General features: G+C 42.0%; 2 protein-coding genes and 1 pseudogene across 3 annotated transcripts; all 3 read right to left on the reverse strand.

Annotated features, from left to right (window-relative positions):
* Positions 1 to 3,824: 3,824 nt before the first annotated feature.
* LOC111976652 (NEDD8-conjugating enzyme UBE2F) lies at positions 3,825 to 109,662 on the reverse strand. 2 transcript variants are annotated; one of them, XM_024005656.2, is made up of 10 exons: positions 109,457 to 109,662; positions 103,251 to 103,387; positions 99,214 to 99,243; positions 97,315 to 97,380; positions 43,595 to 43,662; positions 41,191 to 41,261; positions 40,578 to 40,635; positions 20,635 to 20,667; positions 16,793 to 16,855; positions 3,825 to 4,288 (listed from the first exon to the last, which is right to left on the reverse strand). In XM_024005656.2, exons 2-10 carry the CDS (start codon positions 103,366 to 103,368, stop codon positions 4,238 to 4,240), a joined length of 558 nt encoding a protein of 185 aa, XP_023861424.1. In that variant the 5' UTR covers positions 103,369 to 103,387; positions 109,457 to 109,662; the 3' UTR covers positions 3,825 to 4,237. The 2 variants fall into 2 exon arrangements, with proteins under 2 accessions (XP_023861424.1, XP_023861431.1); XM_024005663.2 differs by lacking the exons at positions 97,315 to 97,380; positions 99,214 to 99,243 and having other exon boundaries at positions 109,457 to 109,547.
* An 18,367-nt stretch (positions 109,663 to 128,029) lies between these two features.
* Positions 128,030 to 134,795, reverse strand: zgc:162396 (class I SAM-dependent methyltransferase). The gene is made up of 7 exons (XM_024005668.2): positions 134,624 to 134,795; positions 131,965 to 132,168; positions 131,201 to 131,361; positions 130,562 to 130,775; positions 130,193 to 130,293; positions 129,788 to 129,925; positions 128,030 to 128,382 (listed from the first exon to the last, which is right to left on the reverse strand). Exons 2-7 carry the CDS (start codon positions 132,073 to 132,075, stop codon positions 128,292 to 128,294), a joined length of 816 nt encoding a protein of 271 aa, XP_023861436.1. The 5' UTR covers positions 132,076 to 132,168; positions 134,624 to 134,795; the 3' UTR covers positions 128,030 to 128,291.
* A 7,323-nt stretch (positions 134,796 to 142,118) lies between these two features.
* The window catches only part of LOC111976673 (putative methyltransferase DDB_G0268948), a 5,686-nt pseudogene continuing 3,625 nt past the window's right edge, over positions 142,119 to 144,179 (reverse strand).

A 144,179-nucleotide genomic window follows, 5' to 3' on the forward strand; every position in this document is an offset into this window, starting at 1 on the left:
AGTAGGGAAGCTGGACCCTCGCGAGGTACACAGAACAGCCTAACGTGACCTGAGACTGCTCACTACTGAGCCGAGGAGGAGGTGGAGGTAGGATGAGCATCGAGGGTAAACAGGATATACGCTACAGTGATCTGACTGCTCAGCTCATCTACCACGTACGTGGTTAGACCTCCAAGGGTAACACGCAAGGACTACAGTGAGTCCCGTCGACTGGTTCATACACCGACACGAGTGAGTGATCCGTGCGCGTAGTGGAGACAGCAAAGAGTCTCACCAGTGTACATGTGACTGCTCTACACACCACAGAGGAGTGGACCTCCAGGTAACAGAAAGCTACGTGACTGACTGTCACACTACACACAGAGGAGTGGACCTCCAGGGTAACAAAGAAGCTACGTGACTGATGTCACTACACCACAGAGGAGTGGACCTCCAGGGTAACAGAAAGCTACGTGACTGTACTGTCACTACACCACAGACGGGTGGACTCCAGGTAACAAAAGCTACGTGACTGTTGCTCACTACACCACAGACGGGTGGACCCTCCAGGGTAACAGAAAGCTACGTGACTGTACTGTCACTACACCACAGAGGAGTGGACCTCCTAGGGTAACAGAAAGCTACGTGACTGACTGTTCACTAACCACAGAGGAGTGGACCTCCAGGGTAACAGAAAGCTACGTGACTTGACTGCTCACTACACCACAGAGGAGTGACCTCCAGGGTAACAGAAAGCTACGTGACTGTGACTGCTCACTACACCACAGAGGAGTGGACCTCCAGGGTAACAGAAAGCTACGTGACTGTGACTGTCACTACACCACAGACGGGTGGACCTCCAGGGTAACAGAAAGCTACGTGACTGACTGTCACTACACCACAGAGGAGTGGACCTCCAGGGTAACAGAAAGCTACGTGACTGTGACTGCTCACTACACCACAGAGGAGTGGACCTCCAGGGTAACAGAAAGCTACGTGACTGTGACTGCTCACTACACCACAGACGGGTGGACCTCCAGGTAACAGAAAGTACGTGACTGTGACTGCTCACTACACCACAGAGGAGTGGCCTCCAGGGTAACAAAGAAAAGCTACGTGACTGTTCACTACACCACAGAGGAGTGGACGTCCAGGGTAACAGAAAGCTACGTGACTGTGACTGTTCACTACACCACAGAGGAGTGGACCTCCAGGGTAACAGAAAGCTACGTGACTGTTCACTACACCACAGAGGAGTGGACCTCCACGGTAACAGAAAGCTACGTGACTGTTCACTATACCACAGAGGAGTGGACCTCCAGGGTAACGGAAAGCTACGTGACTGACTGCTCACTAAACCAGAGGAGTGGGAGATGCGAAGTCCGGTGCTACAGACATGAGATTGACACAGGCACAAATCCAGCGCAGGTACTGCTAGGAGCAGTAGCAGAATGGAAGCTAGAGGCCCAATAGCAATATCACAATCACCACAGATAATGCCAAGAACCAAGTAAATGCAGTGATAGAGGCTGGACTGGGGCCACAGATAGCTTGCTTTGCACATGTGATCAATTTAATGATCCCAAAGGGGAATCTCAGTGAACCAGATGGACCGCCTCCTTGGGAGGATCAGGAAGGTGGTTTCCTTTTTCCACCGAAGAACAACAGCCGCTCATGTGCTTAAGACCAAGCAGGAAATGCTACAGCTACCGACCCACAAGCTCATACACCATGTCACAACAAGATAGCTCTCCAACATGTCATAAGTGGAATTCCATCTTGAGCAGCAGGCAGCTGTATACTCTGCTCTGACAGACAAGACCCTGAAAAAACAAAGACATCGTCACCTTGTCTGATGATGACGTGAAAGTGGCAGGGGAGGTCCTCCAGGTGCTCAAACCCCTCAAAACAGTTACAACCCTATTGAGCACTGAAACTGCACCGTCTGTGTCCATGATCCTACCTCTGAAAACAAGGATTCTACAATCCATGGCCCCAAGCGAGGAAGACCGCACCATCACTAGAGATGTCAAGGCTGCCATTAGAGAATTTGAAGTTAAGCGCAGGTCTGCTTTCTTTCTTTTTTTTGATGATGGACACAGGCWATTTTTTTCATTCACTATTGTTCAAAGGAAGAAGGTATCATGCCTCATATTGCACTTTAATTTAACAATTGAGTATTGAATATTTTATTTAAACATTGAAGTTCCTTGCTTTAAGTAATAAATGGAAAGCAAAGTTATATTTGTCTCCCTTATTTTTTTTGCTGATCTGAAAAATTATCCGCTCTGCGACTCAAAACCGTGATCCYAACCGTGAGTTTTGTGATCCGTTGTACCACTAGTTATAACATTGCAGTTCAATTAACATTGTTGCCAGCAATTACAATCCACAAATGTGTGATAAGGACATTGAATGTGGAAAGAAAGAAAAAAACACAACAAGTACATGTTTTTCCTTATTAAATCCTCTTTAATATATCTTAAAAAATGGATATACAATCTGAGAAAGAAAAGGAGGATTTAAACTGAGGAACAGACAGACCCTCCTGAGCCCCACAGAGAACTAGGCTAGCTGGACCAGTAAAATAAGGAGTGTGGGGCTAGGAACCAGAGCATGCTAAAAACAAGTCACATGAACCCCTGTTCATTTGAACACACACACACACACACACACACACACACACACACACACACACACACACACACACGGGCACAGAAGAGCATACACACACACCTCAACACACACTCTTCTAACATACCTACTGTAAAATACACCACCTCCTGGTCACATACATTTTGCCTCATGCAAACATGTGAATACAATTTAATACAGTGATGACACTGAATCTAACGTTCCAATATGCACACATACAGGCACAAAGCCAGCCCAGGCAAAGCGAAGCAACAAACCCACACACTCAAAGATAAACATATCTCTCAGAAACACACACACACACACACACACACACACACACACACACACACACACACACACACACACACACACACACACACACACACACACACACACACAGAGGGGGACATTCAGACACATGAGGTCATTCATACAGAGGAGACCACAGGCCCTTCCCTTTAGACACCTCACAACAGAGGACTCTCATACAACACCTAGCAGAGAAGAGAGCCCTCGTATTCCCCCTACCTCCATGGGGGCAGAGGAGAATGCATGAGTGTGGTGGGGCCTAAGAGAGTGGAGGGAGAAACGTCAGGATGGAGGGATGGAGCAAGACAGACAGACTTTGAGGCACAGTGCCCTCTACGTTTGGCTTCCCCAGAGGTAAGGGGAGCTGAGATAAGGTCAAGGTTCAGGTGTGGTGGTAGAACTTGTACTGTGGTACAGCTTGAGTCTTTTCCTAGGAGCTTGATCTGGACAGTGTTACAGTGTGTCTGGGGCACTGGTAAATTGTGTGCCCCCTGTGGATGAGTGAACAGAACAGACAGGAAGTGGGCGTGTCTGAAGTGGTACCCTATTCCATATGTAGTGRACTACTTCTGACCAGGGCCTATAGGGCTCTTGTCAAAAGTAGGGTAATATAAAMGGGTGCCATTTCAGACGTACGCTGAGTGAAGTGGACAACAGAATGGGGACTGACTGGGTCGGTGGGCACTTGTCATTCACATGCTGTCTGATGAGGTGGGTGTGGGAGTGCAGGCCTTGAATGAGTGACATAACAGAGATGTTGTTTTTCCAGCTGTGTGTGTTTGTGTGGCTGGGTGGGTGTGCATGCACAACCAAGTGCTGTGTGTTGTGAGTAACTAGTTGAGTGTGTTTGCTTTTCAATGTGCGTGAAGGGATTCTGTGTGTGTGTGTGCTCGTGTGCATTTTCTTTGCAACCAGACATGGCAGGCACTAAAACTGAGAAACACTAACAGATAATCTTTCTCTTTGATTCGTCAATTCTTAAATAACAGCTAAGTGGATTGGTTAAATCCCGGGTCCTCACTGCCACATGCGCTCACTATTATTGGCTCAGAGAGGCCCCGTCATTGGACAATCCCTGCGGTGARGCAGCATGATTACTCTAGGCCACTCAGGGCAATTAAAGCATAATCCCTCAAACTTTTAAAAAACAATTTTTCTTGTAAATCTTTTTTTTCTTTCAGCGTCATTGTATTGCAGTCAGGGCGTGTCAGCAATGTGCAGCGGTTGGTTGACGAGACTTTAGGGGGCGGGGTTCAGCTGCGCAGTCGAAGAAAGGGGGGGTTGCAGGCAGCCGGCGCAGCTGACGCAGTCATCATCTGGCATAGTGCTTGATGTAATCTTGAACCTTATTCCGGAAATCCTCCTAGAGCAAGACACACAAACAACATCAGTGAGCTTTTCTGGATCTACTGTATATCCTTGTTWAATTTTTACAAACATCTTACCTCCAACTGCTCTGAAAATCTTTAGGCCAATATACAGAGTGTTCATCAGTTTAAATGACTTTGAGCGAGACATTCAATAACAATGCAGTAAGCTGCATCAGGGGTTGATGGCAGTGATACAGTGGGGTGAAAACATTACCAACAAACCCTGCGCACTTCCTGGCAAGCAAAACATGATACGACCACTGAGGGCACGGCAACAACCAGAGCTATGAAAACATTACCCGCAGAGCGTCCGTCCGGCCAGGGAATACGGTCCCCATTGCCAGACTGTGGAGATGGAGGTAGATACGGAGGGCCCTGCTGCACTGCTAAAGCTCTGGCTCCGGGTAAACAGCCTCCAACAACAAGATGCCTGAGAGGAACCCAGGAGGATTCAGGATTCCTCAATTAGCTCTGCTGGCCTGTTGTTCTGTACCCAGTACCAGGCTGTAAATAACCCCAGTCTACAGGGAGTCTGGAGGAACACACTGAACAGCCCATCTTTGCTCTGTCTTTGACCACCTCTGTTTGCCCAGCCGGTGCATACACAGTATCTGGGCCTAATTGATCCTTCTGAATGGTATGGAACACTATAGTGCAGTACCTCCACTACAGAACTGGGGAGTTAAAGCCTGGGCCAGAATGAGTGTGTGTGTCTGCCATGCGAGTGTGTGTGTGTCTGCCATGAGGGTGTGTGTGTGTCTGCCATGAGGGTGTGTGCGTGTCTGCCATGAGGGTGTGTGTGTGTGTGTGAGAGATAGAGTGTGTGTACTCTGTGCGTGTGTGTAGAGTGTAAATGAAATAAAGTCAAATGAATTCCCATGAGCCTGTCTGGGGACAGTGTGCTAGATGATTGAGAGGAGAAATGGAGCCAGGTTGGCATGGCAGCATACGTAGCGGCACAGGTGGCAGGAGCAGCTCAAGGCGATTGATATCCTTGGCTCTGTTTGTCTCTCCTTGGTCAGCTTGCTCCCTGCCCTTTTCCTTTTCCAGGGCCAGCTATATTAAACCACACCAGCTCAGGTCATGCACAGCACAGCACAGTTCTGAGAGCAACAACAAACGCATCCAACAAAAGCCTATTTTCTTCTCTTCTCACTAGTGGTCCAGGATTTGGGTTRGATTGGGAATTGATGAGGTTAGAAGGGGGTGGAGTCCGCTAAAAGACTACACAGCCCTGGTATCAGGAGCCAAGGCAAGTGAAAGAAGCAACTGTAAACCCTCCTCCAATCTGCACAGGGACATCAACGCATTATTTACCCATCAAGCTCCAGTTTCACAGATGRACGTTTCCCAAGATAGGATTCATTCCTTTGAGAATAAGCTCAGAATGAGGCTTGGTCAGGGCTGGAAAAGGCCAGAAGAGTCTCAGACAACAACAACAACGCCAACAACAACTTATGGAGATAAGCGCGAGACAATGCTTTAAAATGGTGACGACTTTAGGACAAATGTGTGTGGCTGACTTACAATTGACATTTMAGTCATTTAGCAGACAATCTTATCCAGAGAGACTGACAGTTAGTACTAGACTTAGWTCCTAGCATGCCATCTAAAAGAGCCTGCTACTCAATAGCTTACTTTACKCTCAGGGAAAAACAATTAGCACTACAGATCTCTCTCTCCGTCCGACATTGCATGAAAGCTTGTATGTAAATGTGGATGAATATCACAATCAGACGGCTGGTTAGTAACCTGCTATTTGAGTCATAATCCATCCTACTGGGTCTCCACAGTCCTTAATGAAAGCCAGAGAACAGATGACCTGGGGGGGTAGATTATGACGTTGGTCTGTTATGGGAAACTCCAAGGACGTGGGGAGGACAGACAGAGACTGATATGAAGGAGGAAAGCAGTGAGGAAACCAACCAAACAAAGCCTGTAGTTGAAGCAGACACTGACTGACGGACTAACGTTAGCGGCCATCCATTAGTGAACTGAACCATGTAACCTTTCCTACTGAATTAGCTCACATCCTCCCAGCAGGCAGGTACACCAGTGTTCAAAACACCTCTTCTGTTCAAAACACCWCTTCAAGAGGTAAGTGAATTAATGCAAATGGCTGTACTTCGCCTTGGGTGGAATGTGCTCCAGCTTTACAGTCAGGCTATAGCAACAGAGCAAAGTAAATATCACTAAGTTAAAGAGCCTTCAGCACAGCTAGGCAGGCAGACAGAACAGAGAAGGAACAGTTAGAACAGGGACCTCAGAACAATCCAAGCTGAGACCTTGGGGGATTCAACTGCTGCACCCCCCCCCCCACACTTTACATAACTCTGCAGCCTTGCTAAACATTTTGGCAGCGAGCTGAGCGCAGCACAGAGCTTGAAATAGCCCCCCCACGTAGTTCTGCGTATTAATCTGCCCCATTATAACAATCTGAAGGGTTTGTGGTCATGTGGGCCTTGCCTTTCTTCCCTGGCTAAAAGGGTTTTGATATACCTCTGTATGTAGAATGTTACAAAGAAACAGATATTGGGGGGGGGGAGATTTATATTAGGTTTTACTACGACTACTCAACATAACAATGGAGATGAATGATGACATTCAGAACAGTTCTTTGACATACAAGTCAATGTCCTCAAACAAATTCAAAAGTAAAAGTGCAGATATAATCAACCTAGTCCTGCAGATTTATAAACCATTTCCCTCGGGGAGTAGGTCAAACCTACATACTGTCCCTCCCCTGCTACAGCAAATACAGAAAAAGAGACAAGCTGAATTTCCTTTCAGATCTCATCAATGTCACTGTTTTGACTCCCAGGGACATGTTTATTACACACGACTGGCAGAGATGACATGCGCTCTGAAACCCTCAGTCACTCTTTGGTTTGGCCATTCAGACGTTTTCAGAAACCAAACTGACCAATCAATGGCCTTCAGTAACCCTGTGACATGGTTTGTAACACCAAACAAGTTTACTTCAGAACACAGGGSTGCATGGCTCCTCTCCTCCATGTCCTTTACATTTACATAGTCATTTAGCAGACACTCTTATTCAGAGCGACTTACAGTTAGTGCATTCATCTAAAGATAGCACGGTGGGGAAACCACAATGCTCAGTCATAGTAAGCAAATGTTTCCTTTAAAGTAGCGATCAGCAAAGTCAAGTGCGGGTGTTCGTTCACAAAAGCCTGTTGGATTATTTCAGATACTTGACCTTTTTGTATATGTCATCCAGAGACGTTCTCCACTGCACTGTTGTGGGACAGTTTGGAGCATCTGCAGAGTCACCCTCAAACACTCACCCCTCCAGCTCAAAAAGTCTGATAGCCCAAATTGYATGTGATCTGTCCAGATGGGAACAGACAGCTCAACACAGCATTAATGTGAGTCTAGTGTGTGTTCCTGTCCCGACGCTACTGTGTAGGGACAGCACCTGCAGTGCTAGACCAGCTGCACACACCACCACTGCTACAGGTAGGGTAGGAGCAGCAGTCAAGCTATGTAAAAGGCAATCACATCACCTGAACACCAACTCAGCAGACGCTGTCAGGGTAGACCGCAGGGGTGGGAGGGCGGAAGGGGTGGAGTGGTAGAAAACAAGACCTCCTGATGGCACTCATCTCGCACTCTATCACTTCGAATCCCCCTCTTCCTCTTTCCTCCCCATCAGGACTCGGGATAGAACATTTTAGAGCCCTCTGGCTCACCTGGTAACGTGATCAGWTTGCACCGATTCAGGTCAGATCACGTCATGTAGAACTAGCGCTGAAGGTGGCCCACAGCCAGCAAGGTGTTACAAATACTAGATAGTCCGACAGGAGATCACACAGAGGCCAGATGAGCTAGTGATTTCAAAGAATTATTGACAGAAAGAAAGTTTACAAAACAAKATTTCTGTACCGTCAGTTTTCACTTCACAAAACTGACAGTCTATACTAAGCGCTAAAGACCACCGTGGTTCAACCATCCAGAACCATGTAGAACCATGTAGAACCAGACCCAGTCACGTGGATGCTGGGTTCTTTTCACGTGCAAACAAGCCAGTTGATTGGCTATTGATCCAGTGTGAGACAGATTGTTAGCACAGTAAAGATACTGGTCCTGGGGTGGTTGGAGAGCCATAGATCTGCATTAGGATGCAGTCAGAAGACCACAGGGTCCCTCAAGAGAGCATTATGCAAAGCCTTCGTTAAGCCARCGGACTGGGGGTCATCAATGGTGCAGTATGGCTGACCATGCTAGAATACCTGAGTGACTAATCATATCAGTCAAAACGTGGCTGTTAGTTTGCTGTGGACAACCTTAAAAATAAACAATTTTCTGTGGCATTGCAATAGTTAATGTGACGTCCAAAAGTATTTGGACAGTGACACATTTTGTTGTTTTGGCTCTGTACTCCCGCAATTTGGATTTAAAAGGATACAATGACTAGGTTGTAGTAGAGATGTTCAGCTTTAATTTGAGGGTATTTTCATCTACATCGGGATCAAAAATACAGTACTTTTTGTACATATTTCCATAAAATGGGGGGGACTAAAAGTATTTGGACAAATTCACGTATACAGTGTATTCGGAAAGTATTTAGACCCCTTGACTTTTTCCCACGTTGTTACAATACAGCCTTATTCTAAAATTGATTAAATCTTTTTTTTTCCCCAGCAGCAATCTACACACAATACCCTATAATATAGGGTATTGTGTGTAGATTGCTGCTGAAAAAAAAATAAGATTTAATCAATTTTAGAATAAGGTGGCCCAGCCTGAACTCAGCCAGAGCAAAGTACAGAGAGATATTTCTTTTTTTATACATTTGCAACAATATAGGGCCTATATTGTTGCAAATGTATAAAAAAAGAAATATCACATTTAGATAAGTATTCAGACCCTTTACTCAGTAATTTGTTAACGCGATTACAGCATCGAGTCTTCTTGGGTATGACGCTACAAGCTTGGCACACCTGTATTTGGGGACTTTCTCCCATTCTTCTCTGCAGATCCTCAAGCTCTGTCAGGTTGGATGGGGAGCGTGCCAGGTGTTCTCCAGACGTGACACTTGGCATTCAGGCAAAAGAGTTCAATCTTGGTTTCATCAGACCAGAGAATCGTGTTTCTCATGGTCAGAGTTCTTTAGGTTCCTTTTGGAAAACTCCAAGCGGGCTGTCACGTGCCTTTTACTAAGGAGTGGCTTCCATCTGGCCACTCTACCATAAAGACCTGATTGGTTGTCCTTCTGGAAGGTTCTCCCATCTCCAAAGAGGAACTCTGGAGCTCTGTCAAAGTGACCATCATGGTCACCTCTCTGACCAAGGCCCTTCTCCCCCGATTGCTCAGTTTGGCCGGGTGGCCAGCWCTAGGAAGAGTCTTGGTGGTAACAAAATTCTTCCATTTAAGAATGATGGAGGCCACTGTGCTCTGGGGACCTTCAATGCTGCAGAAATGTCTTGGTACCCTTCCCCTGATCTGTGCCTTGACACAATCCTGTCTCMGAGCCCTTCGACCTCATGGCTTGGTTTTTGCTCTGACATGCACTGTCAACRGTGGGACCTTATATAGAAAAGGTGTGCCTTTCCAAATCATGTCCAATCAATTGAATTTACCACAGGTGGACTCCAATCAAGTTGTAGAAACATCAAGGATGATCAATGGAAACAGGATGCACCTGAGCTCAATTCCAAATCTCATAGCAAAGGGTCTGAATACTTATTTGTAATACATTTGCAAAAAACTGTTTTTGCTTTGTCATTAAGGGGCATTGTGTGTAGATTGATTAAATTATATATTTTTTCATCAATTTTAGAATAAGGCTGTAACGTAACAAAATGTGGAAAAAGTCAAGGGGTTCGAATACTTTCCGAATGCACTGTATGTGTATTAAAGTAATCAAAAGTTTAGTATTTGGTCCCATATTCCTAGCACACAATGACTACATCAAGCTTGTGACTCTACAAGACTTGGAATCATTTGCAGTTTGTTTTGGTTGCGTTTCAGATTATGTTGTGCCCAATTGAAATAAATGGTAAGTAATTATTGTTCCATTTTGGAGACACTTATTGTAAATAAAAACATGTGTTTTAATCTGAACACTTCTACATGAATGTGGATGGTACCATTATTATGGATAATCCTGAATGAATCGTGAATAATGAGTGAGAAAGTTAGAGGCACAAAGATCATACCCCCAAGACATGGTAACTTTTGTTTTGTTTTTGGTAATTTTTGTGGGGGTATGATATTTATGCCTTTCCCACTCATCATTATTCATGATTATCCGTAATGTTCAGAAACATATTCTTTCCTTATTTACAATAAAAGTGACTAAAATAACACACTACATTATTTACCATTGGGCACAACATAATCTGAAACACCTAAAATGGGGGGACTACGTACAAAAAGTGCTGTAATTTCTAAACAGTTATGGATGAAAATACCCTCAAATTAAAGCTGACAAACTGCACTTTAACCTCATATGGTATCATTTCAAATCCAAGGTGCTTGAGTTTTAAGGTCAACAGTCAAATGGCAGCCCCATGTGGGTTCAGTCTGTTCCGTTCTGGTATGTTCCATCTTCCACAGCACTACTGTATGCCCCCCACCACCCGCCCCTAACCCCTCCTAGCTGACAATAGAATAACAACGCAGTCAGAGAGCATTGAGCACTGGGGGAGTTCCACTTTAAGCCTACTCTCTCTACGGTTGTTGCTGAACCAACGATAAAGCTGGAAAAAGGGCTGTTTCTCAGTAGGAGGTCAGGTCCATTTGACTGGATGGCTGTTGTTTTTCCTACTGTGGAATGGGGTATCTGCAACACCACTGCTGCAACATGACTTCGTTACTATTAAAAGCCCTAGTTTCCTCTCAGAGATAGAGGGAGGGAGAGTTTGAGGCCAAGCTTCCTGTGACGAGACAGTCAGCTGGGAGACCGCTGCATCAGTATGGTGATTACATGGTCATTTAGCATCAGTATGCTATGTGGCGGACGTGTGAGCCGTGGTTTCCCAGTACCCTCTGACACACATCCCACAGTTCCCTCCGCACTTGATGTTCAGTCGGCACGCCACAAAGCTACAGAGTCAGGGGAGACCAAGAGATTGGACACTCCTCACGAATGCCACGGCCCTCACGTCGAGAACCACAAACTGTGGACGTCACACTCGGCAGGGGCTTGCGAGAGGCAGCTGGAACACAATGCATATCTGTGTTAGTGTGAGGGAATATGTAGAGAACATGAGCCCCTGCTGCTTTGCTTCAAGTTTCTTGGCGTCCACATAACTAAGAATTTAACATGGTCCACACACACTCGCATAATCGTGAAGGGGGCATGACAGCGCCTCTTCCCCCTCAGGAGGCTGAAAATATTTGTCATGGTCCCTTGGATCCTCAAAAGGTTCTACAGCTGCACCATCGACAGCATCTCAACTGGCTGCATCACCGCTTGGTATGGCAAGTACCGTCCTTGACCTCAAAGTGCTAGAGGGTGGTGCGTACAGCCCATTACACCATTGGGGCCGAACTCACTGCCATTATGCTGCAATAGTTTGTGTCGGGGGTCTAGGGTCAGTCTGTTATGTCTGGAGTATTTCTCCTGTCTTATCCGGTGTCCTGTGTGAATTGAAGTATGCTCCCTCTAATTCTCGCTCTCTCCCTCTGCTCCCAGAGAACCTGAGCCCTGGGACCATGCCTCAGGACTACCTGGCCTGATGACTCTGTCCCCAGTCCACCTGGTAGCGCTGCTGCTCCAGTTTCAACTGTTCTGCCTGCGGCTATGGGACCCTGACCTGTTCACCGGACGTGCTACCTTGTTCCGGACCTGCTGTTTTCGACGCTCTCTCTCTACCGCACCTGCTGTCTCTAACGCTAATGTCTGTGCTGTGTATATATATATATATATATTATATATATATATATATATATATATATATATATATATATATATATATATGTATATATAACGTGGGGCAAAAAAGTATTTAGTCAGCACCAATTGTGCAAGTTCTCCCACTTAAAAAGATGAGCCTGTATATTTTTATCATAGGTACACTTCAACTATGACAGACAAAAAGAGAAAAAAAAAATCCAGGAAAATCACATTGTAGGATTTTTTATGAATTTATATATTATAGTATGTAGTATATATATTTGACTTGGATTGACTTGAGTTACATTGTGTTGTTTAAGTGTTCCCTTTATTTTTTGGAGCAGTGTTATAATATATATATATATATATGTGTATGTATACACTGCTCAAAAAAATAAAGGGAACACTTAAACAAACACAATGTAACTCCAAGTCAATCACACTTCTGTGAAATCAAACTGTCCACTTAGGAAGCAACACTGATTGACAATAAATTGCACATGTTGTTGTGCAAATGGAATAGACAACAGGTGGAAATTATAGGCAATTAGCAAGACACCCCAATAAAGGAGTGGTTCTGCAGGTGGTGACCACAGACCACTTCTCAGTTCCTATGCTTCCTGGCTGATGTTTTGGTCACTTTTGAATGCACAAAGGCGGAGGTAGCGGTCCTGCTGCTGGGTTGTTGCCTCCTACGGCCTCCTCCATGTCTCCTGATGTACTGGCCTGTCTCCTGGTAGCGCCTCCATGCTCTGGACACTACGCTGACAGACACAGCAAACCTTCTTGCCACAGCTCGCATTTTGATGTGCCATCCTGGATGAGCTGCACTACCTGAGCCACTTGTGTGGGTTGTAGACTCCGTCTCATGCTACCACTAGAGTGAAAGCACTGCCAGCATTCAAAAGTGACCATATATATATCTAGTTTTTGAAAGAAAAGCACATTTTGTCCATTAAAATAACATAAAATTGATCAGAAATACAGTGTAGACATTGTTAATGTTGTAAATGACTATTGTAGCTGGAAACGGCTGACTTTTAATGGAATATCTACATAGGCGTACTGAGGCCCATTATCAGCAACCATAACTACTGTGTTCCAATGGCGTGTTGTGTTAGCTTACCCAAGTTTATCATTTTAAAAGGCTAATTGATCATTAGAAAACCCTTTTGCAATTATGTTAGCACAGCTGAAAACTGTTGTCCTGATTAAAGAAGCAATAAAACTGGCCTTCTTTAGACTAGTTGAGGATCTGGAGCATCAGTATTTGTGGGTTCAATTACAGGCTCAAAATGGCCAGAAACAAAGAACTTTCATCTGAAACTCAGTCTATTCTTGTTTTGAGAAATGAAGGCTATTCCATGCGAGAAATTGCCAAGAAACTGAAGATCTCGTACAACGCTGTGTACTACTCCCTTCACAGAACAGTGCAAACTGGCTCTAACCAGAATAGAAAGAGGAGTGGGAGGCCCCGGTGCACAACTGAGCAAGAGGACAAGTACATTAGAGTGTCTAGTTTGTGAAACAGACGCCTCACAAGTTCTCAACTGGCAGCTTCATTAAATAGTACCCGTAAAACACCATTCTCAACGTCAACAGTGAAGAGGCGCTCACTGTTGACATTAAATAGTACCAGCAAAACACCAGTCAATGTCAAAGTGGAATTATGTTTTTAGAGATTATTACAAATTAAAAATTAAACTCGGAAATATCTTGAGTCAATAAGTATTCAACCCCTTTGTTATGGGAAGTCAAAAGTTCAGGAGTAGACATTTGCTTGACAAGTAACATAAGTTGCATGGACTCTATGTGCAATAATAGCGTTCATCATGATTTTTGAATGACTACCTCATCTCTGTACCCCACACAAACAATTATCTGTAAGGTCGAGCAGTGAATTTCAAACAGATTCAACCACAAAGAGCAAGGATGTTTTCCAATGCCTCGCAACGGGCAACATTTAAAAAAATAACAAGGTAGATATTGAATATCCCTTTGAACATGGTGAAGTTATTAATTACACTTTGGATGGTGTATCAATCACCCATTCACTACAAAGATCGACATCCTTCCTAACTCAGTGGCTGGAGGGTAAGGAAACTGCTCAGGGATTTCACCATGAGGCCAATGGTGACTTTAAAACAGTTAGAGTTTAATGGCTGTGATAGGAGAAAACTGAGGATGGATCCACAAAAGAAGGAAGCTTGTACAGAGTAAAATTATTCCACAACATGCATCCTGTTTGCAACAAGGCACTATAGTAATACTGCAAAAAATGTGGCAAAGCAAGTACATTTTTATCCTGATTTCAAAGTGTTATGTTTGGGGCAAATCCAATACAACTCAGCATAGTGGTGGCTGAATCATGTTATGGGTTACGCTTGTAATCATTAAGGACTGGGGAGTTACAGGAGAAAAAAATAAACCTTTCAGCAGGACAATAACCTAAAACACATGGCCAAATATACACCGGAGTTGTTTACCAATAGTGGCCTAGTTACAGTTGAGTTAAATCGTCTTGAAAAAAATATTTTGAATACATTTTTAATTCAGGCTGTAATACTGAAAGCACTGTAGGTGCAGTGATACTATCAAGGGGAACCTGTTACAGTAGTGTATTAATGGCAACTTAATTTAACTTAACTTTCTAAAGGTGGTCTGACAGTGCTTCCCAAAATGTGGGTTATACAATCAGGCCCCTATTGATTTTGTTATAATGTTGAGCATAAGAACACAGCATTTGCCATGTCAAAATGCGTACAATTCCCGGAAATGAACGTAAAAACGTCAACATTTTCTCTCAGCTCCACAGCAAAATGTATTGAATTACAGGGAATTCACTTTAAAACAACAACATTCTCTCTCCGCTGCAAAGATTATATTTTTTACTTATTATTTGGTCTGTTGATGTTTTTTCACCGCTCAACCATTATGGTGGGTCTCGACTCAAAAGACAGCTCAATTGTTGGGTCACGAAGCAAAAACGTTTGGGAACCACTGTTCTAACACAAGAGGACTTCTTTCTCCCTTCCTTTTATTTTAACTCACAAAAAAAAACAGCCCAGTGTAGTTAAAAGGAAGTGACATGTTTCCCTGAGTGTTTGGAAGCCCACTGTGTCCACTACTCTCTCTGTAATTGGTCGGAATGGCTCCTATGAACAACAACCTTAAGGCGTCTGCATACTAGGTTTGGTTTGCTCCTAGCAGAACTTGGCAAGGCAAAGTGAACGTCTGTGCCTCTCATAGTAACTTAAATAACCTTTGCATGAAAAAAAAAAGGTCCCTCGAAACGCCATAGCCAGTACACACTTCGTCAAAATGATAAATCTGTAATTATTATAAGGAAGAGGAAAAGGAAAACGGAAATGAGAAGAAGGGAAAGGAGGAGGACGAAAAGAAGAAGGGAGGAGAAAGAGGAGAAAGAAGGAGAAAAGAAAGAAAAAGAAAGAAAAGGAAAAAATAAAAAGGAAGAAGAAAAAGCAGAATGAAAAGGAGGGCAGAAGGAAGAAGACTGAAGGAAGAGAGATTACTAGAAGTTTTCCCTTTTATTTGTGGATTAATTGTCGGAGTAGAGAACACACAATTTTGTGTGACTCAAAATGGGTCAAAATTCTACAAAGATCCAGGGAAAAAAAGCCCTTGTGCATTTCAGGTAAAATAACAACCCGATGTTAATATCCCAGGACAAATTAACTAGCAACAGCAAGCTAGCTAAATGTCCATGAATGTTTCATGTGTTTCGACTCATCCCCAAATTAATATAGTTGTTTCACAGTTCGTTTTGATATTTCAACCTATGTGTCCTGATCGCGTCTGGTGTAGACGGACAAAATCAACAATGCGCGCGTGCCCGGTGAAGTCAGCATGTTAGAAGGAACACGGCTCAGGACTGAAGAGACCAGAGGAAACCATCCATTGAAATCAATACTTCCTGTAGGTCTTGCCTTGTCTCCTCTCCAACATTAGTTTGGCCTATTCCTTCCTTCACTTACTTACTTTCTCCGGCATCTTTTCCTCTGGTTTATGTTCCGCTAGCTCAGTCTGGGTTTTTGGACAGGGCTTGGAGTGTTGGTGTGTGAAACCAACCAGAGTGACCATGTTAGACTCCACTCTACACAGGCAGAGAGGGTGTGATGAAGACTGTGCAGATATCGATCCTCTGCGAGTGGCAAACAGTAATGAGGCATCAGGCATGATCTTAAATGTAAACCACAGCCCTGCTGTTGACATACTAAGCTGCTCTTGCTCTCTGAAGTTTAACATACACTGTCTGTCTGGGGACTGGGGAGTACTGCGAGCCCCAGCCGAGCACCACTTGGGAGGGAGTGTGAGAGGTCACAGAGAGTTTTGTCTCCTGCCGGGCATGGATAGCCCAGGCAGAATGAGACAGAGTGAATCACAAATGGCACCCAATTCTCTATATAGGGCACTACTTAGACACACAGTGAAACAGACTACAGTACCCAGTGGTTCTGAACGAAGTGTTCATTAGTGAGTTCTACAGAATAGCCCCACATTCCACTTCTAGAGCTTTCAAACCTTCTAAACACGTCCTACTTACTGCTGCCCATGTAAGGTCATGGACAGGACATAGGGAAGATGACCTCCCTCCAGGTGGGCTGGTTGGTGTTACCTTATCGCGCAGATGATGCTCGGCCGCGTCGATGTTCAATGGGTCATCGAAGTTCAGTAGATCCTGAATGAAATGAAAGAGAAAATTAGCTTGAGTCAGCAAAAGTTGACTAAAAACAGTTTCAGATAAACTAAAACCCGCTAACCCAGATGAAAGCAACAAACGTAACAGTCAGGCAAATGTTGTTGTCTGATACTAACAGCCACTGGCAGTATGTAATGTCACCCTGGATTTAAGTTAAAAGACAAAGTAGTGTAATTAGCCGGTTGCCGTAGAGACGGTGTGCGTGGCGGGCGAGGTGCGGTGTGTTATTAAGGAGATAAAATGGCGGCAAGGCCTGTGTGTAGAGCGCCTCACTTCCTGATTAAGAGCTAAGCCTCAGGGCATGACTGAGCATCAGGCTGCATCATCATTGTGGGACGCAGCCAGGAGAGGAGCGAAAGAGATGCTATCAACCCAATCAACCAAGCAACAACAGTCGCTTACAGGCACACTTAACACGCTCATTCTCCTTACCTACCTGCTTTCTCCTCAATGTTTACAGAAAATGCTTGGGGAATTGCTTGGAAAAACGGGTTTGTATGGTTTTATAAATAAAATAGATAGGCTTTACAGTAACAACTCAGTCCATACCTGTTGTCATAAGCATAGAAACACATTTTAACATGCAATGCATTTGGAAAGTATTCAGGCCCCGTCACTTTTGTTACGTTAGAGCCTTATTCTAAAATGGATGAAATTTGTTTTTTCCCCTCATCAATCTACACACAATACCCCATAATAACAAAAACTGTTTTTTTTTTTAATTTTGTGCAAAAACATTAAATAAAACTGAAATATCACATTTACATAAGTATTCAGACCCTTTACTTAGTACTTTGTTGAACCACCTTTGGCAGTGATTACAGCCTTGCCTCTTCTTGGGAATGACGCTACAAGCTTGGCACAGCTGTATTTGGGGAGTTTCTCGCATTCTTCTCTGTAGATCCTCTCAAGCTCTGTCAGGTTGGATGGGGAGCGTTGCTGCACAACTATTTTCAGGTCTCTCCAGTGATGTGCGATCGGGCTCTAACTGGGCCACTCAAGAACATTGAGACTTGTCCCGAAGCCACTCCTGCGTTGTCTTGGCAGTGTGCTTAGGGTCATTGTCCTGCTGGAAGGTGAACCTTCGCCCCAGTCTGAGGTCCTAAGCACTCTGGAGCAGGTTTTCATCAAGGGTCTCTGTACTTTTCTCCGTTCATCTTTCCCCTCGATCCTGACTAGTCTCCCAGTCCCTGCCGCTGAAAAACATCCCCGCAGCATGATGCTGCCACCACCATGCTTCACCGTAGGGATGGTGCCAGGTTTCATCCAGACGTGACGCTTGGCATTCAGGATAAAGAGTTCAATCTTGGTTTCATCAGACCAGAGAATCTTGGGGAATTTTGGGGCAGCAGGTAGCCTAGTGGTTAGAGCGTTGGGTCAGTAACCAAAAGGTTGCGAGATCGAATCCCCGAGCTGACAAGGTAAAAATCTGTCGTTCTGCCCCTGAACAAGGCAGTTAACCCACGGTTCCTAGGCAGGCGTTGTAAATAAGAATTTGTTCTTAAAACTTCTTAGGGATGAGACGGGCTGAAATCCCGTTAACGGGATCGATTTGACAACAGCCAGTGAAAGTGCAGGGTGCCAAATTCAAACAGAAATCTCATAATTAAAATCCCTCAAACATAGTATTATACACCATTTTAAAGAAACTTTATGACGAAAGCATACCATGCGATTATGTTAGGTCAGCACCTAGTCACAGAAAAACACAGCCATTTTTCCAGCCAAAGAGGAGACACAAAAAGCAGAAATAGAGATAAAATGAATCACTAACCTTTGATGATATTCGTCACGACACTCATAGGACTATTGTTCGATAAAGTTCATATTTATATCCAAAGATCTCAGTTTACATTGGCGCGCTATGTTCAGTAATGTTTTGCTTCCAAAACATCCGGTGATTTTGCAGAGAGCCACATCAATTTACAAAAATACTCATCATAAATGTTGATGAAAATACAAGTGTTATACATGGAATTAAAGATATACTTCTCCTTAATGCAACCGCTGTGTCAGAATTTWAAAAAAGCTTTACGGCAAAAGCACACCATGCGATAATCTGAGTACAGCGCTCAGGCACCAAAACAAGACATACAGATACCCGCCATGTTGTGGAGTCAACAGAAGTCAGAAATATTATTATAAATATTCACTTACCTTTGATGATCTTCATCAGAATGCACTCCCAGGAATTCCAGTTCCACAATAAATGTTTGTTTTGTTCGATAAAGTCCATCATTTATGTCCAAATACCTCCGTTTAGTTCACAAATCCAAATTCATGAGGCGCAGGCACACTTAGTCCAGACGAAAAGTAAAAAAACAGTTATTACAGTTCGTAGAAACATGTCAAACGATGTATAGAATCAATCTTTAGGATGTTTTTATCATAAATCTTCAATAATGTTTCAACCAGACAATTCCTTTGTCTTTAGAAATGAAAAGGAATGCAGCTAGCTCTCATGGCCGCACGCCTGACTTAGCTCATGGCATTCTGCCAGACCTCTTAGTCAAACAGCTCTTATTCACTCCCCCTTCACAGTAGAAGCCTGAAACAAGGTTCTAAAGACTGTTGACATCTAGTGGAAGCCTTAGGAAGTGCAATTGGACCAAATTTACACTATTTTGGATAGGCAAAGACTTGAAAACCTACAAACCTCAGATTTCCCACTTCCTGGTTGGATTTTTTCTCAGGTTTTTGCCTGCCATATGAGTTCTGTTATACTCACAGACATTCAAACAGTTTTAGAAACTTCAGAGTGTTTTCTATCCAAACTAATAATATGCATATCTTAGCTTCTGGGCCTGAGTAGCAGGCAGTTTACTCTGGGCACGCTTTTCATCCGAACGTGGAAATAGCGCCTCTCATCCATAAGAAGTTAAATGATTTGCCTAGTTAAAGAAAGGTTAAATAAATAAATAAATACATACAAAATGGTCTGAGAGTCTTTAGGTGCCTTTTGGCAAACTCCAAGCAGGCTGTCATGTACTGAAGAGTGGCTTCCGTCTGTCCACTCTACCATAAAGTGCTGCAGAGATGGTTGTCATTCGGGAAGGTTCTCCCATTTCCACAAAGGAACTCTAGAGCTCTGTCAGAGTGACCTCCCTGACCAAGGCCCTTCTCCTCCGATTGCTCAGTTTGGCTGGGCGGCCAGCTCCAGGAAGAGTTTTGGTGGTTCCATACTTCTTCCACTTAAGAATGGAGGCCACTCTTGGGGACCTTCAATGCTGCAGAAATATTTTGGTACCCTTTCCCAGATCTGTGCCTCGACACAATCCTGTCTCGGAGCTCTACAGACAATTCCTTTGACCTCATGGCTTGGTTTTGCTCTGATAACTGTGGGACAATATATTATAGACAGGTGTGTGCCTTTCCAAATCATGTCCAATATATTGAATTTACTACAGGTGGACTCCAAGTTGTAGAAACACCAAGGATGATCAATGGAAACAGGATGAACTTGAGCTCAATTTCAAGTCTCATGAGCTCAATTTCAAGTCCCATAGCAAAGGGTCTGAATACTTATGTAAATAAGGTATTTGTTTTTTAATTTTAATAAATGTGCAAAAATGTCAAAATGTGTTTCTGTCTTGTCATTATAGGGTATTGTGTGTAGATTGCTGAGGATTTTTTTTTTTACTCAATACATTTTAGAATAAGGCTGTAGCGTAACAAACAATTTGAAAAAGTGAAGGGGTCTGAATACTTTCCGAAGGTACTATAGATGTCAAATGGTTTTGATTAAAAAAGGTACTTACGGTAAACAAGGAGTTCAATCCCCAGACTACATCCTGAAAGACACAGAAGCAACAGACAAAACATCAGTAGACATCCATAGATCATCATAGGTGTATGTCCCATTAAAAGTCAAACTAAAACTAGTCAGTAATAACCAGGTAAATCTGTGAAAATTTTTGAGCCAACAAATGAACACAAACAAAATCGTTGAATGCCCTAATTGGATATCATCTGATTAGCTCTATTGTATCTAATGAAGATGGAACCTTTTCTGATTATGCAAGTGGTTTGCCTCTGGGAACGTATTAGGCAAATATCCTTGATGATTAAAACCCTGAAGAACGGTATTCATTAACATATATATTTTGAGGACATTAAAAAAGAGAGGACACTGGCTCTTAATTGAGCGTCTCCGTCTTCGCAAAGGGTGTGTTAATTCATGAATCATTAAACATAATGAGATGCCGACGGGCGACGTGTAAACAATTACCCTTACAAAATGTATTATGTATTAATGTATGCTAGCTGCACTTAGAGGACGTCAGTGTGGACATTCAACTCTATTCCCCTGCTGATAACGCCATAGACTTGTCCCACATGGAGTTTTAATACGTATTGACACATTCTGGAGAATAAACGAACTGATGAGGGGAAGAAAAAAAACATGTTTTTGTTTTCTATTTAGTTGTCAGTTGGCTATGAGCTGAGATTGATGAGGAAAATAATGATCCAAAGCCCTGTCTTTCTCGGCACCAGCTCCTGCCACAGTCAAAGAGCTCTGAGAGTCCGTGATGGAAYCAGGTCATTGTTCATATGTGACACACACTGAATGTTTGTGTCCTGGCCAATGCGATTTTGCCTTCTCTCGCCAGAACCTACCTCAAATATCTTAAAAAAWTTCAGAAAATGTRCCTTGATCGCAGAGCGCCAATTTTTATCAATGTCGAAGTGGGTGTCTGTGTGCTTAATTATTTTTCGAAGAAGTTAAAGAGACTTAATAATAAGACACTAATTAATTTAGTGGTGCTATCACACAGGCCAGCTAATTCAACTATTTGGGCGATGAACGGGTGTACACCACAATAGTGTTGCAAATATAGAGTAATATAGGGCTAGGGTTTCAATTATTTACGTTGGACATAGTGGTTAACATATTATGGCTACCATACTATAATTTCTGCAGCCTTGAAAGGCAGGCATCAGCATGGCCGAGAGAGGCTGCCAGTGATTTTATAGAAATCGCTTTCTACGACTACAAATCGCGTTCTACGCGTGAGAACTTTCATTTTTCTTGTCGTCAAATCCCTGCCAAAAGTCAGGTGACCTAAGCGCTTCCAAATATGGATTTGCAGGTTTTCCATATCTCTCCTATGTGCAAATCTTTATGGCAGTCATTTTACTTAAGACCCCTGGAAATGACCTGCATATCTGCAGTTTACACTTTGTTTAATGCAATACATCGATTTACAAATACAAATCAAAAGGTGTTTGTGGATAGTGAATTACATTTGTGCATTGGTGCTTATTTGTACAGATCATAATACACGAGCACAAAATGCATGCTGTGTGTTCACAATACATTTGGCATGATATTGATGGGGTTAAACCAAAGACATTCAATGCATTGAAGGGGAGGATGAGAATAAAAGGCTCATTAGAACAAGGAAACACTACTGTTAATGGATACCAACCCTAACGGGGATTTCTAATGGTAGTAACTACACATTGAAAAGCAAATCTATGCCTCGCAGAAAACAAAGGCGATGGGCCCAATTTGCTCTTATCACTTTGCTATTTCATTATAAAACAAAGGGTGGTCCCATCAAAAAGCAGAAGACAATTGATTGCAAGTGAAGAAATAAAACGTACTTGGAATAAAAACAAATAATTTCCTGGGCTGTGATGCAAACTGCAGTGCTGGCAGAGGCCATGATTGACAGTTGGTGGATTTGCATTTAATTGAAATATAGTCAATGCCTTTCTCTACAGGACCTGCCCTCTATTTTAATATTCTTATATCTCCATACGGTTGATCCCCATCTGGGATTTTGTTTTTAACAAGATCCAGCTCTTGACCTTGAAACAACTACTGTGCATAATTAGCCTGATGTTTAAATTCCTTACAAATATCTGACTTGATTCTAATGCAGGACCCACAGCTTGATGTAGACCATGATAAATAACAACACACAGAAGTAGTGGCCTATGACTTAACGCACCGTCCATCAGATAGCCTACCGTATCCGTTTAGAATGATGAATAAGAGAACCAACAACACACATTAACAAATAGGAAGACAGTCACCAGTCATTGCTCTTCCTCTGTTCTTGTTATTTCTAAGGTGATATCATACAGGGAAACTAACCCGCAAAAGGCTCCATAACACCACACAGTTGAGGGCTATGGGACTTATCCAACAYCTATATTATCTAGATGCTCCAAGCTTTCCCTTGCTTGTGATTGCACTTAGTGTTCCTGTACCATTCAGTTTGGGAATCTGGACTCCTCTGGTTTAAGGGGGCCTGGAGTTCTGGATACTATATGTAGAGATATGGATCAGATCTGACTGCAACTACTAAAGAGCACTAACAAAGCGATAAGGATAACATAACCACTTGCATAAGCCAAAGGAGTCTATTTTTGAGTGAATATTGAGACCGTGGGAGAAATTGTGGAGGAGGAAGAACTGAGGTTATGAAAGAGAAATGAGAACACGTTATATTGGCAGAAGTAAGTGCTGGGCATGTGAGTGGTGAATAGGACGGATAGACAAATTATGAAAAACTATTTTTGCCAGGCAGACTGTTGCTCCAAAATGAGTCAAGCATAGTGTGTTTGTGTGTGAGAGTGTAAAATAAATAGCTAAATGTGTGTGTATGCCTATGTTTATCTACTTGCACAGATGTTGTGCGTCTGAGTGACTGTGTTCGTGTGTACAGTCAGTGGTGTAAAGTACTTAAGTTAAACTACTTTTAAGTACTACTTAAGTCGTTTTTTGGGGGTATCTGTACTTAACCATTTATATTTGACAACTTTTACTCCACTACATTCCTAAAGAAAAGAATGTACTTTTTACTCCTTACATTTACCCTAACACCCAAAAGTACTCGTTACATTTTGAATGCTTAGCAGGACAGGAAAATTGTCTAATTCACACAGTAATCAAGAGAACATCCATGGTCAACTCTACTGCCTCTGACAGACTCACTAAACACAAATGCTTCATTTGTAAATTATGTCTTAGTGTTGAACTGTGCCCCTGGCTATCCGTACATTTAAAAAACAAGAAAATCGTGTTGTCTGGTTTAATTAATATCAGACATTTAAAATTATTTCTACTTTTGATACTTAAGTACATTTAAAACCAAATACTTTTAAACTTTTACTCAAGTAGTAATTTACTYGGTGACTTCAGAAGAAGAAGTGCTGTCAGAAAGAAATCATACCCCTTGACTTAATCAACATTTTGTTCTATTACAGCTTGATTTGAAAATGGATTACATAGATTTTTTTCTCACCCATCTACACACAATACCCCATAATGAGAAAGTGACCACATGTATTTAGATATTTCTGAAAAACGTATTGAAAATAAAATACAGAAATCTCCTTTACAGTGCATTCGGAAAGTATTCAGACCCCTTGACTTTTCCCACATTTTGTTACGTTACAGCCTTCTCCTAAAATTGATTAAATACAAGATTTTCCTCATCAATCTACATACAATAACCCATAATGACAAAGCAAAAAAGTTGAAATTTTTACAAATGTACAGTTGAAGTCGGAAGTTTACATACACCTTAGCCAAATACATTTAAACTCAGTTTTTCACAATTCCTGACATTTAATCCTAGTAAAAATTACCTGTCATAGGTCAATTAGGATCACCACTTTATTTTAAGAATGTGAAATGTCAGAATAATAGGAGAATTATTTATTTCAGATTTTATTTCTTTCATCACATTCCCAGTGGGTCAGAAGTTTACATACACTCAATTAGTATTTGGTAGCATTGACTTTAAATTGTTTAACTTGGGTCAAATGTTTGGGTAGCCTTCCACAAGCTTCCCACAATAAGTTAGGTGAATTTTGGCCGATTCCTCCTGACAGAGCTGGTGTAACTGAGCCAGGTATGTAGGCCTCCTTGCTCGCACATGCTTTATCAGTTTTGCCCACAAATGTCCTATATGACTGAGGTCAGGGCTTTGTGATGGCCACTCCAATAGCTTGACTTATTTGTCCTTAAGCCATTTTGCCACAACTTTGGAGGTATGCTTGGGGTCATTGTCCATTTGAGATGTCGCTTCAATTTATCCACAGTTTTCCTACCTCACYATGTCATCTATTTTGTGAAGTACACCAGTCCCTCCTGCAGCAAATCACCCCCACAACGTGATGCTGCCACCCCCGTGCTTCATGGTTGGGATGGTGTTCTTCGGCTTGCAAGCATCCCCCTTTATCCTCCACGCATAACGATGGTCATTATGGCCAAACAGTTCCATTTCACGATCTTTGTACCCATGTGTAGTTGCAAACCGTAGTCTGGCTGGTTTTGGAGCAGTGGCTTCTTCCTTGCTGAGCGGCAGCCTTTCAGTTTATGTTGATATAGGACTCGTTTTACTGTGGATATAAATACTTTTGTACCTGTTACCTCCAGCATCTTCACAAGGTCCTTTGCTGTTGTTCTGGGATTGATTTGCACTTTTCACACCAAAGTACGTTCATCTCTAGGAGACAGACGGCGTCTCCTTCCTGAGCGGTATGATGGCTGCGTGGTCCCATGGTGTTTATACTTGCGTACTATTGTTTGTACAGATGAACGTTGTACTTTCAGGCGTTTTGGAAATTGCTCTCAAGGATGAACCAGACATGTGGAGGTCTACAATTTTTTTTCTGAGGTCTTGGCTGATTTCTTTTGATTTTCCCATGATGTCAAGCAAAGAGGCACTGAGTTTGAATGTAGGCCTTGAGATACATCCACAGGTACACCTCCAATTGACTCAAATTATGTCAATTAGCCTATCAGAAGCTTCTACAGCCATGACATAATTTTCTGGAATTTTCCAAGCTGTTTAAAAGGCACAGTCAACTTAGTGTATGTAAACTTCTGACCCACTGGAATTGTGATAGATTATTTCACTTATAATTCACTGTCTGTAAACAATTGTTGGAAAAATTACTTGTGTCATGCACAAAGTAGATGTCCTAACCGACTTGCCAAAACTATAGATTGTTAAAAAGAATTTGTGGAGTGACTAAAAAAAATCATTTTAATGACTGCAACCTAAGTGTATGTAAACTTCCGACTTCAACTGTATATACAAAATTAAAAACAAATACCTTATTTACATAAGTATTCAGACCCTTTGCTATGGGACTTGAAATTGAGCTCAGGTGTATCCTGTTTCTATTGATCATCCTTCAGTTTCTACAACTTGATCGGAGTCCACCTGTGGTAAATCCAATTGATTGGACATGATTTGTAAAGGCATACACCTGTCTATATAAGGTCCCACGGTTGACAGTGCATGTCAGAGCAAAAACTAAGCCACGAAATCGAAGGAATTGTCCGTAGAGCTCCGAGACAGGATTGTGTCGTGGCACAGATCTGGGGAAGGGTACCAAAAAAAAGTGTTGAAAGTCCAAGAACACAGTGGTATGCATCATTCTTAAATGGAAGAAGTTTGGAACCACCAAGACTCTTTCTAGAGCTGGCTGCCCGGCCAAACTGAGCAATCGGGGGAGAGGGCCTTGGTCAGGGAGGTGACCAAGAACCCGATGGTCACTCTGACAGAGCTCCAAAGTTCCTGTGGAGATGGTAGAACCTTCTAGAAGGACAACCATCTCTGCAGCACTCCACCAAATCAGGACTTTATGGTAGAGTGGCGAAACGGAAGCCACTCAGTAAAACGCACGACAACCCACTTGGAGTTTGCCAAAAGGCACCTATAGGACTCTGACCATGAGAAACAAGATTTTCTGGTCTGATGAAACCAAGATTGAACTCTTTGGCCTGAATTCCAAGCGTCATGTCTGGAGGAAACCTGGCACCATCCCTACGGTGGCAGCATCATGCTGTGGGGATGTTTGTCAGTGACAGGGACTGGGAGACTAGTCACGATCGAGGGGAAGATGAACGGAGCAAAGTACAGAGAGATCCTTGATGAAAAACTGCACCAGAGCACTCAGGACCTCAGACTGGGGCCAAGGTTCACCAACGACCCTAAGCACACAACCAAGACAACGCAGTTGCTTCGGGACAAGACTCAATGTCCTTGATTGGCACAGCCAGAGCCCGGACTTGAATCTTATCAAACATCTCTGAGAGACCTGAAAATTGCTATTCAACGACGCTCCACATCCAAAAGTGATTCAACAAAGTACTGAGTAAAGGGTCGGCATACTTATGTAAACGTGACATCAGTTTATGTTATGTTAAACTGTTTTTGCTTTGTCATGATTTGGTATTGTGTGTAGATCGAGGGGGAAAAAACAATTGAATGTATTTTAGAATAAGGCTGTAATGTAACAAAATGTGTAAAAAGTCAAGGGGTCTGAATACTTTGAATGCACTGTACTTAAGTATTCACACCCTTATGCTATGACACTCCAAATTGAGCACATGTGCCTCCAATTTCCTTTTATCATCCTTGATATGTCAATACAACTTGATTTGAGTCCACTGGTGGCCAATTCAATTGTTTGGACATGAGAAAACCCTATATAAGCTCCCACAGCTGACAGTGCAGGTCAGAGCAGAAACTATACCATGCCATATACCACATCCAAGGAACTGTCCATAGATCTGAGGGAAGGGTATAAAACAATTTCTAGTGTTGAAGGTTTCCAAGAGCAGTGGTCTCCATCATTACGAAATTTAAAAAATATGGAACTACACAGACCTGCCTAGACCTGGCTATAAGGCCAAACTGAGCAACCAGGCAAYAAGGACCTTGAACAGGGAGGTGATCAAGAACCCAATGACCACTCTGACAGAACTACAGAGTTCCTTGGCTGAGATGGGAGAAACTGCCAGAAGGTCAACAATCTCCACAGCTCTTTACCAATCTGGGGCCGGATTCACAAAACCTTCTTAAGAAAAAATGTCTTCTTAACTGCCATTTTTTCTTAAGTCTATAGTTAAGAAAGTTAAGCAAAGTTGCTATTTCTCAATAAAGTTATTGTAAATGTTAAGGTTTTTACTAAGTTTCTTCCTAAGAAAAAAGTTAAGAAATGGGATTCTTAAAAATAATACTTTAGGATTTCTTCTTGGAAATGTACTTAACTTTAGGACAACTAAACCCTTGTCTTGAGATGAATGGATACTTTTGCAACCATGAAAGTTTTCTTGTGCCACAGACACAGTTGGTTACCGGATATTTAAATACAGCAAGAACACAAATGATCTCGATAGCTAGTAATTAACAATATATTACAATATTCTAGAAGTGTTAAATAGCTAGTGCTATCTRGTCAATTTGCAAAGAAAAACTTAGCTAACGTTATAATATAATGTCTTCACACGTCAGCTAGCTAACGCATCTAACTAACTTACCAGTTGCGCAGTCAATTGCCATACCCGATGGCAGAGACAGACTCTGCAACTCACACCCATCCTTTCTTTTTGGTCTCTGCAGTGACCCCGCAGTTATCAAGTCTCCCCAACAGCAACCTTTTCCTTGCTGCTATTTCCTCCACCATCACTTCAAAATCTTTTCTTGGTTATCCATTTTTGATTTTGATATAGCTATAATGATATGATATGGCTATAATGTGTGAAAAATAACAAAATAACCAAATCATCCCTGTCACATAGGGTTATTTATTGGTTTCAAGCACGTCACTAATGTCAATGCCACATAAGATATTTACGAAGTTCCCAAGAAAACGACGAATTCCTAAGAACATTGAGTTGCATTTACGAACTCTTATGAACTTCTTACGTTTTTTCGTAAGTAATGTTTTGTGAATCCGGCCCCTGGGCTTTATTGGAGAGTGGCCAGACGGAAGCCACTCCTGAGAAAAAAGGCACGACAGTACACCAGGAGTTTGCAATAAGGCACGTGAAAGACTTCGACTATAAGGCAATAGGTTATGTGGTCTGATGAGAGAAATGTAACTCTTTGGCCTGAATGCAAAGCGCTATATACAGTGGGGCAAAAAAGTATTTAGTCAGCCACCAATTGTGCAAGTTCTCCCACTTAAAAMGATGAGAGAGGCCTGTACACTTCAACTATGACAGACAAAATGAGAAAAAAAAAATCCAGAAAATCACATTGTAGGATTTTTAATGAATTTATTTGCAAATTATGGTGGAAAATAAGTATTTGGTCACCTACAAACAAGCAAGATTGCTGGCTCTCACAGACCTGTAACTTCTTCTTTAAGAGGCTCCTATGTCCTCCACTCATTACCTGTATTAATGGCACCTGTTTGAACTTGTTATCAGTATAAAAGACACCTGTCCACAACCTCAAACAGTCACACTCCAAACTCCACTATGGCCAAGACCAAAGAGCTGTCAAAGGACACCAGAAACAAAATTGTAGACCTGCACCAGGCTGGGAAGACTGCATCTGCAATAGGTAAGCAGCTTGGTTTGAAGAAATCAACTGTGGGAGCAATTATTAGGCATACAAGACCACTGATAATCTCCCTCGATCTGGGGCTCCACGCAAGATCTCACCCCGTGGGGTCAAAATGATCACAAGAACGATGAGCAAAAATCCCAGAACCACACGGGGGGACCTAGTGAATGACCTGCAGAGAGCTGGGACCAAAGTAACAAAGCCTACCATCAGCAAGGGCATTGAAGATGAAACGTGGCTGGGTCTTTCAGCATGACAATGATCCCAAACACACCGCCCGGGCAACGAAGGGTGGCTTCGTAAGAAGCATTTCAAGGTCCTGGAATGGCCTAGCCAGTCTCCAGATCTCAACCCCATAGAAAATCTTTGGAGGGAGTTGAAAGTCCGTGTTGCCCAGCAACAGCCCCAAAATATCACTGCTCTAGAGGAGATCTYCATGGAGGAATGGGCCAAAATACCAGCAACAGTGTGAAAACCTTGTGAAGACAGAAAACGTTTGACCTCTGTCATTGCCAACAAAGGATTGAGATACTTTTGTTATTGACCAAATACTTATTTTCCACCATAATTTGCAAATAAATTATTTAAAAATCCTACAATGTGATCTTCTGGATAGTTTTTTCTCATTTTGTCTGTCATAGTTGAAGTGTACCTATGATGAAAATGACAGGCCTCTCTCATCTTTTTAAGTTGGAGAACTTGCACAATTGGTGGCTGACTAAATACTTTTTTGCCCCACTGTATCTGGAGAAAAAAACCCAGACACAGCTCCTTACCTGTCAAACACCATCCCTACCGTGAAGCACGGTGGTGGCAGCATCATGCTATGGGGATGCTTTTCAGAGGCAGGGACTCAGAGACTGGTCAGGATAGAGGTAGCAATGAATGGAGCCAAATGCAGGCAAATCCTTGATGAGAAGCTGCTTGAGTACAAATGACGATAGACTGGGCCCAATATTTACATTCCAAGAGGATAATGACCCCAAACATACAGCCAAAACAACACTAGAATGGCTTCAGAACAAGAAAGTTCTTGAGCAGCCCAGACTTGAATCCCATTGAAAATCCATGGAAAGACTTGAAGATTGCTGTTCCCCGCAGCTCACCATCTACTTTAACAAAGCTTGAGAAAATCTGCAAGGAAGAATGAGAAAAATCCCCAAATACAGATGCGCAAAGCTGACACAAACATACGAAGACCACTAAAAGCCGCCTAAGGTGCTTCTGCAAAGAAATTACTCAGGGGATTAATTACTTATGAAAATGAGATAGGTCTGTATTTCCTTTTCAATAAATGTACAAACATTTCTAAAAACATGTTTTTACTTTGTCATTGTGGGGTATTGTGTGTAAATGGGTGAGAAAAACATATTTAATCTATTTTGAATTCAGGCTGTAACAACATAATGTGGAATAAGTCAAGGGGTATGAATACTTTCGGAAGGCACTGTGTGTGTGTGTGTGTGTGTTTGTAAGCTGCCTGGTCGAGGAGGGGAAAGGTGACAGTAGCTGCGTGGGTTGGAGCTGTGCTGCACAGGAGAGGTGACAGCGAAGAGAGACAGTGTCACCCTCTCCACAACACAACACACTTATCATAGAGAATGCCCTGGGCCAACTTCCACAATACAAAAAAAGCTTCCAGTTTTTTTTACCTGCTCTTTCTAGATTTAGTTTGATCTTCATTTAAAGCAACCTAGTAGGACTGCAAAGTAACAATATACACTTCTTCTGTCTACCGCAACTACCTGATAAAATGTGTATGTCGGTACAAGGCGGTGGTCAAGGGTAAAACTCTCACCCAAACACAATCAAGACCCTATCTCACACACACCCTACTCTCTTTACAGTGTGTAGGCTGGATTAATCAGAGGAAAACATTTACCCTAGTCTGTCATTAGACATTTGAGTTCCGGGTCACAGAACAAAGTCAAATCTCACAGTAGACTACAGGTTCAGAGAGAGGGCCAGTGATCCATACTGTATTGATTGGCGGGGGACAGTAGGATGCTGGGAGAGTGGTGCAGAGAGTAGCAGGAAAAAGTGCTGGACAGAGGGAGATAGCAGGGAGCTCAACAGAGGTATAAACTCCCAACAGTGCACCCAAGGCTAGGGTTAGGATGTACTGTATGGATGAACAGTCTGAGGGCTTTATTATACAAAATCTGGTAACCTGGATGTTCCAAAACAGCACTTGCTTGGATTAATCTACCCAACAAGACAGTGTTAGTGTGTGTGTGTGTGTCATCCAGCACCCRCTCTCTCCCCCACAGCGGTTAAAACAGTCAGGTGCAGTCCTCTCATGCACTCTCAGTGCTCATCGACAAGGGACGGAGGATATTGGCCTGTCAATAACTAGGGATGTGACAAATGTACAATTTGTCTTAACATTTAAACTGCCATTGTTTTCCTGTTTAACTCATAAGACTCTAAGCCTGGTCTAAGCAGGGGGATGGGGGTTGTACTAAGCTATATGGAATTGTTTTAAGAAGGTCATACCAAAGATAATTTTGCTGTTTGATTTGGAATTTTAACTAGTTAAGAACATTTTTATTTTCAATGACGGCCTAGGAACAGTGGGTTAACTGCCTTGTTCAGGGGCAAAACGACAGATTTTCACCTTGTCAGCTCGGGGATTCGATCTTGCAACCTTTCGGTTACTAGTCCAACGCTCTAACCACTAGGCTACCTGCCGCCCAAACGCAACAACGCTGTAATGGTAGGAGGAGATATGCATATTTCAAATGATTTTCCATGGATATAAAGCGCTCTACACATTACATATCTTTAACAATAATAATGGCAGAGAGTGAGACAGGGAAGTGACTGCAGCGATGACCTGTATGGCAATACTTAGAGAACTTAAATGATAAGGTGGTGAAATGCAAACTTTGCGAGGTGGAATTGAGCTACAGTGGTAGCTTAACCATCTGAAAGGGAGGCACCATGGGACCCAAACCATTGCTGGCAGCAGCGCAGACAGCAGACGTTAGACAGGCTTTTCACACAAACAAGTGCGATAAGGGATGGCGTGAGAAAATCACAGCGCTGATTACTGAAATTATTGCAGTTGATATGGAGCCATTGTCAATGGTAGAGCATGTCGGCTTCAATGGGCGCTGTTGGCATATCAAGAACCAGACTACAAGATGCTACGTGATGTCCCGGGTGGAGAAATTGTACTATGATTGGTCTGCAAGTACAAAGTGCGAGCTCTCAAACACCGTACGTGGCGTTAACAGATTTTTGGACGTCTATGAACACGCTGTCATACATCACTGCAACGAGCCATCACATTAATGAGAAGTGGGACATGAAGTCCCATGTACTGACCATTGAGAACATGGAGAGGCAGCAGAGAACCCAAAAGCATCATTAATCACCARCGTTGCTGAGTGGATGGGGGGCAGCAGCAAGGTGAGCGCTGTTTGGTAGCCACGACTGCAGAAGATTGAACTGCATCACGCCCTAGCGGTCATACTCAGGACCATATCTGCATTGTGAATTCACATGTCATTTTATGATTTATCGTTTTAACCCCCTAACATCAATGTCCACGCGGAAATCTAATCGCCATAATAAATCAATCCCTATAATGATATATTGGATGCAACGTGCTTCCGCGTCGGCAGTGAAAGGTGACCGAGCTAGACTGGTGTTTGTCAGACCATGAGGCATCCCGAAAATAGGTCTTATCACAAAATCGTCTGTAGCATCTGAATGGTTTGGCCTACAAAATATTACGATCCCTCTATTGACCCCTCTATGGGCGAGACTCTCACGAACACAAATGTTTTTTGCAGTTTTTGCTCTACGACCCCCACAAGCGTCTTGGGACTCGGTACAGCTGATCTGCCAACTTCTGTCTATAGCATCCGAACAGTTTGGTCAACACACTAATATGACCCCTTTGTGGAAAGGTGAGAGAGACTCTCAAACACGTACATGTCGATTGTTTTGCGCTAGAACACCCACAGGCCTCTGTTGAAAGAGTTCGCAAAGCTGTCATCAAGACCATCAAGCTACTTTGAAGAATCTAAAATCAAAAATATATTTTGATTTGTTTAACACTTTATGGTTACTACATGATTCCAAATGTGTTATTTCATAGTTTTGATGTCTTCACCATTATTCTACAATGTAGAAAATTGTACAAATAAAGAAAAACCCTTGAATGAGTAGGTGTGTCCAAACTGTTTTTAACTTCAAGGGGTCTTAAATAAAAGGTAAATAAAATAAAAATTGTTTAAAAAAATGTTTTCCCTTTATGATGATGATCTGGACCTGTTAGTTGTAGATTTGTGATTACCAAACTGTGATTTGAATTGTGTAAAAAATAAAATACACAAATAAAGTTATTTTCGGTTAGAGATTTTTCTTTAAAAGTTAAAGATCCCAATTCAGTTTAAATGTTCACACCCCTAGGTAAAACACTGATTAAGTAGGAGGCTAAGTAGCCAGCAGATCCTGGGGCCATCGAAGGACAGGAACACTGGAATTAATTACACCTGCAGATAGAGCCATGGGCTATTTGTCTGTCTGTAATTGTGCAAGGTTAGGAACTGTGGTCTGCAGAGCACAGCCAATAGTCTGTGAACAGGTTTAAGAAATCTATGAGCTCTGCCTTAAAGTAACTATCCAGTGTAAATCTCACTTTTAAAACTCATACCCAAATAATTTGACTCATCCTATACTGATGTGTCCAAGGCATAAATTGGAGGAAAAAAAACAACAAAAAACACCTCAAATGTGCATTTCAAATTTCACATGCCTCTGATGAGACGTTTAATGGAAAAATAATGAAAATGGCATAGTGCCAAAATGACTCATGTTTTGGCCTGTACTGTTTGTCACAGACGGAAGACTGGACAGAGAAAAGGAGGGAAGAGGACAGGAAAGGAAATCCAGACTTCCTTATCGCTCTAGGATACAAAAACGGATAACTCTGTTGATAGCCTTGTGTTTGAGAGAAGACTTTCAGAGGCTGTAACCATTAAAGTTTTGAATGGCGCAGGGGATGCAGTGCACTCAGAAAGTATTCAGACCCCTTGACTTTTCCCACATTTTATTACATCCTTATTCTAAAATGGATTAAATCGTATTTTTCCCTCATTAATCTACACACAATACTCCATAATGACAAAGCAAAAACTATATATATATAAAAATATAACATTTAAATAAGTATTCCACCCCTTTACTCAGTACTTTGTTGAAGCACCTTTGGCAGGGATAACAGCCCCAGGTCTTCCTGGGTATGACGCTATGAGCTTGGCACACCTGTATTTGGGGAGTTTCTCCCATTCTTCTCTGCAGATTCCCTCAAGCTCTGTCAGGTTGGATGGGGAGCGTCGCTGCACAGCTATTTTCAGGTCTCTCCAGAGATGTTAGATCGGGTACAAGTCAGGGCTCTGGCTGGGCCACTCAATGACATTGAGTCTTGTTCCGAAGCCACTGCGTTGTCTTGGGTGTGTGCTTTGGGTCGTTGTCCTGTTGGAAGGTGAACCTTCGCCCCAGGAGAAGGTCCTGAGCCCTCTGGAGCAGGTTTTCATCAAGGATCTCTCTGTACTTTGCTCCGTTCATCTTTCCCACGATACTGACTYGTTTCCCAGTCCCTGCCGTTGAAAAAACATCCCCACAGCATGATGCTGCCATCACCATGCTTCACAGTAGGGATGGTGCCAGGTTTCTTCCAGACGTGACACTTGGCATTCAGGCCATGGAGTTCAATATTGGTTTCATCCGACCAGAGAATCTTGTCGTCATGTGCTGAGGAGTGGCTTCCGTCTGGCCACTCTACCATAAAGGCCTGATTGGTAGAGTGCTGCAGAGATGGTTGTCCTTCAGGAAGGTTCTCCCATCTCCACAGAGGAACTCTGGAGCTCTATCAGAGTGACCATTGGGTATCTTGAACACCTCCCAGACTAAAGCCCTTTTTCCCACGATTGCTCAGTTTTGCCAGGAAGCCAGCTCTAGGAAGAGTCTCGGTGGTTCTTCCATTTAAGAATTATGCAGGCCACTGTGTTCTTAGGAACCTTCAAAGCTGTAGAAATGTTTTGGTACCCTTCCCCAGATCTGTGCCTCAACACAATCTTGTCGTCTCGGAGCTCTACGGATAATTCCTTCGACCTCATGGCTTGGTTTTTGCTCTGACATGCACTGTCAACTGTGGGACCTTATATAGACAGGTGGAATCCACTCAGGTTGTAGAAACATCTCAAAGATGATGCACCTGAGTACAATAGCAAAAGGGTCTGAATACTTACGTAAATATAACACATTTCTAAAAACCTGTTTTCGCTTTGTCATTATGGGGTATTGTCTGTAGATTGATGAGAAAAAAACATTTATTTAATACATTTTAGAAGGCTGTAACGTAAAGAAATGTGGAAAAAGTCAAGGTGTCTGAATACTTTCCGACTGCACGGTCTTTGGCGTGTTGTGTGACTTATGCACAGGCACAGTTGAAACTCTATGCAGGCTAACAAAATGCTTTCCCAGCATTTAAATACTCGCATGATTTACTAGAGTAGGAGCTTTGGAACATAAAGGACTGGGATAGTTCCTTCTCATCTTGGTCTGTGTACCCTGTGAGAAAGACAAGAGAGCGAGAGAGAATGAGATGGACCGAAATCTATTATAGCTGCCAACACCTTAGGTGCTGAGGGACTGTCTAGCTCATTGATCCAGAGCCCTCCTGAATCCTCTTACTGGCAGCTAATAGACAGCTTGTTCCTATGGGCCAGCTACTGGCAGCTAATAGACAGCTTGTTCCTATGGGCCAGCTACTGGTAGCTAATAAACAGCTTGTTCCTATGGGCCAGCTACTGGTAGCTAATAGAGAGCTTGTTCCTATGGGCCAGCTACTGGTAGCTAATAGAGAGCTTGTTCCGATGGGCCAGCTACTGGCAGCTGATGGCTCAGACACACAAATAGCATTTGCTGGCTGAGATTACTTAGCACTGCAATGTAATTTGCACACCGAATTTACATGTAGAGTCACATTATTGTCCTGTTGAAAGGTCAATTCATCTCCCAGTCTGGTGGAAAGCAGACAACCGGGTTAGCTCCATTAAGTTTATTTTTTATCCTGAAAGACTCCCCAGTCCTTAACGGTTTCAATCACACACAACATGATGTAGCCACCACTATGCTTGAAAATATGGAGAGTGGTACTCAGTAATGTGTTGTACACTTTGTATTCAGGACAAAACGTTAATTTGCCTTGCCACATTGTTTGCAGTATTACTTTTGTGCCTTGTTGCAAACAGGATGCATGTTTTGGAATATGTTTTTATTCTGAACAGGCTTCCTTCTTTTCACTCTGTCAATTAGATTAGTATTATGGAGTAACTACAATGTTGATGATCCATCCTCAGTGTTCTCCTATCACAGCCATTAAACTCTGACTGTTTTAAAAAGTCACCATTGGCCTCATGGTGAAATCTCTGAGCGGTTTCCTTCCTCTCCGTCAACTATGTTAGGAAGGATGACTGCATCTTTGTTCAAATAAAATGTTATTAGTCACATGCGCCGAATACAACAGGTTACCTTACAGTGAAATGCTTACTTACGAGCCCCTAAACAACAATGCAGTTAAAAAAATATATGGATAAGAGTAAGAAATAAAAGTAGCAAGTAATTAAAGAGCAGCAGTAAAATAACAATAGCGAGACTATATACAGGGGGGTACCGGTACAGAGTCAATGTGCGGTGGGCATCGTTAGTTGAGGTAATATGTACATGTAGGTTGAGTTATTAAAGTGACTATGCATAGATGATAACCGAGAGTAGCAGCGGTGTAAAGGGGGTGGGGGGGGTAGGCAAATAGTCKATTTTGTTGTGACTGGGTGTATTGATACACCATCCAAAGTGTAATTAATAACTTCACCATGCTCAAAGGGATATTTAATGTCAACCCATCTACCAATAGGCACCCTTCTTTGTGAGGCATTGGGAAACCTCCCTGGTCTTGTTTTAAGATCTCTTAAATATGCCTACAGTTTCAGCCCCCCTCAGTTTCTCTGGCAGGCTATTCCAGAGGCTGGGGGCATAATAACTTAAGCCTGCATCATGGTCCTAGGCTTTGGGATAGTTAAAAGGCCAGTGCCAGAGGACCTGAGGGACCTACTGGTTCCATAACTTAAAAGCATGTCTGACATGTATTGGGGTGCACAATTGTGGATTGATTTAAAAACCAATAGAACAATCTTAAAATTATTCCAAACCTCACAGGCAACTAGTGCAGCGACCTTAAAACCTGTGTAACGTGTGCTCTCTGTCTGGTCTTCGTCAGTACCTGTGCAGCAGCATTCTGTATGTTTTGCAGTTGACCAATGGCTTTCTTGAGTAGACCAGACAGGAGAGCATTACAGTAGTCAATTTTGCTTGTAATAAAAGCATGGATGAGTCTCTCTGTATTCACTGCTCAACTAAGGGACCTTACAGGTAATTGTATGTGTGGGGTAGAGAGATGAAGTAGTCATAAAAAATAAATGTTAAACACTATTATTGCACAAAGAGTCCATGCAACTTATTATGTGACTGGTTAGMCACATTTTTACTCCTGAATGTATTTAGGCTTGCCATAACAAAGAGGTTGAATACTTATTGATTCAAGACATTCCAGCTTTTAATTTTGAATTAATGAAAATTTGTAAAAAACATAATTCTACTTTGACATTATGGAGTATTGTGTGTAGGCCAGTGACCCAAAAATCTGAATTTAATCTATTTAAAATTCAACCTGTAACAAAACCAAATGTGGAAGAAGTAAAGGGGTCTGAATACTTTCTAAAAGGCACTGTATGTCTGAACCGCTGCTGGGAAGTCTCTCTCGCTGTCTGTGTTCTGCGGTAGGATGGATAGAGTGTATTGACCACAGCTGTGTATCTTGTGTTAGTGGGCGTTGTCGAAATCAAAACCCAACCCTCAAGTCATGACAAACTCACTTACAAAACTCTGTTTTGGACGAGACTGGCCTTGTGACAAAAATGATCCCATTTACACTTTGTAGTACATGTATTGACAGTAGAATAAATGTTTGACTAATATCAAGGCCGTTTTCTATCAGAGAAGTTGTTCATTGCCTAAAGAAAGCTCTATTTTTTTCATACCCAAAAAGCCTACTATTTAGAACACAAGAATGGGTATTCAGACACGGCAACAGTCTCTTCCTGTTGCGGTCCCGCTACTGCCAATAGGCTACGTCACAAATGGCACCCTATTCCCTATATATTGCAGTACTTTTTGAGCGCTATAGGCCATATAGGCCCTGGTCAAAAGTAGCGCACTATATAAGGAATAGGGTGTCATTTGGAACACAGACCTTGTACAGCAGCAGATTACCTCAATACTAGGCTGGCTAACTGACACACAAAATCACAGGTGTCCAGTAGAAAGAGCCTGAACAGGCAAGGAAACAGACCATGGCCATCACTTTAGGTACTGACTGTTAAATCACCTCCTCCTAAAGACTAATGATTCCAATCTTTTTCTCAGAACTGACAGTTAGTATTACTCCAGTGCATCCTATTCTCTCTAATAGTTACTGTACTGCTGGTAGATGTACATCACTTCCTCAAGTCAGGTCCTATCATTCTTATACACATTAGCTAGGCTTGGAGTTTATGCTGGATGTTATCACAGCATAAAAACGAACCGAGTCAGGCTAATGAGAATAACTTTATATCATAAGAATTTGAAACATGCCACGGTAATGGCTTTTGATACAGTCATCATGCAGTAAATGAGCCTGGCTGGCTGTGGGTGTCATCGGTAGCTAAGTAAGACGTTAGTTAGCCAGGGAACCACCTGAGGAGGACGTCATGGGGATATCAGAGCTGTTAACTACACCTGAATCACGGAAACAGAAGATGATGAGCGAGCCAGGGAGAATGTGCGTGTGTGCTTGTACCTGTGTTTCCGTGTGCCTGTGTGTGTGTGTGCCTGTGTGTGTGTGTGCCTGTGTGTGTGTGTGCGTGTGTGTGTGTGTGTGTGTGTGTGTGTGTGTGTGTGTGTGTGTGTGTGTGTGTGTCTGTGTGTGTGTGTGCGTGTGTGTGTGTGTGTGTGTGTGTGTGTGTGTGTGTGTGTGTGTGTGTGGTATAAGGTATTGCAACTGTGACGTCTAGCAGACGAGCAACCGCACAACAGTAACATACTGTCGCCTTTCACAGTGTCAAATCATCTCCCTCGCCGTCAATTTAATCAATAGTTTTGAGCTCAGGGCCTAAATCGAGTGGCTGTGACGGTACTGTATCTCAGTGTGTCAAAGGGGAAGAGAGGAGACGGAAGATGTGACGTAGGCGTTACGCAGAGAGATGGGTTGGGTTGTGACTCACAGTGGCTTCTGATAAGAGAAACACCAGTGAGACACAATCAAGGCCTCGGGGTTGACTTCATAGTCACTTCATGTCTCCRGTCTGCAAATACATTAGAATATTACCATTAAGATGCAAAAGGCACGCTCCAAAAAAATAAACGGTGGTATGTGCTGGTCATAAGTCATATGAAAAGATTTAACACATCTTTAATAGGCCTAGGTTTGGAATTTGAAACACCCAATGACTTTTTGACAAGGGATCTTAAATCTATCTGGAATTGCAAAGCAAGTTCAATGCATAGCACATTGTTCAACACCATGGCTCTCGGGTCAAGCACGTGCCATTTATCAAAGGAAAACCATTGGGATTTTCAAGCAAGGAGCCCTGCTTCATAGTGAGCCAACTCCCTCAGGAGCAATACATGACAATACCTGTTAGCAGCAGACCACCACCACAGTAGAATGGGGCCTCGTTCAGAGAAATCACAGTTTCTTTGGTTCAATAACACAAGGCTTAGCAAAGTTCACCAGGTCAAACCGAGTGAGATTTATCCTACATTCTCAGTTCTGCCGTCTACCAACCGGAAGGTAGGGCTGATGGCATTAAACTCTCACACAATTGAAAGTCCCCTCCTTTCAAGAGAAGACTGTGTTCTTTCAGTAGTAGAGATGAGAAAGTCGGGAAATAGAGTGGCATGGTTTATGCTTAGTTTACAGAACACACTGTGCTTGTTGAGATCTTAGAAAGAACCTTAAGGAGCAGGTAAGGGATTTTGAAAGCGCTTTGCAATCGCTACTTCCACATTGAATGGCAATTTCCACTCTTTGCATACTTTTATGACGTACAAAGCTCCTTTTAGACTAGGGCTCCCATGTTCTCCTCCCCCTGCAGCAGTATCCATCTCCCACTCAGAGCAGGGGTAGGAGGGTGAACGGTGCTTTAAAGATCCACTACTAGTTTAAGAGCGGGGGCGTTGGGACCACAGAGGTTCATTAAGATGGTCACTGATATCAGTCTGAGCTTTAGGTGCTTGTGTTAAAGTGATTAGCGACTCACCTTTAATGTTCTCGTAGGGGCCCAGCCAGTGCCGTCGATAGAGTGCTCCCGCAACAAACTGGGAAAATAGAAACCAGAAGAAATCAAAATCTCCATCATCACGTCGGAAATCCTGGGGGCAAATCACAATATAAAAATAGCCTACTACTGAAGTCAGACCTGTTCCCCCATGACATTCTCACCTGTGATATTTATTGCTCTATAAATGATTGGACGTCCCAAATGAAAGTCAGCCAGCCAGGCATCTTAAAATATCTGCTTTTCTTGACCTTTCATGTGCTGATGACTAGATGTCAGTGTTTTATCATAAAGAGATGTATTTTTACAGCAGCACTCTTGTTGTATGGTCATTAGCTGCTCTCCAAGGTTCTGAGAATAACTAGAGACTAGTCAGACATCAATTCTGCCTGTAAATGTTTTCCTCTCTCCAGCCCCAGCATATATATCTCACACACACAKAAAAACAGCTTGACCACTGCTGGGGCTCCCGTGTCCACTAACCACACTTTGGAATCTGTTCATGTAGTCCACTTCTGAATCGCCATCCTTTAAATACACACACAGAGGATGAATAGCCAATCAGTGTTTGGCAATTTGAGAAAGAGTTCATTACCTCAAACAGATCTCCCCCGTCTCAGCGATGTTGGGGTGCCATATTCTGGTTTGACATTTCACTTTGGGAGGCTGGGGGGGAGAAACATGGGACAGATTAGGATTAATCTCGTCCACCAGCCAGCTCTCTCTTGAGCCTGAGGAAGAGGTTAAGACACATTTTATCACAAGGTTTGATTGGGACAGTATGGAACACATAGGTTTGCCTGAGGAAAACCAACCTCCACAAACCAACAAACCAAGATACAAAGCACAGCATAGCTCAGGAGGAGACATACTTTCATATGGTGCGGAGATTCTTCAAAAGAAACCCTTGTATATTTTCTCCCCCAGACTGAACCAAACATGAAAACAAAAACAAACAAGACAAACGCCACAAAAAAAGCAGTGTCTTCTTCTTTAACATTGTTTATTTGATCATATGTCAGCCTTAGACCTCATTAGTGCTCCTCAAAACTGTGAGAAGAGGGTGGCACCGTGAGAGAAAAATACATCGTTATACACACAGTATAGAGAGAAATAGAAGCTTTAGTCTGCAATAGTTCATCAAAGAGGTCTCTAGAAGACAGAGTCCTAGGCAATTTGATAAGAGGACAACACTTTGGAAGTGTTTGGACTCACATTGGACTTGACTTTTCTTAAAATACCACTCCCTGCTCCATTCAATTTCCCAAATCTTGCCTTTTTTTTTTACCGTGCACAATGATATATTCCATAAGAGACATTGAATGAAACAACTTGCTAAATCACAACTTTTGCTCCATCTTGTTTTTGTTTATCATATGTTAGGTTGTCAAGCCTGTGAGAAAGGCAAGAGCCTCGGGAACTTTAAGCAACTACTTTTCCACAAAGCAGCCTTTGCCCATTCTCTAACGAAGGTGAACTAGATAGGGAAAGATTCATGAAAAAGTGACCAGTTGACCAGTGACCAGTTGATGTGCAGTGCAAACATTTCGTCTGAAGTCCCAAAATGGAATTGAGATAACCAGAATTGAAAGCTAATGAGGCCAGTCCTGGCTAAGAGTCCGTCTTTAAAATGCCGAACCCTACTGTCAATAATCTAAACCCTACTGTCGATAAAGATTTGATAATCTTACACCATTATCAAACTCCTCAGTTGACCACCTTACAACAACCTGAGAAGGCTTAGAATAACCAGTCAAATTCATTATTAAAGGCTGGGATCAAGACATTTCAAAATTCATAAAAACTCAAATAATATATCGATTGAAAATCTTTGTTTAATACTGTGGCCCAGTTTGCTATAATGGTCAGATGTGTTGAGTATCTAGGGGCTAGGCCTAAAAAAACCTCATGTTCTTTACGAGTCTCTTTCAGGCCGTTTATTAGCTCTCATAAAAGGCTGGTAAATCCATACAAAGCKTTTACTGCCTGTCTAATTAGCCTCCATTAAGATAAGGCACAGAGCACAACYTATTTGTATAAACAGGCTGTAAATTCACCATTAAGATAAAGCACAAAGTGTAAGGTCTTCGGTAGGAACAGGCTGTAAAGCACAGAGCGTAAGGTTTTGGAAGAAATAGGCTGTAAATTCAAAGCCTGGACTGTTCCTGATGACACACAGGAGTGTGTGCGTGTGTGTATTAAGACGAGCAGTGTGGAGGGGAGATAAAACGGCATCCAGGATGGATGGGTGGCATATAAACAAGGAAGAGAATGGAGGGATGGAGGGAAAACTAAAGGCTGAGACTGTTCTGTGTTGGGCTGTAACTCACCCTGCATCCCTGCCACCTCCAGCTCCACGCCAGGCTGTTTACCGAGAGGACCTGTACTCACTTTCTCCTGATGGAGCTGTGGACGGGAGGCAAACTGGGAGAGTGTAAATTACCCACAGTGCTGCACAGCACCAGGGTCTTATCTCCACAGAACTTCTGGGTTAAATCCAAAAGAGAACCCTATTGACAAGGGCTCTGCTCAAAGGTGGTGCACTATGGTCGGGAATAGGGTGCCATTTCAGACACAGCCCTGGTATGTGTTGGCCATGGGGACATTCAAATGGGAGGGAGGATCGGAACGATTTCCTAAATCATGACCCTGAGCTGTTCTGATTTAGGTGGACTGTATGATTGTAAGGCCTCTGGTGAGTGAGTGAGTTTTTTTTTTTTTTATCTGGTCAGTTCTTAATAATCCAGTCGCACCATATAAATATTAAGCCAGTGAACGGAACCACATCACACAGTTTCCAATTAAGTTCCACCAACATTCAAAAAATATATAAAACTAAGAATTAGCCATGGAATTGGAAACCACTAAATGACGAGTCCACCTCTGCATCCCTCATCACCTGTTCTCAGTGTTCATTAGCACCTCCATCGGACCCCACACCACACATGCACAAACACATAAACACACAATTTCTAATGAGACATGACAGGACCACTTACCACCATGTTGTAAGCTTCAGGGACGTTTATTTCAAACTGGAACTTCCCACTCTGATAGTAGCCTTCATCTGCAGATGAAGAGAGCGAGAGAAAGAGGGAGCGAGAGAGAGACAAAGAGAGAGAAAGAAGAAGAGAGAGAGAGAGAGAGAGAGAGAGACAGTGAGCAGCAGCAGTTTAGCCGGTGGAATTCCCAGCAGTCTCCTGGGGGACCTGTGTTGTCTATCAGCAGGAAGGTTTGATGGCGGGGCCAGGCTCTAGTCACTCTAGTCTAACGCACTGGTTGAGCAACCATGTCCCAGTAATGAGCTGTTCTCTAGGCACTGTCTCCAGCATACAGGGTTGTCTTAGAGGTCAATAATTGGGATGACGTCCAATAAAATCCTGTGTGATCCTGAGCCATGATGGGCCTGTGATTGAGAGATGGCTATAAGACCAGAGCTGTTCCCTCCCTCCCTAACCCTGATCCGACCTGAGCGGAAGGAAACGGACTGCTAGSTCTAATTAGRAGCAGCTTGACACCAGACACACTCATTACYAATCAGCATTGGAACCCTTCTGAGAAAACACAGGTTCTGCTCTGTTAAACACATCTRAAGCCCTTAAATATTAGCTGCTTGCTTTAACGACTTTTAATATGTTGTGCAGCCTATTATTAGTGCACGCATGCGCAGGCTCACACCGCACACAAACACTGGCTAGGCTATATGGCTTTTAGAACGTGTACAACCTTAGAGTATAAATAAATAATTGTGAAATAACAGAGCAATCTACCTGGGTAATAAAGCATCGACCAATGGAACATCTTCGAACCTGGAAACTTGGAGGTGTCTCAACCTAAACAGTTTCCTAAAAAGCTATAATTGCCCCAAAWTTTCAGGTTAAGGCAGATTTCCATGCAATTTCTGTGGGATATGGAGGTTGGCTGGTTCACAAACAACTTCAGGCACWGCGAAATCATCAGGTCTGACCCCATCACCCTTATCACCAAAGTATGGCTGATGAGTCAGAGCCAGAGTAGGCGTAGAGAGCAGAGACACTGACTGGGGAGTCCGAGCCAAAAAGAAGCTGCTGCATCGCCAGGCCATCTCCTGGCGGAAGTAGCCAGTGTGCTGCTGGCATGACGGCTACAGAGAGCCCTCCTCCAGCTGRACTGGCACATGGGTACAAGGGGTAATAAAGTGCAGAGTGCACAAATGGCACAGCAAAGATGCCAGAAGTGAACGGGGTCCAGGGCCATGTTCCTTTCCAGATGACACTCCCACACATCAGTAGAAGCCTACCAGATGCCTCCACCAAAGATTCCATGCAGTCAAAGATTGTAAATAACAAGAGCTTTTTTAATGACACTTAGCACTTGGATGTTGTGAAATGCTCTTACATTTTTGGCATTAGTCCGATTCCTTATATAAGCATCTACAGAGASAGGGACTTGCTTGATATAAAATAAAACCAACCAACACTGTTGCATTTCACAGAGCGCTGAATCATCTTTGTGAACATTGAATGCCATAACGTTTCCATGTCCAGTTATTCCACAGCCTTGATACCGTTGGCCCTGCTCCTTCAAACCCATTTCACTGAGATGTAGGGTGGGTGCAGCAGAACCAGAGGGATCGGATGCCCTGAACGAGCGATCAGCCCCCGAAGCCTATTACATTTCTACAGCCTGGCCCACTATCAGGAGAATAGGCTGTCTACAGAGCCTGTGGAGCATAAAGGACCCTGCTCTAAAGTCTAGCTGAAAGCCGATCTAGTCTCTCGCAGCACACATGCACGCACAGGCAAACACACACCTTTCCAACGTTTTCCCTCCTGCTCACCTCACAGAGGTAGGCTATTAGGGGGCGGTCTTCTATCTGGCGTAATCCCAATTTCTCTCGCCAGTCCCCACACCGATCAGATATCGTCACACAGCTCAGGTTTGATGGAGAGATTGAATTCCACACACTATTTTAACACGGCGAGAACATAGATGTGTACAGATACGACTGGGTAAAGAACCACTCCTTACCTTTACACCAAGCTACATCTTCCAGCATATTTTCTCAGTCATCACAGAGGTTAAAAAGCCAATCCAATTCCTGGCCTTTAAGGTGTGATGTCTGCATTTCCCTTGCAGATGTAGGACAATATTCTCATCCGCCTAATGACATACAAAATGCTGTGAGAATGAGGATGGCATAGACGCAGGCCAGGGGATGATAATAATACTGTGGTCTTTGCTCTGCTCTCTCCATGCCTACTGCGTCCTAATAACTGCAGAGGGTTCTCACTGAAGGAATAGTTAGGGCTCCTATCTCACAAACCATGTTTCTTTGGGTAGTCAGAACAGGACGCTTAGCCTCACCTACCAGATGTAGATCTCTGTGCGTTAAGTAGAACAGGTAAATTATTACACCGTTTTTGAGCACCGTGAGTAAGCATTTAGAAGAGTAAAAAAAGTGTCACCCAAAGTAKTTCTGAATAGATTTTTTACGAGGCAGAAATCTAGCCTAGGTTTGAAGTACGCTAAAGTGTGGATTCGGACCATGAATGGTATAGCAGTGCAGGCTCATACCATGGCCCAGGTATATCATCTTCAGATTATGTCCGTGTTTGACAAGCAGCTGAGATTAGTGCCAGCCAGTCTGACTATAACATAATGGAAAAACACCCAAGACGTTCCAGATTTGACCCACAATGCTCTCTGTCCACTAGGAGGTCGAGGACAAACCACCCACCTACTGTCACAAGCTAGATATATAGTGCATTTGGAAAGTATTCAGACCCCTTCAAGTTTTCCAAATWTTGTTACGTTAGAGCCTTATTCTAAAATGGATTAAATTGTGTATTTTCTCTCAATCTACAGACAACACCCCATAATTAAAAAGCAAAAACAGGTTTTTAGAAAATGTAGCAAATTTATACAAAAACCCCTGAAATACCACATTTACATAAGTATTCAGAACCTTTACTCAGTACTTTGTTGAAGCATCTTTGTCAGCGATTACAGCCTTGAGTCTTCTTGGGTATGACGCTATAAGCTGTATTTGGGGAGTTTCTCCCATTCTTCTCTGCAGATCCTCTCAAGCTCTGTCAGGTTGGATTGGGAGCGTTGCTGCACAGCTATTTTCAGGTATCTCCAGAGATGATCAAATGGGTTCAAGTCCGGGSTCTGGTTGGCCCACTCAAGGACATTGAGACTTGTCCCGAAGCCACTCCTGCGTTGTCCTGSCTGTGTGTTTAGGGTCGTTGTCCTGTGGAAGTTCAACCTTCGCCCCAGTCTGAGGTCCTGAGCACTCTGGAGCAGGTTTTCATCAAGGATCTTTCTGTACTTTGCTACTTTCATCTTTCCCCTCGATCCTGACTAGTCTCCCAGTCCCTGCTGCTGAAAAACACCCCCATAGCATGKTGCCACCAAAATGCTTCACCGTAGGGATGGTGCCAGGATTCATCCAGACTTGACACTTGGCATTAAGGCAAAATAGTTTAATCTTGGTTTCATCAGACCAGAGAATCTTGTTTCTCATGGTCTAAGAGGTGCCTTTTGGCAAACTCCAAGCTGTCCTGTGCCTTTTACTGAGTGGCGGCWTCTGTCTATACACTACCATAAAAAGGCCTGATTGGTGGAGTGCTGCAGAGATGGTTATCCTTCTGGAAGGTTCTCTCATCGCCACAGAGGAACTCTGGAGCTCCTTCAGAGTGCCCATCGGGTTCTTGGTTACCTCCCTGATCAAGGCCCTTCTCCCCCGATTGCTCAGRTTGGCCGGGCGGCCAGCTCTAGGAAGAGTCTTGGTGGTTCCAAACTTCTTCCATTTAAGAATGATGGAGGTCACTGTGTTCTTGGGGAACTTCAATGCTGCAGAAATGTTTTGATACCATTCCCCAGATCTGTGCCACGACACAATCCTGTCTCGGAGCTCTACGGACAATTCCTTTGACACTGTCAACTGTGGGACCTTTTATATAGACAGGTGTGTGTCTTTCCAAATCATGTCCAATCAATTGAATTTACCACAGGTGGACTCCAATCAAGTTGTGGAAACATCTCAAGGATGATCAATGGAAACAGGATGCACCGGAGCTCAATTAAGAGTCTCATAGCAAAGGGTCTGGATACTTATGTAAATAAGGTATCTGTTTTTGCACAATTTGCATACAATTCTGAAAACCTGTTTTCACTATGTCATTATGGGGTATTGCATGATGAGAAAAAAAATGTATGTAATACATTTTAGAATAAGGCTGTAACGTAACAAAATGTGGAAAAAGTCAAGGGGTCTGAATAATTCCTGAATGCACTAACTTTAGTGCCAGTGCYGTACCTAATCAGGCGACACAAAGGGCCTTCATTCATTATGGACGTGTGTAAACGGAGAGAAACCGTCTTGTGGCTAATAGTAAAATAGGATGAATTAGTAATGGTGGGCACAAGGATTATCAGTCTTTCCATCAGGGGTTAGGCCAGGGACAAGACTAACTATCCAGAGCAATCATATTCTTCCGGTTTAAAAATAGCTAGATATTGCAACAGGCTGCATAGAGCAACAGCTGTTGAGGAAATGACTGATACGGAGGCCGTTGAAGAACTAATTTATCTTGTGGACTACTGAAAGATCATTCCAGAGGAACTATCCACACAGCAAGTTGGTGAGGCTAAATCTCCTAAACATATAATATTACAATAAAGAGTAGCCTAATATTAACATTAACTTTACAAAAGGAGATATAGGTCTAGTCTAATATTCATGTTGGGCAGGCATTCCTGTATGGCAGCATTGTCAGAGACAAAAGCCTATCGATAAATTATTTTTAACACCCCAAACTCAAAATGCCACCCTTTTGTTGCAATTTATTTGAGAGTTTTTTGGGGATATTCAAAATAACTACTAACTCCACTTGGGGCAGGGTTGCAAGTACTGGCTAGCATTTTGATTTACCCATGCGGCAGCTTAAAGATGCATTATAAAAGGTTTTGTATAATTTCAGTCAGTAGTTTTGAAATTAGCGCTCACTAGTCAAAACAGGTCCCCGAAAATGTTGTTACAAATTCGTAACATATCATATGAATTGCAAGATGTAKGCGTTTAAGATCCTATTCAATCTCCTTAACCAAGTCAAATAGCTAGTGTGGATGGACTCAGGATTTGTAAAAGCATTATGTAACTACTAGGGCACTTAACTATAAACAGCACTAAATGTAGATTCAAGTTTGTGAAACAATCAGTCTAGTGATGGGAAGTTCAAAGCTTTTTACTGACTCTGATCAGAAATACCTTATTTACATAAGTATTCAGACCCTTTGATGAGACTCGAAAGTGAGCTCAGGTGCATCCTGTTTCCATTGATCAACCTTGAYATGTTTCTACAACTTGATTGGAGTCCACCTGCGGTAAATTCAATTGATTGYACATGATTTGGAAAGACACACACCTGTCTATATAAAAGGTCCCACAGTTGACAGTGCATGTCAGAGCAAAAAACAAGCCATGAGGTTGAAGGAATTGTCCGTAAAGCTCCGAGACAGCATTGTGTTGAGGCACAGATCTGGGGAAGGGTACCAAAACATGTCTGCAGTGTTGAAGGTCCCCAAGAACACAGTGGCCTCCATCATTCTTAAATAGAAGAAGTTTGGAACCACCAAGACTCATCCTAGAGCTGGCCGCCTGTCCAAACTGAGCAATAGGGGGCCTTGATCAGGGAGGTAACCAAGAACCCGATGGTCACTCTGACAGAGCTGTAGAGTTCCTCTGTGGAAATGGGAGAACCTTCCAGAAGGACAACCATCACTGCAGCACTCCACTAATTAAGCCTTTATGGTAGAGTGGCCAAACGGAAGCTACTCAGTAAAAAAGGCACATTACAGCCCGCTTGGAATTTGCCAAAAGGCACCTAAAGAACTCTGACCATGAGAAACAAGACTATCTGGTCTGATGAAATGAAGATTGAACTCTTTGGCCTGAACGCCAAACGTGACATCTGGAGGAAACCTGGCACCATCCCTACGGTGAAGCATGGTGATGGCAGCATCACGCTGTGGAGATGTTTTTAGCAGCAGGGACTGGGAGACTAGTCAGGATCYAGGGAAAGATGAAAGGAGCAAAGTACAGAAAGATCCTTAATGAAAACCTGTTCCAGAACGCTCAGGACCTCAGACTGGGGGCTAAGCATCACCTTCCAACAGGACAACGACCCTAAGCACACAACCAAGACAACGCAGGAGTGGCTTCAGGACAAGTCTCTGAATGTCCTTGAGTGGCACAGCCAGAGCCCAGACTTGAACACAATCGAACATCTCTGGAGATACCTGAAAATAGCTGAGCAGCAACGCTCCCTATCCAACCTGGCAGAGCTTGAGAGGATCTGCAGAGAAGAATGGGAGAAACACCCCAAATACAGGTGTGCCAAGCTTGTGGCGTCATACCCGAGAAGACTCGATGCTGTAATCGCTGCCAAAGGTGCTTCAAGAAAGTACTGAGTAAAGGGTCTGAATACTTACGTAAATGTGTTTTAACTTTTTAATAAATTAGCAAAAAATTCTAAGAACCTGTTTTTGCTTTGTCATTATGGGGTATTGTGTGTAGATAAATAATTATTAATCAATCAATTTTAGAATAAGGCTGTAACGTAACAAAATGTGGAAGAAAGGCAAGGAATACTTTGAAGGCACTATATGTTTTGGTTTTACAAAGCTGTGTCCACCGATAAAATTCAATAATCAATTAATTGTATTTTTTATTGTACCATGCGATTAAATATCAGCTGAAAACATTTCTCTATGCTACCTGCAACATGATCAGATCAAAATTAAATCAAATGTACTTATATAGCCCTTCGTACATCAGCTGATATCTCAAAGTGCTGTACAGAAACCCAGCCTAAAACCACAAACAGCAAGCAATGCCGGTGTAGGAGCACGATGGCTAGGAAAAACTCCCTAGAAAGGCCAAAACCTAGGAAGAAACCTAGAGAGGAACCAGGCTATGAGGGGTGGCCAGTCCTCTTCTGGCTGTGCCGGGTGGAGATTATAACAGAACATGGCCAAGATGTTCAAAAATGACCAGCATGGTCATTTCTCCTGCAAGGGTTTCCGTTAGCCGGTAATAGCCAGCTTTTGTCAGATGTGTTATTTTTTTTGAAAAGCCAATACATAAAACTTCCCCRGGCCAAATGCCTGGGAGAAGAAAAAATCCCATTGCGAAACAATACTTTTTAGCCTATTCATTGATGGAAATACCAGTCAATGCAAACACAGTACCAGTCAAAAGTTTGGACACACCAACTCATTCAAGGGTTTTTCTTTATTTGTACTATTTTCTACATTGTAGAATAATAATGAAGACATCAAAACTATGAAATAACACATGGAATTATGTAGTAACCAAAAKATMGTTAAACAAATKAAAATATATTTTTGYTTCTTCAAAGCAGCCACACTTTGCCTGGATGCCATACTGGTTAAGTGTGACTTGACTTCTAAATACATCACTGAGTGTCACTAGTAAAGCACTCCCACACCATCCACATCCTCCTCCATGCTTCACAGTGGGAACCACACATGCGTAGATCATTCGTTCACCTACATTAACAAAGACAAAGCAGTTGGAACCAAAAATGCATTCCAGCTGACTGCCTCATGAAGCTGGATGATAGAATGCCAAGTGTGCAAAGCTGTCATCAAGMCAAAGGGTGGCTACTTTGAAGAATCTCAAATATAAAATATATTTTGATTTGTTTAATACTTTTTTGGTTACTACAWAATTCCATGTGTTTTATTTRATATTTTTGATGTCTTCACTATTATTCTACAATGTAGAAAATAGTACAAATAAAGAAAAACCCTTYAATGAGTWGGTGTGTCCAAACTTCTGACTGGTACTGCACATTTGACTGGTCGTTCTCATCAGTCTATAGYTTAATTTGCATAATTGTGTGGACTTAAATTGGCYCGTGTACAGTATATTCGTTATGCATCTTATTTATAACACGCGTACAGCACACAGTCTTTGAGAGGAAAATCTGTCAGACAGTGCGAGAGGTGCTGTTACAAACATCATATACATAGGCAATGGAAGGCAGACTTCATCAGTGCATCACACAACTTTACAATGAGCTGGAGGCAGTACGCATTTTGAAAACATGTAAATCAAATATGTATGTCACATACGCCGAATACAGGTGTAGACTTTTCCATGAAATGCATACTTACAAGCCCTTAACCCACAATGCAGTTAAAGAAAGAGTTAAGAAAATATTTACCAAATAAACCAAAGTAAAAAATTATAAAAAGTAACAATAAAATAACAATAACGAGGCTATATACAGGGGGTACTGGTACCAATGTAAATTGTCCGGGTGGCCATTTGATTAATTGTTCAGCGGTCTGAAGGCTTGGGGGTAGAAGCTGTTAAGGAGCCTTTCGGGTACTAGACTTGGCGCTCRGGMACCYCTTGCTGTACGGTAGCAGAGAAAACAGTCCAGGACAAGGGTGACTGGAGTCTTTGACCATTTTTTGGGCTTTCCTCTGACACCGCCTAGTATATAGGTTTTGGATGGCAGGAAGCTTGGCCCCAGGCACTACCCTCTGTAGCGCCTTACGGTCAGATGCCGAGCAGTTGCCATACCAGGTCAGGACGCTCTCGATGGTGCAGTTATAGAATATTTTCTTCCCCTCTCCTGAGGGGGAAAAGGTATTGTCGTGCCCTTTTCACAACTGTCTTGGTGCGTTTGGACCATGATAGTTTGTTGGTGATGTGGACACCAAGAAACTTGAAACTCTCGACCCGCTCCACTACAGCACCACCGATGTTAAATGGAGGACTGTTCGGCCCGCCTTTTCCTGTAATCCACGACCAGCTCCTTTGTCTAGCTCACATTGAGGGAGAGGTTGTTGTCCTGGCACCAAACTGCCAGGTCTCTGACCTCCTCCCTATAAGCTGTCTCAATGTTGTCAGTAAATCAGGCCTACCACTGTTGTGTCGTCAGCAAACTTAATTATGGTGTTCGAGTCGTGTTTGGCCACGCAATCGTAGGTGAACAGGGAGTACACAGGAGGGGACTAAGCACGCACCCCTGAGGGGCCCCAGTGTTGAGGATCAGAGTGGCAGACGTGTTATTACCTACCCTTACCACCTGGGGGGCGGGCCATGAGAAAGTCCAGGATCCAGTTGCAGTGGGAGGTGTTTAGTCCCAAGGTCCTTAGCTTAGTGATGAGTGTTGTGGGCACTATGGTGTTGAACGCTGAGCTATAGTCAATGAACAGCATTCTCACATAGGTGTTCCTTTTGTCCAGGTGGGAAAGGGCAATGTGGAGTGCGATTGAGTCATCTGTGGATCTGTTGGGGAGGTATGCGAATTGGAGTGGGTCTWGGGTATCCGGGATTATGCCATTGATGTGAGCCATGACCAGCCTTTCGGTAATCATTTAGGCAGCTTACCTTCGCTTTCTTGGGCACAGGTACTATGGTGGTCTGCTTGTAACATGTAGGTATTACAGACTCGGTCAGGGAAAGGTTGAAAAAGTCAGCGAAGACACTTGCCAGTTGGTCTGCGCATGCTTTGAGTACACGTCCTGGTAATCCGTCTGGGCCCACGGCTGTGTGAATGTTGACCAGTTTAAAGGTCTTGTTCACATCGGCTACCGAGAGCATTATCACACAGTCGTCCGGAACAGCAACTATTCCAGATATTTTTTTGTTAGCTAGCTAGCTTTGAACGCTAGCAGCTAAGCTAGCAACGGCTGATACCTACAGTGCCTTCAGAAAGTATTCACACGCCTACGCTTTCTCCACATTTTGTTGTGTTACCGCCTGAATTTAAAATTGATTAAATTTAGATTTTTTTGTCACTGGCCTATGCACAATACCCGATTATGTCAAAATGGAATTATTTTTTTCAAAAACATTTACATTTAAGTCATTTAGCAGACGCTCTTATCCAGAGCGACTTACAAATTGGAAAGTTCATACATATTCATCCTGGTGGGGAATGAATGAACCCACAACCCTGGCGTTGCAAGCGCCATGCTCTACCAACTGAGCCACACGGGACCGTATTCAACCACTTTGTTAGGGCAAGAGTAAATAAGTTCAGGAGTAAATATTTGCTTAACAAGTCACATACGTGACTCACTCTTTGTGCAATAATAGAGTTTAGTATTATTTTTTAATGACTACTTCATCTCTGTACCCCACACATGCAATTACCTGTAAAGTCCCTCAGTCAAGCAGTGCATTTCAAACACAGATTCAACCAAAGACCAGSGAGATTTTCCAATGCTTTACAAACAATAATTGCAAATCAATTATCTCCTTCTATATCCCAGCTTACTTGAAAGATAACCTTTGTTGTTTTGGACCAAGCAGATAATAGCCTAAGCKAGTCTCCCAAAATATCTGTTGTCTAGCACCTCTTCGATGCTGATCGAMACTGATGTAACCATGTGGAGAGCTCATACAGAAGGACCGTACCAGTAGAGGAAATCTGGCATGGGCTCCATGTATAGCACTTTGTGCCATCTGTTAAAAATACATTTGATTGGTGTTTGAAACTAATTTGCGAAACGTTTACCCCTCTTCCCGTGGACTTTGCTTCAAGGCGAAATGCCTCAGTCAATAGCCTTCATCAAAAACTTCTCGTTTCCCCAGCCTCAGAGACAGTCTAAACTGACTGAAGACCAGTAAACATTCAAATCAGCAAGCCAGCCTTGTATTCACCATTCCTAAGGTTGCAAAGCTACCGGTAATTTACCAAAGTTAACGTAGATTTTTTGTAATTAACAGAAAATCTTTAGCAATCTATTGTAACTTTGGTAATTTATCCTTGAATAACTTTTAAAAATGTAAAATACACTGAGTGTACSAAACATTAAGAACACCATCCTACTATTGACTTGCACCCCTCCCTCCCTTTCAAGGTGAACTTCTGAGACCCACTGTAAATTAAAAACAGAGAGCCAATGAATATCATTGACAGAAAATAATAATGGTTGAATAACAGCAACAAAGAGGTGACCCACTGATGGAAACATGGGGAAATTGTGAAATCTTGAACAAATTGTGAACAAGAACCTTATGGTGTGTAGAGGTTTAATGATGCATCACATCTGGTACTAGCCTATAGATCAGAGGTACTCAACTCCTATTTGAGAAGGTCCGGTTACACACATTTTCTAGGTGGTAAAAGTCCGGATGGATATTGTCATTTATCGGCATAGTAATAAATCCCCCACTTCGCAAACCATGTGACCCCAAACAGTTCCACATGCCCCTCTTACTGGCAGAAATAAACATTTTCAGTTAAGTTCAATTGTACACATTTTGCTTTGGGTGTAGTGAAAATATTGCAGATTTAAAGCGAATTTCATACAATTCTACACATTTGGCCATGTTTTGTGTGTGTTCATATGATACCGGAGTGACTCAACACAATTAGAAAACGGTGGATTTAGATCCACTACATGATCAAAGTATCTCATTCCAAAATCATGGGCATTAATATGGAGTTGGTCCCCCCTTTGTTGCTACAACAGCATCCACTCTTCTGGGAAGTCTTTCCACTAGATGTTGGAACACTGCTGCAGGGACTTGCTTCCATTCAGCCACAGTAGCATTAGTGAGGTCGGGCACTTATGTTGAGCGATTAGGCCATGGCTAGCACTCAACGTTCCAATTCATCCCAAAGGTGTTCGATGGGGTTGAGGTCATGGCTCTGTGCAGGCTAGTCAAGTTCTTCCACACCAGTCTCGACAAACCATTTCTGTATGGACCTCGCTTTGTGCATGGGGGCATTTTCATGCTGAAACAGGATGATGTAAGATACACATGGAAGCTCTGCTTCTAACTCCTAAGCAACTTTGCAGTAATTTGTTTTTGGGGTGTTATTTCTTACATTTTTAGTCCAATGTGTTTTGTGTTAGTACATACAGCCGGAAATAACTCTTGGATATCAGGGCAGTGGTAACTCACCAGCATTACGACTTTCCCGAATTGGATCCTTTGTTTGTTCCCCCAAAGGCAATCGAACTTATCCCAGTGGCTACTCCAAGACCCTCAGAGGTTCCTCCTTTAAAAGTTGTGAGCTTACACCGTGGGACTTACAGGTACCCAGCATCACGGCGCCATTGCTCCAGACCACCACAAGGGGGAGTTAGAGCACTCATTATGCATTTGGGTCCCAAGGTTTATATATGACCAATCATATCGAGTGGTTCCAATGACGAATTTGACGTGGGCCACCCATCCCTGGTGACTTCAGCAAAGATGGCTGACAAAACATTACGGGGAAACAAATTTAAGTAATTATATCGTCATAACAAGTGAAGCAAAAAGTGTACATTTGATAGGAATATGTTAGTTAATGTAGAGACAAACGATTGTGCATATTTTGTCATAAAGTTAATTTATGAAAATCGCTATTTAGCCAGTTTTTTTCCCAGCCATATCCAATACCAGGTGTATCAAACTCATTCATTATAGCAAGCAGGGAGCAGGTTTTGAACCCTCAACATTCTAGCCCGAAGTCCAGCATGCTGTCGACTGTGCCCAAATGTATTAACTAGGGTTGGGGCTGATTGTGGGTAAAAACACTTATCTATAGGAATCTTTTACGTGTGGAAAGGGAAAAGAGTATTATTAGTTTTTCACAAGCAAAGCAGGATGGGCTATTAGCTGAGTATTCAACCTTTACTAAAGAATTGTCTAATAGCCGAGCTCGGTGTGAATCCGCGCTCCCCTCCCCAACTTGAGCTAGGTGTGAAACCCCCCCATCCTCACCAACAAATCATTTTCAGGACTATCTAGAAAAAGCAGCAGAGATGCGCAATAGGTTTCTAAGAAGAGGCTATTCTCCACAATGTGTGGATGAAGCTCTCAATTTGGCATTGGGGAAAAACACGAGATGAACTGCTAAAAGACCCGCTAAAGCTAAAGAACACTCCGTAATGTTCACAACCACATATACTTTGAACTTGCAAAAAGTGGGAGATACGTTAAAGAAAAAACAGCATGTTTTATTTACGCAATAAATTGGTCCATGCCAACTACCAGCTACAAAAGAAAATCAACCAGAATATTTTGGGATTTTCACCCTCCAGACATTTCATAAAGGTCTTAATGATGAAATGCCTATGTATGTTATAAATTTGAACATGAATTATGCCCCCATTTCAGATTACTCTGACGTTTTTCTTACACTGTACGCAATGATTTATGAAAACTTGCTTGGTAGGTCGATGTCTTCATTGTGGTTTTACAGATGTGTTTAATACGTTTTAAGTACACCCTTTATTTGAATATTTATGAAATGCATATATTCGGTAGCACTTTTGTTTTTCCTTTGCTTTTAACCCATTTCGATGCGTGGAACGGATGTGGGTGGGGCTAGGTCTACATAAGGGTGCTAATTTAAAAATAAATAAAAAAACTCACAAAAGCTCTGACGAAGGCCATGAGGCCGATACGTAAAGCTTATTAAAGATCAGTGACACGATCAAGAGCAGTGTGCTGGTTCCTTCTTTTTCCTCATCTTATCCGGCTGTTGCCATGCACCTGCAAAAAAGATAGCTCAGATGTGCGAGTGCCTTTTGAATTTACAAACAACAAGAGGGCTTAATCGGAGTCTATTTCCTCAGAGCCAAGACCAATATAAAATAACTTAACTGACTGAGGTAGGCTATGATGCTTAACAGCCTAATATAAGTATTTAATTTTATTAGGCCTACTTACAATTGCAACTGGTCAAAAATGTAGCATCCTACATAAAACAATAATTTAAAGATTGTAACAAAAACAAAACAAAAACAAAAGTAACTAAAAAGAAAGCGCACATTGGTAATTCCCAAACTCTAAAAGTAATTGGAAAGGTAGATACAAATTGTGTGTGACATTGTGGTTACAATGATTTCTAGTAGCAGGACAGACTTTTTATAGCCTGGCTACTGTTGTGAGAATCCCTCAACTTGCAATGTATTCGAAGCTTAAGTACTCTAAAGTGTTACATTTCTAACTCAAAACAGCATTTCTTCATCAACATCTTTATGCTTTCGTTAATATTTCTGTGGCAATTTTGAGCAAATTTCTCAAGGGCCATGGTTAACTCGTTACAGCAAGTACCAGTCAAAGTTTTGGACACACCAACTCATTCCAGGATTTTTCTATATTTTTACTATTTTCTACATTGTAGAAAAATAGTGAAGTCATCACAACTACAAAATAACACATATGAAATCAGTTAAGAACAAATTCCTATTTACAAGGACAGCCTCCTCCCCAACGGGGATTTGAACCCCGGTCTCCTGCGCTGCTCTCCCTTATGTAAGGAATTAGGCACTTTCCCATGTTTACTACAGTATGTATTGTAGACTGCACAGTAGCCTAATAAACAAATGAACACATTTCGTTTAAAAAATAATGATACAAAAATATTGCATTTCAAAATGCAGATGTTGATTTAGTTATGGATCCAAAACGAATAACTATGGGAATAAATATCACTCACCTACAGAAATATTGGAACAAACCGCCATATTTTCCATTCCATCCTAACGGAAACCCTGAGGGTTTTGTTTTTCACGGAATAGAAACACCATAATATTATTCAAATTAATTAAGCAAGTACCAGTCAAAACTTGGGACACACCTACTCATTCGAGGATTTTTCAATATTTTCTACATTGTAGAATAATAGTGAAGACATCACAACTATGAAATAGCACATATGGAATCAGTTAAGAACAAAGACAACCTACTCCTTCCTCCCCGTCACCTGGTCTCCCAGTACTGTACTGCCGACCGTCATATTGTACAGCGCCATATTTTCTGTTCCATTCTAACAGAAACCCAGAGGGTTTTTTGTTTTTCATGGAATAGAGATGCCATAATATTAATCTAATTAATTAAGCAAGTACCAGTAAAAAGTTGACACATCTACTCATTCCAGGATTTTTCTATATTTTTACTATTGTAGAATAATAMTGAAGACTGTCGTMGTAATTTCCTGTATTACTCAATAAAGAAAGAGAGAGAGAGAGCCAACCACACACAAGTCAGAGTTAAATTATACACTGCTCAAAAAAATAAAGGGAACACTTAAACACAATGTAACTCCAAGTCAATCACACTTCTGTGAAATCAAACTGTCCACTTAGGAAGCAACACTGATTGACAATAAATTTCACATGCTGTTGTGCAAATGAAATAGGGACAACAGGTGGAAATTATAGGCAATTAGCAAACACCCCCAATAAAGGAGTGTTCTGCAGGTGGTGACCACAGACCACTTCTCAGTTCCTATGCTTCCTGCTATGTTTTGGTCACTTTTGAATGCTGGCGTGCTTTCACTCTAGTGGTAGCATGAGACGGAGGTCTACAACCCACACAAGTGGCTCAGGAGTGCAGCTCATCCAGGATGGCACATCAATGCGACTGTGGCAAGAAGTTATGTGTCTGTCAGCGTAGTGTCCAGAGCATGGAGGCGCTACCAGGAGACAGGCCAGTACATCAGGAGACGTGGAGGAGGCCGCTAGGAGGGCAACAACCAGCAGCAGACCGCTACCTCCCCTTTGTGCAAGGAGAGCACTGCCAGAGCCTGCAAAAATGACTCCAGCAGACCACAAATGTGCATGAGTCTGCTCAAACGGTCAGAACAGACTCCATGAGGGTGGTATGAGGCCCGACGTCCACAGGTGGGGTTGCTTACAGCCCAACACCCTGCAGGACGATTTGGCATTGCCAGAGAACACCAAGATTGGCAAATTCGCCACTGGCGCCCTGTGCTCTTCACAGATGAAAGCAGGTTCACACTGAAGCACAGTGACAGACGTGACAGAGTCTGGAGACGCCGTGGAGAACGTTCTGCTACCTGCAACACCTCCTCATGACCGGTTTGGCGTGGTCAGTCATGGTGGGGTGGCACTTGTCTTTGGGGGGCTGCACAGCCCGCTCCATGCTCGCCAGAGGTAGCCTGACTGCCAGTAGTAACGAGATGAGATCTCAGACCCCTTGTGAGACCATATGCTGGTGCGGTTGGCCCTGGGTTCCTCCTAAGCTAAGACAATGCTAGACCTCATGTGGCTGAGGTGTGTCAGCAGTTCCGCAAGAGAAGGTATTGATCTATGGACTGGCCCGCCCGTTCCCCAGACCTGAATCCAATTGAGCACATCATGTCTCGCTCCATCCACCAACCCACGTTGCACCACAGACTGTCCAGGAGTTGGCGGGATGCTTTTAGTCCAGGTCTGGGAGGAATCCCTCAGGAGACCATCCGCACCTCATCAGGAGCATGCCCAGCGTTGTAGGAGTCATACAGGCACGTGGAGGCCACCACACACTGAGCCTCATTTGACTTGTTTTAAGGACATTACATCAAAGTTGGATCAGCCTTAGTGTGGTTTTCACTTAAATGAGTTGACTCAAATCCAGACCTCCATGGGTTGATACATTTGATTTCCATTGATAATGTTTGTGTGATTTTGTTGTCAGCACATTCAACTATGTAAAGAAAAAAGTATAATAAGAATATTTCATTCATTCAGATCTAGGATGTGTTATTTTAGTGTTCCCTTTATTTTTTTGAGCAGTGTATATACAAGCTTCACCAAAGCCCTTTTTTGACTCTCAGATCAATTCAGTGTCTATAAATGAATTCTCTGAGAGTGCTTACAAAACAATTATTAGTTTCATTTATAGCCAAGATACACCCCTCTCAARTTACAAAGAATCCTTTACCCGAAAGAGGAGTATCCTATCGCTAGACAGCATCAGCTATAAATCATCGTTCAGTTTGGTCTCCCAAGACAAGGTTTAAATCTCATGTTTGGTACTTCACTGTCTACCAACCATTACCTCATCCAATGGCAGAAATCAATTGTCATTTGAGATACTCCCATCTCAAATACTGGATAAGCTCAGAAAAGACAGTGAGCCTCTTAGGTCATATACTAGATCAAGATAAGGGCAACCTCAGAAGGGAAATACAATGGTCCCAAACACTGCCAAACTCCTTCCCCCTATGAGAAAAGTAGGGAGTGACTGGCGTACAGACATTGTATAAGATAACTAACTGGTTCCCCATTAATATCGCCATCCCGTCACATGGTTTAGGAATAGTTAGACACATTCCCATAAGAAAACAACGTTCCATTCTGTCCTCCTCCCCTTCTGATATTCTACATAGCACCACATGGTTTAACATAAACATTGACATATGAAGACAAGCCTGACCTCTCCCCTCTGGCCCCAAGTTACTAATCCCTAGCTCAGAAGGGCAAATGCACTGTAAACCCTATAGTCCAAAGGGCACCATTCTAATGACAAGTATCTCACAAGCATATGATGAAAATAACATCTTATCTATCTATGTTACTTAGCTAAATCTGATTRTGCCACGACAAGACATTACACCGGACATAACACCGGTCTCCCACGTTCCCAGCATTCTGTATTACAGACATGGCCTGCTCTCCCTTATGAAAGGAATTAGGCACTTTCCCATGTTTACCACAGTATTTACTGTAGACTGCACAGTAGCCAAATAAAACACATTTCGTTAATAAAAATGATTTTAAACTCTTTCAAAATGCATAAGTTGATTTAGTTATGGACCCATAACGAATTACTATGGGAATAAATATCACTGACTTACAGAAATATTGGAACAAAGTTGTCTAATGAAGGCAAATAATTTAGAATCCTCTGATCATGTAGCCTACTCCTGACATCACCTTGTACAGCGCCATAGAAACGCTGAGGATTTCCTTTTTCTCTGAATAGAAACATCATAATATTAATCTAATTAATTAAACCAAATTTCGTAAAATCAATCCCATATACTGTTATTACAAAAAAGGCTTTAAATTCTCTGGTATTGCCAATACGGAATACTATCAAATGCTTCTCAAAGATGCCCTCTGGTGGTCAAACTAGCAACAACAGAAGAAATGGCTGAGAATTAAATGACGTGCCACAGAATGCTGAGGCAGCACGCAAGGTTTGCCGCAGTATGACGCAACTTTTAAAGGAGGAACCACTGTACWGCACCCGATGTCACAGGAAGGCCAAAAAGATCAACCACCCGAGCCACGGCCTGTTCACCAGCTTTCATCTAGAAGGCAAGGTCAGTACAGGTGCATCAAAGCTGGGACCGAGAGACTTCTATCTCAAGGCCATCAGACTTTTAAATAGCCATCACTAGCTGGCTACCACCTGATTACTCAACCCTGCACCTTAGAGGCTGCTGCCCTATATACATAGACATGGAATCACTGGCCACTTTAATAATGAAACACTAGTCACTTTAATAATGTTGTTTATATACTGCTTTACTCATCTCATATGTAGATAATGTATTCTATTATACAGTATTTTAGTCAATGCCACTCCGACATTGCTCGTCCTAATTTTGATACATTTCTTAATTCCATTCTTTTACTTTTTAGATTTGTGTATGTTGTGAATTGTTAGATACTACTGCACTGTTGGAGCTAGGAACACAAGCATTTCGCTACACCTGCAATAACATCTGCTAAATACGTGTATACAATTAGATTTTTAAAGGACCTTCCCCAAACTGTTGCCACAAAGTTGGAAGCACAGAATCGTCTAGAATGTCATTGTATGCTGTAGAGTTAAGATTTCCCTTCACTGGAACTAACGGACTTAGCCCGATACATGAAAAACAGCCCCAGACCATTATTCCTCCTCCATCAAACTTTACAGTTGGCACTATGCATTGGGGAAGGTAGCGTTATCCTGGCATCCGCCAAACCCAGATTCGTCTGTTGGACTGCCAGATGGTGAAGTGTGATTCATCACTCCAGAGAAAGCGTTTCCACTGCTCCGGAGTCCAATGGCTGTGAGGTTTACACAACTACAGCCGACGCTTGGCATTGCGGATGGTGATCTTAGGCTTGTGTGAGGCTGCTCGGCCATGGAAACCCATTTCACGAAGCTCCCGACAAACATTTCTTGTGCTGACGTTGCTTCCAGAGGATGTTTGGAACTCGATAGTGAATGTTGCAACCGAGGACAGAAGATTTTTACACACTAAGCACTTCAGCACTCTGCGGTCCCATTCTCTGAGCTTGTGTGGCCTACGACTTCGCGGCTGAGCCGTTGTTGCTCCTAGACGTTACCACTTCACCTCTAGCAGGGCATAAACTTTACAAATGTACTTGTTGTAAAGGAGGCATCCTATGACAGTGCCACGTTGAAAGTCACTGAGCTCTTCAGTAAGGCCATTCTACCGTCAATGTTTGTCTATGGAGATTGCATGGCTGTGCGCTTAATTTTCTGCAACTGTCAGCAATGGGTGTGGCTGAACTAGCCAAATCCACTCATTTGAAGGGGTGTCCACATACTTTGTATATATAGTGTAGCTGGTTACCCGAACTTAACTACCTAGATAACATGAGCTAGTTGATCAACTGGACATTTCTGATAAGTTATAAATTGCTCTCTAAGGTCTGTCAATGAATGACAATGTAACAAGAGGAAAACTGCCCATGTACTACTAAATTCGAAATTGCACCTTGTGCATGCTACTATTACAACTAGTAGCGTGGGGGGGGGGGGGGGGTTAAAGCAGGATAAAATTGAGAACCTGTTTTCTCTGCTACACACATTCATTAGGTAGCCAACCCTTTAGTCTACATTTACACATAGCACACATGCATACACTGGCCCTGAGTGTTAAAGTGATGCTCAGCATGCAGGTCCATGACTGACACTAATCACATTGGAACATAGAGAGGAGAGCCCTTGTATTATCCACAGGAGATCTCTGTCCGCTCCCCTGTAGGTTATTTTCTTACAGGGTTTACGTACGTGGGGTATGATTCCAAATGGAGCCGCATTCCCTAGGTGCACTACTTTTTTATATTTATATATATATATTTATATATTTTTTTAAATAAATTGTATCCCCTTTTCTCCCCAATTTGTGAGTATCCAATCGCTAGTAAATTACTATCTTGTCTCATCGCTACAAACTCCCTACGGCTCGGGAGAAGAACGAAGGTCGAAGGCCACGCGTCCTCCGAAGCACAACCCAACCAAGCCCACTCGCTTCTTAACACAGCGCCGCTCCAACGAATGCCAAAAGTGTGCAATAGCTGTCATCAGGGCAAAGGGTGCTACTTGGAAGGTTTTCAAATATAAAATATTTTTTGATTTGTTTAACACTGTTTTGGTTACTACTTGATGTGTTATTATTTTTTACACCTTTATTTAACTAGGCAAGTCAGTTAAGAACACATTATTTTTCAATGACGGCCTAGGAACGGGTGGGTTAACTGCCTGTGTTCAGGTTCAGTTACGTTCATGCTATGCGGATGACACACCGAGCTGTACATTTCAATGAAACATCGTGAAGCCCCAAAATTGCACTCGCTAGAAGCCTGTGTTTCAGACATAAGGAAGTGGATGGCTGCAAACGTCTACTTTTAAACTCGGACAAGACAGAATTGCTTGTTCTAGGTCCAGAAACAAAGAGATCTTCTATTGAATCTGACAATTAATCTTTGATGGTTGTAAAGTCGTCTAAATAAAACTGTGAGGACTCTGGCGTTACTGCTGGACCCTGATCTCTCTTTTGACGAACCATATGAAGAATGTTTCAAGGAACAGCTTTTTTCCATGCACGTAAACATGGCAAAAATAGAACTTTGTCCAAAAAATGATGCAGAAAATTTATCCATGCTTTGTTACTTCTAGGTTAGACTACTGCAATGCTCTACTTTCCGGCTACCGGGATAAAGCCTAAATAAACTTCAGTTAGTGCTAAATACGGCTGCCTAGATCCTGACTAGAACCACTGGCTTCTGTTAAGGCAAGGGCTGATTTCAAGGTTTTTACTGCTAGCCTAAAGCATTACATGGGCTTGCTCCTACCTATCTTTCCGATTGGTCCTGTCGTACATACCTACACGTACGCTACGGTCACAAGACGCAGGCCTCCTAATTGTCCTAGAATTTCTAAGCACAGCTGGAGGCAGGGCTTTCTCCTATAGAGCTCCATTTTTTATGGAATGGTCTGCCTACCCATGTGAGAGACGCAGACTCGTCTCAACCTTAAATATTTACTTTAGACTCATCTCTTCAGTAGGTCCTATGATTGAGTGTAGTCTGGTCCAGGAGTGTGAAGGTGAACGAAAGGCTCTGGAGCAACGAACCGCCCTTGCGGTCTCTGCCTGGCCAGTTCCCCTCTCTCCACTGGATTCTCTGCCTCTAACCCTATTACAGGGGCTGAGTCACTGGCTTACTGGTGTTTTTTCATGCCGTCCTAGGAGGGGTGCGTCACTTGAGTGGGTTGAGTCACTGACGTGGTCTTCCTGTCTGAGTTGGCACCCCCCTTGGGTTGTGCCGTGGCGGAGATCTTGTGGGCTATACTCGGCCTTGTCTCAGGATGGTAAGTTGGTGGTTGAAGATATCCTCTAAGTATGCTCTCTCTAATTCTCTCTCAGAGGACCTGAGCCTAGGGCTATGCTCAGGACTACCTGGCATAATGACTCCTTGCTGTCCCAGTCCACCTGGCCGTGTTGCTGCTCCAGTTTCAACTGTTCTGCCTGCGGCTATGGAACCCTGACCTGTTCCCAGACCTGCTGTTTTCAACTCTCTCACAGCAGGAGCGGTAGAGATACTCTTATGATCGGCTATGAAAGCCAACTGACATTTTCTCCTGAGGTGCTGACTTGCTGCACCCTCGACAACTACTGTGATTATTATTATTTGACCATGCTGGTCATTTATGAACATTTGAACATCTTGGCATGTTCTGTTATAATCTCCACCCGACACAGCCAGAAGAGGACTGGCCACCCCTCATAGCCTGGTTCCTCTAGGTTTCTTCCTAGGTTTTGGCCTTTCTAGGGAGTTTTTCCTAGCCACCGTGCTTCTACACCCTGCATTGCTTGCTGTTTGGGGTTATAGGCTGGGTTTCTGTACAGCACTGAGATATCAGCTGATGTAAGAAGGGCTATATAAATACATTTGATTTACCTTGTCAGCTCGGGGATTCAATCTTGCAACTTACGGTTAACTAGTCCAACGCTCTAACCACCTGCCTTACATTGCACTCCATGAGGAGCCTGCCTTGTACGCGAATGCAGTAAGAAGCCAAGGTAAGTTGCTAGCTAGCATTAAACTTCTCTAAAAAACAATCAATCATAATCACTAGTTAACTACACATGGTTGATGATATTACTAGTTTATCTAGCGTGTCCTGCGTTGCATATAATTGATGCGGTGCGCATTTGCGAAAAAGGACCGTCGTTGCTCCAACTTGTACCTAACCATAAACATAATGCCTTTCTTAAAATCAATACACAAGTATATATTTTTAAACCTGCATATTTAGTTAATATTGCCTGCTAACATGAATTTATTTTAACTAGGGAAATTGTGTCACTTCTCTGGCAACAGAGGCAGGGTATATGCAGCAGTTTGGGCCGCCCGGCTACTTGCGAACTAATTTGCCAGAATTTTACATAATTATGACATAACATTGAAGGTTGTACAGTGTAACAGCAATATTTAGACTTAGGGATGCCACCCGTTAGATAAAATACGGAACGGTTCCATATTTCACTGAAAGAATAAACGTTTTGTTTTCAAAATGATCGTTTCCAGATTCGACCATATTATTGACCAAAGGCTCGTATTTGTGTGTGTTATTATGTTATAATTAAGTCTATGATTTGATAGAGCAGTCTGACTGAGCGATGGTAGGCAGCAGCAGGCTCGTACGCATTCATTCAAACAGCACTTTCGTGCGTTTTGCCAGCAGRTCTTCGCAATGCTTCAAGCATTGAGCTGCTTATGACTTCAAGCCTATCAACTCCCGAGATGAGGCCGGTGTAACCGATGTGAAATGGCTAGCTAGTTAGCGGGGTGCATGCTAATAGCGTTTCAATCGGTGACGTCACTCGCTCTGAGACTTGGAGTAGTTGTTTCTCTTGCTCTGCAAGGGCCGCGGCTTTTGTGGAGCGATGGGTCACGATGCTTCGAGGGTGGCTGTTGTCGATGTGTTCCTGGTTCGAGCCCAGGTAGGGATGAGTAGAGGGACGAAAGCTATACTGTTACACTGGCAATACTAAAGTGCCTATAAGAACATCCAATAGTCAAAGGTATATGAAATACAAATGGTATAGAGAGAAATAGTCCTATAATAACTACAACTTAAAACTTCTTACCTGTGAATATTGAAGACTCATGTTAAAAGGAACCACCAGCTTTCATATGTTCTCATGTTCTGAGCAAGGAACTTAAACATGAGCTTTTTTACATGGCACATATTGCACTTTTACTTTCTTCTCTAACACTTTGTTTTTGCATTATTTATTTGAGGCTAAATTGATTTTATTGATGTATTATATTAAGTTAAAATAAGTGTTCATTCAGTATTGTTGTAATTGTCATTATTACAAATACATTTAATTTATTTMATTTATTATTATTTATTTTATTTTATTTATTATTATTAATATATWTTTTTAAATCGGCCGATTAATTGGTATCGGCATTTTTTGGTCCTCCAATAATCGGTGTTGAAAAATCCAAATCGGTCGACCTCTATACTGTATGTTTCTAAATGTGTCATACTATGAATATAGTAGTAAAAAGGTGATTCATTTCAGGGCCCCTTATTCATAAAGCGTCTCAGAGTAGGAGGAGTGCTGATCTGGGATCAGGTCCCCCCATCCGTTTGTTATAATCTAATAGGCAAAACTGATCCTAGATCAGCAGTGTCTCCTAATCTGAGTTCTTCTTTGTAAATATGGGCCCAGAGCTCAACGTCACAATAAACTCATAAGAACACCAAACTGGACTGGGGCTATTCAGGCAAGGCACTCCCAGCATGTTGCTCCAATTGTTTAGAGCTAATCCCCTGTACAAAAAAAGCATTGTGATTTCTGCTAATAGCTTCATATCAAACCAGCCACAAATGGGGAAAGGTCTCCACTCACAATGGCTACACATAGACCAGAACAAAGCATCAAGTGAACCCAAGCTGTCAGTGTCCCAGTTCTGAAGAGAGACACAGATATACAGTGATGTAAGAATACAGGGGACAAGGGTTGAGGGGATGAGCCAGTGAACAGTTTTGCCYTCTCCCCTCACTTTGGGTTCACTGTTAGGGTAAACTACATCATGAAACCGGCATGTACTAACTCATCCATCTGAGATTGCTTTAATGGAAGCTAGGTAGATCAAATATGGGGCTCTAGATCCTACATCAAAAACAACTGTACAGTATATTGAAACATTCATGTATTGTGATTCCACAACAGTGGTTGTTGGTGTTGTAGCTGTAAGCCTTTACTGTTGCAAGGAAAATAAATATTGGCATACAAGAGTTATTTCAATAACGAACTTAAACTATTGTGAATGGTGCCAATATTYGCTAGCTCAAGTGCTCCCTTTATTTACAGCAGGACAGAAATGGGTATTATTGCAGCTGTAGAACACAATGGACATCCAAGCTTGTGAATTGGATGTATGTTGTAGAGCTAATTGTGCAACTTCCTCTAAGAAAACATTAATGAGGTTCGTAACGATCAGCGAAGGCTAACCTATGGATTAATGCAAAAGTTAATACTAGGCTTACGTATCAAATTGCATTTGTCACATGCTTCATTAACAACAGGCGTAGACTAAAGATGAAATGCTTACTTACGGGCCCTTCCCAACAATGCAAAGAGAAATACTAGAAAAAAATGCAAAAATAATAACACGATGAATGAATAATAGTAACAAAATTACAGATATGTTTACAACGGTTGTCATGACTGTCCACGAGAATCCAAATAGGTCAAATCAGATTAGCAATGAATAAATTCAATCAGACCACCTCTCACCCGCAAGGGGGGGGGGGGTGGCTAGACGGGTTTAACAACTCCCGCCCTGTCGTAAATCAAGGAGGGAAGATTCAAGTCTCCCGCTCCAATATTCACCAAAGGAATGTCCTTTGTTTCAAGAGAGTTTTTCCTCGCCGAAACACTAACACGTTCAAAAGCAACTACTGGAACAATATTTCTAACATAGCATGTGGGGAATAGTCAGAGGCAATCTATAGAACACTAACCTAATTGTGCTAGTCATTTTGTGATGTCAATAAAAATGTTATAAATGAAATACTGTAACTTGGAAAGTATACCCACTACATGTACGAAGTGTCCATACTATGCATTGTGCATGTAATATAACAATGATGAAAGTGTTTTTGTTAAGAGGGATGTGATTTGAGAAACTATAAGGGATCATTGTTTTACATAATGTTGTACAAGTGACAAGTCACGCCCCCGAGTGTAGTCAGAGCGTGTCAACCTGACGGAACCGCACCTTTCGAAAAAACTGTATAACATGATGGGTTAAGAAATTAACATACTAGACCAGAAAAGAGTGAGGCTGCACATTAAAAATTGGTCTGAACTTTGAATCTCAACATGAGGTAGAGACGATAAACTCACCTCCTGGACAATCACTGGTACGGCTGATTAGCTGTCCTAAGTAAAGTACTTACGTAAGAGAATTTAAGTAGAACCAACCTACTGCTCTGCTCAAACCAACATATTACGCTACTCTCATCACCCCACTGGGAACCATCGAACCGGCTGGCAAGCCTATCTTCAAAGAAGCATCTTCAGGAGCGAAATGGAAGGGGGAGAAAAACAAAAAACTCTGTAGTTCGGTTCAGGACTACATGACAAGTCACAGGATACCGGACAACGACAAAGAAGGATAACAGTATGACACTTGTCGGAACCTTTTTGGACAATCAAAGCCTTACAAGTGTGCAGCGAAAAGTCCCAACTCCCTTTCCAAGGTGGCCCTGTCCACCAAGAGAGAGACAGCTAACAAAGACATTTCCCGTAAATACATGAATGATTTCTTACTCAAAGAGGTTGGCTGTTTGTGTCCAAAGTATATGATTACTATAAGTGAGAGTAGTTTCTAAATGTACCAATGTTGTGTCTGTCCCTCTCTTCCCCCCCCCCTCCATCTCTTTTGTAACAAGCAGCCATGTTGTGTCGGTGTGCTAGGGACCTGTTTTTACCGTAATAAGTGTGTGTTTATCCTGTGTTACCATTTAATTAGCTAGTAAATAAATAATTAAACCAATTTGTTTTGTACTGAATCATAAGTAAGGCTTGGGTTGTGCAGATGCAAGGAGGTTACGACTTTTAAAAATGTACTTTTTATTCAACTAGGCAGGTCAGTTAAGAACGAATTCTTATTTATTGTCAATGATGGCCTAAGGACAGTGGGTTAACTGCCTTGTTTAGAGACAGAACGACAGATTTTTTACCTTGTCAGCTTGGGGGTTCGATCTTGCAACCTTTCGGTTACTAGTCCAACGCTCTAACCACTAGGCTACCTGCCGCTCCAGAATGATGATATGAAATGAGGTTATGATTAATACGTTGATTGTTTATAGATGCGATAGGTTAAGACCTTTTAGTGTTTAATTCGGGAGATGATAACTCTAAAGAAACGGTCTCATGGTGCGCCAGATGCTAATGAGTTAATTGTTACATGATTCATTTAATCGGGTAACAATTAAACATAGTTTGTTGATTAGACAAATAACAGTCTTCAGATTAATGTTAAAGTCAAGTCACAAAATACTGGATCCCTGTGTGAGGAATCTAATACACAATTAGGCCTTACTGTTGAATTCAGTCTACGGGATTTACGTAGCAAATTACGTTATACACCAAAAGAGCAGTAGGCAGGATTGTCGTTGTGTGAGAGAGTTTCCTTTCGACCCAGATAGCAGGGAGAGATTGACTCCGGTGTTGTATACCTGACAAACGGTCAGAGTGTGTTGGATAATTATTAATTTCCAGAGTTAGGACATAATGGCCAGCCTATTAAGAAAATTTGAGAAGATATATTTGTTTGTCCGAAGCAAAGTATTATCTGTCTCTCTCGCACTTCATGAGTGTGAGTAGATACGGCGAGTATTTCTTTATGTTCCGGTAGCATTGCTAGCAAGAAACGCAGATTGGGTTGAACGTGAGACGTCGTTAGGAAACTCCCATTCCCGAATTGAAGGGGACCCTTTTGTTCTTGAATTAAAAAGTATTGTACAAGAACGGCTAGCTTTGCATTAGAATATTAGCTAACGAACAGAGAGAAGCCATTCGCCTTTGTTTACAGCGGAAATGCCGCGCTTTGGGCAACGGAAGTCCCGACTTTGCTGGAATCCCATGTGATTTCAGCTTTCAGGGGTAAGTGATCCCTTGTGGGGCAAAAAGTTSTCACACATATGTAACAACTGGTTACACTTTATAATATCGTACCAATCTCAACTGATTGGATATCGTTGTCTCATTCGATTTAACAAGGAAGTTAAATTGACAAACAAACCTTTTTACCAGGTTGATCATTCAGCTAAGGGTCCAATTAAATTTGTTCCAACTAATGAAACATTTTAAACTTGTCAATCTTAACCTAGATACAGCAACGCTTTCAGGTTAATTAAAGTTCAATTCCCAGATACCTGTATAGGCTATGATTAATCATTAACATTGCTAAATCAATTCAATTTGCAAGTTCATTGAAGTCCAACTATTACTTTACTGATCCACTATTGATGAGTCATTAACGTCTATAAATTTATTTAAATAGTTTTGCAGGTTCCAACAAGTCAAAACCCAAACTTACATTTTTTTWWTTTTTATAATCAAGCTATCAAAGGGGCTGTCCCCGATTCCCCTGCTAATAAGTGAACCCTCTCCCATGGACAGATTGATCACTGAACTCAGCAGCGATATAAACCCAAGCTATGCCAAAGGGCTGAGAATGTTAGATCACAACGCCATAAGCGGGAAAAAAAGAAATATGCGAATAACGCCATCCAAAATAAACCATCAGGCTCAGGCCCTGTAAAGGTTCTCTCCAGTTTAGCCCTGAAGTATGGTCGTCAGCAGAGATTGACATCGATCCAGTACCGCGGTGCACAGCAGAAGCACGAGCAAGAAATGGTTGAGATGAAGGGACAGGTGGAGAGAACCAGGAAACGAATGCCAAAAGCCAAAAAAGAAAAGATACTGCTAGCCGAAGAACTGCGTTAGAGAACGGAACAACTAAAATAAAAAAATAAAAAGTTGACGACAAACAAGCAAACTCTTGAACAAAATCATCTTCTACAGGAACAAAATTGTCTTCTACAGGAACTCGATTTAGACAAAAATAAATACGACGAAGTCCACACCAAACTAGATAAATCGGACGAGTTAGCTACAAACAGGGGCGTGTAACGTGATGTTACACAACGCATGCAGTTTTGATGAACAACACTCAAAGCAACAATGTTCTAGTCCAAATGCTGCAGACCAAAGATCATTTAATGAACACAATGAACAAGTTGGATGACATAACAGCGGAACTCCTTGAAGTAGCTGACCAAATGAATGATGGGAGAACCCAGGTGAGGAATACGGAAAAAATTATCTCTAAGCAAGCAGAGGAAATCTCATTACTGAATCTCTCCCTCCGCACTCAAGACTTCTACCTGCAAACCATGAGAGTTAAGTATGTGGCCGAACGGAGCAAGTGCGACACTCACGTGTCTAAAATAAGCTCCAAACTGGACTCTGCTATGCAGCAGAAAACCACCCTTAGGTACCACCTGGAGGAACTCCAGAACAGTCACACGCTACAGCGTGACTACCCAACAAAGCAAGCAAGTTTGCAAACTGAGCTCGGTACACAAAGGAGTGAAGACGACAGGTTTCAGACTTTACCTCTCTCAGGTGTCCCTTAGTCTTTTCCTCTTGGCCATTCGGCACAGAGTAATATGGTGCCTCCTCACCAACAAAGCCAAAACGCTCTTAGCGTGGAACGCCTTGACAAAATCAAAAATAATTGCACCTTTGATTCCGTTCTAGGGAAGCCAAACGACACAGACGTTCCTAGCAGACATGGAGGACGCCTTTGACGGCTACCCGAATGCAACGGGTACTGACAGGCTTTATCTGTTGAAACAAGTGTCGAATAGACACGACAAGTTTAGTCCGTCTACAACAGCAACATGTGCAAAACACCTACGCAAAACTTGCCACGGCATTGAAAACTTTGGCCTACTCACTGAAACAGGAATGGAAGAGATATTACCATTCAAACAAATGTTTCTGTAGAAAATGTATCCCAACTTCATTAACTACTTGGGCCCTACAGCCCACGTTGGTTTGCCAATCTCAGAACTCAGAGCTTACGAGAACAGCTTTTGAGGCATCAAAAGTGAGCCACTCTAAGAGTCCTGACATCTTGGTTTTCAATATTGAGCAGGAGCACTCACTCCAGTTAGAGGGTGCGGCATCAGGGATAGGAGCGTGGAGTGATGACGCACAACAATGGTATCTACCACAAAACCACGATACCAATAACCACCGAGGTCAAAATAACTATAAAGAACGTTGCCAGTGAAAAGACTACCACTACAATCAACCTGGTCGCTATGTTCCTGCACCCAACCCACATGGGTAACAAAGAGTTCAATGACGATCAAAACGTAAACCGATGCACTCTAGAAGTTCTAAGAGAAGTACAGAAGGGAATTTATTTTGTTGAGAAAGATCAAAAAGATAAATCACCATGACTAGGTGTGGAATTGGCAGAGAACAGGTCTGCCGAAATTAACACCATTAGCAAGGACGTAAACGATCAAATTACCCCCGCTCTCACTCGTAACCCTATCCAGGGCCCGCTCGATCAAGAAACAAGCTTTGACTATGGACTCTATAGACACAAACGTTGTGACACACAAGGTAAACCACATCACTATAGCCAATTCCACAAAAACTCCGATAAGTCGATCTGTTTTCACCATGAACACAAACGGCACATCACATTGTTGCGAATAACCACTCCACTTTGTGGGGAATATGACCACAAAACACAACTCTAAGTCGCTACCTGGAAACAGTCCTGGAGGACTGCTTAACCCATGATGAAGGGCTCTACAGTGCGAGTATTTCACTCSCATTTGCCCCTAAAAATAGATGAGTGCGAACCGGGAAAATTATTTACGAGCAGTGATCGAGTAAAGATTACAACCAACCGTAATCGATTTCCCCCCCCGCTGCTAATTGTTTAAAAACTACAAGTCCCACATTTTACAAGCGGTATGCGCCAACCACAGTAGAGTTTTCTGTGATGACGCAGTCCAGTCAGAGTGAGAGAAAGGTGAACACTGGAAAAAAGTATCGGTATAGGCTATAAGTTAACGTGCAGTCATCGATAAAAATGAAGCCATTCAATTTTATTTTAAACGAAAAAGCGACTAGGAGAAAGAGGAATTGGTCCGTTGTTTCTCTTTACAGGCTTTATTTTTGTGTAAAGTAACCATTATTCGTAATGGAGATAGAATTTAGTTTGTCAGAACCAACTTTTGTATAATAGTTTTTTTGTGTTGTCATTCGAGGTGTTTTGGATGTCACCAAGGCCGCATTTCGTGCTGTTTGCTCAGAGGAGGGTCATGGATGAAGAAGTGCATCTCCTTCGGGCCAGGTGGTGCCTCCGTGAACATGGGCCACCGTGGGGGAGTGATTGCCCATCTGCAGAGAGAGGCAGGGGGGCATATAATCTCAATCCACTGTATGCCACATAGGTTTGTAACTAATAAATTCTCTATGATTTAGTTTTACTTGCAAGCAGAGAATGTTAAACAATACTGTGTGTGTGTGCGCGCGCTTTAAGTGCTGGAATGGTAAATACCACAGAATGATTGTTTTCTGTTGGCACAAGAGATGGGGGGGGGGGGAGACGGTGAATTGTTTGGAAGATTCTGTTCTCACTTTCACAGGCTTGAGCTGAATGTATTGCCAGGCTAGAGCTGGCAATACTTTCAAAAGAGCCAAAAGGTGTCTGCCGTGTACGATCTTCTGAATCTGATATGGAAGATGTATCACTTCAGCAGAAAATCCAAACAGGAGCTCTATGTTTTCGGGCAAGAGCTCTGTGTGGATATTTGCACACCGTCTAGCGTCAAGGGCACTCGCTGGATCCCCCATGTCTACAGAGCCCTCAAAATGTGTTCCTGCGGAATGGAAAAGACAAGGACCTTGCCACTGACGAAGGCCAGTACTCCGTTGTTCTGCAGCACATGGAACACCTGGCCGTAGCATCAACATCAGCGTGGATGATCTCAAAGCCAGGTTTGGTGGTTTGCTGAAGGAGGAGGGTGTCCAGACCCCAGTAGAGTCTTTCAGAGTGCTAAACCCTGACATGGCCAGAAGACCAGGCCAGCCTTCTCACCTTTGAGTGTCAGGGGCTGTAGGACAAGCCCTACAGTGGCCTGTGGGAGACCATGTTGACAAAGGAKCCCTACAGGCACGATTACAAGGCAGGCTAACAGTCCTGAGTGGTTATGTATGGTATCCTTCTATGGATGGTTTTGATAAGTTAATGGTAAGAGTTTAAATGAAATTTTCCCTAAATTTTCCCTAGAACATACTGGAGTTGGTACAGCATATGCTGGTGCTTCCCATTTCAGCCACCCAGTGTGAGCGAGGCTTTTCTGCGCAGAACCGGATTAAGAATTTGACAAGAAGCTGCCTTGGGCTCTCCACCAGGGAAGACCTGATGAGGATCAGCCTGGAGGGGCCTTCAGTCGAGGAGTTTGATCCCACTCCTGCCGTGGACCGCTGACTGACCTCTAAGCGTGCCAGACGGCCAACATACAAAAACTGATATCCTTTGCGTCTAGTAGGCATGGGTCAATGTGTGATTTTGGTGGTATGTGCTGTTGCATAGATGTGTGCCCCTTGGTACATGCACACGCACTATAAATATGTATGTAATAAATTCTTTGTTACTAACAATTTACACTGTGCGCCTCAATTTCTGTGTGCTCCTACATTTTTTCTTCATTTAGCACATGTATTCCTTGGGGGAAGAAAATTGTGTAGAGCCCTGTGATGCCCTAATTAATTCGGGCTCAGCAATAACACTCATCTCTCAAACATTGTTCAATCATCTCAAAAGGGCTGTGAACCTAGCTAAACTTTGGTTAACAACAGAACGATGCGACACTAAACTTCGAGGTTTCACTCCGACTAATTCGCCTCTCACAAAGCGACTCATGCTGAAACTACACTTCCAAAACGTATCGCTTGTTCTCAAGCGGATATTACAATATATCAGCACATACAATCAGCAAACCTCAGACTATTATTTTCATGATTTCGAGGAAGCAGTCTGAGTGAGCAACTTCTCTCATTGGAATCATGCAATACTGTAGCTAAGATGAACTTCTCTTGACCTTCAGACACTTCTGCAAGCAGCGCAGCAGTCTCAGGAAACTAAGTATCAATGTTCAGAGTGGACTCTGCTTCCGATGATACATTTTCCGCTTTGAGCGGGACAAACCCCTTACAATGAAACTAACTGCTTCAGTCCCGCCCCTGACCCGGTAACTCCAACTGGTATAACACTGTGCGATATCGCCGAAAGATATCCTTGTCTCAGTTACTGAAACGGTTCGCACACGTGGACGCTGTGGAAAATGCGGGCCATGACAGTCACTGAGCATTTTGAAGCACAAACACTAGGAGATTTGGTTGAAAGGTTACAGCCAATCTACAAACAACGCAGCTGCTGACAACTCGTACAAAGTGCACAATATTTTTGTTTGTGCCTCGGATAACAACACCAACCGCTGGTGGGGGTGTCCCGAGGCAAAAGGGGGGGGAATACTAGCCCAGCTCCATGATGAGCCTCGTCGAGGCCAGTGGGTGGGTCGAGGCTACGTGCAACACTGTACGAGGCTGCCCGATCAGAAAACAAATCAAGTTGTAAACTTCCCCACGAGAACAGAAAGGGGCGGACAAGCCCCTCGACGGGGATAACCTTGAAATACATATTGAGATATCACAGAGGTGTCCCACACTGGTCGTAAAAGATATCCCTGAGGTGTCCCACACTTTCCACCTCCCCCAAAAATGGTAACAAWATTCATTCGTAGCCATGCGTAGTCTCAACTACAATGCAAATAGTAAAATGCTCTAAACATGTGTTCCGGTAGGATTACAATACGGAATAAAATCGGTAGGATAGTTGGTCCCCTTTGGTACCYATACCAACAACAGTCAGAAAGTTAGAAAGCTAACAAATTGCCCTTGATAACAGCGACAGATGAGGCAATAGTCACTCAGATTGCACCACGTGGAAGGGAATCTCCAAAACACTCTTCTGATGTTAWCACACATGCCATTAACAAATAGAACTGTACAAATATCTGAACACTACGAAGTGGATATCAACACACACACACTCAATTACATGCTCGCTTACACATACGGACTTACACACACACACACACACTCCTGATCACACTCTCTTCTCTCACTCTCCTTGCCATCTCTCTATTGTCGAGAACTGTTCTATAATTTAATATGTTTGTCTCTTATGTATTTGCCTACAAGTTCATATATGTTTACAACAAGCAAGGGGAAGATATCAGAATAGGGGCATTGGGGAATAATAACATATTGTACGGAATACATTTGTACTGTAGTGAAGCCGTCTCTAGAGTAACGCAAGGTCTCTTTCATGATCATGTGAAACATGAATTGCTTGGAAATGCTGGGATGTGTTTTTCAATTATGTTAAAGGTAATTATGATGAAACTATGACAGTGATACGATATGAATTACAATTATCATCATGAATATTAAGGCTATACGCACTACATGTTACACACAGACACTCAACCATGCAAATTGGCGGAGTTATTATTTATTTGGACAGCACGCATTATAGTCGTACTCTTATACAGACATTGTACACATTCTCACTAAATCACAAATATCATACACATCAACCTACTCAGATTTACTACACATAATATCCTGTCTTAATTTTCTAACATCTGTGGCATTGGCTCACAGGCAAACAGGCAGGGGATTAAAACAAATATTGCTGGAACCTATTTCTTGAATTCTAAATATCAGACATTTGAAAACTCTAGTTTTGACCGTCATAATACCTCTGATGGCAGTAACTTTACAAGCACTAATTATGGTCAATTTAGACTGAGAACAGAATCTAGTTATGGMAAGGGGTGAAATAAGTATAGCCAGTMATAATTATAACGGTTTAGCAGATTATAAAAAAAGATCAGTCTTTATGTGGCTAAAAGAAAAGGAATATACTGTTTACAGGAAACTCACTCTACATCCTTAGATGAAGTTGTGTGGAAAAAGGAATGGGGTGGTGAAATAATTCTGTCATGGACAAAGGAACTCAAAAGGTGTGATGATATGAATTAACAAAAATTTCGATCTGAATGTGCAAATAATCAGGAATGATGATTCGCAAGAAAGGTGGATCTTTTTGAAAGTGGACGAAAAAGAGATTTGGCTCATTAATCTATGTCTAAATCAGGATGATCCATACTTCAGGCAACAAATGATCAAATCATTATGGTAGGAGACTATAACACAGGTGTTAAGTGGGCCGTAAAGGTAATCACTCTACAAACTATTATCACCGTTCCCTTTAGGAAATCACAAATATTATGGACACATTATAAATAGTGGATATTTGGACACTAAGAAACCCGACCTAGTGAGATATACATGAAGACTTAAAACTTCTCTAAGATAGGGGGCAGCATTTCCACTTTTGGATAAATAGCATGCCCAATTTCAACTTCCTTCTACTCATCCCCAGAATATAAGATATGCATATTATTAGTAGATTTGGATATGAAACACTGAAGTTTCTAAAACGGTTTGAATCATGTATGTGAGTATAACAGAACTTATGTAGCAGGCAAAACCCCGAGGAGTAACCATTCAGATTCAGATTTTTTTTAAGTCACTGTCTGTTCAATTAGTTTTCTTCATTGGGATACTAGATTTCTAATCAACCTGTTTGCAGTTCCTACCGCTTCCACTGGATGTCACCAGTCGTTGGAAATTGGTTGAGGTTATTCCTTTGTGCAATGAAGAGGTACGGCCATCTGGAATCAGTGTAACGTTGTGTGTACTGTTTGAGAGTTGCACAAGACTAGAAAAGTAGCGTTAGACCCGTCTTCAATTTGATCGATTATTAACGTTTAAAAATACCTAAAGTTGTATTACAAAAGTAGTTTGAAATGTTTTGGCAAAGTTGAGGTAATTTGAGATATCTTGTAGTGACGTTGCGCAAATTGGAAGCTGTTTTTTTCTGGATCAAACGTGCCAAATAAATGGACAATTTGGATATATATGGACGGAATTAGTTGAACAAAAGGACCATTTGTGATGTTTATGGGACATATTGGAGTGCCAACAAAATAAGCTCGTCAAAGGTAAGGCATGATTTATATTTTATTTCTGCATTTTGTGTTGCGCCTGCAGGGTTGAAATATGCTACACTCTTTGTTTACTGTTGTGCTATCATCAGATAATAGCATCTTATGCTTTCGCCCGAAAAGCCTTTTTGAAATCTGACATGTTGGCTGGATTCACAACGAGTGTAGCTTTAATTTGGTATCTTACATGTGATTTAATGAAAGTTTGATTTTATATWAAAAAAAATGAATTTGGCGCTCTACATTTTCCCTGGCTATWGGCCAAGTGGGACGCAAGCGTCCCACATATCCCAGAGAGGTTAAGCTAGTCGTCTTGCCTACTTTGTCTCTTGCATAAAAGGTTAAATAGGAGACAGAATGTGATCGTATCGTCATATAATTGGCATTCACATAACTCAGATTGTCCACGTGGATGGGGATATTGGAAAATTTATCAAAGTTTACTGGAGGACCACATATTTTTAACTAAGACAAAATAATTTAGAACTGAATTTTTCCAGTATAATATAGGTTCAGCAAATCCCCTTATTATTTGGGATACCTTTAAAATGTACCTTCAGACGCCATTCAATTCAATATTCATCAATAATTTTAAAAAAAAGCAGTTTCTGGCTAAAAAGAGACTAGACTAACAAGGGAAATCCATTAACTAATAGTACATGTAGATAGCAATAAAAGCGATACTACATAGATGCAAAATAAGTTAGAGGAAAAACAAAAAGAACATGAGGAATTTATTCAAGAACAATCTAATGTAATCTATTAGAAAAATTAACAAAATTCTTCCTGAATCTCCAATACAGGAATGCTAACAAAAATAATTTGCAGAAACTCATTGCTAAAGACAGAGTCATCTATGACTCTCTAAATGATATTTAAACGTCACTAGGATAGGGGGCAGCATTGGGAAGTTTGGATGAAAAGCGTGCCCAGAGTAAACTGCCTGTGACTCAGGCCCAGAAGCTAAGATATGCATATTATTTGTATAAAAAAACACCCTGAAGTTTCTAAAACTGTTTGAATGGCGTCTGTGAGTATAACAGAACTCATATGGCAGGCGAAAACCTGAGACAAATCACACCAGGAAGTGGGAAATCTGAGGTTTGTAGTTTTTTCTAGTGATTGCCTATCCAATATACTGTGTCTATGGGGTCAGATTGCACTTCCTAGGGCTTCCACTAGATGTCAACAGTCTTTACAACAGTGTTTCAGGCTTCTACTATGAAAGGGGAGCGAATAAGAGCTGTTTGAACCAGGGATCTGGCTGAAAGCGGAATCGTCCGGTTGGAATATTATTGAAGATTTAAGATAAAAACATCCTAAAAGATTGATTATATCCATCGTTTGACATGTTTCTAATAACTTTAATGGATCTTTTTTGACTTTGTCTGGACTTAGTACTCGCGCCTCGTGCATTTGGATTAGTGATCTAAACGCGCTAACAAAAAGGAGGTAATTGTACATAAATGATGGACTTTATCGAACAAAACAAACAGTTATTGTGGAACTGGGATTCCTGGGAGTGCATTCCGATGAAAATCAAAGGTAAGTGAATATTTATAATGCTATTTCTGACTTTTGTTGACTCRACAACTTGGCGGGTATCTGTATGGCTTGTTTTGGTGGCTGAGCGCTGTACTCAGATTATCACATGGTGTGCTTTTGACGTTAAGCTTTTTTWAAATCTGACACAGCTGTTGCATTAAGAAGAAGTATATCTTTAATTCTATGCATAACACTTGTATCTTTCATCAAAGTTTATGATGAGTATTTCTGTAAATTGATGTGGCTCTCAGCAAATTCACCGGATGTTTTGGAGGCAAAACATTACTGAACATAACGCTGAGATTTGTTGTAAACTGAGATTTTTGAATATAAATATGAACTTTATCGAACAAAACATACATATATTGTGTAACATGAAGTCCTATGAGTGCCATCTGATGAAGATCAAAGGCTAGTGATTAATTTTCATCTCTATTTATGCTTTTTGTGACTCCTCTCTTTGGCTGGAAAATGGCTGTACGTTTTTTGTGACTAGGCGCTGACCTAACATAATCGCATGGTATGCTTTCACCATAAAGCCTTTTTGAAATCAGACACTGTGGCTGGATTAACAAGACGTTTATCTTTAAAATGGTGTATAATAATTGTATGTTTGAGGAATTTTAATTAAATGAGATCTGTTTGAATTTGGAGCCCTGCAATTTCACTGGCTGTTTATGAGGTGGGACGCTAGCATCCCGAACGATCCAAGAGAGGTTAAAAGAGGAAGCTAAATATTTTAGGCAGATGTTCTCTTTTACCGTAATCTTCATTCAGTGGGAGAGGATGAGACGTAAGGAATTCTTTTCAAATAATGTAATTTTTTTTTTTTTAATCTACAGAAAGATCAGTGAGATCTTTTTGATATACTAAAAGCTCCATTGTTAGATTGTTTTAACTACTCCTATAGAAATGGTAGTCTGTCAGGTACTCAGCAGGAAGGTCTGATTTCTCCATTATTAAAACACCCAGATGGCAAATATAAAGACCCGGTCTATCTAAAAAACTGGAGGCCCCTTACACTTCAATGTTGTGATGCAAAAATACTAGCGAAATACATAGCACTCCGAATTAAAAGGGTTTTATCAGGTATTGTTCATCCTGATCAGACAGGTGTTTTACATGGACGATACATTGGAGATAATATGACAACTACTAGAAATAATAGAACATCATGAAACATCTAAGAAGCCAGGCCTGGTATTTATAGCGGATTTTGAAAAGTCATTTGATATAGTAAGACTGGATTTTTTCAATTTCGGTGATTCTCTTATAAAATTGGTAAAAATAATGTATAGCAACCCCAGGTATAAAATAGTAAATACCGGCTACTTCTGAGAGTTTTGAATTGTCAAGAGGAGTTATCTATTCGTTATGGCCATCGAAATGCTAGCCATTAAAATCAGATCAAATAACAACATTAGAGGATTAGAAATCCAAGGCTTAGAGGATTAGAAATCCAAGGCTTAAAAACAAAGGTGTCCATGTGTGCAGATGACTCACGTTTTATATTAAGTCCTAGATCAAATCAAAGTTTATTTGTCACGTGTGCCAAATACAACAGGTGTAGTCCTTACAGTGAAATGCTTACTTACAGGGTCTAACCAATAGTGCAAAAAAAGTATTAGGTGAACAATGGGTAAGTAAAGAAATAAAAACAGTAAAAAGACAGCGAAAAAAAGTAGCGAGGCTATATACAGTAGCGAGGCTACATACAGACACCGGTTAGTCAGGCTGATTGAGGTAGTATGTACATGTAGATATGGTTAAAGTGACTATGCATATATGATGAACAGAGAGTAGCAGTAAAGAGGGGTTGGCAGGTGGTGGGACACAATGCAGATAGCCCGGTTAGCCAATGTGCGGGAGCACTGGTTGGTCGGGCCAATTGAGGAAGTATGTACATGAATGTATAGTTAAAGTGACTGMGCATATATGATAAACAGAGAGTAGCAGCAGCGTAAAAGAGGGTTTGGGGGGGCACAATACAATGTCTCATTGAAGATATAGGTAACTTTTCTGTACTCTGAACTACAACCTAATTATGATAAGTATACAATATTACATATTGGATCTTTAAAAAAATAAAGATCCATTGCCTTAACTCCTTAGTCATATCTCAGTTTACTCACTTATGGCGCTGCCTACCCCTGATAATTCGTTTTCAAATCATATGAGAAAAATATTTTGCTTTATCATCTGGGACACTAAACCAGACAAAATACATTTTTGAAGTACCGATTCCATGGTACAGGGTGTATGAGTTGATATATAAAACAATGCAAGATTCAAGACTTCGTGCTTTTCAGCTAAAAATGATTATATAGAATTCTTGCCAGCAACAAAATCTTGAATATTTGGGGCATAAAATCGTTGAAGCTCTGCAGAGTTTGTCGTGAGGATACAGAATCAATAGACCATTTATTTTGGTATTGCCCTCAGGTAGCCTGTTTCTGGTCTCCGGTTCAGGAATGGCTGAAAATGCATAGCATTGATCTAAAATTTACCCTAGAAATAGTACTGTTAGGAGATCTGGAGAGAACGGGTCAGTCAATTACTAATATTCTTAGTAAAAGTGATTATCTTCAACTCGCAATCTGTGGATTCTATTCGATTAGATTGAAATTGTACGTTAAACATCACAGCATAGTTGAAAGATATATGTTGCATAGAAATCCGAAGATGGTGGCCAGCAAAGAAAAGTGGGAAGGGCTGAGGGAAGCTGAGGGTTGGGATGTGGCATTGGAGACAAGTGGGAGTGGAGTTGCTGTGCGGGAGATAATGATGGTCAAAGATAAAAGTKAAAAATAAAGTCAAAATAAAACCTAATAAAAAGTATGTTTGAATGACACTGAGGGGCAGTGTTTTTACAGCTAATGCTGGTTTGCCTGAAGCTGATGCTGTGCAGGTGTTTGTACACATATCCACTCATTCAAATAAACACATACAAGAACACACACATACATGTAAGTGCCAGACATGCACAGTTGGCATTGCTGTTATGATTTTAGTTGTCCTTGATGTCTTTGTTTTTGTTGTTGTTTTTGGCATTGTTGTTTGCTGGTTTATTTCTGTCTTTTTTCCTCTTTGTTGTTGGTGTAAAAGTAGATAAATTAATAGAAAAAGACTCAAGTAAAATCCCCCAGTAAAACACTACTTGAGTAAAAATCTAAAAGTATTTGGTTTTAAATATACTTAAGTATCAAAAGTAAAAGTATGAATAATTTCAAATTCCTTATAATAGGAAAAGCTGATATAAAATTTATGAACGAAGCATGTGCTTAGTGAGTCCACAAGATCAAAGGCAAATTACCAGGGATGTTCTCTAGATATGTGCGTGAATTGGACCATTTTCCTGTCAAAATGTAACAAGTACTTTTGGGTATCAGGGAAAATGTATGGAGTAAAAGGTATATKATTTTCTTTAGGAATGTAGTGAAGTAAAAGTTGGCAAAAATATAAATAGTAAAGTACAGATACCACAAAAAACTACTTAAGTAGTACTTTCAAGTATTTTTACTTAAGTAGTTTACACCACTGTCCATAGGTCATCTCCGTAGACTGTCCGAAGCTYGTGCCTTACAACTGTAGACTTATCAACTTAGGATAGTGCCCTAAGCAACACACCACTAAGTATGACTACCCTAGATATGACAGACAAAATGTTATGATAAAGTAATTTAAACCACAAGCAGGGACATAGAGGAAAGTCCATGACGGTGTGGTAAGTACACTACCGTTCAAAAGTTTGGGATAACTTAGAAATGTCATTGTTTTTTGAAAGAAAAGCAAATCTTTGGTCCATTAAAATAACACCAAATTGATCAGAAATACAGTGTAGACATTGTTAATGTTGTAAATGACTATTGTAGCTGGAAAGGGCTGATTATTAATGGAATATCTACATAGGCGTACAGAGCRCCATTATCAGCAATGTTCCAATGGCACGTTGTGTTAGCTAATCCAAGTTAATCATTTTAAAAGGCTAATTGATCATTAGAAAAACCTTTTGCAATCATGTTAGCACAGCTGAAAYCTGTTGTCCTGATTAAAGAAGCAATAAAACTGGCCTTCTTTAGACTAGTTGAGTATCTGTAGCATCAGCATCTGTGGGTTTGATTACAGGCTCAAAATGGCCAAAAAAAGCGTCCCACCTCTTCAACAGCCNCCGCTTCCACTGGATGTCACCAGTCGTTGGAAATTGGTTGAGGTTATTCCTTTGTGCAATGAAGAGGTACGGCCATCTGGAATCAGTGTAACGTTGTGTGTACTGTTTGAGAGTTGCACAAGACTAGAAAAGTAGCGTTAGACCCGTCTTCAATTTGATCGATTATTAACGTTTAAAAATACCTAAAGTTGTATTACAAAAGTAGTTTGAAATGTTTTGGCAAAGTTGAGGTAATTTGAGATATCTTGTAGTGACGTTGCGCAAATTGGAAGCTGTTTTTTTCTGGATCAAACGTGCCAAATAAATGGACAATTTGGATATATATGGACGGAATTAGTTGAACAAAAGGACCATTTGTGATGTTTATGGGACATATTGGAGTGCCAACAAAATAAGCTCGTCAAAGGTAAGGCATGATTTATATTTTATTTCTGCATTTTGTGTTGCGCCTGCAGGGTTGAAATATGCTACACTCTTTGTTTACTGTTGTGCTATCATCAGATAATAGCATCTTATGCTTTCGCCCGAAAAGCCTTTTTGAAATCTGACATGTTGGCTGGATTCACAACGAGTGTAGCTTTAATTTGGTATCTTACATGTGATTTAATGAAAGTTTGATTTTATATWAAAAAAAATGAATTTGGCGCTCTACATTTTCCCTGGCTATWGGCCAAGTGGGACGCAAGCGTCCCACATATCCCAGAGAGGTTAAGCTAGTCGTCTTGCCTACTTTGTCTCTTGCATAAAAGGTTAAATAGGAGACAGAATGTGATCGTATCGTCATATAATTGGCATTCACATAACTCAGATTGTCCACGTGGATGGGGATATTGGAAAATTTATCAAAGTTTACTGGAGGACCACATATTTTTAACTAAGACAAAATAATTTAGAACTGAATTTTTCCAGTATAATATAGGTTCAGCAAATCCCCTTATTATTTGGGATACCTTTAAAATGTACCTTCAGACGCCATTCAATTCAATATTCATCAATAATTTTAAAAAAAAGCAGTTTCTGGCTAAAAAGAGACTAGACTAACAAGGGAAATCCATTAACTAATAGTACATGTAGATAGCAATAAAAGCGATACTACATAGATGCAAAATAAGTTAGAGGAAAAACAAAAAGAACATGAGGAATTTATTCAAGAACAATCTAATGTAATCTATTAGAAAAATTAACAAAATTCTTCCTGAATCTCCAATACAGGAATGCTAACAAAAATAATTTGCAGAAACTCATTGCTAAAGACAGAGTCATCTATGACTCTCTAAATGATATTTAAACGTCACTAGGATAGGGGGCAGCATTGGGAAGTTTGGATGAAAAGCGTGCCCAGAGTAAACTGCCTGTGACTCAGGCCCAGAAGCTAAGATATGCATATTATTTGTATAAAAAAACACCCTGAAGTTTCTAAAACTGTTTGAATGGCGTCTGTGAGTATAACAGAACTCATATGGCAGGCGAAAACCTGAGACAAATCACACCAGGAAGTGGGAAATCTGAGGTTTGTAGTTTTTTCTAGTGATTGCCTATCCAATATACTGTGTCTATGGGGTCAGATTGCACTTCCTAGGGCTTCCACTAGATGTCAACAGTCTTTACAACAGTGTTTCAGGCTTCTACTATGAAAGGGGAGCGAATAAGAGCTGTTTGAACCAGGGATCTGGCTGAAAGCGGAATCGTCCGGTTGGAATATTATTGAAGATTTAAGATAAAAACATCCTAAAAGATTGATTATATCCATCGTTTGACATGTTTCTAATAACTTTAATGGATCTTTTTTGACTTTGTCTGGACTTAGTACTCGCGCCTCGTGCATTTGGATTAGTGATCTAAACGCGCTAACAAAAAGGAGGTAATTGTACATAAATGATGGACTTTATCGAACAAAACAAACAGTTATTGTGGAACTGGGATTCCTGGGAGTGCATTCCGATGAAAATCAAAGGTAAGTGAATATTTATAATGCTATTTCTGACTTTTGTTGACTCRACAACTTGGCGGGTATCTGTATGGCTTGTTTTGGTGGCTGAGCGCTGTACTCAGATTATCACATGGTGTGCTTTTGACGTTAAGCTTTTTTWAAATCTGACACAGCTGTTGCATTAAGAAGAAGTATATCTTTAATTCTATGCATAACACTTGTATCTTTCATCAAAGTTTATGATGAGTATTTCTGTAAATTGATGTGGCTCTCAGCAAATTCACCGGATGTTTTGGAGGCAAAACATTACTGAACATAACGCTGAGATTTGTTGTAAACTGAGATTTTTGAATATAAATATGAACTTTATCGAACAAAACATACATATATTGTGTAACATGAAGTCCTATGAGTGCCATCTGATGAAGATCAAAGGCTAGTGATTAATTTTCATCTCTATTTATGCTTTTTGTGACTCCTCTCTTTGGCTGGAAAATGGCTGTACGTTTTTTGTGACTAGGCGCTGACCTAACATAATCGCATGGTATGCTTTCACCATAAAGCCTTTTTGAAATCAGACACTGTGGCTGGATTAACAAGACGTTTATCTTTAAAATGGTGTATAATAATTGTATGTTTGAGGAATTTTAATTAAATGAGATCTGTTTGAATTTGGAGCCCTGCAATTTCACTGGCTGTTTATGAGGTGGGACGCTAGCATCCCGAACGATCCAAGAGAGGTTAAAAGAGGAAGCTAAATATTTTAGGCAGATGTTCTCTTTTACCGTAATCTTCATTCAGTGGGAGAGGATGAGACGTAAGGAATTCTTTTCAAATAATGTAATTTTTTTTTTTTTAATCTACAGAAAGATCAGTGAGATCTTTTTGATATACTAAAAGCTCCATTGTTAGATTGTTTTAACTACTCCTATAGAAATGGTAGTCTGTCAGGTACTCAGCAGGAAGGTCTGATTTCTCCATTATTAAAACACCCAGATGGCAAATATAAAGACCCGGTCTATCTAAAAAACTGGAGGCCCCTTACACTTCAATGTTGTGATGCAAAAATACTAGCGAAATACATAGCACTCCGAATTAAAAGGGTTTTATCAGGTATTGTTCATCCTGATCAGACAGGTGTTTTACATGGACGATACATTGGAGATAATATGACAACTACTAGAAATAATAGAACATCATGAAACATCTAAGAAGCCAGGCCTGGTATTTATAGCGGATTTTGAAAAGTCATTTGATATAGTAAGACTGGATTTTTTCAATTTCGGTGATTCTCTTATAAAATTGGTAAAAATAATGTATAGCAACCCCAGGTATAAAATAGTAAATACCGGCTACTTCTGAGAGTTTTGAATTGTCAAGAGGAGTTATCTATTCGTTATGGCCATCGAAATGCTAGCCATTAAAATCAGATCAAATAACAACATTAGAGGATTAGAAATCCAAGGCTTAGAGGATTAGAAATCCAAGGCTTAAAAACAAAGGTGTCCATGTGTGCAGATGACTCACGTTTTATATTAAGTCCTAGATCAAATCAAAGTTTATTTGTCACGTGTGCCAAATACAACAGGTGTAGTCCTTACAGTGAAATGCTTACTTACAGGGTCTAACCAATAGTGCAAAAAAAGTATTAGGTGAACAATGGGTAAGTAAAGAAATAAAAACAGTAAAAAGACAGCGAAAAAAAGTAGCGAGGCTATATACAGTAGCGAGGCTACATACAGACACCGGTTAGTCAGGCTGATTGAGGTAGTATGTACATGTAGATATGGTTAAAGTGACTATGCATATATGATGAACAGAGAGTAGCAGTAAAGAGGGGTTGGCAGGTGGTGGGACACAATGCAGATAGCCCGGTTAGCCAATGTGCGGGAGCACTGGTTGGTCGGGCCAATTGAGGAAGTATGTACATGAATGTATAGTTAAAGTGACTGMGCATATATGATAAACAGAGAGTAGCAGCAGCGTAAAAGAGGGTTTGGGGGGGCACAATACAATGTCTCATTGAAGATATAGGTAACTTTTCTGTACTCTGAACTACAACCTAATTATGATAAGTATACAATATTACATATTGGATCTTTAAAAAAATAAAGATCCATTGCCTTAACTCCTTAGTCATATCTCAGTTTACTCACTTATGGCGCTGCCTACCCCTGATAATTCGTTTTCAAATCATATGAGAAAAATATTTTGCTTTATCATCTGGGACACTAAACCAGACAAAATACATTTTTGAAGTACCGATTCCATGGTACAGGGTGTATGAGTTGATATATAAAACAATGCAAGATTCAAGACTTCGTGCTTTTCAGCTAAAAATGATTATATAGAATTCTTGCCAGCAACAAAATCTTGAATATTTGGGGCATAAAATCGTTGAAGCTCTGCAGAGTTTGTCGTGAGGATACAGAATCAATAGACCATTTATTTTGGTATTGCCCTCAGGTAGCCTGTTTCTGGTCTCCGGTTCAGGAATGGCTGAAAATGCATAGCATTGATCTAAAATTTACCCTAGAAATAGTACTGTTAGGAGATCTGGAGAGAACGGGTCAGTCAATTACTAATATTCTTAGTAAAAGTGATTATCTTCAACTCGCAATCTGTGGATTCTATTCGATTAGATTGAAATTGTACGTTAAACATCACAGCATAGTTGAAAGATATATGTTGCATAGAAATCCGAAGATGGTGGCCAGCAAAGAAAAGTGGGAAGGGCTGAGGGAAGCTGAGGGTTGGGATGTGGCATTGGAGACAAGTGGGAGTGGAGTTGCTGTGCGGGAGATAATGATGGTCAAAGATAAAAGTKAAAAATAAAGTCAAAATAAAACCTAATAAAAAGTATGTTTGAATGACACTGAGGGGCAGTGTTTTTACAGCTAATGCTGGTTTGCCTGAAGCTGATGCTGTGCAGGTGTTTGTACACATATCCACTCATTCAAATAAACACATACAAGAACACACACATACATGTAAGTGCCAGACATGCACAGTTGGCATTGCTGTTATGATTTTAGTTGTCCTTGATGTCTTTGTTTTTGTTGTTGTTTTTGGCATTGTTGTTTGCTGGTTTATTTCTGTCTTTTTTCCTCTTTGTTGTTGGTGTAAAAGTAGATAAATTAATAGAAAAAGACTCAAGTAAAATCCCCCAGTAAAACACTACTTGAGTAAAAATCTAAAAGTATTTGGTTTTAAATATACTTAAGTATCAAAAGTAAAAGTATGAATAATTTCAAATTCCTTATAATAGGAAAAGCTGATATAAAATTTATGAACGAAGCATGTGCTTAGTGAGTCCACAAGATCAAAGGCAAATTACCAGGGATGTTCTCTAGATATGTGCGTGAATTGGACCATTTTCCTGTCAAAATGTAACAAGTACTTTTGGGTATCAGGGAAAATGTATGGAGTAAAAGGTATATKATTTTCTTTAGGAATGTAGTGAAGTAAAAGTTGGCAAAAATATAAATAGTAAAGTACAGATACCACAAAAAACTACTTAAGTAGTACTTTCAAGTATTTTTACTTAAGTAGTTTACACCACTGTCCATAGGTCATCTCCGTAGACTGTCCGAAGCTYGTGCCTTACAACTGTAGACTTATCAACTTAGGATAGTGCCCTAAGCAACACACCACTAAGTATGACTACCCTAGATATGACAGACAAAATGTTATGATAAAGTAATTTAAACCACAAGCAGGGACATAGAGGAAAGTCCATGACGGTGTGGTAAGTACACTACCGTTCAAAAGTTTGGGATAACTTAGAAATGTCATTGTTTTTTGAAAGAAAAGCAAATCTTTGGTCCATTAAAATAACACCAAATTGATCAGAAATACAGTGTAGACATTGTTAATGTTGTAAATGACTATTGTAGCTGGAAAGGGCTGATTATTAATGGAATATCTACATAGGCGTACAGAGCRCCATTATCAGCAATGTTCCAATGGCACGTTGTGTTAGCTAATCCAAGTTAATCATTTTAAAAGGCTAATTGATCATTAGAAAAACCTTTTGCAATCATGTTAGCACAGCTGAAAYCTGTTGTCCTGATTAAAGAAGCAATAAAACTGGCCTTCTTTAGACTAGTTGAGTATCTGTAGCATCAGCATCTGTGGGTTTGATTACAGGCTCAAAATGGCCAAAAAAAGCGTCCCACCTCTTCAACAGCCAGTGAAACTGCAGGCTGCCAAATTCAAAARAACAGAAATCCCATAATTAAAGTTCCTCAAACATACATGTATTTTACACCATTTTAAAGATACTTGTTGTAAATCCAGCCACAGTGTCCGATTTCAAAAAGGCTTTACGACGAAAGCAAACCAAATGATTATGTTAGGTGAGTGCCTATTCACAGAATAACACAGCCATTTWTCCAGCCAGAGAGGATTCACAAAATATAGATATAAATATAYATACAATTAATCACTAACCTTTGATGATCTTCATCAGATGACACTCATTGGACTTCATGTTACACAATACATGTATGTTTTGTTTGGTAAAATTCATATTTATATAAAAAGAATCTGAGTTTACATTGGCGCGTTAGGTTCAGTAGGTTCCAAAACATCCGGTGATTTTGCAGAGAGCCACATCAATTTACAGAAATACTCATTATAAATGTTGATGAAAATACAAGTGTTATGCATGGAATTTTAGATGCACTTCTCCTTAAATGCAACCGCTGTGTCAGAATTCGAAAAAGCTTTACGGAAAAAGTAAACCACGCAATAATCTGAGGTCGGCGCTCAGAGCCCTATCAAGACAAAAATATATCCGCCATATTGTGCAGTCAACAGAAGTCAGAAATAACATTATAAACATTCACTTACCTTTGATGATCTTCATCAGAATGCACTCCCCCAGGAATCCCAATTCCACAATAAATGTTTGTTTTGTTCGATAATGTCCATCATTTATGTCCAAATTCCTCCTTGTTGTTCTAGCGTTCAGTACACTTTCCAAACTCACGACGCGCGGGGCAAGTCCAGCGGAAAGTACGGACGAAAAGTTWAAAAAGTTATATTACAGTCCGTAAAAACATGACAAACGAAGTATTGAATCAATTTTTAGGATGTATTTAACATAATTCTTCAATAATGTTCCAATCGGAGAATTCCTTTGTCTTCAGAACTGCGATGGAACAGAGCTTGCTCTCACATGAAAGCGCATGGTCAGCGCATGTTCAGGTCATGGTAGACCTTACTCAATCCCCTCTGTCAGCCCCACTTCACAGTAGAAGCATCAGACAAGCCTCTAAAGACTGTTGACATCTAGTGGAAGCCTTAGGAAGTGCAACATGACCAATATCCTACTGTACAGTAGGAGCGGAGTTGAAAATCGACCAACCTCAGATTTCCCACTTCCTGGTTGGATTTTTTTTCTAAGGTTTTTGCCTGCCATATGAGTTATGTTATACTCACAGACATCATTCAAACAGTTTTAGAAACTTCAGAGGGTTTTCCACCCAAACTAAAAATATGCACATCTTAGCTTCTGGGCCTGAGTAGCAGGCAGTTTACTCTGGGCACGCTTTTCATCCGGACGTGAAAATACTGCCCCCTACCCCAAAGAAGTGAATCTCTTGGGTAGGGGGCAGTATTTTCACATCCGGATGAAAAGCGTGCCCAAAGTAAACTGCCTGTTACTCAGGCCCAGAAGCTAGGATATGCATATAATTGGTAGATTTGAATAGAAAACTCTAAAGTTTCTAAAACTGTTAAAATAGTGTCTGTGAATATAACAGAACTGATATGGCAGGCGAAAACCCGAGGACAAACCATCCAAAATAAAAATTCAGCCTACCACTGTTTCCAATGGCTTTCATTTTTATTATGAGGCAAAGTCCTCCCAGATTGCAGTTCCTAGGGCTTCCACTAGATGTCAGTCTTTAGAAAGAGTTTCAGGTTGGTTTTTGGAAAAATGAGCTAGAAGTTGTAGTTTTTCTAAGTGGCTCCCATTTTGGCTATAGTGTTTCCATGCACGTGGATGAAAGCGCGTTTTGTTATTTATCTCCGGTAATGAACATAAAATTTAAGACAGAATAGTATCATTTATTTACGTATTAGGGTACCTGAGGTTTGATTATAGTTTGGATAAGTTTATTGGTAACGTTTGGGATTCATTTTGTATGCATTTTGAAGGAAGGAAACCGGTGGATTATTGAATGAAGCGCCCCGGCTAAACTGAGTTATGGATACAAAGAAGAACTTTATCGAACAAAAGGACCATTTGTCATGAAACTGGGACCTTTTGGAGTGCCAACAGAAGAAGATCTTCAAAGGTAAGGCATTTATTATATCGCTATTTCTGACTTTCGTGTCACACCTGCCTGGTTGAAAAATGTTTTTCATGCTTTTGTATGCGGGGCGCTGTCCTCAGATAATCGCATGGTGTGCTTTCGCCGTAAAGCCTTTTTGAAATCTGACACAGCGGCTGGATTAACAAGAAGTGAAGCTTATTTTGATGTATAATACTTGTATTTTCATGAATGTTAAATATTTATATAATTTGAATTTTTCGCTCTGCAATTTTACCAGATGTTGACCAGGTGSGACGCTGCCGTCCCACCTGCCCATAAGAAGTTAACTGGTCAGTCAATTCTTGTTCTGAGAAATGAAGGCTATTCCATGTGAGAAATTGCCAAGAAACTTAAGATCTCACAACGCTGTGTACTACTCCCATCACAGAACAGCGCAAACTGGCTCTAACGAGAATAGAAAGAGTGGGAAGCCCCGGTGTACAACTGAGCAAGAGGACAAGTACATTAGAGTGTCTAGTTTAAGAAACAGACGCCTCACAGGTCCTCAACTGGCAGCTTCATGAAATAGTGCCCACAAAACACCAGTCTCAACGACAACAGTGAAGAGGCGACTCCGGGATGCTGGCCTTCTAGGCAGAGTTGCAAAAAAAAAGCCATCTCTCAGACTGGCCAATAAAAAGAAAAGAGATTAAGATGGGCAAAAGAACACAGACACTAGACAGAGGCACTCTGCCTAGAAGGCCAGCATCCCGGAGTCGCCTCTTCACTGTTGACGTTGAGACTGGTGTCCGAAACTGGTTTTATTGCTTCTTTAAAATCAGCACAAGTTTTCAGCTGTGCTAACAATTTCAAAAGGGTTTTCTAATTATCAATTAGCCTTTCAAAAAAAGAAATATATATATATATATATATATATATATATATATACACACACACATACACACAGTGCCGTCAGAAAGCATTCTGACCATTTACTTTTCCACATTATTACGTTACTGCCTTATTCTAAAATAGATTAAATACAAACTCAGCAATCTACACACAATACCCCATAATGAAACGCAAAAACAGATTTTTCAAAATGGATGCAAATGTGGGGATGGTGTATTAATAATAAAAATAAAAAGTATTCAYACCCTTTGCTATGAGACTCAAATTGAGCTCCGATGCATCCTGTTTCCATTGATCATCCTTGAGAAGTTTCTACTACTTGACTGGAGTCCACCTGTAGTAAATTCGACTGATTGGAAATGATTTGGAAAGGGACATACACCTGTCCATATAAGGTCCCCCAGCTGACAGTGCATGTCAGAGCAACAACCAAGCCATGAAGTCGAAGGAATTGTTCGTAGAGCTCTGAAACAAGATTGTGTCGAAGTACAGATCTGGGGAAAGGTACCAAAACATTTCTACAGCATTGAAGGTCCCCAAGAGCACAGTGGTCTCCATCATTCTTAAATGGAAGACCTTTTGAACCACCAAGATTCTTCCTAGAAAATGTGCAATCGMGGGAGAAGGGCCTTGGTCAGGGAGGTGACCAAGAACCAGATGGTCACTGACAGATTTCCAGAGTTCCTATGTGGAGATAGGAGAACCTTCCAGAAGGACAACCATCTCTGCAGCACTCCACCAATCAGGCCTTTATGGTAGAGTGGCCAGATAAAAGCCACTCCTCATGACAGCCCGCTTGGAGTTTGCCAAAAGGCACCTAAAGACTCTCAGGCGATGAGAAACAAGATTCTCTGGTCTGATGAAACCAAGATTGAACTATTTGGCCTGAATGCCAAGCGTCACGTCTGGAAGACACCTGACACCATCCCTATGGTGAAGCATGATGGTGGCAGCATCATGCTGTGGGGATGTTTTTCTGCAGCAGGGACTGGGAGGCAAAGATGAACGGAGCAAAGTACAGAGAGATACTTAATGAAAACCTGCTCCAGAGCGCTCAGGACCTCAGACAGTGGCAAAGTTTCACCTTCCAACAGAACAATGACCCTAAGCACACAGCCAAGACAACACAGGAGTGGCTRCAGGACAAGTCTCTGATTATCCTTGAGTGGCCCAGCCAGAGCCACGGACTTGAACCTGATCGAACATCTCTGAAGAGACCTGAAAATAGCTGTGCAGCAACGCTCCCCATTCAACCTGACAGAGCTTGAGAGGATCTGCAGAGAAGAATGGGAGAAACTCCCCAAATACAGGTGTGCCAAGTTTGTAGTGTCATACACAAGAAGACTCGAGGCTGTAATCACTGTCAATGGTGCTTCAACAAAGTACTGCGTAAAGGGTCTGAATACTAATGTAAATGTGATATTTCCGTTTTTTATAAATTAGCAAAAATGTCTAAAACCCTGTTTTTGCTTTGTCATTACGGGGTATTGTGTGTAGATTGAGGGATATTATTAAATTGTAGAATAAGGCTGTAACCTAACAAAATATAGAAAAAGTCAAAGGGTCTGAACACTTTCCTTAGGCACTGTCATTCTGAGCCTGAGACTCCCAGACAGTCACTCACCTCTCTACCGGTCATTAGAGGTCAACTCCAGAGCAGGGGAGCCATGCCTTTAGTAAGTTAATACAATAGCAGGCTCAAGAGGAGAGAATAAACTTGACTCAGCGTTAAGAGGGCTCAGAGAGCACCCGTGCACAAACAGACACGCACACTAAAATGACTGCTCAACAAATAAAATATGCCTCCTTTCGAGAGTGACTGGCTGACAGCACTGCAGAAAGATAGAGAGGTGGCTCCTAAACACACCACATCCAAATTCATAACATTACCTCTTCTCTTGGTATTTGAATTCGAGCCGGGAGAACCTGTGGGTTTTGCCAACATCACCTGTGTAGTAGAAACTCGAAGGATAATTTATCTACGGGTCATTCCGCAATTAATCACCATTATCATTCCCACAGGCTGTGAATTTAAAAAGAGTCAACTGCTGAGGCTGGGCGGTCCTCTCAATCGTGCTCTGAGGCACTGACACAGACTGAATGAGGAGCTAGTATTAGAGGGCTTTTCACACTGCATGATCTTAGCCCTGGGCTTAGTGCAGAGAAGATTATTTAGGTCCTCCCAATCGGAATCTTTTCAACCAAAAACTTCATAGACCTCGAGGAGTGCGGGCCTGCCAGCAGAGGGACATTTTGGAGCTTGTCCTACCAAAGTACAGCATGAAGGTAATTGTTAAATCACCCCTCGAACAGGGACTATGGAGGCACCTCAATGTTCCAACCCATGCAAGGTATTGAGGAGCTTGGCTCTAAAATAGTTCAGTTAGTGGATAGCATCTCATTTCATCATCTCCATGCTAGATCAAGCTATCAAACAGAGATGAGCATTACAGGAGCCCTGCTGACACAGAGATATTACAAAATGGTAAAGGCTCTCAGCAGATGTGAGGAAAGTGTGGCAAAACATTACAATTGCACTGCATTACGCATGCATGTTGCTGTGCCGACCCTCCTGAGCCTGGACAGGGCAGGCTAAACGCATGGGGCAGCTAGCCAAGTCTCCTGGCTCCACAGAGGGAGAACAACAGCTATCCTACTCACTCCCCAGCTAAATCACACTGCCCTCTGTGACCTCCAAACAGGCTGTCTTTGAATACCCCGGAATAACACTGCTTTAATGGTGACAACCAACAGTGCAGTATCAGAGAATCTGCTGATACTGCACTTTATGAAGGCTAAAGGAAGGAACTGAGCTCATTTAGCAAGAGAAGACATGGAGAAGGGTGGGTGTGTGCGCGTGATGAAATTCACACAAGCAGGCACACACACACAGAGTTAGGAGAACAAAGTCTCCTATGGCATGAATAATTCCAGGCTGCTCCAGTAACAGTACGACTTCAGACTACAGTATACAGGACAGGTATGCACTAGGCAGCGCTCCAAGACAGGACCTGCCTGGGGAATAATGATGGCTGCCTGCCTGCCATCCTGCTGGAGACAGCCTGCATTTAAATACAGGGAACAACCACTTAGACTAGAACAGGACGCGCTGTCACAGACGTGATCCAGGACTCTCAATTACCTTCCTGAGGAGCAGAACTTTTGCCTGGAGAGCAGTTTTCAATAGGGGACTATAGAATACTCAATAATACGTTTGTACTAGTACAGCTTGTCATTGGTGTGACCTACAACTTTGGATAATGGTGACAATAGTCAGAAAGAACAGATTTTATTTTTATCAGTGTGATACTCAGCTGGCATGGAGTTTATGCCCTTRAACAGCACTGCAGTCTGCAGCAATTAGAGAAATCGCTGATGTAGTCCATCTTAGACTTGAACTCCTGARCTCACTGATCCAGTTTTACTCTCAGAGGAGGTCAACGGTTTGGAGAATTACTTAAGCGCTGCCACTTATTAAGAGCCTACTTCTAAAGGTTGACTGAAGGGATTAGAAACAGCTTCCAGACTGTCATCATACCTTACTATCCTAGTAACTAACCTACTAGATGTAGGTCTACATACACACAGGTTGGCTATTAGTGAGATGGGGGCTGGTGGGGTCTTACCTGGAGAGACAGCCAGCTGAAAGTGATGTAGCTTGTTCTCATCAGGGAAGCTGGCTTTACACGTACCTAAGGTTGGGAGGAGGTGAGAGAGAGGATAAGGGCATATCTCTCAGTTGTTAATAGCTAACATTTACAGTTGAATTGATATTTTCTGGGAAATGTACATAGTTATCTTAATATATTTGAATCTGTGTGTACATTATAAATCTAGGTCTACACTATATCTTTGTAATCTCTATGTTATGCTTATACAGTACCGGTCAAAAGTTTTAGAACACCTACTCATTCAAGGGTTTTTCTTCATTTTTACTATTTTCTACATCGTAGAATAACAGTGAACACATCAAAACTATCAAATAACACATATGGAATAACGTAGTAACCAAAACTATTGAACAAATCAAAACATATTTTATATTTGAGATTTCTTCCTTTGCCTTGACGACAGCGGTGCACACTTGGCACRCTCTCAACCAGCTTCACCTGGAATGCTTTTCCAACAGTCTTGGAGTGCCCACATATGCTGAGCACTTGTTAGCTACTTTTCCTTCACTCTGCGGTCCGACTCATTCCAAACCATCTCAATTTGGTTGAGGTTGGGGGATTGTGGAGGCCAGGTCATCTGATGCAGCAATCCATCCCCCTTCTTATTGGTCACATAGCCCTTACACAGCTTGGAGGTGTGTTGGGTCATTGTCCTGTTGAAAAACAAATGATAGTGGGACTAAGCCCAAACCAGATGGGATGGCGTGTCGCTGCAGAATGCTGTGGTAGCCATGCTGGATAAGTGTACCTTGAAATCTAAATAAAATCACTGACAGTGTCACCAGCAAAGCACCCCCACACCTTGTCCTCCATGCTTTACAGTGGGAACAACATATGCAGAGATCATCCGTTCACCCKCACCGCGTCTCACCAAGACACGGCGCTTGGAACCAAAAATCTCCAATTTCGACTCCAGACAAAAGGACACATTTCCACCGACCTAATGTCCATTATGTTTCTTGGCCCAAACAAGTCTCTTCAGTAGTGGTTTCTTTGCAGCAATTCGACCATGAAGGCCTGATTCACACAGTCTCCTCTGAACAGTTGATGTTGAGATGTGTCTGTTACTTGAACTCTGTGAAGCATTTATTTGGGCTGCAAATTCTGAGGCTGGTAACTCTAATGAACGTATCCTCTGCAGCAGAGGTAACTCTGGGTCTTCCATTCCTGTGGCGGTCCTCATGAGAGCCAGTTTCATCATAACGCTTGATGGTTTTTGCGAATGCACTTGAAGAAACTTTCAAAGGTCTTGAAATGTTCTGTATTTACTGACCTTCATGTCTTAAAGTAATGATGGACTGTCGTTTCTCTTTGCTTATTTGAGCTGTTCTTGCCATTATATAGACAGGTATTTTACCAAATAGGGCTATCTACTTTGTCACAACAAAACTGATTGGCTCAAACGCATTAAGGAAAGAAATTCCACAAATTAACTTTTAATAAGACGCAACGTTAATTGAAATGCATTTCAGCTGACTACCTCATGAAGCTGGTTGAGAGAATGCCAAGAGTGTGCAAAGCTGTCATCATGGCTATTTGAAGAATCTCAAATATATTTTAATTTGTTTAATACTTTTTTGGTTACTACATGATTCCATGGGTTATTTCATAGTTTTGATGTCTTCACTATTATTCTACAATGTAGAAAATAGTCAAAATAAAGAAACTGGTCTATGATCATCATCCATTTTCCAGTGGCTCTTAACCTCCCCCTGGTGTTCAGACAGGAGCACTACAGCCGAGCCATCCACCGCTGCCTGCACCTGCCTCTTCAGTTACTAATGAGCCATGGGAACATCAAACACATTCACATGAATCCGCAACTTTTTTTTATGTTGCACTGCATACACTTACTAGGAAGGTTGGCTTCAAGTTCTGCAACTTCTGCAATATGAGAGAGAGAGAGAGAGAGTCGTCAAACTAAGAATCCTGATTGTGTGGGTAGCTAGGAGAGCGCAGTCAGTGGTGTGCACCAAATCCTAAGGGAACAACACATCATATCCCACGCTCCCTTCCCTTCTCTCTCAGCCCTGCGTTGTTGGAATGCTACAAACTTACTAGAAAACACCCGTGCAAAAAAGTTACCTTATCATTCATAGGCTGAATGTGTGACAAACAAATATTATGAAATGGTAGCTACACAGTAATTATTGACCTTATAAATCAGGTTGTAAATTAATCACAACAAAGACAATATGACTGATAAACCTGCAGACGGTTCAGCAAATCATTTGTACCACAGTCAGGTTGTCTACAGTTTCAAGTCTTCATGTCACGTGCACAAGTACAGTGAAATGCCTTTCTTGCAAACTCCAAATCCAAAAAAACAGTAATCAATATTGCACTAAACATTAGGAAAAACAAAACAACAAGCAATAAAAATAAGAACACAAGTAAGTAAGTATATACAGGGTCAGTTCCAGTACCATATTTACAATGGGCAGGGACACTGGAGTGATGGAGGGAGATGTACAGTACAGGGGTGAGGTGACTAGGCATCAGTATATACTGTATGATAAACAGAGTAGCAGCAGTGTATATGATTGTATGAAAAGTTGGGTATAAATGTAAACTCAGCAAAAAAAGAAATGTCCTCTCACTGTCAACTGCGTTAATTTTCAGAAAACGTATCTGTATATATTTGTATGAAKATAACAAGATACGACAACTGAGACAAACTGAACAAGCCTAGCCCTCCCTCACCCTCCGATCCAACAGGTTCCAGACGTTCTCAATGGGATTGAGAGCCGGGCTCTTCGCTGGCCATAGCAGATCACTGACAGAATGAGCAGTATGGCTGGTGGCATTGTCATGCTGGAGGGTCATGTCAGGATGAGCCTGTAGGAAGGGTACCACATGAGGGAGGAGGATGTCTTCCCTGTAACGCACAGCGTTGAGATTGCCTGCAATGACAACAAGCTCACTCCGATGATGCTGCGACACACCACCCCAGAACATGACGGAGCCTCCACCTCCAAATCGATCCCGCTCCAGAGTACAGGCCTCGGTGTAACGCTCATTCCTTCGACTATAAACGCGAATCCGACCATCACCCCAGGTGAGACAAAACCGCGACTCGTCAGTGAAGAGCACTTTTTGTCAGTCCTGTCTTGTCCAGCGACGGTGGGTTTGTGCCCATAGGCGACGTTGTTGCCGGTGATGTCTGGTGAGGACCTGCCTTACAACAGGCCTACAGCCCTCAGTCCAGCCTCTCTCAGCCTATTGTGGACATTCTGAGCACTGAGGGACGGATTGTGCGTTCCTGGTGTAACTCGGGCAGTTGTTGCCATCCTGTACCTGACCCGCAGGTGTGATGTTCGGATGTACCGATCCTGTGCAGGTGTTGTTACACGTAGTCTGCCACTGCGAGGACGATCAGCTGTCTGTCCTGTCTCCCTGTAGCTGTCTTTTTACACGGAACCCAAACCGGCTGTGCGCGTGTGCCATCCTGCGCCATTGTCCATACATTTATTTTGTCCCCCCACACCAAACGCGATCACCACACGCAGGTTAAAATATCAAAACAAACTCTGAACCAATTACATTCATTTGGAGACAGGTCGAAAAGCATTAAACACTTATGGTACTTTAGCTAGTTAGCTTGCACTTGCTAGCTAATTTGTCCTATTTAGCTAGCTTGCTGTTGCTAGCCAGCTATTTTGTCCTGGGATATAAACATTGAGTTGTTATTTTACCTGAAATGCGCAAGGTCCTTTAATTAATCCGGTCAACCGAATCGTTTCTAGTCATCTCTCTTCCTTCCAGCCTTTTTCTTCTCTTGACTTTGTAACTTTCATAAATTAGGTGCATTACCGCCACTGACCTCGTTCGTCTTTCAGTCACCCACGTGGGTATAACCAATGAGGAGATGGCACGTGGGTACCTGCTTCTATAAACCATTGAGGAAATGGGAGAGGCAGGACTTGCAGCGCGATCTGCGTCAGAAATTATTTATATTTTAGCCCTTGGCAACGCAGACGCTCGAGCAGTGTGGGTGCAATAATTGAATAACATAGATTTCMACATTTATTTTGCAACGCGAGCGGTGTGGTCAGCCTATTAGGCGTGTCACAGTTCGGACATTGCAATTTATTGCCCTGGCCACATCTGCAGTCCTCATGCCTCCTTGCAGCATGCCTACGGCACGTTCACGCAGATGAGCAGGGACCCTGGGCATCTATCTTTTGGTGTTTTTATGAGTCGGTAGAAAGGCCTCTTCAGTGTCCTAAGTTTTCATAACTGTGACCTTAATTGCCTATCGTCTGTACTATCGTCTGTACGCCTATCGTCTGTACGCTGTTAGTGTCTTAACGACCGCTCCACAGGTGCATGTTCATTAATTGTTTATGGCTCATTGAACAAGCATGGGAAACAGTGTTTAAACACTTTACAATGAAGATCTGAGAAGTTATTTGGATTTTTACGAATTATCTTTGAAAGACAGGGTCCTGAAAAAGGGCCGGGTTTTGTTTGCTGAGTTRATGTGTATATTATGTGCGTGTGAGCAAATGATGGAGTGAGTGCTTGTATGTGTGTTGGAGTGTCAGTGTGTGTGTAGGGCCCTGAGAATGTGCATAGAGACAGTGCAAAAAAGTAAATAAATACAAGGGTCAACAAATGACTGTACAGTAACTGTAACCTCCCTAGGGAGTCCTGTGGGGAGAGAAGGGGTTACTCTTTTGTGTTCCCCTTTCCTTACTATCTCTGCCGGTGCTGAGGTGAGAAGTAACTTATCTTGCTCTAGGTACAGCTTAGGAGCTTTGATACAGTGCTGTGCAAGCAAAATTAAAACAATAAATCATGACAATTGTGAATGGACTGTCTGTACGGCATATGTATTATCAATGGGTACTGGGCTATTTCCACCAATACAATGCATTGGACTGGTGCAGTTTCAGCTCCACACCGTTACAGCAAGAAAAGCATGTTCCCTCCCTCAGATCTCAGAGGGAGTATCGGACTGTGTACTTTGTGGCAAACTGCCTTCAGTGGATGTTAGGGTGAATGATTAAAAGAGGATAAACTTGGGACATTATGCCCCAGTGGTAGGACACAAAACAGTAATAGCTACGGACAAGGACAGAGGGAGGTGGATCAAGAGGAGGGAGGACACATGTGAATCTGTCAGGGAGTCTAGAGGAGCTGATGATGACGAAGCTACATCCGGACAGTGTTCCTGTTCTGGTAACGTTCAAAGCCCACCCCCTCAATCACTAGACAGATAGGCACTACCAGAGATGTTTGACTCTAGCTAGCTATTCAGGAAGTGGTAAAATGTGACCTGGCACGGTATCGGCTCTGCACTGTGTAGGCTAAGAGCATCCAAACATAACAGACAACTCAAATGACAGACAGAATGTAACAACTTTTTCTGCACTTGAGGGGGAATTTGTCTTGACCTGACCAACACAGGAAATTAACAAAAATAATAAAAGCCATTAATGTAACTCAAAGAAAAAAAGCAATACTCGGAGGAATCATGGAAAAGAGACTGAGGATAGAACATCCAAAGTGATTGTTTACAGAAAGACATCCATTCTCCTTTGCATAAGATGGGCTTCTGACCTTGAATTTGAATGGATTTTTAAAGAAAGCAGAACTACAGAGCTTGAAACAGAACATGGAGGAATAAAATTAGAGGAGATTGGTCTAGGACAGACGATTAAGGGAATGGGATGGTGAGACTATACAGAAGAAGAGTGAGCAACAGGAATACAGGGATCAAAATGTAAAGAACTAAAGACAGTATAAAAAGATAGAAAGAGAGAGACAGATTGAAATTCTTTGAAATTCATGAGAAGAGCATTAGGTTCACCCAGATGCTAGTAGTCTGAAAAGACTAACTGGAGGAGATGGATAGATACATTTAGAGAAGGTCATGTGTGTTGTACCTTTGATGAGCAGCCGGTCCCTGATAGAGACCCTGTGAGAGGAGTCGGAGGGGCCCCCAGGGGCCCTGCCAGTCTTCACCCCCTCGTCCCTCTTCAGCTTACTGGCCAACGTCAGCATGGCTACCCTACGCGCTCTCCTGAAAACACACAATAACAGCAGTGGATCAGTGTGTGACATGATGCATAAGAGATAGGGATGTAGTGATATTACAATAAAATATGACCAATTCATAATAGTAGTAGACTATAGACCATGATATAGACACACAACATGAAAGGAGAAATAAAAGAACGAAATAAGCACTCAAAGCCCTGAATACACTTCCCTTTGCTTGATGTTCACATTACATGAAGTGAAGTCTTGCCAGAGCGTGTACAGGTGCTAACTGCTACCCACAAAGCCCTTTGTCCACCAGCGTGTGGCTGGATGTGTTAGTTGTGGCTTCTTGTCCCCTGAGGTCCCAGTGGAATTGGGACACTCAGCACCCCTGGGACTCAGTCACTGCACTCCCAAAAGCCACTGCAGAAACAAAGTTGCTGAGAACAGCAGTGGCTGCTCAATCACATAACCTGATGACTTATTCATGCAACTGCAACATTCACTGTCGATAGGAACTACATGTGATGTGAAACATGTTTGATAGACTGGCACAGTGGCACACCTAATGGAATTAATCCAAAAATCACTTCTTGGCCACCGGCAGCCAGAACCCAAGTCAGCTTCTTGATGTTAACACTGTCATGCGAAAACACAAAATCAGTGGTATTCAGTTATAACAAGACTTCTTTGCCGAGCTACCTTCCATTGTACTTTCTTCAGTGCAGTTACTTAGCCTACATAGAGTTTTAGACAGTTTAATAGTGATTAGTCATTTAAGTCAGAGTTAATTCAAGCATTACACTAAAACATAAAGCCCATGTCTGATAGCTCCTCTGTGTGTTTTAATGGGCTGAATTTCTCAATCACTTCCCTAGACTACATTCTACCACCACAGGGAAGAGACCAACCAACCAGCACTTGACCTTCAGCCAACAGAAACACTGTTGTCCAAAAGAACAACTCTAGCTAACCGCTTACACCTTGCATTCCCTTTAGGTGTGCAGTTAGATATAGGCTAGGTGTAAGCAATGTCCCAGTGGCTTGGGCAGGAGGCAGGCTAGGGTAAAGGCATAGAGGATAGGTGTCGTTTTCAAACAAAGTCCCAACAGTAACCATTTCCCAAGTCAGTCCTTATGGACCCAGATTAGTCCTAGCCTAATTCATGTTTGTCCCAGACATACCACAAAACGACATAACTGCTGAAAAACCTTAAGGGGAGAGGTAGTTTTAACTTCCCAGCTGTTCCCGCCTTTGATTATAAGGAGTAGACTAATCCCAGCCAGGCTAATTAAGAGGAATTAATTAAGTTTACAATGATTAGGTGTTCTATTTCCAATTAGACTGACATTGAGAGAGATGGTACACAGGGCTGCAGGCACTCTTTAAGGGGTACGGTTGATTTGGAGCGTATCGCAGTGTTGCAATGTCATTTTTCGTCACAAAAAGGGCGGCTTCGTGTACTACTCTCCGACATTCAACGTACAGTACTCCTGCGAATATGATAATTGCCATGCGCTGTATCATTCCTTCTAGAGGTGATTCATGCGTGATTCTAGGCTACTTTGAAATGTAAAAACAGCTGTAGCCCTTTACTTATTTCTTCTTGTATGTGACAAAAAATGACAACATTCTATTTTTAGCTGATATGGGAGCGAATACATTGAAGCAGCATATCAAATTGCATAATGTTGTAGGTCACACTGGAGTCGTTCCACCTCCAAAAGCASAAGAAAGAGCAGACACCATCTAAGATTGTTCTGAATTTTTTTCTGTAGTTAGAAACATAACATTTGCATTCCTGAAACATTTTGTTGAAATATAATTTGATCCAAGAAATTAAACGAAATGATTGCACCGAAATTGGCCATTATAATTTATAGGACTAACATAATCATCAATATATATAGTACCTAACATCCGATTTGGACCACTGGTCTAATTCTTCCCAACAATGAGGATTCTAACAAAATTATCAAAAGCCGCCAATGGACCCCACGCCAATCCCACACCAACAACCACTATACAGTATCAGTTATGTCTCCATGTCATCCTTCGTAATGTAATCCATGTGAAGCTGGTGATGTTTTATTTCCCTTTGGAGAAATTAGCCATTGAAGTCGATTGCATTATTTAACGTAAATGTGTTAAATAAAACAGAGTGTGTTCGGCCCGCCTTTTCCTGTAGTCCACGATCAGCTACGTAGTCTTGCTCACATTGAGGGAGAGGTTGTTGTCCTGGCACCACACTGCCAGTTCTCTGACCTCCTCCCTATAGGTCGTCTCATCGTTGTCGGTGATCAGGCCTACCCCTGTTGTGTCGTCAGCAAACTTAATAATGGTGTTGGAGTCGTGTTTCGCCATGCAGTCGTGGGTGAACAGGGAATACAGGCGGGGACTAAGTACACACCCCTGAGGGGCCCCAGTGTTAAGGATCAGCGTGGCAGATGTGTTGTTGCCTACTCTTACCACCTGGGAGCGGCCTGTCAGGAAGTCCAGGATTCAGTTGCAGAGGGAGGTGTTTAGTCCCAGGGTCCTTAGCTTAGTGATGAGCACTATGGTGTTGACCACTGAGCTGTAGTCAATGAACAGCATTCTCACATAGGTGTTCCTTTTGTCCAGGTGAGAAAGGGCAGTGTGGAGTGCGATTGAGATTGTGTCATCTGTGGATCTGTTGGGGCGGTATGTGAATTGGAGTGGGTCTAAGGTGTCCGGGAGGATGCTGTTGATGTGAGCCATGCCCAGCCTTTCAAAGCACTTCATGGCTACTGATGTGAGTGCCACGGGCGGTAGTCATTTAGGCAGGTTAGCTTCGCTTCCTTGGGAACAGGGACTATGGTGGTCTGCTTGAAACATGTAGGTATTACAGACTCGGTAAGGGAGAGGTCGAAAAGGTCAGTGAAGACACCTGACAGTTGGTCTACGCATGCTTTGAGTACACGTCCTGGTAATCCGTCTGGCCCAGTGGCTTTGTGAATGTTGACCAGTTTAAAGGTTTTGTTCACATCGGCTACCGAGAGTGTTATCACACAGTCATCATGAGTAAAATCTATAGTTTTTTTACACAAAGTTGCAAAGAAAATATTGTGATCCATTTAATAAACACAGGAAACCACTTTCACACTGATTTATGGTAAATGATGCAAGGGACTTCAATGGCTAATTTCTCTAAACGGGAGGGGGGTATAAAAAATATAAATAAATAAATGCTCACCAGGAATACGCTTCAAAGGATGAAAAAGCAATACTTCAAGCTGCAGCTCCATACTACTTGTCAGATATAGAGAAATGATACTGTCGTGGTTGTTGGGGTGGGATTGGCATGGCGTGTGAGGGGACCATGGGTGGCTTTGGACCATTTAATTGGCTACCACATGTTTTACTCAATGGCAGGAATAAGTTTGGTCCATATTGGATGTTGAGTACTATATTTGTAGAATATTATGTGGATCCTATAATTTAAAAGGGCTAAAGGTGTCCACTGCTCCAAAAATCCGACTCCACCCACAAGCGTAGATCAATTGAGTGAAGCTTGTATGGGCCTTTGGACTCTTGACTTTAACCAGCTTGTTTACTGTGTTCTCAGTAGTCAGCTTAGTCTCACAATGAGCAGATGGTTGGCATCATGCAGATTTAAACTCAGTCAACACACCTGGATGCACTTATCTAGGGCCATTGATGAGCTGTGTTGCTGAAATCCCCCCAAAATGCTTGGCAGCAGAAGACAAACTGTCGGGGGGGATGCAGCACAGAAGCACAACTATACAGCGGCTCAGTCTGACCAGCTTGTAATTTCTGTATGAGTCATTCGCCCGCTTTGAGACTGGCCATCCCGATAGGGTTATTCTCTTAGTTCAGCTCTGAGTGGCTGTCATATTTGGCTAGTGGCTAGGACTGCTACCCAGAATAATTAAAATAGTTCAGCTTGATTTGAAGAATCACTGACTGACTAGCCTACTCAGTTTCAAACAAAGGAATGTGTCTGAATCGGCATGCATTCATGCTGCACTAAGAACTGCAGTCAAGCCTGTTCTTGAACAAGTTCAAGGTAGAGTTTATACCAGACTATGAAGTTGTTTCAATCCATAAAATCATCCTTGTTCTGAATGTAAAAGGAACAACAACCACCAGGCCTGGGATGTCTGCACCTGAACCAGAATATCAACCCCCCAAAAAATGAATAGGCCCTGCCGCCCTAGGCTGCCTGTGCCTATGTGGAGTGAGCGCTTGTGTTTAGAGGAGTGACAGAGGCCTAGGTATCAGATATCAGTGTGTCCATGAAATGTGCCTAGTATGACCCCCACCTGCTTCAGCTGTCACTGCCTGCCAGCACTACAGGGCAGGCTCACGTACTGTAGCTTTGTCCCCCGACAAGGGATTCTGTTGTTGGGACATTGGGCATGTAAAAATGGCTTGGAGGAGCCATCTGAGCGGTTGGCTATAGATTCCCTTACCTGCTAGTGACTTAATGCTGATTGACAAAATTTCTGACTCACTACAGGTTGTCTGGCAAGAACAAGGCAGATGTTCTATATCCAGAGTTCTATTCTCACCACCACACAGTTGTACACACATACAACAAAGAAGTAATCTTGTGGTTCTATAAAAGGAAAGAAAAAACAAAACCACATTAACGGAAGCTAATACAACTGGATCTATACATAGCCAACGATCTGTATCGGCCCAATGTCCCAACAGAATCTCTCGTTGCGGCACGAAGCTAGCTCACAAAGTGCAGTCTGCACAGGGCCTACATTTAGGCCTAACTTAAAAGCCACTTGTCCTAGCTATGTTTACAGACAGACAATGTAAGTAATTCCACAGCATGTTCACAATAGATTGGTTGTTAATTTCCCATAGCACAGCTACCAGTTTCTTTCTTTCTYATTTTCATTGCATTGTACTTACTTTCCGGTTGGTCCTTTTGCAGGTAGGAATGTGAGACAATATATCGACAGGAAAGTAGAATTAAATAAACATTTCAAAGCACTGGCAGTGCTTTCAGATTTCTATCACCTGAAGCATGGGCAAAAGAAGAAAATAAACGCTCGCCACACAAGGATACTTGCCAAGCTTGTGAAGACCTTTAAATGGTTCTGCACATGCTTCAGGTGATAGAAATCTGAAAGTACTACCAGCGCCTTGAAAAGTTGATTGAATTATACTTTCCTGTGGAAACCACACAGACAACAGGTAAGTTAAAATATCATTGTATTCAACATTCTGGTGTGAGGAAACTTTTGCCTGTTCTTAGTACTCATTTATGTCAGAAGTTGAATCCAATAAAATTCAACTTTAGGTGTCCAGGCTACTAGTTTCTCAGCTAAATGAAAGCAGGGCAGAGCTGCACTGAACCAACGCAGGCAGTCAACAAGCRAAGACTCCCCATATAGTTATGTAATGCAAGGAATATGATGCTTTTAACAAATAAACAATAAGTGAAACTCAGTTAGGACGTAGTTAGGGTGTGGCAAGCAAGGAAGGGGAGACCTGCACAGATAGCTAAAGTATTGCTAGTTACACAGCAAGAAAACACTGATAAATAACGTTAGCTAAGATTAGTTGTGATATCAGTGTAGTAAACATATTTAGCTAACGTTAAAAAGCTAACTTTACACAATGTTTCCTGTGTAGTAGCTAACGTTAGCTACTGTAGTGCTAAAAAAGCAATGACATAGCTAGTTAACATAAAGCTAACTAGGTAGCTAGACAAGTGAATATTTAGGAAGCTACTTATTTAATCACTCCAGCAATCTAACGTTAGTTAGATATGGGTTTAGTTTAGCTAGCTAACTTTAGTAAACTACATAACATAGCAGAGTAGTTAAGATGTTAACGCTAGCCGCTAGAAACCTAGATAGGTAGCAAGAAACGTAGCTACCAACTGGCTAGCCAACGTTAGCTATCGAAATATGCACTAACTTTCAGTGTTACAATGTTAGACTGGGATGACAACTGGAACAATTCATAAAAACACACCTAAGGGTGATAGCTATGTTTCTACCAGAGATATCTAGCTATATAGCTATTGTTTTTATCGAATGAAATGTCACTTGGCTTGCAAGCAAGCTAGGCGAACATTCTAGCTAATGTCTGCCCCGTTGTTTACCTGCTGTCTCAGAGAAACGCTCCCTCTACACCATAATCAACGACACTCGGAATCAAGCCTCTTGCTGCACCTGCAGCGACAGATTAAAACTGAATTTCCGTCGCCAAACAACCTCTCAAATATATAATGAGAAATGTTAATACTGAAATGTTAAAAAGCTGACAATCAGCTGTAACAACTCCGCTGCCGGTGTCATTAACGGAAGTGCAGGGATTGTTCCGTTAGTTATTGTTGTCCGGCCAAATATCAAATAAAACATTTGTTCCGCTAGACAAAGAAAATGAAATAGGCAACACAGTTGGGCAAAATATGTAACACATCATTATTATGTTATGTAGACAACACAATATTTGATTGTTTTTTAAATGGTAAGGTAATTATTTGTTGGAAAAATATGCCAGCATGTTCATCATGGCTTTATCTCACAATATGTTGTGTCATTTTCAGCACAGGATACATTTCAGTAGTTGTCTCTTTTACAGTTCCAGCTTGCAGTCCCAATCGACAACTGAATGCATAAAACAGAACCGGAAAAGTAATTCACATAAAAGACATGAAATCGCCCTAAGAKTTGTTTTGTAAATTATGGTTTTTAGTTACATACCATGTTAAGATTCAGATTCAGATCAACTTTATTATCCCACCAGGGTTAATTCATTTGGTCATGTGCTTAAAGAGACGGTACATAAAACATGAAAACACAGAAACGACACAATATAATTCATTCAAAGTGCTTTAGCTAAACATTTAAAGTGAAGGTGTACTGTATACTCAAGGGACCAACAGACTATCTATTATACAGCCTAATGGCAGTTGGAATAAAATAGTCCCCATATCTATCCGTTTTAATTTACTTTGAAGAAGTCTCTTTCCCCTTGTCTGGCTGCTGTTGTGACTGAATTTTGAATAAAGATGATGAGTACTGTCCTGTAAAATGCTTCAAGTTTTAGGAGGATGAGTTTTGTGTACAGGTTGGTAGCTGATTCTTGATCTATACCAACTGTCCTAATCAAGCGCTGAAGCTTGACTTGGTCTTGCACTCGCATGTTTAAAAACACGCATATCAGACCAAAGGACAGCACACTCTGTTTTATTTAACCTTTATTTAGCTAGGCAAGTCAGTTTTAAGAACAAATTCTTATTTACGATGACGGCCTACCAAAAGGAAAATGGTCTCCTGCAGGGATGGGGGCTGGAATTWAAAAWAAAAAATGTAATAAAAATATAGGACAAAACACACTTAACGACAACAGAGACACCACAACACTACATAAAGAGAAGACTAAGACAACAACATAGGATGGCAGCAACACATGAAAACACAGCATGGTAGCAACACAACATGACAACAACATGGTAGCAAGACAACATGGCAGCAGGACAACATGGTAGCAGCACAAAACATGGTACAAACATTATTGGTTACAGACAATACAATACATCACACGAAGCAGCCATAACTGCTTGAATGAAGAGATGGAGATAAAACAGTCCAGTTTGAGTGTTTTTTGCAGCTCGTTCCAGTCGCTAGCTGCAGCGAACTGAAAAGAGAAGTGACCCAGGGATGTGTGTGCTTTGGYGACCTTTAACAGAATGTGACTGGCAGAACGGGTGTTGTATGTGGAGGATGAGGGCTGCAGTAGATATCTCAGATAGGGGGTTGTGGGGCCTAAGACGGTTTCATAACCCTGCAGGATAGATTTATAGAACATTTGTAAGACATGGCAGTCGACTTTATAATGGTTCAGTTTGCGTAAAAAAAAAACTTTTTCTGTTGCAATTTCTTCATCTTTGCAAAGGCACAGTCATTTAATTTCAGTTTATTGTCTATTTCAATTCCCAGGTACTTATATGTGGTCACTCTATCGACTGAATCCCCATTGATATTCGTAGAGGGTAGTGGAGTTTTGTTTAATCTGAAATCAATTTCCTTCTCTTTTGTTTTCTTAACYTTTATTTCAAGAAAGTTATCTGCGCATCACTAGACACATTTTGCAGTTTCTCTGTCAAAACATTGAACAGAGGCTTGGTCTGGGTGGAGGAAACCCACAACAGCGATGTCATCTGCATATTAAAAAAAGTGTGGGCTGTGTTGTTTGAGTACAGTCTGTACAGTATCGGTGAAAGTACACAACCTTGAGGGGCTCCCGTGTTCACTGTTCTAAATGTAGAGAAGGCGGAGTTAAACTTCACTTGTTGAGTATGGTTCACAAGGAAACCCCACCAGCAGGTGGGGTTGGATGGTGTTAAACGAGCTATTGAAGTCAATTAATAACATTTTCACTAGGCTATTTGCCTTTTCTAATTAAGTAATAAGGCCAGAGGAGGTTTGGTATATGTTCTTAAGCACGACGCAACGCAGAGTGCTAGGACACAGCCCTTAGCCGTGGTATATTGGCCATATATAACAAACCCTTTGGTGCCTTATTGCTATTATAAACTGGTTACCAACGTAATTAGAACAGTAAAAATAAATGTTTTCTCATACCCATGGTATACAGTCTGATTTACAATGGCTTTCAGACAATCTACATTCAGGACTCGAACCACCCAATTTATAAATGTTCTTATAAACTGGGTGGTTCAAGCCCTGAATGCTGATTGGCTGACAGCTGCTGTATATCAGACCGTATACCACAGGGATAACAAAACATTTATTTGTACTGCTCTAATTACGTTGGTAACCAGTTCATAATAGCAATAAGGCACCTCGGGGGTTTGTGGTATATGGTAAATATACCAAGGCTAAGTGTAAGGACCGACGCTGGAGATGAGAAGCAAGTACAGGGAGTGAACATTTAATGGAAAACGGACATCAAACAAAACAAGAATGGCGTCTGGATGGGGGGGAACAAAACGACATTTCGACAATAATGCTGACACGGGGAACAAAACTGAGGAACAGACAGATATAGAGGGGGCAATCAACAACGTGAAGTAGTCCAGGTGAGTCCAATGAGCGCTGATGTGAGGAATGATGGTGACAGGTGTGCGTAGTGATCGGCAGCCTGGCGCCCTCGAGCGCCAAGGAGGGGGAGCGGGTGCAGGCATGACACTAAGGGCTGTTTCCAGGCACTCTGCGTTGCGTCATGCAGAAGAACAGCCCTTAGCTGTGGTAAATTGGCCATATGTTCAGTGACAGCTGGAACATCTTCTGGAACAGTTAAGCGAGATGGTKTGCGCATGCCTGAAGTGCCTTGCTGCTGACGCCGTCGGTACCATATGATTATCGTGGGTTGACACGTTGAAAGTATTGCTTGACGTCATTCACAGAGATCTGTATATCAACAGCTGGTATGCTGTCTATACTGTCCAAGGCCACTTTCTGCTGTGGTGTAAAATCACACGTCAAACCTACAGTCGTGGCTAAAAGTTTTGAGAATGACACAAATATACATTTTCACAAAGTCTGCTGCCTCAGTTTGTATGATGGCAATTTGCATATACTCCAGAATGTTATGAAGAGTGATCAGATGAATTGCAATGTCCCTCTTTGCCATGCAAATAAACTGAAACCCAAAAAACTGAAACTGAATCCCACAAAAGGACCAGCTGACATCATGTCAGTGATTCTTTCGTTAACATAGGTGTGAGTGTTGACGAGGACAAGGCTGGAGATCACTCTGTCATAATGATTGAGATCCAATAACAGACTGGAAGCTTCAAAAGGAGGGTGGTGCTTGGAATCATTGTTCTTCCTCTGTCAATCATGGTTACCTGCAAGGAAACACGTGCCGTCATCATTGCTTTGCACAAAAAGGGCTTCACAGGCAAGGATATTGCTGCCAGTAAGATTGCACCTAAATCAACCATTTATCGGATCATCANCATCATTGCTTTGCACAAAAAGGGCTTCACAGGCAAGGATATTGCTGCCAGTAAGATTGCACCTAAATCAACCATTTATCGGATCATCAAGAACGTGTTGTGAAGAAGGCTTCTAGGCGCCCAAGAAAGTCCAGCAAGCGCCAGGACCYTCTCCTAAAGTTGATTCAGCTGCGGGATCGGGGCACCACCAGAACAGAGCTTGCTCAGGAATGGCAGCAGGCAGGTGTGAGTGCATCTGCACACACAGTGAGACGAAGACTTTTGGAGGATGGCCTGGTGTCAAGAAGTGCAGCAAAGAAGCCACTTCTCTCCAGGAAAAACATCAGGAACAGACTGATATTCTGCAAAAGGTACAGGGATTGGACCGTTGAGGACTGGGCTAAAGTCATTTTCTCTGATGAATCCCCTTTCCGATTGTTTGGGGCATCCGGGAAAAAGCTTGTCCGGAGAAGACAAGGTGAGCGCTACCATCAGTCCTGTGTCATGCCAACAGTAAAGCATCCTGAGACCATTCATGTGTGGGGTTGCTTCTCATCCAAGGGAGTGGGCTCACTCACAATTTTGCCTAAGAACACAGTAATGAATAAAGAATGGTACCAACACATCCTACGAGAGCAACTTCTCCCAACCATCCAGGAACAGTTTGGTGACGAACAATGCCTTTTCCAGCATGATGGAGCACCTTGCCATAAGGCAAAAGTGATAACTAAGTGGCTCGGGGAACAAAACATTGATATTTTGGGTCCATAGCCAGGAAACTCCCCAGACCTTAATCCCATTGAGAACTTGTGGTCAATTCTCAAGAGGTGGGTGGACAAATAAAACCCCACAAATTATGACAAACTCCAAGCATTGATTATGCAAGAATGGGCTGCCATCAGTCAGGATGTGGCCCAGAAGTTAATTGACAGCATGCCAGTGCGGATTGCAGAGGTCTTGAAAAAGAAGGGTCAACACTGCAAATATTGACTCTTTGCATCAACTTCATGTAATTGTCAATAAAAGCCGTTGACACTTATGAAATGCTTGTAATTCTACTTCAGTATTCCATAGTAACACCTGACAAAAATATCTAAAGACACTGAAGCAGCAAACTTTGTGAAAATTAATATTTGTGTCATTCTCAAAACTTTTGGCCACGAATGTACAATAGAAACTGTTCAAATGATTTGCAAAAGCAAGGTCATTTTCGACAGTCACACAATGTCTCTTTGGTTTGTAGCCTGTGATGGTATGTAGCACTTACCAGGCTTTCCAAATGTCCTTGTCCTTGAAAAGTTTTCAATTTTTTTTGCTTTGCCTCTAAATATTTTTCATTTCCTCTTTACTGCCACCTGATTTAAACAATTTTTTTTCTGGTTGAGGAGCTCTTATAATTCCAAAGTTACCCACAGTTTATTATTGGGGAAGATGTTGACTTTCATTTTGAATAACGAGATCCTCACAGAAACTGATGTACTCAGAGACGGTATCCGCTGCCTCTTCCAGGTTATCGGCGCTGTCCACCAGGACCGCCCAGTGAGTGGACTCGAAACAGTCAAAAGAGATAACATTTTACTTTTTTTTATTAGAAAATGTAAATACTTTTGTGGGAAAAAACCTTGCTTCTCCTCACCCACTCACAAGAACTTTCAGCCTCAGCTAACTTCTACACATTGAAAATTACCCAATCCTCACAATGCTACATAAGCCTACTATATTCACACACACTGACACAAGACTTGGAGTGTTTGGGTTTCTGTACCAATTAGCCTATGTCAGTTCTGATTCCCAAGCAACAGTGCCCTCTTGCTCTGACTGTCAAGGCCTGCATTTGGTGTCTAATGAATTGGACTCCACTGTCTGTTAGTGCCAAGTCATAACTTTTCTGTTTTACCCAAGTGTTACAGGCAGCAGAGCTAAATAAAAACTCTGAGGTTATGAGCATGAGAGAATAGGAGCAATCCACGATCCAAATAAACCTAAAATAAAAAGTTCTGCACCCCAGCACTGCTTTTCTATGTTGTTTTTGCCACTTGTTGGAATCAGATGAAGATGTTGGAGAGCAGTGTTGTTATAATTGGAAAGATGTTATCAGGAGGCTGGCCAGCCAGTTCCTCTTTGCATTTCATATCATAGTGCATCTGCAGCAGAGAATCCCTCAATCCTGAACCGCTCATTCTAACAATGACACAATGGTCTTCGGCTACCCACCCTTTCCAAAGGGATTATTTCTTCAGCAAGGCAGCCATCCTTAGTTTACATTTTGGGAATGCTGAATAGAAGTGCCTCGGGGCAGTAGCTGAAATAACTTATTACTTCTTATCACTAAAATCCCTATTTTTCCATATCTGGCATATGAACATTTAATTAAGCATCTATGGGGTTTTCAGCAGTATTCAGCCATTTCAGTCATTGCTGAAGTGAGGAACTCATACTTTTTGTTTGTTGAAATCTGCTGCTGTGCACAACACATAAGGATGCAATCCAATCTATTTTCTAAACTGCGTCATTTTCACCAACATTGAATGAGATGTCAATGCTTTCCCCTCTATGTCATCATCAGTTCCATGATAGAGCTACTAGCCAATTGGCCCTCTCACAAAGCAAATATGACCTGGTGTAATGAGTGTCTGCTCTCTCTCTCAAACAACATGTGTTCACGACAAGTCAGTGTCTGATTAATGGCCATCCACTTCCACGATATCAGAGCAGGCTAGGGTCAGATTTATTATACATCTTTGTTTATATGTGTCAGCATTATTCTGTAGACTCTGAGGCCCCAATGACAGTAAATATCCCAGAACTGAGAGTGTATCTATACATAGAGTGTATATAGAGTGTATCTATACATTCTTTACTCCTGTGGTCTGGTCCTGATCTGTACTCATTCTGATCCCCTGGTGTGACTGTGGCTCCAGAAGTGATGTGGGACTGAGGGATAGGAGTTCATCCCTCTTTTGCCCCAGCTTGGCCCCCTTATTCAGAGAAAGTATGGATGTGAAACAACCCGCTGTTCCCTGCCCTATATCACACACAAACACACAAGCAAGCGCACACACACTTTCCATGCTTTGTGGGGGTGGACATCTGGCACAGCACGCTACTTATTTTGGTCCAGGAGTGGAACCCACTTTCTATTGAATGTTCTGGTTGGCTATATTTTACCAAACATTGTGATGGACTCAAGGGGTATGGAGAGGCATATTTTCCTAAGGCAATGTTATTTACTGTTTCTTCTGTGAATGTTTCTACAGATGGAGGTAATTATGTCCCTAGCCAATTGGCTAGTAGCTCTTACCATGCCCATACAGGTAGGACAAGCTCCTGTGACATCCTCTCTCTCTCTACATCTTACCACACAGATACACACATGCAGGCTTCTACACACGTACACACACAGAGATCTTCATTCATCACTATTTATATTGGTGATAATACAGAGCTGTGAGACTTTCCATGATATTGTATCATAAAAAAATATCTCAAAAGGAAAGAAAAATACAACAGATGATATGAGCATAACAACTCAATGCTTGAATTTTAAAAAAAGGAACCAAGGCTGAGCCATTGAAAAGAGAAGGTGACTGACATTTAAATCAAATATATCCAATGAGGGATTATTTTTATTGCCTTTCGGGTCTGAGGAAATTGTATTCACTGAATTAATAAAAAGCATAAGCTAAACAAATAAAACCTCTGCAAAAATACAAACTGTTTTCATCCTAAGAATGAATTATAGAACAGGGCAGAGGGCAAAGCTTGTTGTGAAAGGAAAAACCCCATAGCATTTCTGCTATTGAGTATTTGCAGTTTATTTTGAAATGATGATAACAGGCATGGAAACTTATTTTTCATACAGTCAGTGTCATCAGCCATGAACCAAAAACTCAAACTTAATAGGCAATCAAAAACAGTATTTTGTCAAACTATGTTTGCCTGTGGTATTTCTGCTGGTCAGACCACCATTGTGACATTTCAACACACTGTGATACTGGCAGGCAGGGTAAAACAATTTTCATTATTTATACCACAATGTGGATTTGACCCAAGTTAGARTACAAACAAGCCAACCAGTGAGTCAGTCAGTCAACACTGCAGCCAACATCATTTCCTGCTACAAATGAAAGTCACCAGCACTCTCTCTTGGCTCTTCATCCATGCCAGGCTTCAGTTTACAGAATATTAAAATAGGAGCTATATAGGCCAATGTTGCTTAGGAAAAGGGTATGAAGATAAGGTCAGATCTGGGTGTAGACAGACCCCTACTGCAAATTTGGCTGATATGTGTCTCAGTTTTCATTGTGTTTGCGAGACAGTGTTTCCACTAACAGGGGACAGGACAGCCCTTTAGAAGAGTGACAGCTGTCTGTCATACAAGATTATGTTGTGACAACCTGATGAGGACCATAGTCTACTGGTCTAGGACCAGAGTAAACCCTGTCTGTCATATAAGATCATGGTCATAACTTCAGGATGTGGACTTTGTTTACTGGTCTAGGACCAGGCTTTTACCAGAGGCCAGACACACTTATATGACCCAGTTGAAGAAGACCAGAGGTGGAGTGGTCTGTCACTTTGGGTCATCTGTGGATAGTGTCATACAGGATCAGAGTCAGAACACATGGCTAACACAGACAGATTCACTAACTGGCTAGCTACAACAGGAAGTAACATAGGTAGCCTAAGAAGTAATAGTGCTGTATAGGGTCTGTGTTATCACACTGAATAGTAGAATGTTTTTTACTGCACTACCATTTGCCACTYATATCTCTCTACTACTGAGAATGATAGTAATTAGTGTACAGCCTTGAGGTGGGCTTGCAACATAGCACCTTTTGTGAAGCCATTGAGCGAGCATCTTTCCGAAATGGAAATCAATCACAACGCGTCTGTCTGCTGTAGATGCATACTGTAGTTATTCATCTGATATTCACAGTGGATTATCATATATATCCTGCAGAAAACATTGAGGGTGTATGATATTTCATTTAACCTTGTAATATAATTGTTTTCCATTAAACAAATGTTATATGTCAGGAAAAATMTAGACTTTATGCACATCACACAATATGGAAAATACATATGTATTGTTATCGCAGGTAATGGATAGAGCACCAAGAGAACCTTGAAATGACCAGCTAACTCCTCTGCCATGGGGAAAGTTGACACTAGTGTCATGAGAGATCAATGTAATGTATACATGGGTAAAGAAACCTTTATATTGCCATTAAATATTACTACGATTATATTATCTGGTGCCACATTATTTCAGATGGCAATACCTCTCTAGCAGAATTCACATATTTTTTAAATAAAATAAAATAAATGAATCACTAGGATATTTGATATGTAGAGCTAATACAAACCAGACTATTCTGTTCCTCTAGGTCAGCGCATCTTCACTTGGTCCCACAGAAACTCCATTAATGCTTATTAAATGCAATGAAGTGGAAAGTAATGGTATGATCTGGCTCATAATCTGGACATGTGGACATATACTTCTCCAAGGTGTGTGTGTGGGGAAAACATGCCATTTTCATCAGAGGTTGTGTAGCTACTGTAGATCACTGTGATTAAACACTGACCTCTAGTGACCATAGTTGGAACAGCACCATAGTCAGTYGAGTGCTAATTTCAAACACCCAGAACTAAAATCTCACATAATTGCATATGATTATGTAAAGGGAATCTGTTCAGGAGAGATTATTAGAGCGCAGGTAGCAGCTATACAAATGTCATGGAAGCAGATGCAAAAAGACACATTCAATAATGGCAACAATAAAATGGCATGACAATATTTTGTAGCTAAAGACACTGCATCATTGGAATTTAGCAATTGGAAATAGAGAATTGTGTGATTGACTTCTCCCTCCTAGACAGAGGCATAAACACGCACAAGCACACACAAAATGAACACCCATGCTGGAAAGTAATCTAAAGAAGCTTGTATCCATGAAGCAAAACCTCTAGAGACTGAAAGTGCTATGCTAGGTACWATCCCTGTATATACTATTCCCTCTGCTTTGAGGCCCAATGTCCTCTTGTTTCTGTGATATAATGTTAACTGATACCTTGACATTTTTACACAATTACTAAGTATAAAAGTTAATATAACAGCACAACCAGCATCAGCAAGGCCTTGGGAGGTTATGTTGTGAGGGACCAACCTGTGGGTGACGTCTGTGGACAGTCTCCTGGTCTCCTCTGGGTCTTTCTTTAGTAGTCCACAATAGGACTTGGCAAAAGAGCACAAACCGATCGGGAACCAGGCCAGAATTCGCAGACAACTTTGTGATTTGGTTTGGTTCCTGAGATATAGTTCAGATGGCACTGTTCCAGAATAGTATCAGTAGTTGTAGCTTTTATGTGCTCACCTGAGGGAAACGCGCATGAGTTTGAGCAGACAAGAGTCCCATTGTCCAGCTTGGCCCTTGGCCTAATTTCACTGTGTCCCCATCAAGAAAGGACTTTAACCCTACAGTCCCCTTCACACTGTGGTTCTGACCACCCGGCAGATGGTCTTGGTATATCCATGTCAATTTAACAGTGAATAAAAGGACTTTGTACCTACAAGTCTAGTAGGCCTACTTATACCAAAACACTTTCTATGACTAATGTAAAGAGAGTTTGAGTCAACATTAGTGTCAGTCAAAACAAAACATGACCCTCCAGTCTAGTCCACCCTCCTTTCCCCTCTGGGGTTGGCTCTGACCTGTAGGAGATGTTAGGGGCGGTGACTCTGACCTGTAGGAGATGTTAGGGGGGTGGCTCTGACCTGTTAGAGATGGGGGGGCGTGGCTCTGACCTGTAAGAGTGTTGGGGGGTGGGTCTGACTGTAGAATATGTAGGGGGTCGGCTCTGACTTGTGAATATGTTAGGGGGTGGCTCTGACTGTAGAATATGTTAGGGGGTGCTCTGACTGTAGAATATGTTAGGGGCTGGCTCTGACTGTAGAATATTTAGGGGTGGCTATGACCGTAAATATGTTTAGGGGGGTGGATCTGACTGTAGGAGATGTTAGGGCGGTGACTCTGACTGTAAGAGATGTTGGGGGGTGGCTCTGACCTGTAAGAGATTGTTAGGGCGGTGGCTCTGACTGTAGAGGTGTTAGGGGGTGGCCTCTGACATGTAGAATATTTTAGGGGGGTGGCTCTGACTGTAAGATATGTTAGGGGAGGGGTGGCCTCTGTACCTTTAAATATGTAGGGGGTGGCTCTGACTGTAAGAATAGTTAGGTGGTGGCCAGACTTGATGTTAGTCCTGATAAAATATGGTTAGGGGTGGCTCTGACTGTAGAATAGTTAGGGGGGTGGCTCTCTGACCTGTAGAATATGTTAGGGGGGTGGCTCTGACCTGTAGAATTATGTTAGGGGGGTGGCTCTGACCTGTAGAATATGTTAGGGGGTGGCCTCTGACCTGTAGAATATTTGGGGGAGGGGTGGCTCTGACTGTAGAATATGTTAGGGGGTGGTCTGACCTGTAGAATGTTAGGGGGTGGCTCTGACCTGTAGAATATGTTAGGGGGATGGCTTGACCTGTAGAATATGTTAGGGGTGGCTCTGACTGTAGAATATGTTAGGGGGGTGGTCTGACCTGTAGAATATGTTAGGGGGGTGGTCTGACTGTAGAAATGTTAGGGGGTGGTCTGATTGTAGAATATGTTAGGGGGTGGCTCTGACCTGTAGATATGTTAGGGGGTGGCTTGACCTGTAGAATATGTTAGGGGGTGGCTCTGACCTGTAGAATACTGTTAGGGGGTGGCTCTGACCTGTAAATATGTTAGGGGATGTGGCTCTGCCTGTAGAACATGTTAGGGGGTGGCTCTGCTGTAGAATAATGTTTGGGGGTGGCTTTGCACCTGTAGAATATGTTAGGGGGTGGCTCTGAACTGTCAGATATGTTAGGGGTGGCTCTGACCTTGTAGAATATGTTAGGGGGGTGGCTCTGATGTTAGAATATGTTGGGGGTGGCTCTGACTGTAGATTGTTAGGGGCGGTGGCTCTGACTGTAGAATATGTTAGGGGGGTGGCTCTGACCTGTAGAATATGTTAGGGGGGTGGCTCTGACCTGTAGACTGTTAGGGGGGTGGCTCTGACCTGTAGAACATGTTAAGGGGGTGGCTCTGTTACTACGTAGAAGTATGTTAGGGGGGTGGCTCTGACCTGTAGAATATGTTAGGGGGGGTGGCTCTGACCTGTAGAATATGTTAGGGGGGTGGCTCTGACCTGTAGAATATGTTAGGGGGGTGGCTCTGACCTGTAGAATATGTTAAGGGGTGGTCTTCTGACTTAAATAGTTTAGGAGTGACTGAGATGTTTCGGGGGTGGCTCTGACCATATGTAGGGTGTATAGATATGTTAGGCGGTGCTCTGGACACTGTAGAATATGTTGACGGGATGTGCTTCTGACTGTAGCAATATGTTAGGGGGTGGCTGACCTGTGATAATGTTTAGGGGGGTGGCTCTGACCTGTGAAATTGTTAGGGGGTGGCTCTGACTGTAAATTATTAGGGGGGTGGCTCTGATAGAATTGGCGTCCGATGGTAGATATGTTAGGGGGGGCTACTCTGACATGTAGATATTATAGGGGGGCTCGATGTAATTGGGCCTCTGACCTGTAGAATATGTTAGGGGGGGTGGCTCTTGTAGACGTAGGGGTTGGTCTGAGGAGACAATGTTGGGTACGTGAATGTGGGGTGGCTTCTGTACCTGTAGAACTTGGTTAGGGGGTGGCTTTGACTTGTAGAAATGTAGGTGACTTAGATAGGTGGGTGGGCTCTGACTTCGAATATGGTTAAGGGGTGGCTTCGACCTGTAGAATATTTAGGTCCCCCCTGGTGATCGTGGCGGATGGCTCGGAGCTGTAGAAATTGTTAGGGGGTGTCTGTACTGTAGAAATATGTTAGGGGTGGTGTTGAACTGTAGAATATGTTGGGGCGGTGCCTTCTGATGGTGCTTTACCTGTAGAAATAGTGGCGACTTGAATAGGGGGGTGGCTCTGACCTGTAGATAACATAGTTAGAGGTGGTCGGTGGTCTGACCTGTAAGAATGTTAGGGGGGTGGTCTGAACCGTAGAATATGTTAGGGGGTGGCTCTGACCTGTGAAAATGTTAGGTGGCGGTGGCATGCCTGTCGGTGCCTGTATAGAAATTTAGGGGGGGCTCTGACCTGTAAAGTATGTTAGTTTGTGTGTGTTGTTACTTGCTGTAGAAATTGTTAGGGGGCTCTGAACTGTAGAATATGTTATGGGGGGTGGCTCTTGACTGTAGGAATATGTTAAGGGAGGGTGGCTCTGACTGTAGAATATGTGGGGCGGTGGCTCTGACCTGTAGAATATTTAGGGGGGTGGCTCATGACTGTAGAATATGTTAAGGGGGTGGCTCTGACCTGTAGAAAATGTTAGGGGTGGCTCTGACCTTGTAGAATATGTTAGGTGGGTGGCTCTGACCTGTAGAATGATGTTAGGGGGGGTGGCTCTGACCTGTAGAATATGTAGGGGGGGGCTCGACCTGTAGAATATGTTTAGGGGGTGGCTTGACTGTAAGAATATTTAGGGGGTGGCTCTGACGCTGAAATTTGTCGGGCGTGGCTCTACCTGTAGAATATGTTTAGGGGGGTGGTCTACTCGCGAAATTTTGGGGTGGCTTGACTAGAAATATGTTAGGAGGTGGCTCTGAACCGTAAATATGTTAAGGGCGTGTGCTCTGACTGTAGAATATGTTAGGCGGGTGGACTCTGACCTTAGAATGTTAAGGGCGGTGGCTCTGACCTTAGAATAATGTAGGGGTGGCTCTGACCTGTAGATAGTGTTAGGGGGTGGCATCTGACTTGTAGAAATGTTAGGGGGTGGCTCTGTACCTGTAGAATATTTAGGGGCGGTGGCTCTGACCGTAGAATATGTTAGGGGGGTGGTTCTGACTGTAGAATAATGTTAGGTGGGTGGCTCTGACCTGTAGAATATGTTAGGGGGGTGGTCTGCTCTGAATGTAGGCGGGCCTACTTATATGTTAGGGGGGTGGTGGCTCTGACCTGTAGAATATGTTAGGGGGCGGTGGCATCTCTTCAGGCAATGTTAGGCAGAGGGGATCGTCGGTCACTAGATGATGTAATGGGGCGGTGGCCTCGACTGTAAGAATATGTTTAGGGGGTGGCTCTGACTGTAGAATATCGTTAGGGGGTGGCTCTGGACTGTAGAATATGTAGGCGGGTGGCTTTGACCTGTAGAATATGTGGGGGGTGGCTTGACCGTGTCGATATGTTAGGGGGTGGCTCTGACCTGTAGAATATGTTAGGGGGTGGCTTCCTGACCTTGTAGGAATATGTTATGGGGCGGTGCTCTGACCTGTAGCAATATGTTAGGGGGTGGCTCTGACCTGCTAGAATTGTAGGGGCGTGGCCTACTGACTGTAGAACATGTTAGGGGGTGCTCTGAACGCTGTACAACATGTGTGGGGCGTGGCTTCGACCTGTAGAATAGTTAGGGGGGTTGGCTCTGAAACCTGTAGAATATGTTAGGCGGGGTGGCTCTGACCTGTAGAATATGTTAGGGGGGTGGCTCTGACCTGCTAGAATATGCTAGGGGGGTGGTCTGCCTGTAGAATATGTGTTGGGGTGGCCTCTGACCTGTAGAATTATGTTTAGGGGGGTTGGCTCTACCTGTAGAATAAGTTAGGGGGTGGCTGACCTTAGAAATATGTTAGGGGGTGGTTGACCTGTAGAATATGTTGGGGGGTGGCTCGACCGTTAGAATATGTTAGGGGGTGGCTCTGACCTGTAGAATATGTTAGGGGGTGGCTCTACCTTGCTAGAATATGTTGAGGGGGTGGTGGCTTGACTTGTAGATATGTTAGGGGTGGCTCTGACTGTAGAATATGTGGGCGGTGGCTCGACCTGTTAAATATGTTAGGGGGTTGCTCTGACCTGTAGAATATGTTAGGGTGGTGGCTCTGACGCTTGCTAAATATGTTAGGGGCGGTGGCTCTGACTGTAGGAAATATTGGTGTTGGGGGTTGGACATCTGACCTGTAGAATATTGTTAGGGGGTGGCTCTGACCTGTAGAAGATATGTTAGGGGGTGGCTCTGACCTGTTAGAATATGTTAGGGGCGGTTGGCTCCTGGCAGAATTTCTGTATGTATGTTAGGTGGTCTTGCCTGTAGAATATGTTAGGTGCGGGTGGCTCTGACCCGTAGAATATGTTAGGGGGTGTGGCTCTGACCTGCTAGAATATGTTTAGGGCGTGCCTCTGACCTGTAGAACTATGTTAGGGGGGTGGCTCTGACCTGTTAGAATAGTTAGGGAGGGGGTGGCTATGACCTGTAGAATTGTCTTAGGGGCGGTGGCATGCTCCAGGGCAGTTGGGCAGGGATTACGTCGGTCCCCACCACCGAGGAGAAGTGAGGGGCCAGGAGCACGGTGCCCTGACCCGACCCACAGCCTACATCTACTGCCAGGTCAAAGGGCTGCATGCCCCTCTGTCAAACAGGACACATCAACATCACACACGTATGTGACATTGTTAGTACATGTGCAAAAAAATTAAAAGGCATGAGAATGTCAATAGCCCATCTTTTTCTGCAGCTACAAAATGTAAAAGCAGGAATGAAACATGCATTGATATACAGTATCAGTCAAAAGTTTGGACACCTACTCATTCAAGGGATTTTCTTTATGTTTACTATTTTCTACATGTAATGTACTGTAATTCTGTAATGTATTGCAATAATAATTTGCCATTGTAACTTTTCTGAACAAAAATAGAAACGCAACATTTTCAACTATTTTACTGAGTTACAGGAAGGAAATCCAGAAATCAGTCAATTTAAATAAATTCATTGGGCCGTAATCTATGGATTTCACATGACTGGGCAGGTGTGCAGCCATGGGTGGTCTTGGGAGGGCAGAGACCCACCCACTTGGGAGCCAGGCCCAGACAATCAGAATGAGTTTTTCSTCGCAAAAGGGCTATATTACAGACGGAACTCCTCAGTTTCATCAGGCATGGTTACACGTGGTCRGCGGTAACAGCTCTGATGGAGATTCCTGCAGTCAGCATGCCAATTGCACGCTCCCTCAAAACTTGGAACATCTGTAGCATTATGACAAAACTGCACATTTTAGTTTGGCCTTTTTATTGTCCCCGGCACAAGGTGCACCTCTGTAATGATCATGCTGTTCAATCAGCTTCAGGTGGCTGGAGTATTTTGGCAAAGGAGACATGCTCACTAACAGTGTACTAAATTTGTGCACAAAATTTGAGAGAAATGCGTATGGAACATTATTTGGATCTTTTATTTCTGTTCATAAAACATAGGATCAACACTTTACATGTTACGTTTATATTTTACGTCCACAGAAGACCATAACCAAATAATCTGAGCATGCATATTCCATGGTATTTGATTTTTTTTAAAGAAAGTCTGCTACCCTGTAGCGGTGCGTTGGTAAAATCACTGGGGGGGCTGTATTACAATATGTGTTGTGATAACAGGTTATAGAGCAGTGTAATTAATTKATATGTCTTGCGACCGTGATATATAGGCCTAAAGGCGGAGACAATAAGACAGTGGCAGAATAAATTCAACCACACCTTTGTTTTATCACAAAACCGGAAACCAACCTCTGTCCGGTGAAGTCCACAAAGAATATTGCATGTAACAGACTGTTAAATGACCTACAGCATGGTCAAGCAAGTTAATGATTCCGCCGTTTTCGGACCACTAAACAACTATTGATTTAGAACCACAGTTACCGAAAGTCGCAAAGAAAACAGGAGCTGCCTCCAATATGCCAGCACCATTTCAACATCAAATAATCTCTGCCAAGTCTAATACAGTGACAACTAAAATATACCATAAACTATTTGGTCCAATCAATGTAAGCCAAATATGGTTAARTTACATGGTTCTGATTTCTATATGTGTGTGTGAGTGCAAGTAGAACATGTTCTCACCCTACTTGTAGAGAAACGCCAATGCAATCCACCTCTCATGTTGACGAAACGGTCTATCACTATGTCATACAGTACAAGATTGAGGTTTTTTGTTGTCCTAGGCTACCTGGCTAAAATGCTTGCTCGCTAGCCTATCTTCCATCAATGTGCAACATGAGCTAGTTAACATTAGCCTTCTACATCGAGCTACATATTGCACTTRCATCCTCTCAGGTCAGTATTACAACAATGTATGAATTAATGTTTAGATCAGAATCGCCGTTATAAATCATTGGCCAGTACGGAGAATTAAGTAAAACCACAAGTCCAAATCCCTATCTACATCCATGGATAATTTAGGAAAGGCCCACATTTAGCTAGCTAGCGAGACACTGAAGAACAATAACACAACGAGATGCAACAATTCAAATTGTTTCTGTCAATGACTTATGCCCTCAATGCGATTTGAAAAATACGACAAATCCAAGCTCGCTTTCCTTTCCTTCAGCCAGGACCATTCACACGTAGAGACAGGGGGGCGCTGTTTCGCCCGCTCGGATTCTTTCTTCTGTGAGATTKATTCAGCCTCTAGCGAATTGAAGGGAAATTATGAAACAGAGGCGAAAGATACATTATTCTATATTTAGATTTTTTTCTAGGTACATTTTTGGGGGAAGCTTGGCTTCCATTGGCATCCATGAATACACACAACTGCTCCTACCTTTTCTTCAGGAAGGACATGAACTCTTTATTGAGCTGAGGGAGACTTTTATTTCCAGTAGGAGGCAGCATGCTCCTTACCTTCAAACATGATCGGCCATACCACTGAGCTATACTACAGGAAAAAAACAACAGGAATACAAAAGGTATTCTCCAACACAGAAATAGACCTGCTATTCATAAGGTTTTTACAAAAATTCAGGCAAGCTCTCTTTCTCACTGGGTTGTGGAGGCCACATTAAGGAATGTAATCACCAACACACTAATTGCAGGAGATTCCCTTACCTCACAGGGCCAGTTCCAGGGAAACCACTAGGTGCTTGGCCAGGCTAGTATGAGAGATAGAGAAATGGGCGGTGCAGCGGCTTCATAAGGAATGTGTGTTGTTTGCTAATGAGGATGTTTATGAAGGGGGCCAGGGTTACATGGGTTCAAAGAGAGCTGTGTGGTGTGTCAGAACCAATAAGAAGTCCCCTGGAGATGGGATGGGAGAGGGAGGGATCAGAACCTTGTTTTCCTATGAGGTGTTTTCCCTGTTGTGATTGATGTGGGAAAATACAAACGCCTGATGAGTTCAGTTTCCTTACTCAGATAAAAACCCTATTCCAACTGATCACTGAGCCATAGATCAACAACAACAGGCTTTGTACTGAGCTGCACTACTACTAGCTCACTAAAATAGTTAATTATAAACAGTCAATATCTGAAGTACTGGTCCAAGAACAGACCAAAGGTCTTCTTTCAGTTGGCATAATGTYATGAATTTGGTTGAACCCATGAATAATGCATATTAAAAAGAAACCAACAGAAAATCTGGGGAAATATGGCTGCGTTTAGAKCGGCAGCCCAATTCTGATATTTTTAACAATCACAACCACATCTTTTTCAGACCTGATCAAAAGACCAATTAGTGAGAAAAAAATCAGAATTGGGCTGCCTAAGTATCAATTGTCTCAGATTAGGAGTGCTGATCTTGGATCAGATACCCCCTTGTCCATGTTATATTTTTCATTGTGATCTAAAAGGAAAAACCGATCCTAAAATCCACACTCCTAATATTACTCTGAGACACTTGATACGGCCCTGAAGTTAAATAATATTCAAAAGTTACAATTCTGTCTACAGACACATTTTATTGTKAATCTCAGGCAAGGAAGATACTAAATGTGGCAACCATTTTGATAATGATGTGACTAAGGCTAATAGTTTGCTCTACATTACAATGTATAAAAGAAAAGAGACAAAACCAAAGGGACTTCAATGACATCTTATGTGAACAGAATACTACTTCTATTAACAACAGCTTAAACATGATTGACACAAGCTTAAGAAACATCTGTCTCCACACAAACARATTRACACTGTAAAGAGTGTTTCACTCCGGTTTAGACGCCAGGACACAGAAATACTCCAGCGTCACCTCCATGAGTGTGTCTGGTGATGTGACTCCCATCTCCTTCAGAAACCTGCAATATGACGTCAATATATTTTATAAAATAATTCCATGTGGGATGGACCATAATAGTTGCATACAAGTAAATAAAATAATTAATTATTTTGATTATTTGTTCATTTCCTCACACATTTGTTTTGTTCATTTCATCTTTAGAGTCTAAGACGGGTGGGCTAATCTGACAGATGGAATTGTTTTAAGTTGGTCATACCTATGGATCATTTAGCTATTCGATTGCGAATTTTAGGACCCCTTTAGGTATACAAATATATAAATATGATTTGATAAAATATTTCTTTTGGAAAATGACTACAAAAACTGATAGAAACGCACTGAATAACACATTCATAAATGGCAAAAAGGACTGTCAAAAAATATATCAGAAGAAACAAGTTTTGAAGTGTCTGTCCTAAATCTAGGATATATATTTTTTAAACTCAGGTATGGGGCCTCCCGAGTGGCGCAGCGGTCTAAGGCTGGAGGCGGACTCCCGATCACGGCTGTATTGGCCCAGCGTTATCCGGGCTAGGGGAGGGTTTGGCCAGCGGGGGGTCTTTACTTGGCTCATCACACTCTAGAGACTCCTTGTGGCGGCCGGGCGCCTGCAGGCTGATCTCGGTCGTCAGTTGAACAGTGTTTCCACCAACACATTGGTGCTTCTGGGTTAAGCGGGCGGTTGTAAGGAAGTGCGGTTTGGCAGGTCATGTTTCAGAGAACGCGTGACCCGACCTTCGTCTCCCGAGCCCATTGGGGAGTTGCAGCGATGAGACGGGGAAAAGGTGTAAAATACAAAAAAACTGAATAATAATAATAATAATACAATTAAACTCTGGAAATATTTTTCTTTTTTACACAAACTACCTTCACTCTTCCATCCGTTTTTTAAACCTGTACTGGTTACCTTCAGACAAGTCCCGTGACACTTGTGGGCGTCCATTAGTTTGTAGCCCTAACGGTCCGGACGTTACCAAACAGAATTTAGCACATCGACGGTACTGACTTCAGATGAGACTCCAGGCACTTGTAGGGGTCGTAGAGCAAAGCGTAGAACACCATCGTGTTCGTGAGAGTCTATCCATACAGTGGTCAATAGTTTGTAGGTCAAACTGTTCGGACGCTACAGATGATTTTCGGGATGTCTCATGGTCTGACAAACACCACTCTAGCTCTGTCACCTTTCACTGCAGATGTTGAAGTGTGACACTGGCGGATGCATTGGATTGAGACGCATCCAATGCAAAAAAACAGACACAGTATCTCTAGCTTAAACTGACGGGTTTTGATYGGGATTTTTTTGTTATGCAACTTAGACTGACACACCGGTTTGTCAATCGACCCCACCGGGTTAATTTGTTAATTAGCTAATTAATTCATCTATTCAGTCATTCATTCATCCGTTGATTGATCKGGGTTGTTACCTGTCGAGTGTTCTCTGCAGCAGTGCGGTGGCAGCATCAGGCTCGGCCCTCTGGAAGGCCTGGTACATGGAGAAGGACTCCATGAAGCCCACTATGTTCCTCACTGAGATCTGCTGCTTCAGTGGGATACACTCAATCCTGAAAGAAGAACAGATACCCACACACTGTTGAATTGAGAGGAGAGTCAGTGGATGCCCTAAGCTCAACAGCTAAGTACAACATTTGATTTTGACCACGGTCGGAGTCACTAGGTGTGAGTACATTACTTCTGTATGTATATATATATATATATATTTCATTCTCAAATAGAAACTCAGAGACACAGGGTCAAAGTCACACCATGAGAAATGTTTTAATGTGTAACAGGCTGTTCTACTGGGTTCCCACAGAGTCTGTATGAGTTACCTCTCTTTGTCAGGGAAGGGGATAGCAGCGTAAAGCTCCCTTAGTTTGGTGTTGGACACTGCTACCTGTGTGCTGGTGTATGGTAACAGCACCTTCTTCAACTGGGGATAGCAAAGTCAAATCTCAGTCAGGAAACAGTCAGGAAAAGTGTTACTTATATCAAACAAAGAATTGTGAGGGTTTGTTGATTCATACAGGTGATCCCATGGAGATTATGTCTCCATAAACAAACATATTATAAGCATTCTTTAGATGAAAACAACAACTGTACTTATAACCCAATGAAAATAAACAATGACACACTGAGCCGATTAAGTGGCATTGGTTTGTCACCATAAAAACGAATGTCATTCTAGTTCTGTTTGTCACCTCCTCATAGATGTCAGTGAGTCTGTCCCCACATGAGCCGTAATGGAGTCTGAAGTTATCAGCAAAGCCAAGCAGAGCCATGCAGCCGCAAGGCTTCAGGACCCGGCCTGCCTCCAAGAGGAACCGCTCCTGGTCAAACCAATGGGCCGCTGAGGCTGCAGTCAGTAGGTCCACAGAACCATCCGGAAACGGCAGCTCCTCTGCTGTCCCTTTCCTGTAAGTATTAAGACACAGCKKCAAAKATTGAGGATTTCTACATAAACTAACATATTAACTAGGGGCCTATTGAAAGTGGGAAGCTACTGCTGACCTTTGTGCTGAGTGTAATTGACCGTCTCTGCAGATTGTCATCACTGTTATTTTTGAACAACATACACATTGGTTTTACTATCCAGTTGGGGACAACATTTCTTATTCCCATTCAAAATCCTATTATACCCAAACCCTTAACCCTTAACCCTAACCCCAAACTAAACCTTAATCTAACTCCTAACCCTTACCCAAAACCTAACCCCTAAGCCTAAAATAGGATCAGCGAAATGTCCCCAATTGTCAAATTTTTCTTCTTTTACTATCCTTGTGAGGACTTTTGGACCTCAAAGGATAGTAAAGTTAGACCACACACACACGTTCAAAAACCTGTAGGTGATGTTGTTCAACCCTGCCACTGCCCTGGCCTCCTCCAGTTGGCACTCGCTGATGTCGATGCCCACCACTTCCTGGAAGTGTGGGGCCAGCAGGCGTGAGTTCTGCCCCGTCCCACAGCCCAYGTCCACAGCTAGGGCATGAGGCTGGACTTTCTGAAGAGAGGGGACCAGTGAGACACTATATAACTAGCCTTCACTAAAGGAGAGTGATAGCTAGTGATAGTGTAAATGTGATGATCAATACAACTGTTCTAGCTACATTAGTCATTTACAACATTAACAATGTCTACTGTATTTCTGATCAATTTGAAGTTATTTTAAAATGGACAAAAAAAATGCTTTTCTTTCTAAAACAAGGAAACTTCTAAGTGACCCCAAACTTGTGAACGGTAGTGTGTGTGTTATTATATATAAAACTCTGGTCTTTGCTAAATAGGTATTTCAAGCTTACGGTAATAACGTAAGATAATGGATGACAGTTTAGTGACCTATTGTCGCAAGACTTAAAAGCATTTAGAAACAGGAAATGGTTGGGATATTTGGTTTCTATATCTGATTTAAAATGTCAAAATCCTGAAATGTTATGCAATAGAGGGCATTTTTTGCTTTCATTTCTCTCTCGGACACTGTGTGGAAGCATTACACCAAAGACTTATCTTAGACAACCCAAGATTTGTCTTAGCTGCCAAATGTACAAGTCTAACGTCATGTAGAAGACACAGTCTATAACAGTAATATTATCTTTGCTTGGCTCACCTTCCTTTCCAGGTAATGCAGGATGATGTCTCTGATCTCCTCTGGGGGTACAAAGCGGTACCTCTGGTAGATAGAGGCATGGTGTTTCTCCTCAAACAGCCGGTGGGTCATGGTGCTCTGCTGTCGTCTGCTCRGCTAGCCTAGTGCTCCTTCCAGCTTGCAGTGACTCAGCAGACAGAGACAGACCTGCTCCTTCACTAGGACCTTTTAATCATTACATAGAAGGAGGAGATACATATAAGGAGTAGGACAGAGGAGGCTACTGGTAGTAGTCACTCAGTCACAGAGAGGTTTAAAGAGACACCTGAGCTGCTAAGATCAAATAACTTGTCACCTCTTGACAAATTGCAAAACACTGATTTGTGTGTGATGTTCTTGTGTGGAACGATAATGTCCGATAACGGCCACATTAATGACATGCCTATAGATAAACTAGTGGTTTAAAACATCTCATACATATTTCCATTTTATTTTTTATAAAAACAGTCAAACGCCTGGCAAAAGTTTGTTATACATGTACTGCATGCATTTATACTGAACAAAAATCTAAAAACACAACGTGCAACAATTTCAAAGATTTGACTGAGTTACAGCTCATAAGGAAATCAGTCAATTGAAATACATTTATTACACCCTAATATATGGATTTCACATGATTGGGAATACAGATATGGATCTGTTGGTCACAGGTATCTTACAAAAGGTATGGGCGTGGATCAGAAAACCAGTCAGTATCTGGTGTGACGACCATGTCTCATGCAGGGTGACATCTTCGCATAGAGTTGATTAGGCTTTGCTGGATATTGCTGGATATTGGTGGGAACTGGAACACGCTGTCGTACACATCAATCCGGAGCATCCAAAACATTCTCAATGGGGGACATATCTGGTGAGTATGCAGGCCATGGAAGAATTGGGACATTTTCAGCTTCTAGGAATTGTCTACAGATTCTTGCAACATGGGGCCGTACATTATAATGCTGAAACATGTGATGGTGGCGGCTGAATGGTACGACAATGGGCCTCTGGATCTCATCATGGTATCGCTGTGCATTCAATTTGTCATCGATAAAATGCAAATGTGTTCGTTATCCGTAGCTTATGCTTGCCCATACCATAACCTCACCATGGGGAACTCTGTTCACAAGGTTGACATCAGTAAACCACTCCCCAKACACATGGTCTGCGGTTGTACAGCCAAATTCTCTAAAACGACATTGGAGGATTATGGAAGATAAACATTAAATTATCTGGCAACAGCCCTAGTGGAAATTCCTGTAGTCAGCATGCCAATTACACGCTCCCTCAAAACTTGAGACATCTGTGGCATTGTGTTGTGACAAAGCTTCACATTTTGTCCCCAGCACAAGGTGCACCTGTGTAATGATCATGCRATTGATTCAGCTTCTTGATATGTCGCAAGTGGATYGATTATCTTGGCAAAGGAGAAATGATCACCAACAGGGATGCAATCAAGTTTGTGCATTTGGAAAATGTCTGGGATCTTTATTTCAGCTCATTAAAACCAACACTTTACATATTGTGTTTACATTTTTGTTCATTGATTGTGAAACTAGACTGGGTCCTATCAAACATTTTCTAAACAATAGCAAAACAGAAGAACAAGTACAGACATTTAATTAGTCTTCTGAAAGTTTGCAATGAAGTTATACGCAATTGTAATGTCAAATATAACAAAATCACCTTACACAATGTAATGCAGCTTGTAGAGCTGTGTGTTTCTCTCATCTGAAAATTTCACCACAAGCAACATTGCCAGGTCTGGTTGGTCTTTTCGCGGGTAGGAATGCGAGACAATATATCCACAGGAAAGTAGAATTAAATCATATTTTCAAACCCCTGGTAGTGCCTGAAACACGCAAACAGGATGAAAACACATGTAAGCCATGRATGGCCATTTGCCGAGATGCTGCACGTGTTTCTGCACATCCTTCAGATGATGCCTACCTGGTTAAATAAAGGTTAAATAAAAAAATAAAAAATAAATGGTACTGTATTCACATTCCTAACACCTTAAAGTTGATTTCATTATACTTTCCTGCGGATATATAGTCTCACATTCATACTGGCATAACTGACACATTTACGAAAGCTAAACACCCCTTGAATATGGCCGGTGTCAGTAAACCTCGGTGAAAAGGCGTAATTAAATTGTTGCCAGCAGCACAGTAACCAATGCTSTGGATAACATGAAAACAGCCTAGKCAGTTCTGTTAGGGCAAGTAAAATGGTCAGAGTGAGGTGTTCTCTCGTGTGTCTGTATAACGTCAGCTGGAAAGCTAGCTTGGGTACTTGACTGCGTTGTTTGGGCAGAACGCTCAGATCAACACTACTCCMCGGCCAGAGCGTCCAGTGTGCGCTCTGAACACAGAGCGAAATGTTCTGAATTTACGAACTGACAATCTGATAACATTGTGAAAATTAGAACGTCAAGAACGCACTCCAGATTGAATTTACGAATACACCCTCAGTTAGGTGGACGTAGGTACAGCAGAGAGTGGCAAGGATAGGGAGACTTGTAACAGATAGCGAAAACAATTGCTAGTTAACGTTACATAACTAGAAAATACTTCACGTTGATGAGGTTAGTTATGCGACATAAAAACCACATAAGCTAGCTGTCTACACGGTTGTTTACCTGCTGTCTCACAGAAAGCGCTCTGTCCACACCCTAATCAACGACACTCGGAAGCAAGCCTCTGGAAGTAAACTTCAGTCGCCAAACAACCTCACGAATATATAAAGACAKATGTTAATATTGAAACGTAAAAAAGCTGCCAAGCAGCTGTAACAACTTCTTATTCGATTAGGCTTAACGGCGATTGGCATCCAACAAATGTTGCATTACCGCCACCTACTAGACTGGAGTATAACTCTCATACTTTCCTTTAAAAAATACAACAAATACCCTACCATCTAACGCTACACTCACAAAAAATAATAAATACCATACTCCACTATTTAAATCTATTCAGTCCTACTTCAGGCCAACAGCCTGAAAGGACACACCCTGTCAGGCAACTACAGTCCTGGAGGGCCTGATTGGTGTCACACTAGTTCTCCATCCCTAGCAAACACAGCTGATTAATCAAATTGCATTCTAAACTTGTTTAGAATTGTGGTTGTTCCACTGGAACAACTGTGGTTGCCTGACAGGCAGTGGAACAACTGTGGACCAGTGGAACACAACCACATTGTGGTTGTTCCACTGGATTTCATAAGGTGAATGCACCAATTTGTAAGTCGCTCTGGATAAGAGCGTCTGCTAAATGACTTAAATGTAAATGTAAATGTAAACTGAAGATCATGATTAGGTGAGTATTGGAGTCAGGTGTGTTAGCTTGGGCTGGGGCAAACCTGTGACACCAATCAGGCCCTCGAGGACTGGAATTGCCCACCCATGCGTAACTCTTCTGATGTCAAGTCTCGCACACCCAAATACTTCTCTGCAGCTGTCGCCACAACCTCTATTTTCTGCGACTTACGCTCCATCCCCGCAGTACAGTTGATAACCATTGCTATAAATGTCAAACGTATATCACTTGTTGGTTTATCCCTCAGTACTGGTAAAGGTTGCTGGATCAAATCCCTAAGCTGACATGGTAAAAACGTGTCTTTCTGCCCCTGAGCAAGGCAGTTAACCCACTGTTCCCCGGGCACCGAAGACGTGGATGTCGATTAAGGCAGCCCCTCACACCTTTCTGATTCAGAGTTGTTGGGTTAAATGAGGAAGAAACATTTCAGTTGAAGGCATTCAGTTGTACAACTGACTAGGTATCCCCCTTTCCCTACTCACACCATTCCTCTCAGGATCCCTCCCTCATGACCCATCTTCCTCTACTTTCTTCACTGCCTCAGCATATGACAACTTCTGCACTACTATAACCCTGGAAACCTCAACCTGCCTCTCTCGCACAGAACATTTCTGATACCCAGCCCCATGGGCACCCCTACAATTAACAAATACCAATACTTTTCCCAATGCTACACAATCTTTTGTCTCATGCACAATTCTCACAATTCTCACACCTAGGAAACTCCCTCCTACACACTGTTGTCACATGCCCATAAGCTTGACACCTGTAACAACGTAATGTATTCAGCACAAAAGCTTGTACAGGATAATTGATATATGCTAACATCACCTTGTTGGGCAAAGACTCAACATCAAAACTCAAAAGAACAGACAATGACTATTCTGTTTCTCCACTCATGTCACCCTTTCTACGTAGCACCAAACGACGAGCATCACAAACATTGGGAATCTTCCCCTTCAGTTGGTCAGCTTTCACATTTCCTTCTACCCAGTAATTACACCTTTCAATGGCACCCTTTTCTTGAGAGCAAAATAATTCACATCTCTTGCCCCCAGTCGTTTAACACGGAGCGCCTACTCCCTCTGACCAGCAGAAACAAACAATTATCACAAGACCCCTTCTGGTTACCTTTACTGATTCCACAGCACCCAACTCTGTTTTCACCCACCCTGAAACCACACATAGATCAGCCAAAAGGCAAGGGTACACTTTTTCCACAACTTCACCTACTGTCACAGACTCATCTTTATCCTGACCCTCAGTGCAAGCATCGGGCTCTGAGAACTTCACCACACCTACCACCTTCGATACTTCACCCTCCCTCTCTCTTTTAMACCTCCTCTGCCACTCTTGCCTCCATTCCTCTTCCATATTCCAAGTATAATTCTCCTTATGATAATACTGCACTTCTTCTGACCTACATCTTGTTCTTGCCTTGTCAAGAGATGCCATTTAACCAGCTGTCACAATCTCTGTACAATCAGCACGAACCCCTCGGGATGTAGCGCTCAACAGTGCATACCACTTGTAYAGCCAGCTGTAACAACTCTGCTGCCAGTGTCATTAAAGGAGGTGCAGGGATTGTTCCGTTCGTTACTGTTGTCTGGCCAAATATCAAATGAAAACATTAGTTCTGCTAGACAATACAAAGAAAATAGGCAACACAGTTGGTCAAAATAAGTAACACGTTATTATGTTAAATTACGTGAAATCGCCCTAAGAATTGTTTTGAAAATTATGGTTTCTAGTTACATACCATGTAAAAGTTCCTATTAGACTAAATCAAAAGCCAAACCAAAGAGACAACATTTTACTTTTTGTTATTAGAAAAAAAAAACTTGCTTCTCCCCACCCATTCACAAAAACTTACAGCCTCAGCTAACTTTCACACACTAGAAATTACCCAGACCTCACAATGCTACATAAGCCTACTATATTCACACACACTGACACAAGACTTGCAGTATTCGGGTTTCTGTACCAATTAGCCTAGGATTCCCGAGCAACAGTGCCCTCTTGCTCTGACTGTCAAGGCCCCCATTAGGTGTCTCATGAATGGTGCTTCACTGTCTGTTAGTGCCAAGTSATAKCTTTTRTGTTTTACCCAAGTGTTACAGGCAGCAGAGSTAAATAAAAACTCWGAGATTATGAGCATGAGAGAATAGGAGCAATACACAATCCAAATAAACGTAAAAATAACATTTTCCGCGAGCCAGCACTGCTTTTCTATGTTGTTTTTGCCACTTGTTGGAATCAGATGAAGATGTTGGAGAGCAGTGTTGTTATAATTGGAAAGATGTTATCAGGAGGCTGGCCAGCCAGTTCCTCTTTGCATTTCATATCATAGTGCATCTGCAGCAGAGAATCCCTCAATCCTGAACCGCTCATTCTAACAATGACACAATGGTCTTCGGCTACCCACCCTTTCCAAAGGGATTATTTCTTCAGCAAGGCAGCCATCCTTAGTTTACATTTTGGGAATGCTGAATAGAAGTGCCTCGGGGCAGTAGCTGAAATAACTTATTACTTCTTATCACTAAAATCCCTATTTTTCCATATCTGGCATATGAACATTTAAGCATCTATAGGGTTTTCAGCAGTATTCAGCCATTTCAGTCATTGCTGAAGTGAGGAACTCATACTTTTTGTTTGTTGAAATCTGCTGCTGTGCACAACACATAAGGATGCAWTTCAATCTATTTTCTTAAATGCGTCATTTTCACCAACATTGAATGAGATGTCAATGCTTTCCCCTCTATGTCATCATCAGTTCCATGATAGAGCTACTAGCCAATTGGCCCTCTCACAAAGCAAATATGACCTGGTGTAATGAGTGTCTGCTCTCTCTCTCAAACAACATGTGTTCACGACAAGTCAGTGTCTGATTAACGGCCATCCACTTCCACGATATACAGAGCAGGCTAGGGGTCAGATTTATTATACATCTTTTGTTTATATGTGTCAGCATTATTCTGTAGACTCTGAGGCCACAATGACAGTAAATAGAGTGTATCTATACATAGAGTGTATATAGAGTGTATCTATACATTCTTTACTCCTGTGGTCTGGTCCTGATCTGTACTCATTCTGATCCCCTGGTGTGACTGTGGCTCCAGAAGTGATGTGGGACTGAGGGATAGGAGTTCATCCCTCTTTTGCCCCAGCTTGGCCCCCTTATTCAGAGAAAGTATGGATGTGAAACAACCCGCTGTTCCCTGCCCTATATCACACACAAACACACGCACACACATGCACACACACGCACAGACACACACACTTTCCATGCTTTGTGGGGGTGGACATCTGGCACAGCAAGCTGCTTATTTTGTTCCGGGAGTGGAACACACCTTCCTTTGAGTGTTCTGGTTGGCTATATTTTACCAAACATTGTGATGGACTCAAGGGGTATGGAAAGGCATATTTTCCTAAGGCAATGTTATTTACTGTTTCTTCTGTGATTGTTTTACAGATGTCCCCTGCTATGCCCATGCAGTTAGGACATGCTCCTGTGACATCCACTCTCTCTACATCTTACCACACACACAGATACACACATGCAGGCTTACACACACACTCACACAGACACACAAAATGAAAAACCATGCTGGAAAGTCATCTAAACAAGCTTGTATCCATGAAGCAAAATCTCTAGAGACTGAATGTGCTATGCTAGGTACTTTTCCCTGTATATACTATTCCCTCTGCTTTGAGTCAATGTCCTCCTGTCTCAGTGACAAACTGGGTCATTTGGTCTCACGAGATTACTCCTCCGAGGGATCCTATGCTATCCACACACACACACACACACACACACACACACACACACACACACACACACACACACACACACACACACACACACACACACACATACATCTCATATCACAGGCTGTGTTTGTCTGCTTGTGAAGTACGTAAAACTGGAGCCAGAATGACAAACTATATTAGATAAGATACCACTCATTGGCAAGCTTTAGTAATATAAATGTACACAGTAATAACAACTTCCTTAATTGTTGATCATTAACTAAATATTGAAGTTTCCACAGGGGACACATCATAGTCTCAGTCATCTGTAGCTAGTCCTCTGGCTTGCAGGCTAGCAGGTAGAAATAACTGACTCTGACCACAACCTCAGTCTCTGGGGAGGTCACCTCCATCACAGCCAACAGTCTGGAGAGGACAGAGAGAGATGTTAGATGTAATGTTAAATGATACCTTTACATTTCATATTATTCTGTACGTACATCTGGGGAAGCTCCAGCTCCACGAATTCTAGCTAGGTTGCTAGGTTGCTAACATTAGCTAGCTGGCTAACGTTAGCTAGGCTAGGGTTAGGGAAGGGTTAGCTGAAAGGGTTAAGGTTAGGGTTAGGGGAAAGGTAGGCTTACTATGTTATGTCTAGTCTATGAGACCTGGCTGTTCATCCACACACACTCCTGCCTAGACACAACTGTTCAACACAGAATGAGCAATGAGTTAGTCTCGCAATGCAATCCTTCCAATTGTTGTTAATCACTCGGCTACTGGAGGAACCCTGGAAATCGAGGCTAGCATTAAATTGTGAATCAATTCAACAATTATTGTACATGGGAATACAGTAGCAACAAGGGCAGATATAACAGTGGATGCAATGGTACTCAGGCCTCACCACTCTTTCTATGTGTCGGGGATGGAGTCGTAGGACTGTTTGTAGAGAGCCACAGAGTTGGGTCCCAGGCAGAAGTTACGATAGGGCAGGAGGGCAGCATAAAACTGATGAGATAAAAAAAGACAAATGCTGTTGAAAAAACACACAACAAATCTACTGTATGCATTGAGAATTTGTACACCGTCAATTTATCAAAAATGTGCATTGCATTTTGTTTTGTTTTCTACAGTGATTAGAATGGTACATTTCCACTGTTTATGGATAATATTCTTTTATTCTATTCTCTAGAGTTGTCCAGACCTCCTTGTAGACTGTTGAGTGGTAGCAGTCTCCATAATGGATCTCCATGTCCATGGTATAGTTGAGCGGATAGAGTCGGCCTTTAGGATGCAGGATCCTATGGGCTTCCTTGGAGGAACTGCGGCCGGCCAGGCAGTCATGGCCGTCACCAGGTCCACTGAGCTGTCTGCGAAGGGCAGCTCTTCAGCCGGACACTGTCTACAGGCAGAGACAAGAGAGACACAATGATCAGCAGCCGGACGCTGTTTATAAAGAAACGAGAGACATAAAAATCAGGGCTACATAATACAGGCTATACTGAAGTTATTTGCTAGCCTAGTCTCAGGTCTGTAAAGTTATTTGCTAGCCTAGTCTCAGATCTGTAAAGATATTTGCTAGCTTGGTACCAGATCTGTTTCTGCTCTCTTGCCAACTCCTAATGTCATTGCCACGATAGGACTTGGCAAAACATCAAAAACCGATGGGAACCAGGCTAGAATTTGCACACAACTTTGTGGTTTCGTTCCTGAGATATAGTTCAGATGGCACTGTTCCAGAATAGTATCAGTAGTTGTAGCTTTTATGTTTGCTCACTACAGGAAGACGTGCACGAGTTTGAGCAGACAAGGGTCCCATTGTCCGGTTTGGCCCTTGGCCTATTTTCACTGTGTCCACATCAACAAAGGACTTTAACCCTACAGTCCCCTCTCCCATCACATTGTGGTACTGTTACATAAGGCAAGACTGTTCTGAGTGAGACGGTATTGGTAAATCCATGTCAATTTCACCCTGAATAAAACGATTTTGTACCTACAAGTCTAGTCGGCCTACTTATAAAAAACAAATTCTTTGACTGTAATGTAAAAAAGTTTGAGTCCACGTTAGTGTTAGAAATAGGCCTGTGTCTCTTACGGATTTTACTAAAACTAAACCAAGCTCTCTTTCTCACTGGGTTGTGGAGGCTACGTTAAGGAATGTGATCACACACACACTACCACATTCATCGCAGGAGATTCCCTTTCTTCACAGGGCCAGTTCCAGGGAAACCACTAAGTGCTTGGCCAGGCTAGTATGAGATAGGCCCCAGATAGAGAGAGGAAGGGGAAAAGCAGTGGCTTCATGGGAATGTGTGTTGTTTGCTAATGAGGCTGTTTATGAAGGGGGCCAGGGTTACATGGGGTCAAAGAGAGCTTTGTGTTGTGTCACAACCAATAAGTAGTACCATAGAGATGGGATGGGATGGGGCAGGGATCAGAAACTTGTTTTCCTATGAGGTGTTTTCCCTGTTGTGATTGATGTGGGAAAATACAAACGCCTGATGAGTTAAATTTCCTTACTCAGATAAAAACCCTATTCCAACTGATCACTGAGCCATAGATCAACAACAACAGGCTTTGTACTGAGCTGCACTACTACTAGCTCACTAAAATAGTTAATTATAAACAGTCAATATCTGAAGTACTGGTCCAAGAACCGATTAAAGGTCTCCTCTTAGTTTGCATAACGTGATGAATTTGGTTGAACCAATGCATACATCATATTAAAAAGAAACCAACAGAAAATCTGGGGCAGTCTGGCTGTGTTTCGACAGGCATCCCAATTCTGATGTTTTTACCAATCACATCAGATCTTTTCACATCAGATCTTTTTCAGACCTGATCTGAACGATCAAAAGACCAATTAGTAAAGAATATATCATAATTGGGCTGCGTAAGTATCAATTGTTTCAGATTAGGAGTGCTGATCTTGGATCAGATACCCCCTTGTCCATGTTATATTTTTCATTGTGATCTAAAAGGAAAAAACGATCCTAAAATCCACACTCCTAATATTACTCTGAGACACTTGATACGGCCCTGAAGTTAAATAATATTCAAAAGTTACAATTGTGTCTGCAGACATTTTATTGTAAATCTCAGGCAAGGAAGATACTAAATGTGGCAACCATTTTGATAATGATGTGACTAAGGCTAATAGTTTGCTCTACATTACAATGTATAAAAGAAAAGAGACAACACCAAAGGGACTTCAATGACATCTTATGTGAACAGAATACTACTTCTATTAACAACAGCTTAAACATGATTGACACAAGCTTAAGAAACATCTGTCTCCACACAAACATATTTACACTGTAAAGAGTGTTTCACTCCGGTTTAGACGCCAGGACACAGAAATACTCCAGCGTCACCTCCATGAGTGTGTCTGGTGATGTGACTCCCATCTCCTTCAGAAACCTGCAATATGACGTCAATATATTTTATAAAATAATTCCATGTGGGATGGACCATAATAGTTGCATACAAGTAAATAAAATAATTAATTATTTTGATTATTTGTTCATTTCCTCACACATTTGTTTTGTTCATTTCATCTTTAGAGTCTAAGACGGGTGGGCTAATCTGACAGATGGAATTGTTTTAAGTTGGTCATACCTATGGATCATTTAGCTATTCGATTGCGAATTTTAGGACCCCTTTAGGTATACAAATATATAAATATGATTTGATAAAATATTTCTTTTGGAAAATGACTACAAAAACTGATAGAAACGCACTGAATAACACATTCATAAATGGCAAAAAGGACTGTCAAAAAATATATCAGAAGAAACAAGTTTTGAAGTGTCTGTCCTAAATCTAGGAGATATAAAAAAAAACTCAGGTATGGGGCCTCCCGAGTGGCGCAGCGGTCTAAGGCTGGAGGCGGACTCCCGATCACGGCTGTATTGGCCCAGCGTTATCCGGGCTAGGGGAGGGTTTGGCCAGCGGGGGGTCTTTACTTGGCTCATCACACTCTAGAGACTCCTTGTGGCGGCCGGGCGCCTGCAGGCTGATCTCGGTCGTCAGTTGAACAGTGTTTCCACCAACACATTGGTGCTTCTGGCTTCCGGGTAGGTCATGTTTCAGAGAACGCGTGACCCGACCTTCGCCTCCCGAGCCCATTGGGGAGATGCAGCGATGAGACGGGGAAAAGGGTGTAAAATACAAAAAACATAATAATAATACAAATAAAAAAAATAAAACCTCTGGAAATATTTATATTTTTTACACATATTTAACCTCTTTTTTGGGGTAGGCACAAAACTACCTGCACACTTCCATCCGTTTTTTAAACCTGTACTGGTTACCTTCAGACGGGTCCCGTGACACTTGTGGGCATCCATTAGTTTGTAGCCCTAACGGTCCGGACGTTTCCAAACAGAATTTAGCACATCGACGATGTGACTTCAGATGAGACTCCAGGCACTTGTAGGGGTCGTAGAGCAAAGCGTAGAACACCATCGTGTTCGTGAGAGTCTATCCATACAGTGGTCAATAGTTTGTAGGTCAAACTGTTCGGACGCTACAGATGATTTTCGGGATGTCTCATGGTCTGACAAACACCACTCTAGCTCTGTCACCTTTCACTGCAGATGTTGAAGTGTGACACTGGCGGATGCATTGGATTGAGACGCATCCAATGCAAAAAAACAGACACAGTATCTCTAGCTTAAACTGACGGGTTTTGATGGGGATTTTTTTGTTATGCAACTTAGACTGACACACCGGTTTGTCAATCGACCCCACCGGGTTAATTTGTTAATTAGCTAATTAATTCATCCATTCAGTCATTCGTTCATTCATCCATCTATTCAGTCATTCATTCATCCATTGATTGATCCGGGTTGTTACCTGTCGAGTGTTCTCTGCAGCAGTGCGGTGGCAGCATCAGGCTCGGCCCTCTGGAAGGCCTGGTACATGGAGAAGGACTCCATGAAGCCCACTATGTTCCTCACTGAGATCTGCTGCTTCAGTGGGATACACTCAATCCTGAAAGAAGAACAGATACCCACACACTGTTGAATTGAGAGGAGAGTCAGTGGATGTTGGCACCCTAAGCTCCCAAGGGTGCCAAGAGGGTTAAGTCAAGTAAGTCATAATATTGAATACTCCTGCAGTTTWTTG

This window comes from Salvelinus sp. IW2-2015, linkage group LG2, assembly GCF_002910315.2.
Source record: "Salvelinus sp. IW2-2015 linkage group LG2, ASM291031v2, whole genome shotgun sequence".
Lineage (NCBI taxonomy): Eukaryota > Metazoa > Chordata > Actinopteri > Salmoniformes > Salmonidae > Salvelinus > Salvelinus sp. IW2-2015.

What these genes read in the sequence shown, in the direction of transcription:
- LOC111976652 (XM_024005656.2), bottom strand. Translation starts at nt 103,368, where the DNA reads ATGCTGACGTTGGCCAGTAAGCTGAAGAGGGACGAGGGGGTGAAGACT. An exon ending in TCAGCTGGCTGTCTCTCCAG is followed by an intron (nt 43,663 to 97,314) that starts GTAAGACCCCAC and finishes CTTCATCTGCAG; the next exon opens with ATGAAGGCTACTATCAGAGT. An exon ending in CCCCTACGAGAACATTAAAG is followed by an intron (nt 20,668 to 40,577) that starts GTGAGTCGCTAA and finishes TGTGTCTTTCAG; the next exon opens with GATGTAGTCTGGGGATTGAA.